At 39.3% G+C, this 144,179-nt stretch overlaps 7 protein-coding genes across 10 annotated transcripts in view; 5 read left to right on the top strand and 2 right to left on the bottom strand.

The window, feature by feature from the left end:
* The first annotated feature begins 253 nt into the window (after positions 1-253).
* Positions 254-29,976, top strand: ppm1bb (protein phosphatase, Mg2+/Mn2+ dependent, 1Bb). 2 transcript variants are annotated; one of them, XM_062442139.1, is made up of 6 exons: positions 254-651; positions 16,993-17,835; positions 20,041-20,158; positions 20,674-20,785; positions 22,029-22,086; positions 28,521-29,976. In XM_062442139.1, exons 2-6 carry the CDS (start codon positions 17,005-17,007, stop codon positions 28,548-28,550), a joined length of 1,149 nt encoding a protein of 382 aa, XP_062298123.1. In that variant the 5' UTR covers positions 254-651; positions 16,993-17,004; the 3' UTR covers positions 28,551-29,976. The 2 variants fall into 2 exon arrangements, with proteins under 2 accessions (XP_062298123.1, XP_062298122.1); XM_062442138.1 differs by lacking the exon at positions 28,521-29,976 and adding an exon at positions 24,805-27,259.
* Positions 29,977-41,629: 11,653 nt separating this feature from the next.
* Positions 41,630-43,271, top strand: six3b (SIX homeobox 3b). Its single transcript, XM_062442141.1, has 2 exons — positions 41,630-42,324; positions 43,133-43,271. The coding sequence occupies exons 1-2, from the start codon at positions 41,630-41,632 to the stop codon at positions 43,269-43,271; spliced, it is 834 nt and encodes a 277-aa protein (XP_062298125.1).
* A 6,217-nt stretch (positions 43,272-49,488) lies between these two features.
* On the top strand, positions 49,489-87,010 carry prkcea (protein kinase C, epsilon a). The gene is made up of 15 exons (XM_062442136.1): positions 49,489-50,337; positions 70,111-70,174; positions 74,966-75,131; positions 75,300-75,334; positions 76,733-76,821; positions 77,141-77,270; positions 77,985-78,127; positions 79,216-79,315; positions 79,907-80,118; positions 81,410-81,583; positions 81,676-81,830; positions 81,990-82,128; positions 82,756-82,944; positions 85,071-85,217; positions 86,650-87,010. Exons 1-15 carry the CDS (start codon positions 49,993-49,995, stop codon positions 86,797-86,799), a joined length of 2,238 nt encoding a protein of 745 aa, XP_062298120.1. The 5' UTR covers positions 49,489-49,992; the 3' UTR covers positions 86,800-87,010.
* A 2,111-nt stretch (positions 87,011-89,121) lies between these two features.
* epas1a (endothelial PAS domain protein 1a) lies at positions 89,122-94,625 on the top strand. Its single transcript, XM_062442140.1, has 9 exons — positions 89,122-89,250; positions 90,326-90,492; positions 91,407-91,711; positions 91,816-91,900; positions 92,087-92,187; positions 92,321-92,484; positions 93,132-93,238; positions 93,334-93,502; positions 94,494-94,625. Exons 1-9 carry the CDS (start codon positions 89,225-89,227, stop codon positions 94,555-94,557), a joined length of 1,188 nt encoding a protein of 395 aa, XP_062298124.1. The 5' UTR covers positions 89,122-89,224; the 3' UTR covers positions 94,558-94,625.
* A 12,366-nt stretch (positions 94,626-106,991) lies between these two features.
* On the top strand, positions 106,992-125,126 carry glud1b (glutamate dehydrogenase 1b). The gene is made up of 13 exons (XM_062442137.1): positions 106,992-107,549; positions 111,732-111,812; positions 112,147-112,202; positions 112,945-113,008; positions 114,021-114,115; positions 116,982-117,161; positions 119,260-119,397; positions 119,585-119,722; positions 119,841-119,921; positions 120,755-120,878; positions 123,205-123,296; positions 123,742-123,804; positions 124,770-125,126. The coding sequence occupies exons 1-13, from the start codon at positions 107,153-107,155 to the stop codon at positions 124,887-124,889; spliced, it is 1,629 nt and encodes a 542-aa protein (XP_062298121.1). The 5' UTR covers positions 106,992-107,152; the 3' UTR covers positions 124,890-125,126.
* A 4,845-nt stretch (positions 125,127-129,971) lies between these two features.
* sncgb (synuclein, gamma b (breast cancer-specific protein 1)) lies at positions 129,972-139,221 on the bottom strand. 2 transcript variants are annotated; one of them, XM_062442910.1, is made up of 6 exons: positions 139,101-139,221; positions 135,189-135,230; positions 134,219-134,346; positions 132,999-133,016; positions 131,409-131,450; positions 129,972-130,081 (listed from the first exon to the last, which is right to left on the bottom strand). In XM_062442910.1, the coding sequence occupies exons 1-6, from the start codon at positions 139,219-139,221 to the stop codon at positions 130,073-130,075; spliced, it is 360 nt and encodes a 119-aa protein (XP_062298894.1). In that variant the 3' UTR covers positions 129,972-130,072. The 2 variants fall into 2 exon arrangements, with proteins under 2 accessions (XP_062298894.1, XP_062298893.1); XM_062442909.1 differs by lacking the exon at positions 132,999-133,016.
* Positions 139,222-142,025: 2,804 nt separating this feature from the next.
* ldb3b (LIM domain binding 3b) overlaps positions 142,026-144,179 on the bottom strand; it is a 13,274-nt gene continuing 11,120 nt past the window's right edge. For both annotated transcript variants that reach the window (XM_062442657.1, XM_062442658.1), the window contains 3 exons: positions 143,084-143,253; positions 142,908-142,944; positions 142,026-142,721 (listed from right to left, as the gene is read on the bottom strand). In XM_062442657.1, coding sequence (XP_062298641.1) covers positions 142,625-142,721; positions 142,908-142,944; positions 143,084-143,253 — 304 coding nt within the window. In that variant the 3' untranslated portion in view covers positions 142,026-142,624. The remainder of the gene's footprint in view (positions 142,722-142,907; positions 142,945-143,083; positions 143,254-144,179) is intronic.

A 144,179-nucleotide genomic window follows, 5' to 3' on the forward strand; every position in this document is an offset into this window, starting at 1 on the left:
GCTTTCATTTTAAGGCCGACTCCGCTTGAACTGGTTGATTCCGGCGTACACGGGTACAGATTACGAGCGCCTCTCCCTTAGAGCCAGTGCATCACAGGAGTTCTGTAATCAACCAATCAGGTGTAGTTTTGGTCAGGGGCAGAGCTAAGTGACAGCTAAACCAGCCAATAAACGAACGCTTTGCCTAGACGCCGTGACCAATCAGCGTGCATATGCCAAAAATAACACCTCCTCTTGTTCAGCACCCAAAGTCGAAGGATAGCTCTGGCCTTTCAATGGAAGAAAGTGCTAGATTTTGTCAGCGTTGTATGATATAAACGACTATTCAGTGTCCATATTTGTTTGGGAAACGATCGGATTTGTCTGTATTTAATGTGAGAGACAGAACTTGGCGTCAAACATGCGTAAAAATCAACGCTGTCCAAGCAGGGAACCACCGAGAAAGGAATTATCGCCGCTCATCTGAGGCCAATCTCCATTATTATTTTTTTTTTGGTCAAAGAAATAAGGGAAACATAACATAGCTTAGCGCGTAGCTCACGTAAGCTCCATAGATAGATCACCCGGGTTAACGACACATCTTCAGACAAAAGCGAGTGGTCCGGCAATATCATCAAGATTGGCTCTACATTCGCGTAACAGCAGGAAAACGTAAGTAGCAATGCTAGTATGTGAGCTAACGTCATTAGCTAAGTCAAGCTAACGTTAGCTCACATCAACACACCAGCAAAACTAGGCCTTTCCCCGCAGAGGGACCATTGTAAAGAGGAGTGGAGTTCAGCATGTGGTCAGTGGATTGGTATTTAAAACGCAGAAGCGCATTTACTAAACCAACCAGTCGGCTCATGTTTAATACAAACTGTGTTAGGTTAGCTATAGTCAAAGTAAATATAAAAAACAAAACCTGGCTCCTCACCTGAAGTTTCAAAGTAACTTGGTGGTTAAACCTTTACCGCCAATCATTTAGCTGTAAGGATATTCTGAATGAAGCAAACACATCTGCTGTTTAACAATTTAAAACGAAACATTTGGGGCCTTTCAGTGCTTATAGACTGCCCCCCCTTCCTTACAGCTAATCTAGCAATGGTATAACTACACAAGCTATAACCAGCTAATGACAGCTTAGCGGACTTTGTCATATGGGTGTCAATGGTTAGCAGTCTGATGGTGTTTTCAGAGGTCTGATGTTGAGAGTTACACAAACACATACACAACGCCGCAGAAATGATGCTAGATTAAACTACACATGTCACATTCACTTCAATAAGTAAGCTATATGTGGTGATAAATGTACAGAGCCAATAGTGTCAATGTGTCAAACATAAACTGCATGGCTGCTGTATACACTCACTGGCTTCTTTAATAGGTACACCTGTGCAATTTAATGCAGTCCAATACAACAGCTCTGCTTTAGATTATACATTTATGAAGCTTGTGCATTTTCAGTTTTTGCTGACATTGTCAAAAAAAGGTGATAATTCCACTATGTTTATTATTGAGGTAATAGTGGGTGATGGTGGTGTATTAGGGTGCATTATAATTGAAAGGTGTCCTTAATAGTTTGTCAACTCCATTAAAATACATGAGACGGGCAAAATATTAGGAACACCAGTCAATATAATGCACCCCAGTACACCACCACCACTTAGTACAACCTCAGTAATAAACGCAAAGTAAAATTATCATCTTTATCACAATGTTGATAAAAACTGAAAATGTATAAACGTTCCCAAAAAAAAGAGTTGAATTTAAGGCATATTTTGTAATTATATTGCACAAGTGTACCTAATGAAGTGACTGTATGTTCTGTTGTGTATGTTACGACCTCTGGGGTAATTATAACCACAAGGCACGTGTAGTATCTATGTTGAAGCCCATGAAGTCAGTCACTCAGTACACATGAAATATAATCTGAGCAGATAACACTTAATGTAAGTCACAAACTGGTAAGGTGTTTATAACCAGTCACGTTTCACTATGATTGTCACAAGCTCATTGTTTACCTCCATATATTTCATATTAAATGATACACACAGTACACAACTTAACTTAAAATGTCTTGATCTAGCACTGTTGGTATTGTGAAGCTGAAATACTTCAAAATAATTGTGAAATTAGGTATAGATTAGAAAATATTGTACCTCGACTTTAACATACAAACTAATAATTTGCCACAATTTGATTTACTTCCAAATGTATTCACTGTCTTGCTCGTCAACTGGTTAAGAACTGTGGCATGTTATACACTTTGCGCCTAGTGTCCCAGTTGATTGACGTTACTGCAAAGTGAGCTGCTCTATAGGTTTATTTCTTGCTAATATTTTCTATATTAAGTCTTGTAAAGTATATATTCTCGGCTGTATGTGGGAGGGGCAGGTCCACAGGAGCAGGACAGCTGTGTAAATGTGGAGGGAATGTCTTAACCATAAACATGGGCTTGGCTGGTTACTCCTAACTTTACTTTAGATGTATAGAAATACTGGGCGTTTATGAACACATATGGTCAACCATAACTCAGAGACTATGTTGGAAAAGATTTTGGGTTATAGAATAAACGTGCCCATTGAATTTGGGTTTGTATGAGCCATTGTTCTTTACGCATAATATCTTTTTTTTCTCGTTTAGAGAGTGGCTACATGCTGAGTGCAGCTACTAACATTTGTAACCTTGCTTGCTGTTGTCTTTGTATTGTATAATTAGAACTGCTGCGGTATACATTTTTTCCCCTTATTGCACAAATTAGCGAAACTATTCAAAGCATTGCGGTAACCATCATTGAAAAAGAAAGAAAAATTTAACTTCAGATGTTAGAAAATAATTAGTTCCTCCTAGTTCTGACCCCATCTTTTCCAGCACTTGTTTTTGTGTTGATATTATATTGATAACATGATATTTTATAGATATCGCCTGAGATTTTGAATATCGTAATATTGTGATATGGAATAAGTGATGTCTTTTCCTGCTTTTAAAGAGTGCATTACAGTAAAAGTGTAATTTTCTGAGCTTAACACAAAGTTCTATTATCTGCCTTTATCCACTTAGTCATTATATCCACTTTACTCATGATTATTTATCGAAAATCTCATCACATGAAAATTTTGGAAGCACCGATAGTCATCCCTACAATATTGTCAAAATATCGAAATCGAGGAGTTTGGTCGAAAATATTGTGATATTCGATTCTGCCCAAATCGCCCAGGACTAAGTTCAGTTACATACTCACAGACTTTTCTACCAGGCTTTTTGAAAGTGGCCAAAAATGATTTTCTCCAGCAGTTAGCATTTGTACGACTGCCTGTTTGTCTTTTTTAGCTCCTTATCATCTGTCACTATCGAATTTGGCAGTTTGACATTACTCGATTTCCGCATAAGAGATGCTGGAAGACGGTTTCTCACTCGTCATGAATTTATTTACCTCTGTGGCAGAAAAGCAACGTTAACCGAGCCTTCACACACTCCTGCAGGTTAAACTGGACTAATGAAACACTTTTAGTGATTGACTCTAACACACTGTTTATAAATGAATTTTAAGACACTTGATAGCTTAGTAACATTCCATGTAAGGAGTCAGTTTTATACCTGTGCTTTATTCATTCATAAAGGATTGTTTATATAAGATGACCCCAAATTTTTAGACGTATTTCCAGGAAATAACAAACATAAAAACGTATATTCAGACCAATACGGTGAACTTTACGAATGCATTTATAACCTATTGTCGAAATATAAAATTTTACTCCAGCCTCGTCATCAAGAGGCTGACTTGCTGCAGGGATATTGGTTGGCATTCGGCAGGCGCGTCACTCTTTTATGTCGAGCCTGAGAGAATAATTAATGTCTCATCTCTTGAGCTGCTCGCACAGTGGTGAAACGGTGATCAGCTTGACACAGGGTGTGACGTGATTGTGTAACTGTGGTAATGCGGTAACCACGGCAGCTATAAGTATAGCACAACCATATGAAATGCATTTTTATGATGTCTGATTGTTACAACTCAGATCAGTAATCAATCTCATCTCTATCGTCTTTACTGTCAGTCCAAACTCAAGTCTAATTTAGGTTTTCAAAAGACAATTTCTACCCTTACTTTCTATATTATTAAACAGGCACCCCTACTAGCAGTGTTTCATAAAGACTCCTTCGATTTCTGATTTATGGGCCTGGCAACATTTTATTTTACATTTTTGAATCAGGAGAGGAGCTAATGACCAAATCTCTGAGCAGATAAACTTTGGTGTTTCAGTTTATTCCCTTTTAAAGTTTGTAGATTTTAAATAATCTTAGGAAAATCATTCAATTTTAACCCTCAATTTTTGTGACAGGAAAGTTTTCATGTAGCGAGGGCTTATTCCAAGTATGAGACAGTCCAAACACAAGTCTAATTTAAGCTTTCAAAAGACAATTTCTACCTTTCTATATTATATTAATAAACATACACCCATACTAGCAATGTGAGTTTTCAAAGACAGAGCTCCCTTCAATTTCTGATTTATGGGCATGGCAACATTTTTGAATCAGTAGACGTGCTAAAGACCGATTCTTTGAGCAGATAAACTTCAGTGTCTCAGTTTCTTCCACTTAAAGTTTGAGATTTTAAATAATCTTAAGAAAATCATAGTTAATTAAGTCCTTGCTCTGCTATATTTCAAACATGTTTTATCTAAGCTAAAGCTAATGGTTAAGTTCACATTTCATCATCAATTTTGTATAATGCAGAGCTGAAATTTAAAAGCTCGGTGGCCACCCTGCTGACATTCTCTGCTATATCAGATTGCAATAAGGTGCACCAGGTGACGAGTATATGACATCACCTGGTGTTGGGCACGTGCCCTGCCGGCCAGATACGGGAGGAGTTCAATAGCTGATAATCTTATCTGAGTCAGCAGTCACCGTTTAAAGACCGAGGTGCAGATAAAAGACGGCGTCACAGTGAGAGATTGAGACAGTCGACAAGCTTATTTTAGAGTTTGACAGATCTTTAAGGCCTCTGCTGTGTGCTGCGATGGAGCTCGTGGGCGTCACAAGGTGCTTTTTAAAAATATGTGAATCATTGGATGAGCCCACATTTGTCTTCTATTGTTGGGAAGAATTAGCACCTGTTTGAAAAAAAGAAAAAAAGAGAACTCTCCAAGACAAGCTGAACTGTTGCACAATTTTTAGTGGAGTAAATTAGTTCGACTGCAGCCATAAAGATTATTCACTGACAGCAACAAGTGTATAACAACAGAGAGACAACTGGATCAAATTTACTGCTGAGCCCTGCAGATATGGCGTTTGTGCTGATTTCATTGATTACATATCCATATCAGCTTCTGCACATAGGTAACAGTGGTGCACTGATGTTAAGTGCTGTTGCTTTATTCTGGGGTCATTTTTAGAAAATATCCATATATGTTTGCTTAAATGCATCTAAAATAAAGACACAATCAATGACCTATAATACAACCGCAATGATTGGTTTATTAATCAATTAGTTGACAGACAGAATAATAAATTACCAATTTTGAAAATGTATTAATTTGTCAAAGTAGGTGTGTTATAAGAAATTAATGATTACCTTTAATAAAGAAAACTGGATTCGAAATATCAAAGTTTAAGTTGAATTTATTTAGCTTGTACAAGCGGAGCGTTTACCAATGCAACAGACAGAGTTACAATAGAAAAGGCTCCTCGCGGAGCGTTGTCAGATTTAGTCAGTTTTATGCTGTTCTCTACCTGGGCTGCCTCAGCCGCCTCCCATAACTGACAGATATTTCCATAGACAGCATCATAACGGTCTCTCAACAGTTGGCAAACATATTCCCTTAATCAGTAGACAAACAGTGGTTCAAAAAGTGACTCCTCCATCACACATAGAGTTAAACTCTCTTTCTGCCAGTCTTAGCAAACCGTTGAGACAGAAAGTATTAAAACAGTTATGTAAAAACAGGAACACACACACACACACACACACACACAAACACACACACACATTGTATGAATTAAAACATCTGAATTACAGTATAATCCTAATTTTTATAACAAGGTGGGTTTTTTTTGCAGAAATTGCAAATATCTCAGGTTCGTGCTTCTAAAATTTAAATATTTTCTGGTTAACTTTCTCTTCTTGAATAGCACACACAATATTTGTTTTTTTCATTGTCCAATTTTACTGTTTAATTTAATTTTAAACTCTCTTTTTTTATTCTGTTTTATTGTATTTTTATTTATAAAGCACTTGCCTTGTATAAAAGGTGCTCTATAAATAAAGTTTATTATTCTGATTATTAATATTTTTTTTTGTATGGGCGGTTCTTTTTACAAAAAAGAAAACACTTGAAGGCATTATCATGGACTCAGGGAAACTTTTGCCATTTTCACAATTTGACATTTTATAGACCAAATGTGTAATTGATATTTAAATACAGATTAGAGACAGTATTTAATATGTCGTTTTAATTTTAATCAACTAGATTGTTTAAGTTTTTTCTGTCAGACTCATTGAGAAGAATGATGCCAACGAGAAACTAAAATCTTGACCCTAGACCCTATTTATCTCTGCCGCACAGTGTAGCCATTAGTGACTAATATGTATGGCAGCAACTAATATGTGTTCCCAAACTTTGTTATGTCATTTACAGTTTTGGAGGATTTAAAGACTTATATTATTTACAGTTGTTGATATAACTATAGATACTCTTTGTTTTAGTTTGTAAGCCACTCATTAAGGAAAGTGATCTTTAGGGATGCTCCGATCAGCATTTTTGGGGGCCGATCCGATCACCGATCACAGGAATCATATATCTGCCGATACCGATACCGATCACCGATCACAGAATAGATGGCAGAACAATAATAATAATAATCTTCAATGTCCTGTATTTACAATGTAGCCTTGTGCACCACTTAAAGTGGTAAAACCATTTGTACTAAAATAAATAATAAACACAATCAAGATCTTTATGTACCACAATCAACTTTTTATTTGTGTAAACCCTGCCCTGTCAGCTTTGTTGTAATATCCCTCCACCTTTTACTGTCCCTGCTGTAAGGCTCCAGACGTCTAAACGTTTCACTGACAGTGGGCTGAGTGACGGCGGCCGTCTTTTTTTTTTGTCCGGGCTTGTTCCTCATACTCGCCGTATTCTGTTGTGTGGCGCGTTCTCAAATGTCGGATGAGGTTAGTTGTATTAAACTGTCGTGGTTGTTGACCACCTCTTGGTATTTCGGCGTCGCATATCTTGCAAACAGCGAGTTTTACATCTTTTTCGGAAACTGTGAAAAAATTCCAGACCGGAGAACTCATGCTGCCCGTGCCAGCCTCATTCATGAGAGCGGATAAACAGTGGCAGGTTAATTACGTCACGCGCTGGAATGCGGGAAACAAAACATACCGTCATAACTCATATAATATACGTCACGCGCAGAATGTCTCCGGTAAAAAATAAATATATATATATATATATATATTTGCGATCGGCTTTTCTGATCTGCACTTTGAGAGCACACCGATCAACCTGTTTAGGATCAATATCGGCCGATAACGATCTGCGGCCGATCGATCGGAGCATCCCTAGTGATCTTGCTATTAAGAAGCTATTGCTGTTGGTTGTGCTCTGTTTGTTGTTGAATGGTGTTATTGATTAATCTGTTGATTATTTCCTCAATAAGCGATCAGTTATTTGGTCCATAAAATGTCCGAAAAGGGCGAAACTGATTGATCACTGTTTCTCAGAGCTCAACGTGACGACCTCATGTGTGTGTTTTTTTTTTGTCCCAATCAACAGTCCACAACTCAGAGACGTTCAGTTTACAGTCATAGAGTACAGTGTTTGATAATACCAGTGTCCTGTTGTCATGGGGATGGTAGAAAATGTGCTTGGGATGAATGAATATCTTTCCCGGGATGCCTCAGGGATGTTATAGTTTATAGTTTCTATCACTGGCCACTCAGCACAAGACGTAAAATCTTCCAACAATACCAGTCCATCTATCTTCTTAGTCACAAATAGCTGACCTTTCTGGCAGGACGTCGCAGATGTGTTGAACCGATTAAATAAAACACAGCGCTACCCTTACTGTGTGTGAGTAATTTAGCTTCAAGCATACATTTAGACTATTTTAATGTAGTATCGTGGTCTTTTTTTTCTTCTAAACTGAGCCTTAAACTCTTCTCAAACATAGCTTGTATGTGGACGGTAAAGTGATGTGGGCCATTGCGTGGATTGCAGGCACCACGGTTAACCTGTGAATCAGTCAGGTCATAAAAATGTACATTATGATCTGATGTGGATCGGGAAATAATACATCATTAATAAGGAACATCTTCCTATAAATATTCCTATTAAGAGAGTATAATATATTATAGAATAGAATAGATAGAATAGGTCTTTATTGTCCTTGCAAGTATACAACAAAGCTCTGTTTGAGCAGTCCAATGCAGCATAAAAAAAAGATATAAGATATATACACAAAACACTAATACAAACATGCACCAGCCAAGCACATCCCACCCATTCACATGACCACATACACATTCATAACCATAAAACTTTAAAATGTGGTCTAAAACATAAATAAAAAAAATAATTATACTTGTTAACACAGCAGAGCTGCGGTCTGGTGTTTTTCTGCGGCAGCTTAATTTCTCATCAGGCATGACTCACAATTAAACAAAATAAGGACAGCGAATACTCAGAAACATACAGACACTAATAACAATTATTTCTATGATCATACAAGTGAGACAGCTGGAGAAATTTGTGCAGTCAGCATAATACAATCTTTCTAGACCACATGAGTTATCAGGAGCAGAAACAGACCGCAGCAGGCAGCTTACATCGTCGGCTAGATAAATATGAAACTGCAGTTTTGCAAAAAGCGACAACAGTTCTCCATGGAAACGTTCACAATTACTGAAAGCAGAATCTATAATCTTTAAAGTAAATAGTTAAAAAAGACACTCATACATCAAGATGGGTGGATTTATTGATTTTAGGGGCCCCAGGCGAACTATGTCTTGCTTTACAAAGTAAAGAAACATTTTGATTTTGGGGCAGAGTTACATTTACTTTGGGATGGTTAGCTTTTCAGGACATGTCCAGGATAGTGTTGAAAAAAGTACTACCAACTACTTGGTATTGCTTTATTTCGGTCGATACCTTAAAGGTATTGAGTACAAATATGCAGCCCTATTGGCAACTAATCGATTAATTTTCTCATTATTGCAGCTTTAGAGTTGAGTATCCATGAAGTTTGACCCTTGTTATAGTATATAGAGTCAGACAAACTTTAGATTTGAAGGAGCAGTGTGTGAGATTTAGGGGGATCTATTGGCAGAAATTTAACATCATTTTCATAAGTATGTTTTAATTAGAGTTCAATCACCAGAATCTAACAATCATTAGGTTTTCTTTAGCTTCGAATGAGCCTTTTATATCTACAAAGGGAGCAGATTGTCTCCATGGAGCCTGCCATGTTTTTACAGTAGAGTTTTGTGGCCACTGTAGGCTCGAAAGTGGAGGGTGACAGGTAGGTTATTTAGTTGGTTGCAATCCACATACTCCTCAGTCTCAATCAGTTACGTCCCTGTTTTGACATATTGAGTGAACCAATGAGTTAAAGCTTTGTTTTAAGGTTGTATTTTTTAGTTATTTGCATTATTAAAATGTCAGCGATGATTTTGAATGAACTCCTGGAAGAGAACCTAGAAGTTTCTGGTCTCTCTTTGGCTCTCTGTGGTTGAGTTTGCGTGCGTCCTGCAGCAGATCAGTGCACCAAAGGGGGAAATGACGAAATGTGGGTCAATAAAATGCGTTTAAGTGCTGCGTGTTGGATCTCTGCAACCGTTGTTTTATGTGTTTATAATAAAATAAACTTTAAAAAAAAAAGAGAGGGAGAGCAGCAAGGTCAGAGTTTGAGTAGGGTAAAGGTCAGAAAGGGTTGAGGCAGGAGACTGTTAAGAGTACTAAGATAAGATAAAAAAGCATATTTCAATGTGTACCATGAATGAATTTCAGGCGTGTGGATAGATATAATAAGGAAGGTGTGGCTTTAGAGGTTATAAATGTGACATGGGTGCTAATTACACAACGTGAGCCGTGTCCCAGTTCAGGGCTGCTTTCAAAGTCCATATTTCAAGACTTGAATACGTCATAACGGATCGACGAGGCTGCCCCATTCCTTAGGCAGGCTCCTCCAAATGTGGCTGTGAAATGTGAGCCGGTGTATCCTATATGCAGTCCTCACTCAGCATCCCACAATCCATTCTGGGCTTAATGGCCTTAATGGTGCATTCAGGTACCTCTCTTCACCTCGTAAATCCAGTAAATATCCCACAAGACTGTGTAGTGTTTATCAGGGTGTTTTTCCTTCAGGTTGGTCATCAGCTATTAAATAATGAAAAAAAGACAAGAAAGTGTAAGTGTTAAAGGTGTGGTGTAATCTCTGGTTATTGCTGGTGGCTGCCTGCCAGTGTGTCATAATCACAGGGTCTTAAAGAAAAGTGTTAAGAACAAACTGACCTGGTTCTTTATCTGTAAATTGTTGAAGTAAAATTTTACGACTTGCATCATAAACTCGGTTATTGTTGACTAGATTTCTGCTGATATTTAACACTTTGAGGGCAACATTCAGGGGCAATTTGAACTGCCTATATGCTTCATTAAGGTGTGTTTGGATAGATGATGAAGTGAATTAAACTTTGCTGAAGATTGCAGCCCCTGATTTTGGTTCATTTCACTTGGACCAGGTCTAGTGGGACCAGCACAACATCAGTGTTTCCCATTAATTATATAGACTGTGTCCCACCATAGTATATTTTGTGCCACCACAGTTTCATAGTGAGCTGAACATGTCTGTACACTCGCCACTATGTTCAGCAAAGCATCTCACCCTGCACCAGAGCTACTCTGCCCTAGTGAAATAGTTGAACTTAGATAATCACTTCTGGATATAATGGAAATATGGACATCAGTGTTTTTGGTGGTTTGTTTGGAACATTTATGGACTGGTAAAATTTCTTTCCCATGCTTTGTGGCTGTGTCATCACCATTCATACATATACAACCAGTAGTTAAATTACTAAAGCACGAAATTGTTTAGAGCACTTTTTAAAATATATATATATAGATATAACCTCTTAATTTTGCTCTCAGAGTGCCCCAGATTGATGCATTTGACTTAAAAATGTGCCCCTGGACCCTCCCAAGGGTCGGACTGAGGTCCAACCACCATAGTCTCTTAAAATTCTGTGGGACACACTGCAACAGTGTGTAATTATCAGACTACATGTTGGGATCCAGGATCGTTTTATGTTGTTTTTTTGACGGAGTGTTTTGCTTTGTTTACGAACAGGAAAATGAACTCTTAATACCATTGAAGTGGAAATGGTTTTGTTTTTTGGGAAGTTGAAAGTATCTATGTATGTAATATCTATGTTTTTGAGTTAATACATTTCTGAGCAATCAAGAAACAAAATGATGCTATTGGGTTTGTCCAATAATTTATTGTAAAATCCCCTCCAGACATGTTTTCAGAAGGATGTTTAGAATTCAAGTTTGACATTCTTTCCACAAAAAAAAGGTTATTATAAAAAATCCCTTCAATCTCTGATAAAACACTCAGTATCTTGTGCTATATAGACATAATTATCGCACATTTCATTAAAATATTGTGATAAAATTTTCAGGCTATATGGTCCACCCCTAGTGGGATCATTCATATCCCGGGGACTTATATTCGGTTCATGCCATTCTGGCAAGTTCATTACATCTTTGCTGGCCAGATATTCAGACTAATTAGTAATATGGTGATTTTGTTACCTTTTTATTATTCAGTCTGATGTTGCTGCCTTGTTTCTTGTGGAGTAAGGACTCCATTTTGGCTTAACCCTCCTGTTGTCTACCATGGACTGTGCAACTTCTGTCCTCCCAGGTCAAAATGTACCTGGTCTGGTTTGACTGTTTATAAAGCATACGGTATAAATGATCACCCAATTCTATGTTAGACCTTTTACCAAACTTTAATCCATCTTATTACCACAAGTTTTACACATATTTTTGGGAAATTATGGTCAATGGGCCTCATTTAATTGAAATGATACCTCATACCTATTGTTCTACCCCAGTCAAAACTGACCCGAGGACAACAGGAGGGCTAACCAGTCACTACAGAGAGTAACATATCCGGCCAAGCGGAGGCCAGCTGTTTAATTAACTCAAAGCAAATTATTGAAGCAGCCAAGAAGATTTATTGAAGACCTGACCTAGCTTGTGTGTTATCCATTTAGCAGCGTCTAACAGGTTGGCTTGGCTGGTTAGTGTAAGCAAGCAAACAGGTAACACTTGCCAAATTGTTCCCTTACTATCCTGTCTGACCTACTCTTTTATATAGAAAAAATACCTACACTGTCTAATAGTCATTATAATGAATATAAAAAGGTTACCTGTAGTTGTAAACGCCACATAGATGATAGTCGTCTACAGTGACTTTCTTCACTAGTTACTCTCCCGCAGTGCAGACAGTGATGCAACAGTTACACTTGTACGTGCACCCGGTGCAGTTTAAGGAACTGTCATGACTCCAGCTGACTATAGACACATCGGAGTGAATTTAACGGTCACACTTCTTGCAAGAGGTACGCACTGAAAAAAGTTTTGTGTTATTTCAGTGTTAGATTAAACCTTGTCTAGCCTGCTGCTGGCTGTCTGTAGATAACAGGTTGATGTCTGGGAACACAAACAGCAGGAGGAGATTAATTTGTCTTTTTTTTCTATCTGCGCTGAAATTGATAATTGAAGTCTATATCTTAACCTATTTGAAGCTTCTGGTACTATCAACCCATAGCTATATGGGATAAATGGGACATTAAAAAAAACAAAAAAGTACAGCGATGAAAGCTTTGCAAGTGGTGCAACATTTCATTTTCCTTGCTCAACTTCTTTGCACTTGAAATCCTAAAAAAAAAAACAGAATATGTTATGTATCAGTATTTCTACATTTTACAAGAAAAGGATTTTACTTTTTATCGCCCCAAAACCTACTCTGGCATTTATGTTAACATATCTAGTATAATCTCTCAATTAACAGGACACTTGAGATTAAATAATTTTAAAAACTTGCAAATAAAAGTTTGTTGTGATAACAGCCAGAAAAATAGTTGTGATGAGACAGGAGCGGGGCTGTAATGCCAGCAGGTTAGCTACTATTTCTAAATATCAATGTTATTCAATTAGCATAGGCCATTTTTTTCTCTGATAAATTGTTGTCTGTAACTTTTAAGATATATCACTTTCTTGATTTTTAGTGGCCTCACTGTAAAAGGCTTTGTCTGATTGGCGGTGAAAACAGTCATTCACTAAAGCAGCTTCAGACTAATGAATTTGTGATGTAGTGAGATGTGGACAGCGCCATAAAACACCCTCATGAAATCACATTACCTAAATGTAATGTCGTAAACAATCTTTAATAATTTGTTTAACTTAGATATTCAGACCCTCAGGCTGTAATCAAACCATCAAAATCTCAAGACGCTGAGTTGTCACATTTCCCTGTGAGATCAAGCATGAACCTGCAGAGCAAATGCAGCTGAATTTCAACATATCTCGGGTTCTCGGGCTCTCTGCAGCATTATGTAATCCCCGACCTTCCACTTCCCTCTTCGTAGCCAGTAGTTTTTGGCAGACATGTGCGTCTTAGGATCGAAAGAAAGAGAGAGAGAGAGAGAGAGAGAGAGAGAGAGAGAGAGAGAGAGAGAGAGAGGGGAGGCTGGTTTGGACCTGCGGTTACAGTGAGGGTGAAAGCAGTTTTTGAGGGGGTTAAGTGGTTGGGAGTTCCTGGTTTCAGTCTGATGTCTCAATTAAGATATTATCTGGGTTTTTTTTCTCTCTCTCCCCCTCTGTGTGTGTGTGTGTGTGTGTTTTTTTCCCTCTTCCTCCCAGCAGTTTCTTGCACCATTGACGGCCAGAGGAGAGTCTCATAGTATCTACATGTGTTTTCGCAGTAGTCTGCATGTCTCCTTTCAGGGTCTGGCTTCTGCGACTGCTTTAATGGATGGATGATGCAACTCCCCCTTTCCTCTCTCTCTACCAGGCGGCTGAGAGCGTGTGTGTGTGTGTGTGTGTGTGTGTGTGTGTGTGTGTGTGTGTGTGTGTGTGTGTGTGTGTGTGTGTGTGTGTGTGTGTGTGTGTGTGAGTGTGAGTGTGAGTGTGAGAGAGAGAGAGAGAGAGAGAGAGAGAGAGAGAGGGGGATGTTGCTGAATGAAGCTAAGCCTGGATGTTTGCACTGCAGGGTGGGTGGTTGCTAGGCAACGGCAGTGTGTTTGTTTTATTTTTAGAGAGAATCACTGCTGGTGAACATAACAGATTTCTCTTTTCACACACACACAAACACACAGTCATACACACACACACACACACACACACACACACACACACACACACACACACACACACACACACACACAGGCAGACAGGCGCGCACATATGTGAGCTCACTTTTCTACCATACTTGAACATACGAGCCACCTCGTGAGTGTCAGTAACGACGGGAGCTGGACAGAGAGGGAAGTCTGTTGATACAACCGAAAAGAAAATAGAAATGTGAATAACGTGGCCCACTGCCCCACCCTGGACATGAAATCTAAACCAGCACCCCAACATATTTATAGAGTGTCTTTTTTCTTGCACATTGACTATGACACTGCACACATGCGCAGAGCAGACAGACAGACAGACAGACACACACACACACACACACACACACACACACACACACACACACACACACACACACACACACACACACACACACACACACACACACACACACACGTTCCTCTGAAACCAGCTGTAGTCACTCCTCGCATGTGCCAGCCTTTTTTGGGCACATGCCTGTCATGCCGTGTGAGCGCTCATGTGGGAGGTAATGCAGAGCGAGCGAGAAATCAATATGTTGGAGAAAAGAAAAAAAAGAGAAAAAAGACGTGCTCAAGGCGCTTGAGTTTTTATCGCTTTTCTATCGATTTCAAGATCTCATGAGTGCTGCCACCCCAACCAAACTGAGCTATACTGTAAAGCAGCTGCTGACATTTAGGGCAGAATTGATTAGTATGATGGAAAAATATAGTCCGGGTCAAATATGCCAGAGAGAGATTTGGGAGACTGACTGGCCAGTGTGAGGACCAGTAGGTGCTGCCAGTGTCTTAAGGTGCAGTCGTTAATAAATTGAAAACATAAACGTCCAAAATATTTTAAAAAAATTCTAAATAAGACTAACTTCAGCAATTTTTTGTGCCTTTTTAATACATTTATTAGAATGGAGGGCTATGGCATTAAATGTGTGCCTATGACAAATAAAAAGCTTAACCTCGCTCAACTTTGCCCGAATCTACCAGCACACATTCCTGTTTGATTTAAGTTGTAAAATGAACATTGTATTTCAGAGCTGTAATGATTAATAGGTTAATTAATTTATCGACCAACAGGAAATCAATGACAATTTTAATAATCGAATGATAGTTCCAGAAGTTATTTGATTACAAATGGCAAAAATACATGAGCTCCACCTTCCCAAATATGAATATTTTCTAGTTTTCTTCCTCCTTTATGATTAAAAACAAGAATTTTTAGGTTTGGGACATTTTGTACTTTAGGAATATCAATATTTCTCACCATATATTTGCATTTTACGAACCACACAAATCTATAAATTGAGAGTATAATTGGTAGATAAAGCCATAATGAAAATAATCATTAGCCCTGCTGTATTTCTACAGTGATCATTGCAATGAAAGATAAAATCACTGCTATGATAACTTTCCAGAGCAGAAAAACCTTTCACATAACATTATAAACCTCTGTGTAGTGTTCTGACATCTGATCAGCCTTCGAACTCATACATCAGTTACCTAAACTGGACTTTGTATTCTTCTTAGCCTTTTTTTCTTTTTTAAACCTTAATATATTATTGTTGTGTGCATCTTTCTGTCATGTGTTTGTTTAGTGTATGTGTTATTGATGTGTGTAAGGAGAGCAGCACAGTAAGAACTTCATTTCATTGCCTGAAACTCAGTGTTTTTACTTTGCATATGACAATAAACTTCTTGAATCTTGAACCAGTACACCCCCCCTGCATTGTGACAAGTATCAGGTCAGATGTAGTGTTTGACAGAAGTTTTATTTGAACCAAAGAGCAAAGACAGATTTCTTCTCCATTCAGCACTTGGCAGGTGAGAGTTTTGAGTCCCCGCTGATGCAATAATGTCACTTTCTATTTCCTGCCAACAAGGTAACTAATAGTATTAGTTACATTCTGTTCAGAAGAAAAGAGGCTCTGTGTGCTCAAAGAAGCTTTTCTGATGCAGTGTAATCCTCTGCTCTGCGGCTCCTTCTTTGCTATCTTTGTCTTGTTGTCAGGATCTCACCATCCATCGAGTAATTAAAAGCACTCTATAATCAGCCTACTGAACTAGTGACACCAAAACCTGCAGGTTCACAGAGGGATTTACAGGATGGAGGATATTATTATACACTTGGCTATTTATAGAATATCATTTGATATTTAGAAAAATAATTGATACAAAAAAAGTTAATGAGGTTTCACCTTCATTCTGTATTTATGTTTTAAACACTTGATCCAAAAATTGGCTGGAGCCAATCCCAGCTGTCATTGGGTGAGAGGTGTAGTTCACATTGTATAGGTTGTCAGTCCATCACAGGGCTCATATGAATGTGTGAATAAAAAAAACAGGACAAAAAACACATGTATGTATATTTGAAACCAGAATTAACAAAAACGATCAAATACACATAAAGCACTGCCCATATAACTTTTATCTATAAATATATATTGGTGCATATCGGACAACTTACACACGATACCGATGTATTTGTCATAGGCAATATTGGCTGTGGTGCGTTACAGTAAAGGAGGCTGAGTTGACAGTATATGGAAGGTGTTGTAACATTTCATATCTTCTTTTTTCTCTCTTTTCTTTCCCTGATAAATCTCCAGCTATAGGCAGCAATGGGTGCATTCCTGGATAAGCCGAAGACGGAGAAGCATAGTGCCCACGGTGAGGGCAATGGGCTGCGCTATGGCCTGAGCTCCATGCAGGGCTGGCGGGTGGAGATGGAGGATGCCCACACAGCTGTGGTGGGCCTCCCCCATGGACTCACCGACTGGTCCTTCTTTGCTGTTTATGATGGCCACGCAGGCTCCCGAGTCGCCAACTACTGCTCCGGCCACCTGCTGGAACACATCTTGTCAGGAGGGGCTGACTTTAGTTCAGGACCCTGCTCCGTGGAGGGCGTGAAGGACGGCATCCGCTCGGGCTTCCTGAACATTGACGAGTACATGCGCAGCTTCTCTGACCTGCGGCAGGGCCTGGACCGCAGCGGTTCTACAGCTGTGTGCGTGTTGCTCAGCCCGACCCACCTCTACTTCATTAACTGCGGCGACTCGCGGTCCGTGCTGAGTCGAGACAACAAGGTGGGCTTCTCCACCCAGGACCACAAGCCCTGCAACCCCCGCGAAAAGGAGCGCATCCAGAACGCTGGCGGCTCAGTAATGATCCAGAGGGTAAACGGCTCCCTGGCTGTGTCCCGGGCCCTAGGGGACTACGACTACAAATGTGTGGATGGTAAGGGCCCCACGGAGCAGCTGGTGAGCCCCGAGCCTGAGGTGTGCGTGTTGGAGCGGGCGGCCGAAGGAGACGAGTTTGTGGTGCTGGCGTGCGACGGAATCTGGGACGTCATGTCCAACGAGGAGCTGTGTGAGTTTGTCCGCTCACGACTCCTGGTGTGTGACGAGCTGGAGAAGGTCTGTAACTCAGTGGTGGACACCTGCCTGCATAAGGTGAGTGTTTGTTTCTACTCATGATGTTAATTAAAAATAAATAAAAATCATGCATCGTATGTGAAAGAGTGGATGTGGTTAACTTGGTGGTCTGGTTTAAAATTATCACCCAATTATATGTTAGACCTTTTTAGCCAACTTCATTACAACTTATTAGCACAGGTTTAACACTTATTTTTGTTAATTTTGGTCAATAGGCCTCATTTAAATGAAATGACACCTTTAACAGGAGGGTTAAATGTGAACAAAGATTACAAAAAAATTTAATCATGTTTGTCTTGCCTCCCAGTGTGGTTTATAGGATAGAGGTGTGTTTTAGGATTAGACATTACAGATAATGTGAGAACGATCATACAATACTGTGACTATAATGGTTTGAATGTTCAAAATGAAAATCCAAATATATTGAGGAATATGAATTAAAAATGACTTCAAATGACTTTGTATAATTGTATAATTCTTGACATTAATAATTGTGAATATAACAAATTGTAATAAAATATTGTAATAATAAAACATACCGAACTATTAAATCCATCAAATCTAAATGTTAGCAAGCTAAACCAACTCTTTTCTCTCCTCTCTTCTTCTTCTTTCCCTCTTTCCTTCTTACACTGTGTCTGTATCACCACATCTGTGCACTGTACAATGATAGTCATGTGTCGAGTCACAGTTAAAAATACTTCTTTAAACTTTATATTGTTAATCCTGTTATGTGATGGTCGTCCTGACAGTGGTGATGAGTGAATAGTTGAAGCTGTTTATGTTTTCATTTTGACTCATTTCTTGACAAGTGGGTGACGATCATGGTTTTACATCACCTCTGCTCTCCTTCTTATTATTAGGGGAAAATCTGACTTGTTCAAGAACAAACGTTACTAGTATTCATATTTGGAAAGATAACTAAACATGTAAAATAATGCATTACTGCATCATAATGTAGTGGAAACAATTTGAACCCCTCAGTGCGAGAAATCTGATCATCCAGATAACAAATAATTCACTCATCAGTTATTACTTTTGGCTGCTCTTCACTCGGCCGCCCAGTTAAATGGTGCTTTATCGCTTTCAAATCTGTCCGTGTACATCGGCCTTGTCAGCTATTGATCTGAGAAAAAGCAAGAATTGCTCTTTGCCTCCGCTGAACTTGTCTATATAAGTTCACAGTTCTCGGACTTTGGCCTTCCATGTATCATTTATTTTGTGTGTCGAGAACCAGCAAGTGCACAGCAGTCTAGTTATTTTTACCGTGCTAGATGATTTATCTCAAGTAACAGCCACACGCTGTCATAAATCTTCTGCGCTTGCCACGGCCTTTTGTGATGAATGAAACAGCGAACACGAGGCGTGGGATGATATGAAAATTATTATCCTCGCCAAAATAACTATGACATTTATGACTCACATTATTATCCTGGTAATCATTAAAATGTGCCTTAAACTCTTACAATGGTACCAAAACAAACTGGAATCACTTTTCTTTACATTTTGTTAAGAATACACTAATAATAGATTTTTGGGACCAATGCTGATACAGATAACCGGAAGTAAAAATAATTCCAATATCGATATATTGGCTGATAATCTTATCTTGTATATATGTATGTATATATGTATGTATATATATATATATATATATATATATATATATATATATACAAGATAAACATAAATGCACATTTTTTACAACAGCCCTTCAAATGTGATTATCAAACACTACAGCTTAACAATAAACATTATTGTATAAAATGACATCAGTGCACTGAAACTAGAAATGTAATAATTATTAACGATATAAAAAAAATCTACATGTATTAAACTTTACAAAACAAAATTTAGAAAAATGATCAAAAATACATAACATGCTGCTAAATGACGCCAAATAATATGCTGTAATTCTGTTTCTATAACACACATATTACAAATGAATAAAAGCCTAATTAAAGATGTTAAACGACAATAGTGAATCAGTTTGAATTATCTCTCAGTAACTTTGTGTAACATATAATTGTGAGTTTGTGTTGTGTTTGATGATGACCAGGTAAAATAATAACAACAACTTTGTGACTGTTCCCAGTGTCATGTTGATTCAATAAACCATTTTTGGTGTCAGATGTTTGTATAATTGCCCCTCTACGATTAACAACTACTTTCCATATTTGTTTTAAACTTTTAATTTGTTGTGTCCCCGTCTTAATCCTGCAGGGGAGCAGAGACAATATGAGTGTGGTGTTGGTGTGTTTACCCGGAGCCCCCAAGATCTCAGAGGAGGCTGTGAAGAAAGAAGAGGAATTGGATAAATACCTGGAGAGCCGTGTTGAGGGTCAGCACACACACACACACACACACACACACACACACACACACACACACACACACACACACACACACACACACACACACACACACACTGATGATGATGATGTTCAGTAGAGAATAGCCTCATTAATCTACACAAAATGCTTGTTTTTCATCTTGTTTCACCTCATTTTTCACAGGCTGATATGCTGTAAAGGATTTTTATGAATATATAACTCCTCAGTGATAGTTAAATGCCTACTCTGAATGTTTTCAATGTCTATTTGAAACATGTTTTTCTAAAAAGGTTAAGTGAAACAAGCGACCACATACTGTGCTCACTGACTGTGTACATAACCCGCACAAAATAAACATTCTTTAGGTAGTGCACACATTTGAAATCAGTCTGTTACACTGTGCTGCTGCTGCAAATGGCAAATTGTGGATCAGATTTTTCTTTCTCCCCTACTCCTACTATAATATACTGTAATGTTGTTTTGATATACAACATAACTTAGCTGTCTTTGTGTGTGCCCGCAGAGCTGCTGGGAAACTGTGGGGAGGCAGGTGTCCCAGACCTGGTGTCTGTCCTGAGGAGCATTGCTGCAGAGAACATCCCTAACCTTCCACCTGGCGGAGGCCTGGCCAGCAAGTAAATACACAGCTCAGGATAACATTGAACTACATGTTTTACACTTCAACCACACTGTTAAATATTACAGGACTTCACTATCCATGTACAGTGTTTTGCTACTGCTAAGAAACTTCTAAAACTTTACCACCAGAATGCATTTTAATGTACACACAAGTTATAATTTCATGTGTTTGCTATGTAACTTAAAGTTTCCAATAATCACTTTATTTGTATAGTACTTTTTAAAAACATACAATTATACAATTAATAGTAAAACCAGATAATTATTAAAGATAAAATCAGTTAAAATCAGTCATAAAAGGTGTGTTTTTTAACTGGCATTTTGTATTAATCCACATATATTTCTCATAAACTTGACTGAATGTGAAAATAAACTATTTCAATTAGTGCACCTACACATATTCTATTTTAATTATTTCATTGCTCTTGAATTTTCCAACTTGCTGGAGCAACCCAACATGCATCACTTTATTGATTAAATGCTGATTACTTAACTATTTTTGAAAAATATTTAAATTCACTGTCACCAAATGTTAGACATGAAAGAATGAGTCAATTATTCAGTCAACAAAATAATTCATCTGCAACTATTCAAAACTTTTCTTCCTCTGAAATCAGAAACATTCTTGATTTTACTCATTTAACATTTTGTTAAACTAAATATCTTTGGATTTTAGTCAGACTGAAAAGAGTTGGACTCTGTGAAATTGCAGTCTTCAGTAGTTTGTGATGTTTTATAGATGATTAATTAAGAAAATAACCAGCAGGTTAATTTTTAATAGATAATAATGGGGAACTGTTTCATGCATGACAGCACTTCAACTACACACACACGTCCTCTTAAAAACGTAGAAACGTGCCGACAGCTCTGATCGAATCACTTAAATGTACAAATGCATAAAGAGATTATGCAGTGTGTTTGTGCACGAGTAGCAGATACTTAAATTATATCGACTCAGATGCTTGCTTAGTTCCATTTCAATGTTAATCAATATGCATTTACAAAGAATGAACAGGGATTGTTTGCATTATGTCAGGAGTCTTTCTCTCCTCTAAGCAGCTGTGTGTGTCTGTGTGTCTGTGTGTCTGTGTGTGTGTGTGTGTGTGTGTGTGTGTGTGTGTGTGTGTGTGTGTGTGTGTGTGTGTGTGTGTGTGTGTGTGTGTGTGTGTGTGTGTGTGTGTGTGTGTGTGTGTGTGTGTGTGTGTGTGTGTGTGTGTGTGTGTGTGTGTGTGTTTACAGACGGAGCGTGATCGAGGCGGTGTACAACAAGCTGAACCCTCACAGAGAAGAGGAAGGGGTAAGTTCATCTCTCTCTCTCCCTCTCTCTCTCTCTCTCTCTCTCTCTCTCTCTCTAAACCCCTCACCTCTTCAACCTTTCACCCCTCCCAACATGACCCCATAAACGAGAGTAGCACACACCAGCCCAGACAAGGACACCCTTTTGTGTGTGTGTGTGTTTGTATGTGTGAGAAAGAGAAAGAATGAATGCGTTGAAGTGTGAAAGAGGGCTCGAAAGAGGATAGACTCAATAGAATAACCTTGGGGAGCTCGGTGAAACTCAATTGACTGCATTCCACGCTGAAAAAAATCGAAGCACCATGCGGTCATTTTCGATTTTTGTATTTCTTATTGAAATAGGATGTACAGTAAGATGTAGATGAACCTCTTGAACTCCTCAACACTGAATGCACATCCTTTTAAAACAGCCATAACCTTCAGATGACTTAAATGTGATCCTGAATACAAAAATTATCTGTATTTGACATTTATAAGCCGTAACTGTTGTAGTAGACTTTAAAGGTTCAATTTATTAATTTAGGTAATACCCTTAGTTTTAACTTTATTTTAGATTCTTCAGTCTTATATTTCTTAATTAAATAAATAAGACATGATTCTTCATCATGGTTTTCAGGATTTTTTTTTTCCTTCCTGAAAACAAGTCATATATACATATTGCAAACAGGGACACTCTTCATCAATACAATATGAGAAATACAATAAGAAAGTACTCTTATTCTGATGTTATACATTCTCGGTCACACTTGTCTCCATCATTTAAAAACAATAAATATGTCAGTTGATAATACTCTTCTGGTGCAGTTATTCGGTTGTGACTGCACTTGCTCAGAAAAATGGCCTTGTGCTTGCAGAAACCCATAAATCATAGTTACAACACTCCGAATTTATATCATAAATACCATATTGGCCCAAGTACAAGATGACCCGCTCCTTACAACAGCTGTTTTTGGAAAAGACTTTCACGTACTTTCACTCTCGTCCTTTTGGGAAAGTTTCCATGAGATAATATTAATCCAGGGAGTAGAGAGTCACTAATCCTCGGAGCCGTTTCTCTCGTAAAAGTGAAATACTTTGTTTAAAGCAGAACATAAATTCCACATTTTGAGCGTCTTTTCTCTCAGCTAGATAATCACACTCTCTTGTCAGGCTCTTGGAAACAATCGTAGACATTTTCTTGCATTTTTCAGAATTTTTTTTGTGTTCGTCTGTCTGAGCTCCCCATCATCTGTTACAACAGTAATTCTTGGCTGCTTGACAGATGATTTGGACCGCTGTCAGTTTTTATAGTAAAGACTAAAGCTGGGCAATATATTGAATTGAATTTTAATATCAATATTATTTTAATATCAGTATCAGCACAAGTGTCTTTTCATGGTTTTAAAGACTGCATTACAGGAAAATGATGAATTTACCAAACTGTTCTAGTTGTCCTACAATCTGCCTTAACCTTTAAGTTACTGATGATTATTCATCAAAAATCTCTTGTATGAATATTTTGTTAAAGCATCAATATTTGCAAATTGTTGCCATATCGATATTGAGGTATTTAGTCAAAAATATTATAGTATTTAATTTTGTCAGTATCGTCCAGCGCAAGTAAAGATGTCAGATGACTCTGCACTTCTTTTTTTATTTGTCATGGAGCGACTAACTTTTATCAACATTAAGGCTACAATCAACCTATAATGCAGCTCTCTGTTGGAGCCGTAGTTACAGTGGTACACTTTCCACTCAAAAAGCTTCTCTAACTTGTGAATGTGTTATTGTCGAGTCCTCGAATGTCATATGCCACTTTTCAAATATAATTTCCAGAATAAAATATTGTTTTTATATTCGAGCCGATCAGTCAAAGCACCAGAAACACAGTCAAATTAAAATGTTATTTCAAATGTTTAACAGGGCACAAAAAATGGATGCTGAGAAATAATTTGAAGTTGAGATTCCCATCCACTCCGGTCCACTTGAAAACCTCATATCAAATGCAAAGTTGAGAATCACAGCTCAAACATTCAGTTAATGTTATATTCATATGAAGTGTGGTGAGGGAGGAAATCTTTCATCCAGTATGTTGCTACAGTACAGGCACTTTTATTAAGAAGAAATCAGCATCAGGTGTTTGGTAGCCTGGAAAGATGGATGTGTGTGTGTGTGTGTGTGTGTGTGTGTGTGTGTGTGTGTGTGTGTGTGTGTGTGTGTGTGTGTGTGTGTGTGTGTGTGTGTGTGTGTGTGTGTGTGTGTGTGTGTGTGTGTGTGTGTGTGTGTGTGTGTGTGTGTGTGTGTGTGTGTGTGTGTGTGTGTGTGTGTGTGTGTGTGTGTGTGTCAAGGGCACATGAGTGTATTTGTCATATTAATGGCAGTGGGGTTTTAACTTGCAGGGCTCTTTTTCTCAGGGCTGTGTGGGTGCTGACCGACCCTCTTCTCTCTGTTATACCATACAGCAAATATCACAAAGGGTTGTTGGTCACAGGGTCAGGTAGCGTTTGCATGGGCCTGTCTGACTGGTTCAAGAATGTCTCTGACATCGTCACCCTAGTGTGTGGTAGATATTTGTGTGACAATGATGTGAGTACTGTGCCACTGCTTGTTCGATGTATGTGTGTGTGTGTGTGTGTGTGTGTGTGTGTGTGTGTGTGTGTGTGTGTGTGTGTGTGTGTTTTGGTGTGTGTTTGACCGTGGAGCGTGCCTGCAGAGTCTGACCCCTGGCGTGTCACCTCAGGCCTGTGCGGGGGGAGAGGAGGAGGAGGAGAGTGAGGAGGGAGGTGGCAGCACAGCGGCTCATCTCCTGGAGGCTCTGCGGCAGTTCCGCCTGCACCACCGGGGGCAGTACCGCACGGTGCTGGAGGAGTCCTTGGCCGCCTACCACCTGCGAGGGGACAACACTGCCGAGGGAGAGACAGGGGAGAGCAGGAGGATCTCCGATGATGACGACGACAACAGCCAGGAGCAGCCCGCCTCCCCTCCTTCTCCCCCCTCGCCCCCGCTCACATCCGCCATTGCTGAGCCGGATACCTGCAAAGATGCGCCCGCTCCTGAGTCCGATCCCTCCTCTGACTAAGCACCCAGCCCACATACCTGCCCACCCATCAGATCCTGGTCCCAGAGCTCTATCCAGATGTGCTATGACCTCTCCTCCTCTTTCCTTCATCACAGAACATGAACAGACACTCTGGCCACTTCCAGCTTTAATATGGTGTCCACCTACGGCCACCGTTGCCATTCATGAATACTTTAATAATGCAACGGAAATATAAACGGCCCTTCTGTCTATTCAAGTTCTGTCTGCCCGAGCCACCTTCAACCTAATTAGGACTTTTTCTCGCCCCTCTCAGCTGCTGACCAACTTGACTGAGATCGCTAAATTTGCCAGCTACTTTTTACAGCTTACCCACACTGATGTCACTGACGTTTACAATAAAAAACCCAAAACAATCATTGGTAATAGTGGTGGCTGGTTAAGCTCTCCAATATTAGCTTCTGGCTAATATCCCTTCTCAACCCCTGCACCCACCATACGCCCCCCCCCCCCCAATCTCAACCCCACACCTGCTTACAGGGGATGAACTGACACAAAGAGAAGGAGAGGAGACCCTCAGAACTGCAGCTGTCTCAAACACACAGCTCTGTCTCCAGGCGTACTTCATCTACAGACTCAGATCACACTCTTTTGTTGTGTATATGTATGTATGCGTGTCTGCATGAGTTTGCGTGACCGAGCAAGAGACCAGTCATCACCACTGAAATGTGTGTTTTTAGTAGTGTGTGTGGGGGGAGGGGGGTTTCTTGAGTGTTAGCCCATTTATTCGCATATTCAGCAATTTTGGGGGTTGTTCAAACCAGTGTGGGTGCTGACAAACAGGGGCAGTCTGACCACACAGGGATGATGGTGTGGATGGACGGGTGGGTGGGTTGGCGGGTTTATACTTGAGGTTTGATTTCAAACACTCTCCCACCACATCACCACATGTTAGTAAGCTGCTTCACAGTCACCACAAAAGGAGTCAAAATGTGTGTTCCTGGTTGGTATTTTCAGGGTGGATGAACATTTTTAGTAATTCTCAAGAAGGCAAAACATATTCCGTTACCAGGCAACCAAAGTAGACATAAAATTTAAATGAAAACCAGACTGAAATCCTAGAGCCACACTAGTGAGGCTGCAATGCTCATCACACACTTATAAACAAAAAAGAGGAAAGTTTCACTATGAGTTTGGCCTAAAGGTGGCACGATAGGAAATATTATTGGTGAAATCAAAAAATGTTATGTCTACAGTGGGTATGTTTTACAGCTAAGCAGCGCTGCAACATGTGACTCAATTTTAATCAGTCATGTGTCAGCTCTAACCCAGGAGCACAAAGCTTTGTCAGGTTTAGTTATACACTTCTTTTAGCAGCTCAATTACACAGTTAGCATGTAAACATATGTGTTAATTGATATGTTTGCATAATAACGCTGTTTTTGAGCTGAATGCTAACATTATAACAGTGACGTTCTACTTAAGCTTTCACTCAAAACACAGCTTGAGCTTGATAAAATACAGCTTTAGACTAATAAAAGTTGAGCCAAGTCAAACTGTAGAGCTGAACCTGACAAGTTCAGTGTGGCCAACATCTTTTTTTTTTGCCAAACATGCCTAAACAGTTAGCATGTAAGCACACATGTTAACTAGAATGTTAGCATGCTTACATTTTAATATGTAATGTTTATCATGTTAGCTTGATAAAATGCTAAAATATACCACGTTAAACATGCTACATGCTTTGTTAGTCATTCACTCATTAGGTTGAGAGGTATTCTGATTATTGCGCTTGATCAGGTATTGATGAGGGACCACAGTGTTGTTTTTCCAAATATTAATCCATCCAATTATTTTTCAAGTATTTTAATTTTGACCAACAGACCAGGTTAACAACATTTCATCAACTGTGGCTATTAATGTCATTCCATTTAAATCCATTAAAGGGGTTCAAGCCATGACGTCCAGTCTGGGCCTTTAAAACCTGGTTTGGTACCTGTATGGTCAATTACAACTGGACCACAATTAATGTGTTTCTTGTTATATGGTTGTGGTCCATAATTTCATAGTATGGTTAAAAGTTTTATTAAACCAGGTTGTAATGGAGCACCCTCTGCTCATGCTGACAGATACTGGTATTAACTGTGGCAGATAAAAACTGCCTGCATACAGTATATATATTCTTTTAATTACAGGTTAAGAAAACAAGATGCAAACTCTTACCTCATCGTGACAGTTTGATTTTTAAACAGACAGCTGAAACCTACAATGTTTATTTCTCCTCTCTGTGAAAGCAGGTAGAAGGAGGTTATTGTGAGTCTGTATAATGCCCTGTACCCCGATGACTCTGGTAATGCATGCACTGCACTTATCTTTTCAGTATCTAAAAAGCACTTAATTATGTGAGGGGAGGTTATGCTTAACACTGTGTGTATGTATGTATGTATGTATGTATGTATGTGCGTTTGTGTACGTATGAGTTGTATTTGTATGCGGTTACGTGGGCCAAATCAGTCCCCGTACAGTTAAATGACAAATTAACAAATAAAAATGATTTGAGGTATAATGCTATGATTTGTGTCAAGTGTATGAAAATCTCTAAGTGTACTTTTGTCACTTGGTCCTGTAACAAATCAGTCACCATGCAAACTTATAGATCAGGGATACAAAAAAGAAGGAAAAGTCATATTTTTTTTTCCTTAAAAAAAAAAAAAAGTTATACATCACACAAAAAATCATCCAAGATTAATATGGTGGCATTTGATACAGAGCCATTCCCCAAAGCTTTTAGAGGAATCTGCCAGTGTTGTTTCTATATTTAATGTGTTACGTATGTTTCTGTGTAGGCTGTGGAGTTTTTTGGTAACCGCTCGAAAAGAAAAAATGAAACCCTCACCTTCCTCCTAACCCCTCTGTCAGCTTTTAGCTCCAGCCTAGACTCGTAATTTCGACTCAGCTGCTTGACGACCTGTCTAATCTGTCCTCTTCTTTAGGCTTGTCTTAAAACAATAGAGGCTCTCGGGTTTGAAAACCCTAAAACAAAACGCTTGCCGCCACCTTGTGAGCTGGCGGCGGCGACCGGAGACGACTGCTTTAGGCTGTAGGGACCTCCGTTCTCTTAATTTCTTCCCCTGTTTTTCAGTCTTGACAGTTCTGGCCTCGTGATTCTCCGCAAGGTGAGTCATCAGAGGTCTGGGTTCTGGTTGTGTTAAAGGCTGGGCAGGGGAGTCTCTCACTGTCTTTCCCCATTATCCATTCATTTTGAATGGATGAAAGGGCATTGAGGTTAAAAATGTACCATCTTCCAGCTTAGATACACTTGAAGCATCAGGAACAGCATCTTAACTATAACTCTTAACCTGCCTCTCTCTCTTTCTCTCCCTCCATCTCTTTTTCTCTTTTTCTCTTTACTCACTCAGAATGCCGGTGAGCTGGAAGACCCCTGGTAGCTGTGGTAACGACCCTGTGTCTCCTCCTTGCGATTGGTGCGTCCGCTCAGAGGAGGAGTGTCTCCATTGCGCCATGTCTTTCTCCACTAAAAGAGGACATGTGGTGTGTGTTGGAGTGCGTGAGTGTGCGTATGTTGGTTGTGCATGTGTGTGTGTGTGTGCGTGTGTGTGTGTGTGTGTGTGTTTGCAGCAGTGGGACAAAGACAAACGACGATGACAACAACAACAAACTACACACACACACACGCAGACCGCTTTAAAAACCTGGAGGGAAAAAAATCACTTTTCAGAAATGTCAAGATTTTATGAACTGAAGCATTGTGATGGTAGAAATGATTTTTACCATTGAGGTGTTTTTTTTTCTTTACTTTTTTTTTTTTTTTTTTTTTCTTGAATGTTGACGTTGAACACATGACTTCACAATGACATGAGGACCTTGTGTGAGTGTGTTTGTGTGTGCGAGAGAGAGCTGGTGTGTGAGTGTTTTTCGAGGAGGGCGAGGAGAAGACAAGATGGTGGATAAAGACTTTGTATGTAATTCTTATTCTCCTGGACTTTTTTTTTTCTTTTTGTGCTCCTGGCTCTGATTATTGCCTAACACCTTTTTGCTTCTCCCCTCTTAAAAAAAAAAAAAAACACACACACACACTCTCTCTCTAACACACACAGGCACACCAAAAACCATAAACACCCCTCCCCACCCTTCCCCCCTCCACCTACCCCGCCACTTCCACCTGTGCACACATGTGATGTGCCACCTTCGCAGGGCACTGCATGAGGACTTTCGTTCCACATGTACAGCTACGTGGTTTTCTAGTCGACCAGGATGGACCAGGCCATTGGTTGAGACTGACTGAACCCCGAAGGACCTGTGGACTCTGATTGGCACCTGCCGTGTGAGAAGTGGAAATGATTTGGATTTTTTTTCTTTTTCTGTTGATACTATTAGGATGATGATGATGATAATGATAATCATGATGGGGGTGGGGAAATGGGAGGTTATCTAGTTCACTGAAAAGCCGAGTGCACGTTGGACACATTGGAGGTGGGAGTGGTGGGGCGGAGATCGGGTAAGGAGGAGGGTGGGGGGCTTGTTGTATCACTGGTTGGACTTCCTGTAAGAGGTGGGTGGGAGGTTAAACAGGCTTCCCACCTCCCTCCCCACCATCGCTGTTTGGAAGTGCACATGACGGCGGAATGTCCTGACAGAGGAACGTTTTGTTATTTTATTTTATTTTTTTTGGTTATTTTTATGTTGTTCATGAGGTTACTAGCTGCTCGCTGTGTAGAGTGAGTGAACTCCCTGTTTTAACCCCTGTTCCTGGTTCTCAGACTGCATTGGTAATGTTTGTATTGCTGTTGTTTGATTGCACTCACATTTGATTACAGAAAGCGTCTATATATGAAATAAAATACCTGCCAAGGATCAGTGGTGGCTGTGCATTTTATACAGAAGTCATTTCTGGTTGTTTATGTTTGTGTAAGTCTGTGTGACCTTATTAAGATATGTGTATTATTTTGACATTTAAGTCATAGTTTCAACTTTCAGAAGAGATTTAAACACAAACACGACCTAAGTTTCCAGTTTTTAATCGTCTTTGCTTGTTTTGTCTCATGTTTGTTACTCCTTGACAGTTTAACTTCTTTATAGGATGAATTGTTTTACAGTGCACTCTGCTGGATTGCAGCTCCAGGAATCTTTTTATGTTGCCTCTTTTTTCCCCCACCACTGTTCTGCGAAGACACCACCCTACTCTGCCTCTGATTGGCTGGTGCTCGTTGCCTTCGTCAGTTTGGTTGATTAGGTTTAGGCATGAGAAGGTGAGATGGTTGAGTTAGGGTAGAAAATATTAGGGTCAGAGGCAAAGTAAAGGCAGGTGGGGAAAAAAATAACGCTGCTATGTAGTCGACTGAACTGTTTTAAAGCATAAAGCAATGTTATAATCATAGCAGATATCTGAGAAGAAAAACAAAGATGTAACAATTGTTAAAAAGGTATCTGCGGGGCTTCCTGGTGTGGCCTCTGTTTTTTCAAAAAAAAATTGTATTTTATTGTTTATTTAACAGGGACAAAGCACAATACTCGTTTCCATCTGTCGTGCCTGTGTGGAGGCCACCAGTGATGCGCAGGTTGCTAAGGTAAAGTCTTAACAGTTGAGGTGAAATAAAATGTTAACAATTTAAAAAATGGAGTGTTAAACATCAGTTTTAGATGTGGAGGCTTGTGATTAAGGAGAATACGTTATGTCACTTATCATGACATCTATGGTTCATTTTTGGCTGTTGGGGAAACACATGAATGAACAATGTGCATTAAATAGTATTACAACCAGTCTGCCAGCATGTAGCCTAATATGAAAAATGAATGTGTGTAAAGTGTGCACAAAAAACAACAAGCAACTAAAGTCCATCATATAAAAGCTATGGTGAAGTATTTGCTATGATTATTTTACTTAATCCTGCAACACTTCAGTAATCAACTTCACATCTGCAAAATGTATTCACACATTTTAACCTTCAAATAGTAAAAAGTCTGCAGGAACAAGTCACTTAAACTTTTATGATTTTGCTTTTTTTCCCCCCTCACTAACATTCAAGCTTAATTGTCATTTCAACTATTCATAAATAGAGGTGAAATTATTTTTTGTTTCTCTTTTCTAAAAAATTCTAAAAACATGAAAATATCTACTGTACAATGTAATGCTTCATGATAAACTGAGTCCGAGATATACTGTGTATATAAATACTTATGTACAGTACATTTTGGGGCAACGTAAATGAATTACATTAACTTTATGTAGCAATAAAACATGTAAGGTGATATATTTTAGTAATAGACCAGGAAAGCTTAAAAACTGCACAGATTTTCACAAGGTTATTTAGACTTTTCTGAAGGACACATTTATTCATCCGTCCACTTCATGGAGATATTTGTTGATTTCCTTTCTGAAAGGTTTCTGCTCCTCCTCTCTCTACATAGAGTATATATACTCATTCAACTGGGATGCCTGATGAAGAAATAAGAGTTGATAAATAATTTTGAGTGCTGCATTGACATTGCCATTCCTCCCCTCCGCAAACACACACGCCCACACACAACCCCCGTCTAATCTGTCACTCTGTCATAATTTGATCATAATCCCTAATCATAATCACATAGTATCTTAAAGGTGTTCTCAATCTGGACTGGGATTATGGGATTGCAGAGCATGTGTGTTAGAGTGTGAATGAGCAATCTAAATATATTACACTGGTGTGTGTGTGTGTGTGTGTTTGGGGGTAAAAGGGGTGAATTTAATTTGATGATGGTGGGGTACAGAGTGCGCCCTCTCAATGATTCGCCCACTGAATCCACTTTAAGCCAGATAAAACAACAATAGACACTGACCTGTTAAAATAGTGTGTGTGATTGTGTGTGTGTGTGTGTGTGTGTGTGTGTGTGTGTGTGTGTGTGTGTGTGTGTGTGTGTGCGTGCGTGCGTGCGTGTGTGTGTGCGTGCGTGCGTGTGTGTGTGTGTGTGTGTGTGTGTGTTCACCCCTGCTCAATTCATGTTTAATCTCTTTCACTTTAATTTGTTTTTGTGTAGCTGGATGACATAAAACAAAGTTCAAGAAACACAGATCTCCCTCCTCTCCACCCATATTTCTTTTTAGTCACACTAGTACAAAGACATTGCCGGTCAGTCGTCATGTCACTTTGGTCCAGATTGAAGTATCTCAACAACTTTTGGATGGATTACTATGAAATCTGATAGAATCATTCATGTTCTCCTGATGATGAAACCCTAATGACTTTGGTGGCCTTAAAGTCCTTACTTCTTGTTACTTCAGTTTGGATGTTTGATCTTCACTGTGCAGAGTTTGACACTACAAGTTTTCACATTTCGTCTGCAGAAGTGGGGACATTATCGATTGTATATAAAGATGTAGCAAAGTGTGACATCACCCATTGGTTTGCAATGGAGCCGTTTTGAAGCTCAGAGTTGCAGTTTATCATCAGCACCATCTTTTCTGTTTGGAGCCAAAGGGACTATAAGTCTTCAGGTCTTGTTAACAGAGCAACAATTTCTTAAATGACCACGAGCAAACTTATTAAAGGGCTTGATTTTAGTAATTAAGACCACAATTACTCATTGAAAAAATGGACTGGCTTAGTATTTCTAGAGAGAAGTTGACACTTTTTGACGTGGGAGTGTATTGGAGCCAGGGTTAGGGTTAGGGTTAGACAAGGTAACTTCACATTGGCTTCAGCCTCATGCCTTGATAGTTGCTGCTTGGTGCTCACCTTTAATCACTGTTAAAGGTGTGTACCTAAAAGCAGGATTTGTGACATCACAACTACTTTGGAGCCAGTCGTGGCTAACATAATTATCCCTGCAAGTCAAAAGCTCAGGTTTCAGTCTGTTTGAGATGGTTTGTTCTCCTTTGCCGACCAGCTCGATATGTCTCCTTTAAGGATTTTAAAGAGGTAATTAAACTTTTGTGGTAAAACCACATCAGACATATACAGGGTTTCCACGCGTCCTGGAAAACCTGGAAAATGATTGACCAATTTTCCAGTCATGGCAAACACATGGAAAATTAGAGAAAAAGTCAAATGTCCTGGAAAAACTTGACCTGTCCTGGAAAATTATTTCTCTTCTCTCTGCTTCTCTCTGCCTTTTGAGTGAATGCAAACGTTTTAGAAGGTTTGTGCATCTACAGTCTGTTCTCACGCTGTCTTCACTGCGCAACATTGAGGCACAGTGCTTCTCCGCTTCTAGGCGTGGCAGCGGCCCCCGTGACGCTGTATTATTAATTATGACAAATTTCTAATCATGTAAAAGTTTATTTCATAGAATTTATAGCCATAGACTGCACAGACTTCTGGGGTCAGGAGAGGAACAAACAGAGAAGCAATCAAATTCAAGGTACAATTGTAGAAAAAAATACCTCTCCAAAGCATGGGGGGTGTATTAGTGTATGGCGTGATAACTTTTCCGTCATACTGTAGCAGCTAAAAATGTCCTGCAAAAGTCCTGGAAAATTATTTCAAGAAAAGAGTTGGAACCCTGATATATTATTCCAAGCCGGGTATTTATATATATATATATATCTTAAAACATGTCTGGAGGGCATCTTTACTTCATTCAACATTTCTTCTAGTGCCACCAGCAGGCCAAATGTTGATTTTGTCCAATAATGACTAAAAAGCTGCAAAGCTTTTAAGTTATTCCCACCAGCCTCAGGTTCACTTTGAGTTTAGAGCTTATTCACAAATATTACCATGCTATAATAACGTTTTTATTTGTTGATTTTTATCTTATTTGTACTGATAGCAGTTTCTGTGAAAACCTCAGAGCTTCTCAGTACACAACATATAACCTGGAAATTGGAATGGTTAGAAAAGTTGCAGGGTCTCCATTAACAGGGCACATATATGATGACACTGAAGCTGCTCCGTGTTGTAATGTTTTCTATAATATATTTATGTTTTCTTGCAGCTGTATAAGCATTGTGTTTATCACTTTCTCTCTTGAAAGGGCAGTGAAGGTGTTCAGTGGCAGTGGTGGTTGTATCTCAAGGTCAGCTGACCCGGTTGACCCCGACACACTAAAAAACATGTGCCAATAGAAAAACCAACTGCTGAGAGTTGATGCTGTTGTGTGGAGTCTCTTTCTCCTCGCTCTCTCGGTATCCTTCTCTCCTCTCTGGTGTGTGTTTTTTTCACCTGCTCTCATGCTTTAATTCAAGCTTCTTTTTCCACCCACTCTTGTCTTTTCACTGTGAAAGATTTTCCGCTTGTGGCTGTAACCTTGGGAGAGACAAATGGCGACCGGGTTATATTCTTCCGCACGCATCACATTTCAAACATACACCTCTCTCCTCTGCGTTTGATTTTAACACTCCAGATGAAAGCTTAAAGGAGTGCAATTTCTATCCATGGTTAAACATAATATACTGATGGCCCCTGCGAAATCTGTGTGTGTGTGTGTGTGTGTGTGTGTGTGTGTGTGTGTGTGTGTGTTTGTGTGTGTGTGTGTGTGTGTGTGTGTGTGTGTGTGTGTGTGTGTGTGTGTGTGTGTGTGTGTGTGTGTGTGTGTGCGCGCGTGCGTGCGCGCGCGCCTGCCTCTCTGTGTATTTGTGTGTTTCAGCATATGATTTTGAGTGGAGTAATTTAGCAGATGAGCGGGTGGCCATTGTTAGAGGGATAATCTGGCTCTTGCTGCTCAGATAGGTTAACATGCAGCAGATTAGACCAGATTACCCCCAACCACACCAGACAGGGCCAGCCTGCCCCCCTCTATCCCCCGTTACAGCCGACCCTCCCCTGTTTGCCTTCCTGCTCATTTCAATCTTTCTAACCCCACCTTCATCTCATTTCATCCTCTCTCTGCTTTTTATCCCCACATCTTTGTCCCACTTTGCATCTGACTCACCATCCTTTCATTTTCTCCTTTTCTTTTCACTCACATAAATGGTAAAGTATACTAACTGAAGGACTTGCAATAGTCAGATTCCCTCGTTATTGCTTATTATGTTTGTTTTTTTACATGGATAAAGAATGCTGCAGCTCTCTCAACTGCAGAACAATTAACAAACACATTCGGGTGATTATTATTTTAGTCATTTCTTAGTTCCACCAATAGGTGGGATCTCTGTCAACTTGCATATATATTTGTGCACCCAAGCTTGACTTTTAATACACGTAAGAGCAACAGGACAAGCAAGAGTTAGACATTAAAAATCATTACACAGGTAAAAAAAAAAAAAAAAAAAGCATTGAAAATGAGAAGACAGCATTCTTTTCATTGACATGAAATTATTTTACAATATTGATCAAGTGAAACTCATTTGCTTGTATTTGCTTGTACAGCATTTTGAACCTATACAGTAGATCATTTCAGTAATTGCTACATGATTGAATGCCTAAAAAAAAAAAGAAAAAGAAGCTTTTCAGTCACTAATTGTTATACATTGTATTATCTTAAAATGCTGTTACTGCCATCAAACTCTTTGAGATTTATTACAGATCTACGCTCAGCAGATTTAAAAATGTTATAGTTTCAAAAAAACCTGCATTAAATAATCTCCTCTCCTGTGATGCCTTGATATTTCAACTCACTAAAATGTTCTACAATAATATCTCCAAATGAAGGAAATTATGAACTAGCAGCTGTGTGTTTGTGTTTGTGTGTGTGTCTTTACATCTGTATGACTGTGTCTGTCATGGTGGACCTTGCCAGACGTTTGTTCACGATCCAGTTGTTTGTATTTTTGGCTGCCCGGTGTTTGTTTGGCAGGCTGCGGCTGGTGTGTTTGTTTCATTCACGCTATTAATTAAAAACACTCCACGTGGTGAGATGACACTAACAAAACACAGGATAATGATGTAATTACTGCCTTAACATCTGGCCCAGCTGGTCTGATCTAAAGTCTTAGTGCAGCCTAGAAAGCAGCACTGCAGAATTTGGAATTATTTGTCAAATTATCTGATTATCTTGTTTATTCATCTATCAGTAAGGTGTTTGTGCTTTAATGTTTGTGCGCGTCACCCATCTGTCATGTGTGGATGCATGTTTGCGGACATCTGGGTCTGTTTGTGTATTAGAAACCTGGACGTGTGTGTTTACACTTGTGTCTCTCTCCAGCTGTTTCTGCACTTGCACAGCTGGACTCACGCCTCACTAATAAAACAGATAGATTAACTTTGAGGTATTAGGTTGCAAACCAATCAAGGTGCGGGATTAGTTGCCCAGGTAAAGTCACTTGAGTACCTGTCTTTCTCAGGTTTCTGTGAGTGCAGTCAAGATGTGGTCACCTGGTGACCACACAAAGCACAAATACAGACGATTTGCACACAATGTGATATCCATCTGTCCTCATGTACATACACATTTCTTTGGTTTGTTTGATGATGATGAGGACGATAAACAAGTTGTCCCTTCTTTGAGAATAAATCAATTAATTATTTAGTCTGTAATGTATCAGAAAATTAAAAAATGGCCGCAGCTTGCTTTTTTTCTCTGACCAACAGTCAAAAACCAAAAGGTATTCAATCTACAACAATATAACACATAGAAAAAGCAGCAAATCTTCATGTTTTCCTTCTTTAATGATGTAACGGAATACTTGGACATTTTGGGAAATAAACGTATTCTTGTAGAGAATTAGATGAGAAGATTGACACCACACTCACACCTGTCTGTCACATTTAAAGGTCCAGTGGGTTGAGTTTAGTGGCATCTAGTGGAACAGACTTGATGGAAATGGAATGTAACATTCATAAGTATGTTTCAATTAGTGTAAGAATTGTATTTACCTTAGAATGAGCCCTTAATATCTACATGGGGAGTAGGTCCTCTCCGCGGAGCCTGTCATGTTTCTACAGCAGCCCAGAACGGACAAACTAAACACCGGCTCTAGAGAGGGACTGTCGCATATTTTACAAGTTTCACTGTCCCCATAAGTTCTTCTACACACTTGGAAGGGGAAGGGAGGGTGAGGCTGTGCTACTCAGTTGTTTGCAATCTGTAACATCACTGCATGATGCCTTTAAATCCTACACACCGGTCCTTTAAGGCTATGAAGACTGGGAGCAGGGGGAACAGTGAATGCCTCCCGTAAAAACCACAACTTCTCAATTTTACATGTACACAAATAAACAAGATATAATGGGTTGAATAGTGAGCTTTAGCTTTTTGATACTGTTGGAAAGGGCCTACAGTATCTAATGTCTCTGCTGAGCTAACGCTGTGTTTGTGTCATACTGTAAATATGAGTTTCCAACCTATTAATATTATTCACAAATTATATTTACTACTGGGACCCAGGGATTTAAAAAAAAAAAAATAACATCTCTGATATATCTGACTTGGCACTTAAAAACATGGGAATCTTTTCACTCCTTCCCATCCATCTGACATACCACCAGTGCTGATTAAGATAACATTCTCCTGGCTACACTTTGCTTATTCCTTTAAATGAATAATCGATTACCTTAATTGATGTTGATTGCTTTTCTGGCAACAAACTAATTGGTTAATCAGCTGTTCATCAGAGAGTTTAGCATCAGATTAATTTGCAGAAAAAGTGCTCATCACTCTGGTATCTTTGTTGTGTCCTCCCACTTTCTCTACATCCTAATTTAATACTTTTCAGTTGGCTACAATTCACCACCTTCCTTCCTTCCCAATTTTTTTTTTGGGTGGGTGGGGGGGCTACCATTGTGCACCGAACTCTCCTGGAGAGTGTAAGAGCACAAAAGCACAACAAAGACTCAGGAAGTGATTAGTGGCTTAACGAGGAGGAGGCTTTGGGGGAGGTTAGGGGGACTGTGCGGCCTCCTCCGTTAGGCAGGGTGAGGGGGTTAAAGTTTCAGGGCTTAAAGGGTCAGTGTTAAGATATGGAGGTCAGTGGAGAGGTTAATTAGGAGCTGGGCTTTTGTTTATGGGGGATAAGGAGACGCGGAGGCGATTCACTTTGCATCCTCGCTGTGTATCTGCAGCCACCCTGGAAGTGTCATCCACCCCAGCTCTGCTTTCCCCCACAGTCCCTGCTAATTGTCCTGTCACTGAAAGGAGATGTAGCTGAATTAACTTAATTGTCACCATTACGACACACTCGTTCACCACAACACACACACCTGAGTGTTTCCTTGAGTGTGTTTGGTGTGCTCTTCCTGCTCCGGTTACAAGAATGTCTTTTCAACTTGGAGGAGCCCTGGCCATGACTGTCGCTCAGAGACACAGGCTGTTGTGTGTGTGTTTGTCTATTGTTGCGCTGTTACAACACACAGTGAAGCATGCTGTGATTCTCTGTAGACCCAAACATCTCAAGTAGGGCAGAATGTGCTTCTCCGTGTGAATGTGATGGGAAGAAACAGAGCTGACACTGAAACAGGTCTCTTGGCTGTGAAAACCTGTTAAGACCACCTTCAAATTACTTTGTCCTCTTTAGTGTGAATATGTCTGTGTTTGTGCTTACGTCTTAGGTTTCTTAAGAAACTATTTTCACCATATTCAATGATATTTAAAGGTTAAGGCCGGCAATTTACAATGTTTTTATAATGTTAAAAAAACTCATGCAGAGCCAATGAAAAATGTATTTATCTACTTAGAAGTATTGTGTGTGTATCCACAACCTGATATATCACATTCCTCCGTGCCGAAGGCTTTCATTGTTATCCAGAAACTATTAAAAACACATAAATGAGCCACACTGCTGCACTGGGTGACATGTTTTCACTACAAAGAGTTTTGGGCATGTTAGTTTGTTTAGAAACTGCTCTAAAGACTAATAACAGTGATCATGTTTTCAGTCTCTGGAGAGTAGTTCTGTTTAAGGTAGAGAACATTGCTTTACCAGTTTTTTTGTGCTACATAACACAACCTCTTGACTTTGTACTGAAGTTCTTTACAATGTTCAATGTAACACAAACTCAAGAGGTTGTGATATGTGGCACATCAAGTTAGCGAAGCAGTAGTGTCTTCTTACATGGAACTACTCTCTGAAGACTGAAAATCGCTGTTATTTTTAGCTTTTTTACTTGTAAGTAAATCAGCTCATTGTTGGTTTGGTTCTGCACATGAGATTAGTTAACAAAAGGAAAAATATATAAAATATATAAAGTCATACAGGTTAGTTTTCTGCAATTATGTTACCTCAACATTTGTGCCAATATACATGTTCTCATTTCCTCATGCTTGGAGTCCTTCCTCACACTTTTACCTGGCATAAAACAAAATAATCTATTTATTTGCAGACTCCAGGAGGATTCAACAGCTTGCTCTAAACCAACAAAAAAAGACCATGCAGTATCACTCCTCTTTTAGAGTCCTTATACAGTGGTATAGTATTTATTTTAACACCTGGCTCATTACTTTTGAAGCACCAGATTGCATCTTTGAGTTTGGGTAACTCATCTGTGGAAAAACTCAAACTTGCAAAATCAGTGCCATCTTTTAATTTGGTTCTGAAAACTCACTTTTATTGAATTATAATTTAATTTTAAGATGCATTGACATATGAATACAGTATACCGTGTATTATATTAGTTATTTTCTTCATTTTGTTCTCTTTATTTGACTTACATTTTATTATTCAACTTAAGTTTTCCTATTGTTTAAAGGAAAAATTAATTTATGTTTGTTTTATGTTAAACACTTGATTTTGATTAGAGCAATGTAATCACTACCTGCATACTTTGCACTTTTATGGACCCTCTTGCACATACAGGGCATCCTAATGTACAATTAGACTGTACCAGTACATGTTATGCTTGCATGCCCTAGATGTAGCCCTTTTCCCTTTGTAACTGTTGTGTTTTGTATACAGTATTTTGTTAAGTTTGTATATCTTGTACTCATAGTTAACAATTTCATACTTAAAAAACAAAAAAACAACTCTGTTAATTATCTATGGCAGCAAAGTAATCGTTTTATTGTACGGTGCAACTGAGTGGTCTCTGTGCATATGACAAAGAAGATCTGATTTAATTTGACTTTATTATTCTATGTCATTAATAACGTAAAGCTTATTTAATTTGCTTTGAGTTAAAGGAAGAGGGATTACCTCGACAAGCATGAACTATATATATCATCTGGAGTGAAAAACTGGCACACAACTCCTAACACCCCACCACACAAGGACATCTGTCTCTGGGGTAAATTGGCATTAACCCCTTTAAGCTGGGTGGCCCCCTTTTTGACGCCCAACACATCTGCAATCAGAGCATTTTCAAGAGTGCATGTGTGTAACAAAACAGGATGACATGGGGCATGATAAAGGTATAAAAGACTGTGTTTTTGGGAGTTTGCCGCTCCAGAGAGTATTCATATGTCTCATACACACGCTGACTGACCGCATAAAGGGTGCCACACTCCAAAGCATATGTCCCAGGGCAAGCAGAATGTGTTAATGTTGATTGAATATGCTCCTCTATTAGACTAATGTTAGCAGGCTGTATAGGCCCAATGCTTAATCCAAGGTAAGAGAATGGAGTGAGAGCACGGTTTATCTCTGAATTTATGGATATTAGAGAATAGGAAAGTGATTAGAGTGGCGGGAGACCATTTAGAGAAACATACGCTTTCAGGTCTGGGTGACATTTCCAATCACACCGGCCACATTACTGCTATTAATGATGCAAGCAGCTTAGCGGCAGGACCAGAAAGGTTATGAGATTTATTTGATAGTACAGAGTGATGTCATGTCACCTTCTTGCCATCATCATAATCATCATAACACAACATTATGGTCTTCTTCTTACTTTTTTGTTAGAATTTATACTCTATTATATGCTTTTTAAGTTTTTTTGTTATTGTGATGCAGAAAAAAGGGGATGAAACAGAAATGAACAGATTTTAATTTTTTAAAAACTTCATAGTAGCAATGAAGTCACTGCCTGCTCCACTCATGCCACATCAATATAGAAAAGCAGTTTTCACTTTTTAAATGTACATTTTTGCCCAATCAAATAATAATAAATAAAATATGCACTGAACTGATAGAAATGAAATTGTTAATGAGCCTATTCAAAGCTGAGATGCGTTTTCTAAAATGACATGAACCCACATTTCTTGCCTTGTGATCCAGACGGGTCTCAGGTTGATGTCCCTTAGTCTGTCTAAAGAATTCTCAATCACAAAAGCCTCTTAAACGGAGAATCTTAAAATAAGCAGCTAAACTGTTTAAGAAGCTTATGCCGTGTTGGTCATGAAGCAGTTTCTGCCTGATATGTGTGTCAGTTTAACCAGTTTTAATATTTTTTGTTTTAAAGCTTGTGTTCAAATTTTTGTCAAACTATTGTATTTCTGGTTAGTGAACTAGATCACAATATAAACAGTTAAGAAGGGATTTTCTGGGAAGTAGAAGTTAATCGTTTGTGCGGCTTTTGCGTTAAAGGAGGGAGATGCGTTTGATTGACAGTGCTGCCATGACAACCCCGCATAAGCCTCATGGTGTCCAATGAGGATTCAGAGTCAAGGTCCCTCCCTGACTCCCAGGTGAGCTAAAGAGTCAGACTCCAGCAGATTTCTGTCAGACTGTTTCTGAAACGCACTTTTCTTGCCTCTCGGGGGGTTTCACTTTGTTTTCAGGATGGTGTTCAGGTCGCCGCTTGACTTTTTCTCCGCTACTCGTCTCCTTCTACCTCCGTTCCCAGATGGGACCCCTATCTTGGCCCGTTCCGGGTCCCCGGAGGACCTTCCCACCGCCTGTCCTCCTCTGGCTCTCCCGGGATTGTGTTTCTCTGCGGCTCAGATCGCCAGCGTTTGTGAGACTCTGGAGGAGACCGGAGACATCGAGCGGCTGGCCCGCTTCCTCTGGTCCCTCCCGGTGGCCACAGACGGTCGGGACTCCATCTCTGAGCACGAGTCGGTGCAGCGGGCTCGCGCCGTGGTGGCCTATCACACGGGGAGTTTCCGCGAGCTGTATCACATCCTGGAGACGCACCGTTTTACGCGCGCATCTCACGGTAAATTACAGGCGATGTGGCTCGAAGCTCACTACCGGGAGGCAGAGAAGCTACGGGGGAGGCCACTCGGACCTGTGGACAAGTACCGCGTGAGGAAGAAGTTCCCGCTACCGAGGACCATTTGGGATGGAGAGCAGAAGACGCACTGCTTCAAAGAGCGCACACGGGGGCTGCTGAGAGAGTGGTACCTGCAGGACCCGTATCCGAACCCCGGGAAGAAACGGGAACTGGCTCACGCCACCGGGCTGACACCCACTCAAGTTGGAAACTGGTTCAAAAACCGGAGACAGAGAGATCGGGCGGCAGCAGCCAAAAACAGGTCAGTGATTTGACTTGACATCAGTTGTTCATTGAGTGCTCCAGTTGGCAACAGGCTGCAGTAAGGGACTATTAATGGTTTATTTATGCAATACAGCTCAACAGTTTCTTTGGGATTCATTTTATTAGTACAGCATCAAAGTGTTTTTAAAATGATGGCAACTATTCGTACAGAACGTAATCACTCTCTTATTGACCACTCACTTACTCATTCAATCAGCCCTTCAAGCAATTTGTCCCTCTACAGGCGGCCAAGGTTGTGAGTAAAAAGGGCCATTCATGCGTAAAAGCGCGCAGCTATTCAGCTTGTAGGTTTTTGTTTTCCTTCTGACCTTTACGATCTTTCTTCCATTACCTCCCTCTATACATTGTTTCAGGGTCAGTGTGTGGGTCAACCATCCTGTTGGTGAAGGCAAAACGTGCATGAATGAGTGCAAATAGTTCACCATGCAAGCGTGTATTCACAGAGCTTCAGAGATGTTCTGACAACAGATTCATTTATAAAGTGAAGCCACAGCTCGATGAAGTCATTTCAGTTTCAATCATTCGTTTATATGCCTTTCTGTCTTTCATATTTCCATTTCATGCTTTCGTTTAATGCCATTAAAGCAATGACTCCACTTGACTTGTGACAAAAATCAAAAATCAAAAATAGATATCTGCACTTTGAGTTGTTTAAGCAGTTCCTTTTTTTCAACTTCAGCTTAGTTTGATTTCATTTATCCAAACAGTTTTACACCTGTGTTCAGAGTCAGGCCGGTGGCACAAACCTCACTTTTAAACTCTTCTCTTTCTCGTCTTTTTTTTAGGTTGCAGCACCACAGGATGTGTCCAGGCGGTGCGCGTACACTTAGCGGAGGAGAGTGCAGTCCAGACGGGAGCGCGGAGCGAGCGGATGGAGAAACTCTACTCTCAGTAACAGACAGTGACTCTGATTTGGATGTTTGAGACTTTTTCTATGAAATGGACCTTAAGGGGCCTGTGATGGCCCGTCGTGGATTAACAGAGAGAGGATGCTGACAAACGCTGGTCAGAGTTGTAACCATCCTTATATTAATATCATCCTACATTAAGTTTTGATTCTTTTTATTTGTTTTCTCATAATATATATACACATATATATTTCTGCTGGTGATTTATCAGTATGTTACTGGATGGTTCACACCTGCTGACCCAGCATTCACTGTCAGTCTAATGAAACAGACGTCAAGCCATGAACCCCTGTTCGACTTTAACCCAGGGACCCCCACACTGGAGGACTTTTACAAGCTGAAACTCGCCATTGCTACACATCATTCATCTTTTCTCCAATTTGTGTGACATTTAAAGTTTAATGACACCATTCGCCATGGAGATGTTCTTCCACTGACAAACCTCTGGATGTCCACCGCTGTACACAATCAACTCGCCTCGCTGTGTGGCTGTTTACTGTATGTTTATAATGTTTTTTTGTTTTTTTGTTTGTTTGTTTCTTTTTACCTTCACTTCTGCGCATTTATTTAATGTTCACAAAGTTCACTGTGCAGTGTGTGTGATGCCATGTCGTTTATGTTCAACTATGATGCGGAAAAAATGTTTTGGTATTTTATATAAATAAAACTATTTAATATATGACTGTTATCTTGACATATCTTCTTTGATGGCACTATCATTGTAATGTGTGTGTGTGTGTGTGTGTGTGTGTGTGTGTGTGTGTGTGTGTGTGTGTGTGTGTGTGTGTGAGAGTGTGTGTGTTTGTGTGTGTGTGTGTGTGTGTGTGAGTGTGTGTGTGTGTGTGTGTGTGTGTGTGTGTGTGTGTGTGTGTGTGTGTTGCACTTAACATCAGTCCAACATCTAGTCCAACTGTAATGGCTACAGATTCACATACATATTGAGCATCATTTTATTTAATTCATATTTTCTACTTTTTTAACACACAATAATAGGTGCAAGCAGATAGAAGGACATTTTAAAGTGTTTATACATGTATCTGCCAACATTTATAACTTTTCTTATACTACTAAATATCCGTAACTAATGTGTAAACAGTTAATAAATGTACGATAACAGAAATGGCTGTAATCGTATTTAATAGCCTAATATACTGTGTGATACTGTGTTTTAATTCACATATAGGGTCTACAAACGACTAAAGGTCGGTTTAAAACTTTATAAATGTGTTTATAGGTTTTTCTTCTTTATTATTTTTCTTCTTATTATTATAATTTTTTTTTTTTAGATCTGTGAGCTTCGATAAATGATGTTAATCAATAATGTTTAAAAAAAAAATCACGCTCGTGCGACAATATTGAGACTTGTTTGGAGGATTTAAAAAAAAAAACATTTTGGTTCAGTGTGCTTGTAGTGTTTATTTTTTTCCTTCGAGTTTTTTTTTTTTAATTGACTTGTGCAAAAAAGTACGATTTTAAACTATACTGTGTGGCCTTGTGAAGGGATGCAGTCAAAGCAAGATGAGGCAAGCTTATTTCAACAAAAAGGCAATTTTAAATGGTTTGCATAAAACATCAAAAGCATTAAGACAAACTGCAAAAGACACACATTATAAAAGCACATTTAAATCAAACTGAAAATATTTCTTAATGAGTTAAGATAATAGAAAGTAAAAATAAGATGAAGTGGAATAAGATAAAGTTAAGAAAATTAAGACATTTTTTAAAAAGCCTTTAAAAAAAAAAAAGCTTAAAGAAAAGTCCCACAGTAACACAGGTTTTAATTTCACTGACCTTTGAGCGCCACTATCTGTCATGTGCTTCATTCTTTCTAGAGGACTCTCTCATATCACTGGAAACACAGCACTGCAGTGTGATGAAGGTAATCTAGCGCCACCCAGTGGTCAAAGAAGAGGCGTTGTGCTCTTATCCTTAATTGCCCCTTTTGCATTTTGGCTTCTGTTATTCTGTCTTTCCACCACAGACAACAAAAAAAGTTATAAAGTTGATGAATTCGGCGGAGTAGACGCAACAGGATTATCGTCCTTATATATTACTAATGTTTTATTTATGTCTTTAATTGTTTTTATTTGCCCTAAATGTCGTCATGCTTCAGGGAGTACTAGGCTATCTACATTTCATTATATTCAATTAGTCAATCACTCAATCGTTTTTTATATATAGAGCCAAATCACAACAAAAAGTAATCTCAAGGCACTTTTCACATAAAGCAGGTCTAGACCAAACCCTTTAATTTAATTTAAAGAGACCCAACATTCCCACATGAGCAAGCACTTGGTAACAGTGGCGAGGAAAAACTCCCCTTTATTGTTGTCTGACCCTCAATATCATGACAAAAAGCATAAAGCAACTAACACTACTCCTAGGATATGAGACTACTAAAATACTTAATAAATGGATTTTAATGGTGTTGGATGTTGGTGTAACATTGCAATTGTATCGTTAATTCTTTTTTTTAAATCTTGTTTTATCAACTTTATATGTGGCTTTCGACTGTTGCCAGCACGACATGCTTCATGTGTTTCTTTGTGTCACAATTTCCCACAGAAATCTACTTTTGACCGCAGCTGAAGCCTTTATGTACGAGGAGCACTTGAACGCAGCGTTTCCGTGACGTCACGTCCCGTCAGCTCCATAAGGAAGCCAGCAGGTGGCGCAGCTGCTCCTTCCTCTCTTCTCTTCTGTTCTCTTCTCTTCTCTTCTCTTCTCTTCTCTTCTCTTCTCTTCTCTTCTCTTCTCTTCTCTTCTCTTCTCTTCTCTTCTCTTCTCTTCTCTTCTCTTTTGCTTTCTCATCTCTTCTCTTCTATCTTTTCATCTCTTCTTTTTTTTAACTCTTCTCATCTCTTTTTCCATGTTGTACTGTGTTTTTTTTAGAGAATCTAAGGCCAGAATCATGAGTGTAAGAGATGTTTTACATGAGCCCGAGTTTGTAGAATAAATCAGATTTTACATGGAAATAAAAAGTCATTAAGTTTGACCCGTACTACAACCTACAGGATGTAACACCTGACTGCTTTCTTTTACTGTAATTACTCTGTAAGTATTTAACTCACAATGATGTGAGGTTTTCTTCAGTGTTCAATGTAAAACTTGCAGGCTAAAAATTATAAAATTGTTAAGGAGCTCCCTTTTGTGTTCTCAAGTAATACCTACCCGACAATTACAGTTTTTCCACAACTATTTACACACTAAAATTGGAACTTGAAACACAATCACTGAAACCCGAAACTCATGCACCAAAAATCCCTGAAATGAGTCTGCAAAATTGCAAGTACAGTTTATGCTTTACACCCAGTTTTCAATTAGCAAAACATCACACCTAACACCACACACACACTTCTCTACATAAGGCACAACATTTTAAAATTAAAATCTCTCGTGTTCCTTTGGAAAGCAACACCAACCTCAAAAATGCCACTGTTTGCTTTAGTTTGTATAGTTTGGCATTTTGTGTTTGTGGTTTTGTAAATAAGATAAGATAAGATAAAATAAGATAAGAGATGTAAGAGATGCAGAGATGTATCTTTATTGATCCGCCTTGTAAGAAATTTCAATTGACACAGCAGTATAGTGGGGGGGAAAGTAGCAGCGTAAGAATGAATATGCAATATTTAGCCTAAATGTGCTGAGATTATATACATGTGATATGGACATGTGACATGTTTTTGGAAATGTATAAGCTTTTGTATTTGTGTGCGTTTCTGTGTATTACAATAGTTAGACGTCACTCACATATCAGTCCATGATGGAGGGTGACAGTTGCAACAGTGACCCACTTGTCACTCATTGTACTGAGACCAGTCAACCAACAAAGCCACAAAACAGCCAGAGATCAGGGTCATGTGTTACATGTCGTGTGTGTGCATGCAGGTCGCATACACAGACAGTTGTTGTTGTTGTGTTTGTGAGTGACACAGATAGATAGATATATAGTGTTTAAATGTTGTTTTTATAGGACACATGGTTGTAATAAGAGCAAATTGAGCACATGATGCAGTAAATATAAACTGTTTTAAATGTTATATACCATACATGCTCTTTGTAAAAAAAAAAAAAAGAAGCTTTTTGTATTGTGCATTTTGGGGTTTTCTCTGTTTTTCCATAGTCTTCTGATGCATGTCACTTTGAGTTTCATCATACATCCTGTAGTGTGCATCTGACTGAAAAGCAGATTACCAAACAACAAAATAAGTTAATTCAGACTCTTTAATAAAAGGAAGAGATTTATAAAACGAGACTATGCAATTACGATAGTGCCTGATTATATACTGTAGATTTGGTATGCAAGTTTATGTATTCATTTAAATCTCTATTAGCTGTCAAATCAAACAATAGTTACAGTGGTGTCTAAAGGCAACCAAAAACCTACAGAAATGCCACATAAATGTATAAATATACTGTATATACACATGTACACACAAACATACTGACTAAAATAAAGAGTAGATAAGATGTGTTATCAATATAACCAGCCGTACTGCAGCAAATACATTGTAAATTGATGTATTGGTATAGTATTGCTGCATTGAAACAGTACAGAAAGGCTGCACATGTACAACAGTATGCACAAGTTTATTTACTTTATCTTACTATGTAAACCCCAGGAACACTGTACATATATCTCAGATTTTCTACACATTGCACATTTATTTATTTTAATCTGTATGAGGGTTTACTCTGTATGTAAATCTCAGGAACATTTACATGTACATAATCTCAGGAACTTCTGCATATTGTACATTTACATATTGCAGATTTATTTACACAAAGATCCAGTTTACTGTATATAGTATTTTATTTATATATTGAGTCCTATTTTGTCTTATTTATTGTTTATTGTTTATTTTTAGTACACTTTTTCCCTTATGCTGCTACTTTTTTCTACTGTACTATTGTGTCAATTTAAATTTCTCCCAAGGGGGATCAATAAAGATATATCACATCTTATCTTGTCTATCTTAGAAATTGACTTAAAATTAACAACATAAACAGGTAGGTACATGGATTTATAGGTGTGTAATAATACATGTATATAGTATATTATACTAATACAGAGATAGAAGATATTATAAATATATAATAATAATGTGCAGATGTTTCTCATGAGTACGATCTTGCAGTTTTGGGCTTTTCTGCAACACTCTGCATCACACCTCTGTAATGTTCTTAAAACAACTTATAATGTGATATAAAGGTAAGAAGGTACTATAATTTATCATTGATTATTGTCTCCTCTCTTGTGTGTGTATGTGTGTGTGTTCTAGTTTTTTCCTCATGTTGCGGGGGACTAAAACTAACCACTTAATGGGGACAAAAAGCAAGTTAACGTAAATGATTAATTTTAGGGTGAAGACTTGGTTTAAAAGTTAAGGTTAATTTAGGGCTTATGGCTCCAGGAAATGAATGTAAGTCAATGTAATGTCCTCCTGTGTGGTGATGGAAACACTGTCTGTGACCATGCATAAGGACTGACTGATTGACTGGATTTATTGGGCTGTCTGGCCATTGCATGCACACACACACACACACACACACACACACACACACACACACACTCACTCTCTCTCTCACACACACACACACACACACACACACACACACACACACACACACACACACACACACACACACTCTCTCACACACACACACACACACACACACACACACACACACACACACACACACACACACACACACACACACACACACACACACACACTCTCTCTCTCTCTCTCTCTCTCTCTCTCTCTCTCTCTCATCCGGCGCAGAAAGCCCGGCAGCTCGGGTGACGCGTTTTGCGCATTTCCTGCAGCTCGCGCTCTCACTCACGGATTCAGGAGAGAGGCGACGGGAAACAGGGGGCGCGCGCGCAAAGACCGAAAGGAGAAGGAGAGAAGAAAAAAAAAACCCGGAGCGCCGTGATGTATTCGGGGTGCTCGTGAGCCCCCAAAAAAGACTGCATCAGGAGGCAAAAAAGGGGGCATTCCTTTACCGAGAGTACACGCAGATATCGCGGTACCGTGAGGTCGAAAGCGAGGAGATTATCCCACAGAGGAGCTCGCGAGCCGACACGGGCTGGAAACGGAGCACCAATCCCGGATGGCTAGGCGCGGCTGCTCGCGCTCTCTCCCACCCTGACCCAGGAGAGACACGCAAGGACCGCAGGGGGGGGGGGACGAACCCAAGAGGAGACCCATTAACCCTTCATCGCCACGCACTGACGTTTCTATCCCGGCCTGCTTCCGTTGAAACGGGACTATTGCATGGCGCACGAGACCCGACCATAAACAAACAAGGCTCCGGTGGGAGAGTGATCCTGCAGCCGACCTCTGAAGGGTGTGAGTCTGCTGTACGACTGCGTTTTTCTGCCCACTGGGGGATCCATCAGCTGTACTGTTAGTGCGTGTGTGTTTGTGTGTTTGTGTGTGAGTCTGTGTGTGTGTGTGTGTGTGCACAACATATTGTTCTGATATGGTTGTATATACGACACTGAGAGTCCAAAGGAGCCAGCGGCATTATGGGATGTAGCAGGACTATGCAGTGACCCCGCTCAATTGGAAGGAAACACTCACTGTGTACAGGAGCAGCAGGAACAGGCAGACTATAGCCTAAACACACACACCTACACAAACACACACACACACACACACACACACACACACACACACACACACACACACACACACACACACACACACACATCCCAGCAGCTTGCAGCCATGCCTGTGTTCAGTGGCCTGTTGAAGGTGCGAGTGTGTGAGGCAGTGGACTTGAAGCCCACCCCATGGGCACTACGTCACGCTGTGGGGAAGAGTGGCTCCTTCCTGCTGGACCCTTACCTGGCTCTGAATCTGGACCAGACCCGGCTGGGCCAGACCGCCACCAGGACCAAGACCAACAGCCCTGCCTGGCACCAGGAGTTCTGCACAGAGGTCCGTGAGGGAAGGAGCCTTGAGCTGTCTGTTTTCCACGATGCACCCATTGGATACGATGACTTTGTGGCCAACTGCACCATCCAGCTGGAGGACCTGCTGCAGAACGGGACCAGGCACTATGAAGACTGGGTATGTGTTTGATGTGTGATGGTTTGAGTTTGTCCCCACACAGTAGTAAAGCAGATGTCATGAAATTTAAATACAGACCCCCTGAAACAAACAGGGGCCCCATTTTCTAAAACATACAGCAACTCAAACACAATCTACTGTTGCTTTGTTGATCAATTGTATTGGATGTGGAAACTGGGAATTTGGTGCATTTTGGCCCCAGTGGCCCCCAAGTGGGTCAATCTGGACATGTATACAGATACATTTGGGTGAGGGTTAAACCCAAATCAAATAGTTTGTAACTTAATCACTCAGGAAAGACAACAAATTGTTCATATCTTGCTTCAAAGAATTCCTTCCTTGGAGCTTTAGGGAGTTAAATGCCTTGCTCAAGAGAGTAGGGATGCTCTGAACTAACTTTTCCTCTTCTGACACCAACACTTGAGCTGAAGGTATCCATTCATACTGACGACCGAACCATTACCATTGATCTCTTAAAATCTTAAAATCTGTATAACAGCTGCTTCACTGCACGAGACTCGCTGGAATAAATAAGACAATATTAAAGTGGAAATAGACAACTTTTCTCCTGTAACTTATCATCATGAAGCAGATGTCGCTCGCACGCTGTAATGGCTGTAAAATAATGACACCGTTTAACTTCGCCTTCAGTGCATTTCTATCCAACCGGGTTCGATCTTCCAGGAAAATGAAGGCTTGATTTATGGCACAAAAGAAGTGCGTCAACCATTGTGCAACCGAAAGAGGAAGAGCATAGCACCTTTGTTTTCCCTGGAAACTATCTGTAGCTCTATCACATAATAATTAATTAGGTGGCTGACCTCTGTCTATCTTCTTATTGCTATATGATCAAAGTGGAATATTACACAGGCAAATCTGATGACGCCCTTATTCTATCTGCGTAATCTACGTTTTAGCTGAATTAAGTAAGTAAACTGTCTGAATAAACTTGTTTTTTTAATTTCTAGAGGACTTTCTTTCCACTAGCTATGGGAGCTAACAGGAAGAAAGACCTCCAGAAACAAGTTAGCTAATCTACCAGCGCTACAGATACCACTCCGACACCAACCCCTGCTGTAGTTACTTGCAATGCAGTAACGTTACTAAAACTGATATTACTATGCCATACACATTATTACAATAGCAGGGTGCCAAATTAAATTTTTTTTGCTAGTGAATGTTCAGAGCCGCTCAATAGATTATCATTGTTATTTTTGGCTGGTGAGGGAAGCAAATCTACCAGCCACTGGCATATTTTACCAGGATTTGGCTGCTGTTCGGTGCTAATTTTGTGCCCTGCAATAACTTTTATCGGTTCCCAAATTCAATATAAGATTGTGACAATTTCAATTAGTCTTTTCACTAAACACTTCTTTCTTTTCTCTTATTTCCAAAGTGGTGTTAATCATTTATTCACAGAGTTATGCTCTCAGGAAAAGGGAAAGCGAACTGGTTGTCTTTGTGACTGTGGCGCAACAATAATACCACCTTGTGTTTGAAAAGTTGTCTGTTTCCACTTTAATCTGTATGAGTGTAAATTTTGGCTGATACCCAATCCACCTAATAAGGTCAGTATCAGGACTGATACTGATTTGGCAGATCAGATTAACAACAGTTTACAACATCTCATGGTCATAAACATGCTCACCTTATCTTTGTGTCACAATATTCTCTCCAAGCGTCAAAACCTTTCCACTTAAGTGTTGGATGTCTCAGCAGTGGTGAAGATACATATAGAAGAAGTCTTTACTGCCGCCATTATCATCGTCACCACCTTCGTTCTCTGTGTTTGGCAACGCAGCAGTGTGTTATTTAACTGTGAAATCAATTGCACACGTCAGGTTGTCAAACTGTATGTGTATCTCGGTGCTGCTTCTCCGCTCGGGTCTTGTTTTCCCCCTCTGACGCGGTCATGTAGTCGTATTTAACTTTTGCAGAGCTGTGGCAGAGGCTTCATGTTTTTAGCCAGACTTTAATCCAGCAGCTTTCAGCTCCTCTATCAGAGGAGCTGTTTGGACTTGCATTAGATCTGATTTGGGCATCTCACATCCAGCCTGGAGTCATCCTTCCTCAATTCCTCACATTCCTCTTGTGTCTTTGGACTAGAAGGAATAGGAGGTGCCCTTGTCTTCTTTTCCTCATTTAGAGTTGGATTTTTTAAAGAGGATGCAACAACGCAGATGTTGTGAGACTTCATCCCAACTTCCTTTTAAGTTTCCTCTGTCTGTAGGTTGGGAGATATACTGTAACTTAACTCTGGGAAAGACTGAAATTCCTTTCATTTGTTATGGTTTCTTGTCAAGTAATCTCATTTGCGTCAGGACTGTGATGTTGGAGTGCCACATGTACATTTGTATGTAAGGGGATAAAGAGCTGTTTGTTTTGGGACTCCAAGTTTTGTCTTCAGCTGCAACATGTGATCTTGTTCCACTTGTACACTTTGTTTTATCCCGTCTCGCTTTACGTTAGATGAAAGCCTGATGAAGATGATGTCAGGACAAGCATTCTGGGAGCTAAGGACGTGCAATTCAAGTAACCACGTTTGCATTTAGCCCATTACCAACGAATTACATATAATTACATTACTGCAGACCACTTTCCAAAGCATACTGTGAGTTATTACAGTGATTTTCTACCTTCCAGGCATCCATTGGTGTCAGTTTATACCAGCAGAGAATTAAAATCAACTGAAAGAGACTTTACACCTGTTTGAATCATTACTGTCAATGTTAAGTTGACAGTATTACAGTATTTATGCTACCAAAATGACATTTTTTTGCTTGGTAAAGCAAACGTGTACATGGATTACTTTGTCCCCCTTTTTTTAAAATTACATCATGGTCATATGTTAATCCAGCTGAGAGCAGAGTCTGTATTAAAAAAAACAACCTCTGGCATTAAAGAGAGTGTCATCAAACAAAATGCTCATTGTGAAAATGTACCTATCACAGATTTGAAGCTGATTTTCATCCCTTAATGAACGGAATAAAAATCAACTGCACTCTAAAAGGAAGGAAATCTGTGTAAAATGCTATTGAATGCTTGTTAATACATATAAATATAATTTAAGTGCAAATGATTTGTAGTTAATAGATTAAAGCATGTAAAGCTAAACAGTATGGACTATTAGGAGGACTTTAATTGATGTGTGGTTATGTAACCTTATACTATATCAGCATACATTGGCATATAAATAGGCAGACACACACACACACCTACATACACAGACACATACCTCGTCCCCCAGCCATCCAAAGTAAGGTCAGAGCATATAGATCACTCTGTTGATTGACCACATCCCATTGATCACCCAGCTGGCTCGTCAATACATCTGCCTCACAGCGACACACTCCCCCACTCACTCCCTCCCTCCCTCCCTCCCTCCCTCCCTCCCTCCCTCCCTCCCTCCCTCCCCACTTCCCCTCCGTCCTCCTCCCCTGCATTACTCCATTACTTCTACTTCCTGTTTCTCCCTCATCCTCATCCTCCCCTCTCCAACAGTAAATCCCTCTCCTCTCTCATCTTCCTAACACTTGTGCTCCTACTTTAATTTACTCTTCAGTCTCTAGTGGCGAGTGACGGATTTGAAGTTCAGACTCAACAAGGAGATGATGGGAAGTGTAATATAGTTGGTAATGTTGGTTTTATGAGTAGTATCAGTGAAGTCTTTCGCTTAAACATTTTGCTCAAGTTGGGGGCAATCCTTGTACACATCGTTCCCTCTTACATACTGTGTTTTTTTAAAGGGAGAAACATCATTTGAGATTAAAAAGTGACCTTTGCCCTCAGAAAACAATTGCTGGCATCATTGGCGTTACAATAAAAACTGTTTTAAGCTTTTACTACCAGCACTATGTCAAACATTCACAGACTGCTGCTAAGTTGCATGAATATGAACATTGAATATGTGTACTGATAGTTTAAACTGTCTTTTTGTGACTGCCATTTTCAAAAAGAGCACCCCAATAAAACCTAACAGTATAATAAGCTGATAAACTACAGATTAGTTTCATCATGTTATAATTATTTTTGTGATTAATTGATTGTTTAGCCAATTAAATGCCATACAACAGAGGAAAATGTCCATCACAATTTCTAACCAACAGTCCAAAACTTAAAGCTATTTCATTTATAATGATATAAAGCAGCAAATCTTGCATTTAATACACCAAATTAGCCAAAAGTGGAAATCCTCATTTGGTTCCTCAATTGAATTTCCAGATAATATTCTAAATCATGAAATATATTAAAGCTGCAAGTAAAGATTATTTGCATTGTGGCTTCATCTGTTTATTATTTTAGCCTATAAAATGTTCAAAAATAGTGGAAAATAGCTACTACAGCTCCCAAAAGTTCAAGGTGGCATCTTCAAATTGCTTGTTTTATCCAAAAAACAGATTAAGAACTTCTGGAAATCAGAGCATGGGAAACTAAAACTCCACAAAAAAGCCTTTAATGGAAGAAACATCATACTGGAGGAGACTTGTGTGGACATCATGACAGAAAGCAGAACAGTGATGCAAGTTAAACCTGGAAAATGTACAAGAATAAAACTAAATGGCATGCTGCTTGCTATCCTGATGATCATTGAGGCAGGCTTGTGTAGCTCAGCTCCGTCTTTCTCCCTTCCTCCGCCCTTCTGCTGCCTCACTCATCTCATTATCCTCCTCTGTCTCCCTTTCTCGTCTCAGCACCACTAGTCTCATCCACTCTGCTTCCTGTTCTCTTTTGTCTTCCACCGCCTCTCCATCCATCTCCCGTGGATCCCGGCGCTGTGGGCCAGGTCCCCGCTTCGCGCCGCCGGTGAAATATTAACTAGGCTTTGATGTTTATTAATTGTCCCACTCAGTAATTGAGATGCTCTGCGGAGCCCATCCCCATGGTGACAATGACAGCCCGTCCCCTTGGTGACAGCCTCTCACCCACAGAAACACCAGAGAGAGAGAAACGGGTAGGTGAGAGTTTGGGGGGAGATGGAGGGTGGAGGTGGGTAAGAAGAGAGGAAAAAACAAAGTAGAAAACGGTGCCTCGGTGGTTCTTTGAGAAGTCAGAATAATTTAAGTTCAAGGCCTTCAAAGGTAGAGAAACTTAAAATGTTTCTTTGTGCTCCATGGTCACTAGTTAAGGAAAATTCCATTTTACCCACCAGGATTATTGTAGAGATTGTAAATGCAGGTATTTGTCTCAACACAAGATTACAGCAACGGTTTCTGGGCAAAGCGAAACAAGCCTCAGACAGGTTTAAACAAGTTTAACTCAGTTATCTAAACCATTTATCTTGCAGTGAAAAGTTTTGAGATTGAGATGAAAGCTGTGATGTCACTAGTTACATTGATTACTAGATTATAATCATCCATCGCTATGTAGAGCTACTGCTTAAATAAACATTAACACAGCGGACCTGTTCGGATCCACACAGTTTAGAGCAGTATTTCCCTTTTATATGAGTGATCATGTGAATCCAGATCCTAATATGCTTCTACATACAGTAGTTTATTTTTCTTGCACATGTTACCTGCTGTAAGCATTTTAACATAAAGCACATTGAGTTCACTTGTAGTGAAATGTGTTATATAAATAAAAATCACATTGCTTTGCCTTCATATAGAGGTGAAACACATACCACTGTAAACAAAGCTGTCTGTGCATTCCTGTGGTAACTATGGTATGTCAGCAGTGGAGCAATGCAAAGGATGATTACAATGGACGCTTTGGGTCAAGTCTTTCACCTTTCACTTCTAAATAAGCTGTTGTGATAAATGGGTTACATTTGGCTGCCTTCACAGATGTTACTGTAAATATTTATGTGGAGTGCCCTTATCCACATTCTCTGCAGTGAAGCTGATGAGTTATATTTGGTGTTTATATGACAGCTAAACCTATTACCGTAGTGTCCAGAATATAAAAAGCTGTAGGCCGACTATGAAAAATGAAAAGCGCGACTGTCTTGGCCAAAAATAATCTTGGTATATGATGTTATGAGTTACTGAAGTGACATTTTATGACATTAAAACATACTTGAATTACCTCAGTTGTGACAGATGTGTCAGGTTTGTTGTTTGGCTGCCATTTTTTAATGATTTTCTGTTGGCACCTTTTGCAAAAGTGCAGCTTAAATTCACTTCACTTTCCCCTCCAGCTGCCATGATAAAAATAAGTAGAGAGGAGGGGACGTGATCACATGAAAGAGGCACACATGAGCCAAAAACAAGCACCCCTCTTCACATCTGGTGTTGTGTTGTGACCGACTGTATATAACTTTACATAAATAATATTATAACTACATTTATATTCAATATTGAAAGAGGTCTTATAGGTAAAGATGTTATGTGGCTACTGTGTTTTTGAGGTGTTCAGCTCCTTAGGCATCATGGCTTTGAATAAAACACTATATTGCCTCTATATGTAGCTTATGAGTTGATGTTTTTAAACAATATTTTATAGAATTGAGTGTATTTTTGATTAAGAAAATGTTCTGCCATTTTAAGTTAGCTTGCAGGGGGAAAATGTGATCATTATCTTTTATTGTTTTGATAAAAAAATCTGATATACACAACAGCTACGCAGTAAATCAGAAGACTAGTGCTAGTTGTGACCCGTTAATAACATCGGTTACTTCACCACATAAGTGTGTTAGAGAGATTAGGGCTAAAGATGAGGCAGAGTGTTCTGTCACAGTTAACACAGTCTGGATGTAAATTATTCTCGGGACAGCTTTAAACATTTCCAAGTAGATCTAACAACAATCATTCCATGTATATATATATATATAAAATATATATATATATATATATATATATATATATATATATATATATATTTTTTTTTTTTTTAGCTCTGTTGTTTTCTATTAATATTTATATGATCTATATAAAGGATGTTCAGGATTGTAGGAGTCTTTGCTAGATATTATGACACCAGTACATATTGTATGATAACAGTGTTATAATTTACCATATGTGGCTAAATTCATTGAGTTATTATCTGCAGTTATGACTTCCATTAGAGAAAAAATAAATAAGAAGATGGAAATAGGCTGTTTCATCTTTTCGTTCTGTTTCTAAAATAAGTCTTAAAAGCAGTTCCAGGTAGCACCAAAAGGTGTAAAAGTCTTAAATCTTGAGGTTTTTGAAATTGGCAGACAGAAAGAGAGAGAAAAGCAGAGGAGGTGGAAACAGAAGGAGGTGCTATGGGGAGGTGAAAGGGGGACAGCCGAGAAGAGAAGAGAAACATTTGTGATGAAGGAAAGAGAGACAGAGAGAGAGGAGAGGAGATGAGGTGTAGAAGTAAACTCTGTGTACATGTAAATATTTCAGGCCGGAGGTTGAGAGCTGTGAGGCTGCTGGAAGCTTCTGTGGGCTCCGTCAGAGACACAATGACAAGGGCCACTTCAGATGTCACCCAGCCACTGTTTGACACTTTGAAGCATCGGTGCACACACACACACACACACACACACACACACACACACACACACACACACACACACACACACGCTCACAGCAAGGGTTAATGACCGAAAGACAATTAGCAGCCAGTCACCCCTCCATATATTTCAATATCATTAAAACAGTTTTTATGAATTTTTATTTGCCACGTTATTTCACCGATAAAAAGGAGGGAAAAAGCAATGTTTAACATTTTCTAAACAAAAATACTAAAATAGAATCTAACATACGACTTTTACTACTACTTTACAAGAAAACTATTATTACTTAAGTTCATGCATTATGCCAAGATAGTGACCCTTTATTGCTAGCCTTGTTATGACCCTACATAAGGCCTAAATGGGCTATTATATATCAGGTTACATCATTTTTGGGGTTCGATTAGGCCTGTCACAATAATTATCGACTTATCGTACAATAACTTAATTATCGACATCATCATGTCTATATCGACTTATCGTATGATACATGGACATGACCTTGATCATTTTTTTAACCACACTTCACACTTCACATTAGCAGCTAAGAGGCTATTCATGTCACATTGACTACATTCCTCACTGTGCACGTCCGGAGTGGAGACTGCAGAAGCCAGTTATATGGAAACAAAGGTAAATAACTCTGTCCCAGCCCATAATGGCAGTCTGTGTTTTTACAGTAGTGTAGCGCCCGCTCTCCAATCCCACCTCCTGCCCCACTTTGCATTATTATGCTATTATATTATCATTATATCAGTGGTATGAAATTATCTTTAAATGACAATAATATTGTTTATCGCGATTATTTGTGAGACAATATATCGTCCAACAGAAGTAGTTATTGTGACAGGCCTAAGTGAAGCAGGATGCAACTGTGTAGCTGTCTTGACATTGCTGCCTTTTTCTAACCACGGAGAGTACTTAGCTAAAGTTGCAAACATCACCTATCACCATAGAAGCATTTTACCATCGAGTAAGTGGATTGTGTCACCTTAATCCTCGACTCTGCCGTCCCATTTTTCTCTTTCAACATGTGATTCTGATCATCCTTGAGCCGTATTGTCACCGGCCTTTTCTTTTTCCGACCACCAGACTCCATTCCCTCACCGTTGTCGGACAATTACATCATGGGCTCCACCCATTGGTGTCCTGCTGGTTAAGTAGGACAGAGTGGACTTAAGATGCACTGTTGCCACAGTGACAATACACACACAGACACACACACACACACATAAAGACAAGCGTGGTGCTCTTCCCTCTGATGCCAAATCAGGTCAACCTTTCGTTTGTGTGTGTACGCTGGAGGGTGTTTCATGCATGTTCTCAGTGAAAGGGAAGTAATGAGAGGATATTTGAGAGGTCTGGAACAGCAGGTGACATGCACACTGTTCGTCCCCTCTGTCTTTTTGTGACCTCAGAAGTGGGTCTATTTTTATATGCGTTTCAGACAACTTTTATTATAGCCATGGACAGAGTAGGTCTCAACAGTTTTTTCTTGAATTGAATTCACAGTTTGAAGAGTAAGGCCTAGTCTGCACGTAGACAGGTAATTTTGAAAACTGGGTTTTTCCTCCTTTGTTCTCAAATTAAAAATCATGTGCACACAAGCACTGTTTTAAGAACATCTCTGTCCAAATGAAACTGCAAAAAACACAATAGAAGCACTATGAGGAGCATGCCAAACCAACAACAATATGACAGTAACACTAAATCCATATTGGCCAATCAGAAGCCTGAAAGAAAACTATTTCTGGTAGGCTGACTGGGTCTCGTCCAAAAATGGCCACATTAGCGATGGGTTCTGTGTCCCGGGACTGTTGGGTTATGTAGCAGTGACCTCTGTATTGCATGCTAATGCCTCTGTTCTGCAATATAGCGGAAGAGTAACTATACCTTTTTGTCTAAGCATATAAAATGTCCTGTTAGCAATGTTGGAACTAGTAAGTTTTGGCCGTGTCCGCCATTGCATCCATGCCATAAAAGTACCTGCAAAGTTAAAAATTGAAACTTTACGTTGAGAAAAAAACACACTTTGTATTGTCATGTCATTTTCAGACATGTAGTTAGCATCTAGCTCGGTAGTTAACGAGTTGTAATCTTCCATCATCTTAAAAGCTCTGAATCAGGACCTGGTATTCAGGACCAGAAGCCGCTTATCATGTCAGTCTGTGAAGCACCTTTTAACAATAGCTTACGTCAGTTTATCATTATTATAATATAGTTAGTGGACATGAACAAGCAACTGCATCTTTTTTATCTGATTGTTTTCATTAAAAGAGAAGCTTCAGTTTGTATCAAGCTCAATCTTATCTCATTTGATAAAAAGTGGATGACCAAAAGAGAGAGAGCTGAAGTCATGACGTCATGTAAGCAGATAGCCTCTGCTCAGTGCCTCATTCAGCATTTCTTTTTATTGGTTTATGAAGAAATTAAGCGCATTACTAGGGTTTACCGTATTCCAAGATAAACTGGCATTGACAGACTTGCTTTTTCGAAATTGAAACCTTTACGATTTTAGGTGGAACAATTTATTTTTAGTGCACAAAAAAACTACAGCCCCCATGAAAATGCCAGCGAGGGTACTTAGGTCATCGTAACTTGGCTTCGTCCATCTACAGTATTGTGCAAAGGTTTCAGGCACTTGCTGACGTTTAGATTTGTATCCATTATGCAATACTATCAGGGAAGCGTCTGATCGTTTCCAAATTCATTCTGCAGCATGACAATAACCCCAAACATCCAGCCAGAGTCATAAAAAACTATATTCAGCAACGTGACAAACAAGGAGTACTTTAACAGATGGTATGACACCACCCCACCCCCCAAAGAGCCTTGATCTCAACATCATTGAGCCAGTCTTGGATTACGTGAAGCGACAGAAGCAACTGAGATGCCTAAATCCTCAGAAGAACTATGGGAAAGACGCAGGAAGTGAAGGCCAGTGATCGAGAACTGCTGCAATCTTAACAATGAGTCCCCTAATCACTAATGCTCTATTGGCTTGATATCAGGTGTTTTTTAAAGGAAGTGCCATTCTTGTTTAAACATACATAGAAAACAACACTACATACTATTAAGAAAGGCTCCGTACTAAAACTGTATTTCAATTGGGAGAAACAAGTGAGTGAAGTGAATGAATGAAGTCTTGGAATGCTTGGACTCGACACAGAGATTTTCAATCAAGGGACTTCAGTTCAGAGAAGCCGCAGTAGATAAATCCCTGCATGGAGTCCAGACTCAGGTGGTGGTGGCTGATGATGACTACTGCTGAGACCAATGGGGTTGGTGAAGTGATGAAACTACCAAGACTAAGCGGTGATGGAGAAGTGGTGTGTTGTGCAAAAATGGCACGACATATTTTAAAAGACAGCCGCAATACGATAGGCTGAAAATGAAGGTGTGTCACCAAGCTATTGGCTAGATGTGACCGGCTGATGTGAACAGCTGATGTCTTAATTGACGCCCAGGGGAATGACTGCAAGTAAATGGATGAGTGAGCATGCGCGAAGGATGAGAATGACAGATGGTTTGAGAAACAAAACTACAGATCTGAGCATGCAATAGATCATCTTCCGGACTGAACTTTCGCTAAGCTCCTTTACTACAAATGTCACTTGCATTTTGAGTGAGGTTTTCTTAGTCCTGAAACAGAACCTGAAAGTCACGGTTTCACTTCAGTTCTCTATACGGAGCTGGATAGTCACAAAGTTATAATCGCAGTATTAGTCAGAAAAATCTATATTTTCCTCAAATCGGGCCTTATACAACAGCGCTTCCTTTGCCCAGCTTGAGCTGATATGGGGTGTGCTTTCATTTAGGCCCATCCAACACGGCGCTGACTGATCTGCAGGCTGTCTGCCAGTCCATCTGGATATCACACACTCGCCTTGAATGATTGTGATGTCTGAGACGGCTGAACACACAGTGGTTTTGATTGAGAACGTCCATTCTTTTGAATCTAACTCTCCTCCCTTTACAGTAGCTACTGTACACTACTACTGGACTGGTGGACCCGTCACTTGAGCTGAGTCAGCAGACTTTGTCGCATGCAAGCACCAAATCTCACCCATCCCTCCCTCTCCACCACCACCACACAGCACAGCTCCTCTTACATTATTAGCTGTCTGTGATGTTACATTAAAGATGCATGACTCTCACGCTGTCTCACTCAGCATGGGCCTCCTGTGTGTGTGTGTCTGTGTGTGTGCATGCAGGCGGATACGCTTGAGTTGCTGAGTGATAGAAAGAAGGACACGCATATGCAAACACACACACACACACACACACACATGTTATTGTGTGAACGTGGTCGAGCTCTCTCCAAGCCGAAATTTGTTATTTGACAGATGGATGTGGGAGGTTGTCACTGAGACTAAATGCTCCTGAGAGAGACAGAGAGAGCTGTCTGGTTGGGCAGAGATAGCGAGCGAGATGGACAGAGAGTGGGAGGGGGTTAGCTCCACAGTATTGATATAATGCAAGCTTTGAGTGCCCTGTCTGCTTGGTTGAGTGCTTCTCTGTGCTGCTGCATATGGTGTGTGAGTGTGTGTTTATTCTACAAGTAATGTGTGTGTGTGTGTGTGTGTGTGTGTGTGTGTGTGTGTGTGTGTGTGTGTCTTTGTAGCCCGTTTTCTATGAAATAGAACGGACGCAAAAGAGTTAAGCTTGTATGTGTGTTTAACTCTAACCTCCCTCTGAAGTCCATTTTAAAATCCCCCGACACACACACACACAGACACACACACACACACACACACACACACACACACACACACACACACACACACACACACACACACACACACACACACACACACACACACAGGAAGCTGTGCGAGTGTGTGTGTGTGTGTGTGTGTGTGTGTGTGTGTGAGAGAGAGAGAGAGACAGAGAGAGAGAGAGAGGGTTTGTGAAGTTATCCGTCTCCTTGGCTGTATCAGTGTCCTAATTGGACTAACAAGATTAATGAGGCGAACTAGATTCTCCAGCTCTGTCCTCCCATGTTTTGTTGCCGGGGTGGAGAACCACACAGTGTGTGTGTCTGTATAAGCTAAGACTAAATCCAAGTCATGTTACAGTTCATTAGCAGGGGTAGTGGTGATGATTAGTTGATTAATCAATTAATCGATTGAGAGAAATTGATCGTAATGAACAACAGTTAATGGTTTAAGCCTCTCGTCAGGCAAACATGTATGCATGTCAAATGTATGGTCATTTATACATATACATATATACATATTGCATTAAACACCTAAAACACCTAAAAACTCTTTCATTTTTCTGAAGTGCTCATCCTCTAGAGGTTTGCGGGGGAGCTGGAGCCAAACCCAACTGACATTGGGTGGGAGGCGGGTTACACCCTGGAAGGGTCACAAGTAAATCACAGGGCTAACGTATATAGAGACAGAACCATGCACACCTACAGGTAATTTAGAGTCACCAATTAACATAACCTGCATGTTTTGGGTGTGTGTGATGAGTGCTAACTGCTGTGCCACTCTGTTGCCCCACCTAAAAACTCAACTGATGCTGATTCATGTAAATCCAGTATTGCAAAGAAGTCATACTCATTGATTTCCAAAGTTGCATGCAATGGACAAATACACAAGCATTGACATTTAAACCTGCATTAATTGATTTTTTTCTTTGGCCACTTTCGGGCAGGGGAACAAGCCGAAAGCACAAAATTGACATATTGTCACCGTAAGTTGAAAAGATGAATGTGTTATCAGACAGATACCAAGCATGATTCATTTGTAGTCAGGTTTCTGTTCACTGGATGAATTTAGCTCCAGTATTCATTCACTGTTTAGATTTGTTTTGCTCTCCACCAACTCCTGAGGGAAATATCTGGCTCTTTAAACGCTGAAAGCTCTACTAAGTTGACCGGCTTTGACTGTCTGGTGCGGGGTGGGTAGTTCACAGTGAGTTTATCAGAGATTTCATCAAAAACAGCTGCCAGCTGTCACTGAAAACAAGCAGGTGGGTAAACAAAACAATGAGCTGAAAAGCTCTAAAACACTCAAGCTGATAATAAAGAGAAACATGTAAAAATTAAAAACTAGAACTGCAGCCATGAGTTGATTAATTGACTAACTATTAAACTGATGAACAACTGTTTTGTGCAATTTTCTGGTTTCTATGCTAGTAAACTGACTGTATTTGAGTGATCACATTTTAAAAAGCAAAGAACTTTTCGATTAATTATGGAAATGGTTGAAAGATTAATGGTTGAATGAATGAAAATAATTATTTGCAAAAACAATTTGAGACTAATGCACATAAAAAAAAGATAAAAACATAATACAACCAATAAAATAGAATAAAATCAAATAAGAACTCGCCCCCCGATTGGTAATCTCTCATGTTTATCTCCTGATTTCATAGTGATACAAATCAAATATGTGTCTCTCAGTTCCTGGTTTCGGTATGTGTCATGGTACCTTAACCAGCACAATGTGGTTGTGTAAATCAGGATGGGACACTGAGGGCAAAGCAGTTGAAAATATCACTTTTCGACATGTTTGAGCTTGTTGAACAGGTCATTTGATGCTAGTACTTACTGGCTTTTTACCTGTGACTGTTTCATGAGCGTGGTTGTTGTCAGTTATCTGTCAGCCCTGACAAAACAGAAACAAAAACAAAAACTCCTGTATTTTGAAACCTAAATGTTGGCAGGAAGGACTAGGTAAAATAAATTAAAGACAATGACATATGAAATAGATAAGAGGCAATAAAACATTTTTAAATGTTCATGCAGATTTAAGGAATAGTAATAAATGATATAGCAAACTGTCTCATTGTCCAACCCTAACCAGAAATGATATTTGATGTAGTGGGTGATTTAAGTGACTGAAGCAGCTGTGGTCAAATCTAGCGCGATACTCAGATGATTGAAAATGCTGGAAGGACTTCTATTCAAAATACTACAACTGTATATGTGTTTGTTATCTTACTGAAGGGTGGTGTTCATAGCATGACATAGAAAAAGAGCTTTCTAACAGCAGCTTAACTAGTCAGCATGGGGGAAGCGGGTGTAACTAATAACATTAACAATTCCTTTATTTCACTTCAGCACAGCATGAAGCCAGCATGTAAATATTCACTCATTATTAATGTTAATAGTTACACCTGTGATTAGCAAGTTAAATTGTCCTGCCTGTGTGAGAAAAGACAGTTACTGTGACTCGTTGATGCTTCCCATCTGTCACATAAACAAACCAGAATATTTATGTCAGGATACCATTTGCAGTAGTTGTGCCAATAGCTGATCAAAATAGTTTATGAGCTGCCACTTCAGCCATATTTCCTGGAAATATTGTGCAACCCGCGTAGCCACATTTTCTTTTTAATCATGTGTATGTATTTACCGTCTTACAGATTGCTTTCAACATGAAAAATGATATATTACAGTATCTAGACAAAATTCTCTGAGTGAGGGTTAAAGGGTCACTTCCATAAAGGAAAAGGAAATAATATATTTTCCTCTTTTTCCGCTCCCCGGTGTCACCTGACCCTGCAGAGATTTGAGTTTTATTTGCCAACATTAGAAGATATACATAACTGAGACATCTGCTATCGCCTTAGTGAAAATTTTGATTGTGGTGCTCAACTATTGTTAAACTATTTGTACTAAATACTGAATATAGTCTGCGGTCAGGTCTGTGGTTATAATGCATACATATACATAACATATATGTAGATTATGTTATATACCGGTTACAGCTACAGTATTTTGCCAGCTTCCACCACAAAAAAAAGAAAAAAAAGGCTCAGCAGTACCGTAGCCATAGAAACGTCTGTTGCTAGGATACGTGACTACACTGTAGTAAAGTGGTAACCATAGAAATGCCTGCATAGCTAAAATCAGTGTCGGATATTCTCCGTTTTTTCTAGGTTTAATGAGGATTTCTGATGCCATCACTGCTTTATTATGGAGCTTAATGCTTTGACCTTCTCAGATATTATCCAATATTATATATATTATTTGACTTTCCATGATAGCACCAAACTTAAAGAGGGTTTTTTTTTGGCACAAATTCAAAGCCTTTATAGGTTTATAGGCTTTGTATTATTATTTTTAAATTAATCAAATTCATTGTATTGTCTGTAAAATGTGAAAACAGTGAAAAATGCTTGTTATAGTTCCCCAGAGTCAAAGTTGGCATCTTTAAATATAATTAGTGTATTATCATGTATGACAAAGACAAGCATCAAATCACAGCATTTGAAAAGCTGAAACCAAGTAATGTCTTGTATTTTTTGCATCAAAAAAAGATATTAAAGTGATTATTTGATTATCAAAATAGTTGCTGATTGATTTTCTGTTGATCCACCAATTGATTAATCGATTAATCTTTGCAGCTTGCGACGTCAGCCTTTGACATTAAGTGATTAATGATATGCTGTGGCATTTTTCTTCTAACTCTGAATACATTTGCACAAGTGTATAAATAATGCAGTTGTAGTTAACAGTTTCAGTAGTGGCAGTGTATAAAAAACCTGTGATGAATTTGCTTTACGCCTTACCTCTTGCACTGTATTTTAGGTTTTAGTTGGTTGTTTTGCCATTAAAATATTTTCCTTCCTGCCAAGAATATAATTGTGGTGAAACATTGAGAGTCTGTGCTGATTTCAGATTTTTTTTGGCATCATATTGAACACTGGCATGTTCCAATCCATCCTCAAGTATTGAGTAGTATTTCTCACTGATGTGGATAGGAAAACAAAACGAGCCTGAAGAGACCTCCCAGCTCGATTGGCCAGTAACGGTTTGACATGAGACCTGTGCACTGTGCCGATCACGGTGCCGTCCGTTTGTTCCGCTCTATTCCAAATCATTCCGAGTCCAACTTTCGGCTAAAATCCCGCTGAGATGCTCCGTTATGCAAGAGGTTACATTTGGGGATTAGCACATCATTTTCAAGGGTAGACATCAAGAATCCAATGGCGTTTATAGGTCACAAATCCCATGCAGTGGTTATGTGTCACCCCCACACACACAAACACACACACACACATTTCAAAATGACACTGCATATACACTGATATGTAACACACTCTCTGTTTTTTTATTGTATTTTATTTCAGATACAGTGCACTTCTTGATATTAATCACACAATAGAAAAAACAATGCAAAGCTGATGTTATAATAACTTTAAATATTTCTCTATTTCTGAAGAAATTTTCAGAAGATTCAAGATTAAGTTTATTGTCATTTTCTTGTGTATTTGCACCAAAAAAAAGTATGCATTTCAAAGGAGATTAAAGGACTTAACAAGGCAAAAACTGAAACATAAATAGGATACATACATTGTTTCTTCTTCCCAGAATCATTTATATTGTCATTACTTTTAACACATCTCCAAACATGACATGATTTTTCTCTTTGTGATTTTGTGTAATTTCTAAATACCTCGTAATTTTTGCTCACATTTGTCCATACTCTCTTTGTTATATTTGTTTCTTTGATTTGGCTCCACCTGCAGCCCAGTTCCTTCAATTGTGTCAGTTATATTCTCTAAATCTAAAAAAGTCTGTTTCTAAACTGACTAATTACACCGGCGTTATGTCGCTTCTCCTAGTTTTTTCAGGGTTGTAACAATCTGATATCAGCAGTAATTTCACTGCGTATGCCCGAGTTTCCATATGTCCTTTGGATCACAATGCTGTAAATTCTCACATTACTGCTGCAGCTACACGGGATGCATGCAGTGTATCTGATTGTGAGTGGGGGGAAAAAAGGGGGTTGGGTGGGAAGTATGGTCGTTTACCGTTTTATATTTGCTTGTGTGCAATCTTTGTGCCTCATGTTCAGCAATGCATGGGCGTGTATGTGTGTGTACTTGTGTGTGTGTGTGTGTGTGTGTGTGTGTGTGTGTGTGTGTGTGTGTGTGTGTTGCTGGCTGTGTGTGAGTCTGTCTGTTGCATAAGAGGATCTGCTGCTGTCCCAGAGCTTAACTAAGGATTTAAACCTCTCTTTCTCACTCTCTCTTGCACTCTCAGTCTCTCTCTCTCTCTCTCTCTTCCTGTGTCGTCTGTCTCTCTAGCGCTCTCTGTTGCACTCTCTCTAATCTCTGTAATTACACGTATATTGTGTGGTGGTAGTGATGTCATTATTTGTTGAATACGTCTGTGTATGTGCAGATTGTACATTTGCTTATCTTGTGATGCCTGAGCAGGAACATTTATTTTTTATTTGTTCAGTGTGTTTATGTCGTTGCCAGAGTGAAGTAGCCTCCATTTTGATAACACCTGCTCACTCACAGTGACGAGAGAAGAACTTCTTACAATTTGTAATTCGACCAGTTTTCGAATAAATAACCTTAATTACAATAAATACGAGTATAATATTCAAAATAATAAGAAACTTGATGATTCAATCAGCTGTAGCTTTGATATATTGAGTCAGTTTTACTTTATGTAGAGGATTAATGGATTATAACACAGGTACTGTATATCAAGTAGTGACCTCATTCCCTATTTCAGCAGCTTTGCTTCTTCAGTTATTTTCCAACCACTAGTCAGTGCTTTGGCAACTCTTAACGTCTGTGTGATTGTGAAAAAGGACATACGTGTCTTCACTCATTGGCGTCACTGTTGGTAAAAAAATACGAGGTTTGGATGAGACTCCACAAGCGTTACTTTGGTTAATAATATTATAATATTAACTTTGATAACATGCAGAAGGTTAATGTTGTATCTTATTAATCTCTGTATGAAAATGATCTCCTCCTGCACACAGAGTGATCAATGTTATCTATACTGGAGCAGGAAGAGACTCAGTTGGTTAACTTGTTAAGTGATGGCAACATACACAGATAGGTGGATTAATAAATAACTGTTCATCTCTCGTTATAAAATGAACTGTGGCTACATCCGTTATGTTGGATAAGTCATATTCCATTTATGAAAGAAATTGACATCGAGGTCGAAACGCTGAGCCTTCTTAGGGTAATAGCCTTACTGCAGCTAATACTTGTTGAGCTGCGAGTTGCCTCTGAGCTAATTTTTCATTCAGTGTTTTTATTTTCATTGTTTAACAGGCAAGTTTGACCGCGAGGCAAATGTCACCAAAAACACTTTAAACTGAAATGCCATCGCAGGTCCCTCACCTTACAAGTCAAATGTTTCTCAGTAGCATCACTTTCTTATTAATGTACTGTAGATATTATAAATGTGTGTACAGCTGCTCCTGGAAGGTATTATTAATAATTTGTGCACATGAATTAGTATTTGCTATTTGAAATATTATCGATGGGCAACTAATCAGATAATCCTTTAATTGTTTGCAGTCCTTTTTTAAAATAAGGAGTCAAGCTCCTCCGATGTGAGGAAATGCTGCTTTTCTTTGGGTGTTTTTAACTGTTTTTTGATGATGTATAGACCAAACAAAGAATTGATTAATCAAGAAGATAATCATAGTAATTCATACCCACATAAGTAATTCATACCCACATAAGTAATTCATACCCACATATCAGAAAATTCCTGTTCATGATTTGTACCATTAAATGCTGCAAGTGCACGCTATGCAACCCAAGCACTGCTTCACACTCTTCACACTCCAGCTTTTACTTCTGATAAAACACGGTGAATTTAAAAAAAGTAAAACCTCAGCTATAAAACATGTGACTCACATGTGTTGACAGATCAGAATTAAGCGAGCAGTGATTCATAATAATAATAATAATGATAATAATAATGTGATGATGGTGATGGTGAAGGTGATGACATAATGACAACGATGGTAATACCAGTAGAGGCGGCAGCGGCCTCATTTCCACCAGCTGTAAAATGCACGCTGAACACATTGTGGTCAGTATGCGATCTGATTGGACACGCTGAATCTTACCTAACTCCACCTCTTCCTGCGAGCTTCGGCGAGTGCGGCAAAAAAGCGAGAGAGGATGACTTCCTCTGCAAAGGAAAAATAAGTAGAGCACATACAGCACCGGCGCTTCCTTCGTGTCCATGGGTGTCATGTTTGTGGAGAAATCTGCCATCTCTGCCTGCTTAATTCACAAATGAAATCCAATCATAAGCACAGCATTGAGATAAAGAGCAAAGCAAAGTCAAATATCTGTGGTGAAATGTCATTATCCAGATATAAATATCATGTTAATACCAGGTGTAAATGGGATCTATGATGAGAATGCTGGGAATTGTAATGAAAATAGTGATGAAGGCGGTGATAATGATGTGAGTGTAATGCTGGTGAAGATAATGACCTCTTCCATGTGCACTGGTGTGTTTGTTTTGCCGGAGGAAAGCCCCCCTGCTGCACTCACTGTTCAGCTGTGTTATTTCTCACTGTGTTACTCTCTGTTTTTCTTTGTCTGTTCAGATTGACCTGGAGCCGGAGGGGAAGGTGTACGTGGTCATCGATTTGTCTGGATCTTCCACTGAGGGTAAGACTTTGCAACACACTCTTCTTCTTTTTTTACCAGAAAGAAAAAGAACAAAACAAACAAACCAAAAAAAGAAGGCAAGAGAAAGAAAAAATACAAAGCACACATGGATTCACACGGGCGCCTGGTTGGTTTTCTCTCTATCAGCCATCTCAGCTACTAAAATCACCTCATCACACTCACATTTGAAATCTGTTAATTGATTGTTTTGGCCGGAACTATTTACACATCCAGCATTTCAAGGCTGTTTTTTGTCTCCACCAACTCCTGAGGGAAATATCTGCCTCCATTGCAGCCAAACGCTCTACGATGTCCACCAGCTTGGTGCTAACTGTCTGACTTTTTGGTGCTGAGTGTACAGTGGGGATATAAGAGCTTTTCAGCTTGCAACAGCTGCCTTCTGTGGCCTGAAATGGGGGTTGATTAGAGAGCTGTGAGGGAAGATGTGGGCTGTAAAACCCAAACGAGTTTAAACGAGCTGAAAATCATTAAGTAGGGCTGAAGGGGACTAAAGAGTCAGGTGTTAATTCTTTGGGTTTGTCACCTCATCCGTCACAAAAGGGGACATGTAATGCTTTTTGTGATTTTGTGTTATTAACATACTGTTACAGTACTGTCTGCCAGTCAAAAGCCAGGACTTCAACCTGCTTGACACTTCATTTCTAACGTTTTTTTTCTACCTTTCCTACAAGCTGACGTTACATTGTCTCGCATGTCCATATATGGCAGTCCGTTCCGTAGCCTTTCTCGCTAAGGTTGTTGAATTTTTTTTGTCCACGCTCATGTTGCAGCTCGGATTTTGACTCAAACATGTACACATGTGTTTGAGAAGTTTTCAATTAGAGTATAAACAAGAAAAAGAAGCATAATCCTTACTACTACTGTACTGTTGTTAATTTAACTGTCAAAAGTCAACCAGGACGCAGCTTCTGAAAGCTCACCAATCAAAACAGGAGAGGAGTGGGACCTTAAAGAGACAAAGCTAAAAAGAGAAAAAAAGACAGAGCTAAAATGTCCTGTTTCAGACAGAGCCTGAACTGAGGGGCTGGATAAAGGATGAGTATGTGTTATATAAGAAGTTGGAGAGGAGTAAGATTTTCCAGTGGAGCCCCAGAATAAAATATAGAGCTGTAAAATGTGCGTAATGTGTCCCCTTTAATAAATGTGTGATTCGTCTTTACTTGAGCTTTCAGAGAGCAGGAAGAGTGTATACTTTATAATATTTATGCTAATTGGTTACGGAGAAAAAAACATTCACAATCACATTACACTATAATTTGGTCACGTTATCTAAAATTGAAGAACATCTACAATGAAGTCAGTGAATGTTATTGAATGTGAAGAATGCAGCAACATTTTTCATTGGGGACTTTTTTTTTTTTTAAGAAATGTGTGTCAAATTTGACCCTTCAGTATACAAGAATGTGTATCAGCTGCACACAAATAAAAATATTTCCATTTTTGTATATTCTGCATATTCAGCATATTTCAAGTATTAGAATCACTGTAACTTTAACATAACGTAATGTACATGCAGTATGCACTATTACTGCCAGTCTGCTGCTTTAAAACTTGAGGCCACAGAGCGTGATGGAAAGATTACTGTAACAAAATAAAAGAGGTCAACCATGAAAATTCAAGCCTTCCTGTTTTCCTAGAAAGTTACTCAACAGAATTCGTAGAACTTTCTCCTTCGCTATCTCATTCTCCATTTCCTTCTCCTCTATTTGTTTGTACTGATTAATTGTGGAAACATGCAGAATGTCTCTCTCTCAATTAGCCTCTCTGCACACAGACAGGAACACTCGCCCTGCTCGCCCCTCTCACATGCTGCCTGATAAGAGTGATTTTCACCTGCACCTGTGTATCTTCACACCTGGTTATAAATAGAAACAGTTCTCTGCCTTCCAGTGAAAGTGTGCACGTATATATAAGTGTGTGTGTGTGTGAGAGAGAGAGACTGGGTAGGGGAGTGTCCAGAAGAGAACAATCTGCAGTATATATAACAATTGAGTATAGTTTCCCTGTGTGGATGGATCAAGAGAGCAGTAAAGAGTGGAGAGAAACGGAGTAGATTCTTAAAATAGTAGGTAAGATTGAGCTGTTACACACACACATACACACACACACACACACATACACACACACACGCACACACACTTATGCAGACTCAAGCATCCGTGTCTTGCCCTCCTCATCGATGATTGGACACTCCGATGTGACCCGCCGACCCACTCTCCGCCCACTCCTGAACTTCCTCTGAGTTCAGATGGCTTGAGTGCTCGTCATGTTAATGTATGCTGATAAAAACAAATGGTGTGTGTGTGTGTGTGTGTGTGTGTGTGTGTGTGTGTGTGTGTGTGTGTGGGTGTGTGTTTGTGTGTATGCGCGCAGATGGGAGGGATGGAGAGGAGTAAAGGATGGAGAGATGGAGGGTGAGAACTAGAGGAAGAGGTGGTATTTTTAGCAGATTTATTTATTTTTTCCCCTGGTGCAATCTGTTGTGAGCATGCAGCTTCACAGGCTGGAAGGATGTGTTCCTCTTCTCTCCTCTCCTTTCCATCCTTCTGCATCTGTTGGTTTCAGGAAGTGAATAACAATAATCTGACCTAATCTGACCATCTGCAGTCTTTGTTCCTGATTTCCCCTGCGCTCTCTTTCTCTATCCTCTTCTCTTCCTTTACAATATTTTCTTCACATTTCATTAACTGGAAGCAACAAAGGGGATTATTGAGCACATGAGTGGCCAGAATAATCATTTCTGAAAACCTCTTTTAAAGGAAAGCTTCTTATTTCTCATTTGTATAGCACCTTTCGTACATATTTGTGCAAATCAAAGAGCTGATAATAAGGCAGAACAAATATAAATAATGTTAAATATCTGCTAAATTACTTAATAAAATCAAAGGACCTGTAAATTAAAGCATTATCTTTTATTCTTGCATAACCTTTATTGTACAGATGTACTGTATCTACAATTTTATTCAGCATTTGAGGAGCCACTTCAGCTCCTTTCGGTGCTTTAACTGTTGCTATTTCTATTTCTTTAAGAGCTTCATCTTTAGTAAATTACTGCCATTCCTTATACTCCACAAATTTGTAATTTTCAGACATGTTTTAAATCAACTGTAGTTTTTCAGAAAAAAATGCCATAAACAGTTTGTAGCTTTGTTCTTATTCAACATAACCTGTATCTAATTCAATAGATGTATTTTATTCAGTGTTTGAGGAGCCACTTTAGTTCCTTTCAGTGCCACAACCTTCAGATCCTTTAAGAGCATCATTCTCATCTTGCCTTTTCAAAAGCTCCAAAGAGTAATAATTGTAAAACATTTCAAGTATCAGCTGGATTTTTTTTTTTATTAGGAGCATTTTCTTTTTCTGGTTTTCTTTTTATTTAACCATTATAAATGTCCCAAAGCTCAAGAGGCATCCTCAAATGTCTTGTTTTGTCCTGATTAACAGTACTCGACTCAAAGATATTCAATTTCCTGTCATGGAAGGCTAAAGAAAACAGAAAATATTCACATTTGAGAAGTTGGGACCAGAGATTTTTTTTTCCTCTTAAAAAATGACACAAAACAATGAATTGATTATCATAATAGTGGATGATTAATGTAATAGTTCACAACGAATCAATTGATTATTCATTGCAGCTCTACTTAAAAATGAACTGTACAAAATTGTTTAGAGTTATTCTTTTTTTATAATGTTATATTTGTTCATATCACCATCTGTAGTTCTGCTTCTCCTCTCTGTCCTCTGTGTGTGTGTGTGTGTGTGTGTGTGTGTGTGTGTGTGTGTGTGTGTGTGTGTTTTTAGACAGCCGTCTACCAGTTGGTCATTCAGCAGGTCCAGAGTACGTCTGTCTCCACGACGATCGCTCTTAACTGTTGTCATGCCTCTGTGTGTGTGTGTGTGTGGACAGATGGATGATGTATTATGTAAAACAAAGTGTTCCCAGTAATGGCCTGTTTAGCTGACCCCCCCCCCCCCCCCCCCCCCCCCCCCCCAACCAACACCAACATCACACAAACACACACACTTCCACTTCCACGCACTCTCACTATCTCTCTCATACACACACACACACACACACACACACACACACACACACACACACACACACACACACACACACACACACACACACACACACACACACACACACACACACACACACACACACACACACACACACACAATCCCTAGACAGCATGTCTGTAATCGAACTCTGGAGAGGCTCAGCAGTAACCACATCTATAACGCACCCAGGAGAGAGATGGAGGGAGAGGGAGAATGAAAGAAAGAAAGGAAAAACTAGGACAGGAGCGCAGAGAGAAAGGAGTACGTGTGGGAGTCGGAGTGGAGGTGGTTCTCTTGTCTTAAGGTTGCCCTCGGAAAGCATTTATCTTTCCGGGGAGATGCAGAGAGAGGAAGGGAACGGCTGGTTGGATGGCGCTCGCTGAGGAGGAGTATTTTAATATGCTGCCCTTCGTTTTAGTGCCCACACATGGAAGTATAAATAGCATGCGCACATACGTATGCATAGGCCTCTGGTAGGTGCGGGGTGTTTGTTAGAAAAAGAAAGGAGGGGAGAGGAAAATGAGAGGCCGTTGAATGATTAAACATCTCGACCAACATGATGCAGATGGTCCTCATTTGTACAGCATCCGTATAACTCTGTCATGTCAACTACTCTCTGCAGTTTGATCTCGTTGTTTAACTTGCATCTTGTCACCCACCCCCCCACTCCTACCCACCCCCCCACCCCTCCACCCCTCCCCGCAGCCTCAGGAGCCAATGACAATGAGGAGCGAGTGTTTCGAGAGAGGATCGGACCTCGCCGGCGGCAGGGGGCGGTCCGAAGACGCGTCCATCAAGTCAATGGACACAAGTTCATGGCCACCTACCTGAGACAACCTACCTACTGCTCACATTGCAGAGATTTTATCTGGTGGGAAATGTTTACACACACACACACACACACACACACACACACACACACACACACACACACACACACACACACACACACACACACACACACACATACATACATCTGTCTGACACACATTAAGGCCTGCCTGATTAACCTGACTCCTGTGTGTTTGTGATCCGGTAGGGGCGTGCTGGGGAAACAGGGATACCAGTGTCAGGGTGAGTACTTTTCTCTGGCGGACTCCAATTTCTCAAGTAACATTACAGAGCATCTATTATTCAAAGCGTTGGAATAAAAGAGGGATTACATGTTGCTGAATGACAGCTATGATTTGGTCGCAAGCCACCATTGCCGAGAGCCACAGATGCACAGTGTTACACCGACATCCACAAGAATACATAGCAGTATTAAACATTCAGTCGTACAGATTCGCAGCATGTGTTTCTTCTTCCTCTTAATGTTCATCCTTCAAAAAAAGAATTACAGTTATATAGAACAATTCTGCACAACACAATGTATGGCCAATGCCAGCATTCAGTGCAGGAAGTGAGAGGTGAGGGTGTGGTGGATGGACATCTAATGTTCTCAGCTTTAACGCCATGGGATTAACTCACAACCTGCCAATTAAGACCCACACGGCAGACATTTAAGCCTACTCTTCAGGTCTCATTTAACAGAGAAATAAGTCCCAAAATGGCCACCTGCACACTTATAGCAATTGAGACAATAATGACTTTGTGAACAAAAATGATTAATATAGCATTTCTCAAGAGAAGTTGACGCTTTTTGAAAGGGGAGTCAATTGGAGACAGCTCTAGTTGATCCGTTGGTGACATTGCACTTTAAGGTAGCATTGGCTTCATCATCAAGCTGTGGTAGTTTCAGTTTGAGACTATCAAATAATCTTGGCCGAAAATGAAAAAGATGTTTTCCAAACCTTAATCATTCACTTACTTTTAGTTGCCATACCTTAGTCACCCTTGTTCTCTTATTGTAGAAGTTATTAGTTTAAAAACATCACATTAAGTGTTATCCAGGTTTTGTAGAATCGTCTAATACCAATGTTGAGTATATTATGCTTTTTCTATAATGGTTATGGTACATGTGAATATAAAAATATTGATAATTCTGATCATTTTGGAAATCATGGTCAAGTCACATCTACGTCATTCGATCAAATTTATATTTTAATTATATTATTTTAGACAGTTTACAGAATTTGCAATGTCACATTTTTTTATATTGAAACTTCATTTGGGTTGGTGACATCTGGCTGATACCCAATCCCTTTAATAAGGTCAGTATTGTCACGGATACTAAACCAGCGTATCAGATCGATGCATCACTAGCTGCGACAGTATTACATCAGAGTCACTAGAGAACATTGGCCAGTTAGATATTATCAGTTTTGTTCCTCTGGGTCTGTCTATGTTTAGGAAAAACAGACGCATCAGTGAAGAAAAAAAAAAAACAGAGCGAGAGAGAGAAGTTTCCCGTAAAACTCAGCTCTGTTTTGATAAAGTGCATTTTGTTTGTCTGTTGCTGCCTGACTGGATAAAGGCTGTTAATACATTGAAAGTCCCAAAGTTAATTAGATGTTGATGCTGTGCTTCCAGTGTGTACGTGTGTCGTCCACAAGCGCTGCCATGAGCTCATCATCACCAAGTGTGCCGGGATGAAGAAGCAGGAGGACACACCAGAGGAGGTACACACACACACACACACACACACACACACACACACACACACACGCGCGCAAATACACACAAATTAGCATATATTATATATAAATACAGATGCATGTGTCCCCTTGTTAATAAACTGTTTATTGTATATCATACTCCTCTTGAATAAATCTGTTTTTTTAATGATTACATTTGCACACTGTGTATTAACACTTCAGCCAGATGCATTATTCCTCTGATAATGCGTCAATGACCTCTTTGTAACACTGTTTGTGTGCGCTTGTTGTGTGTGTGTGTGTGTGTGTGTGTGTGTGTGTGTGTGTGTGTCTCCCTCTGTAGGTGGGTTCACAGCGGTTCAGTGTTAACATGCCCCATAAGTTCAGTATCCACAACTACAAGGTTCCCACCTTCTGTGACCACTGTGGCTCCCTGCTGTGGGGACTCATGAGGCAGGGCCTGCAGTGTAAAGGTGAGTTCATGTACAGCAGGGAATTTACAGTTTGATCACACAGGGAGGCATTTAGCGCTGCTCAGGCTTTTGCAACATATTTGGAGCCTAACCAAAATCTGCATGTATTTAATTTCAGGTCAAATTTAAAAATGTATTGTTTATTACTATCAATTAACTGTACTGAAAAATTACTTTGTCATTATATAGTTGTATATGGTGAAACTTCTTATCCCCAATAAGAATAAAAAAATGTTGTGCCTGCTTGTTTCTTACATAGCAGAATATCACAACAACAGATCCAGGAATTTCTTTCAAGAGATTACTTAAAAAGCATTTATAATCAATATTTCTTATAAAAATGACAGCGTGTAATGAACATGCAGAAACGTATCAGTTTATTGTTTAGCTGTTTGGCTGCAACTCCACTGTTTTTGTTCACTCTCAGTGCACTTGTAGCCTAGTTGGCAGCTGCTTTTAGAGATAAAAGCTCCAAAAACCCACTTTACAACAACTGCTTAGCATCAAACGACAAACAGACACAGTTGGCAACTAGCTGGTGGACATAGTGGAGCATTTAGCTGCTAAAGAGCCACTGAGCTAAAAAAAAGAGTGCATGTTTGACTTAGATTCGCCCAGTTAACTAAAACCCAACTCCAAATGAATGGCGATGTCACTTTGTAACAGCTGGATGCGTAAATAACCAGCTGTTTTTTTGTTGTTTTCTTGACGCAGTGTGTAAGATGAATGTGCACAGGCGGTGTGAGAAGAATGTAGCTCCTAACTGTGGTGTGGACGCCCGAGGAATCGCTAAGGTCCTGTCTGACCTGGGAGTCACACCTGACAAGATCTCCAACACTGCGCTGCGCAGGAGGAAGGTAACCAGTCATTCTCACTGTGGCACTGCACATTTAGTCCCACACAAATGAGGTTATTTCTATTATGAAAATATTATTTCAACATTTGAAACATAAAAGCAGGAAGCACATGGCTGTACCTCAAATTTTAATATTTGGAGGCGGATTTGGTCCTTTTTAAAAATAGCTATGAAGCTCTCTTTTCCATTATTAACACAGATGGTTTTGTTTTTAGATATATTAGATAATATCACTGATGCCTTTTCATCCCTAGCTCCTAGAATAATGACAAGTCTATACACTGGTACCTGAACATGTTCGGCTGTCAAATCTGATGTTGTCTCACTCACTCATTCTGGGTCATTCTGTATTTAAAATACTTATGTACTATATAAAAAAATAATATGTACTTAAATAGAATATATTAGTGTCGTTGCTTTGTGTATTTGCCCAGATAAAACACCTTGTGGTTTGCCAGTATTTGTATTTCACCTTTTTGAAAGACTGACTGAGTAGTTTGACATTTTAGGAAATTCACTTTTCCTCTTTTTGAGATTGGTATCAGTCTTCTCATCTAATTCTGTAGGCTGCTCAAAATGCTTCCAAACATTCAAGCTGAGCTGCAACAACTGTCAATTAATCAATTCACTGATCAACAGAAAACTATTTTGATAAATTTGGTCATTTTCTGAAGAAAATGCCAACATTTGGCTGGATTCAGCTTTTCAAATGTGGCTATTTAATGCTTTTCTTCTTCATGTACGATGGTAAACTCAATTTTATAGACAAAAAAAAAAGATCAATTAAAAATAATCATTACTTGCAGCCCTAAAGGAAATGTTTTCGAAAAATATTGACCCTGCTCAGGCTTTTCTGTTTTTGTGGACGATGATGAAGGGGAAAAATAAAGTCACACGCCTCAGCTGAGAAACTGAGATTCAACTCAGGGCTCCTAAACTCATGACTGAAGTTAGGAGGGCAGCCTAGAGGAATGGTAAATGTTGTCTCTCTCTCTCTCTCTCTCTCTCTCTCTCTCTCTCTCTCTCTCTCTCTCTCTCTCTCTCTCTCTCTCTCTCTCTCTCTCTCTCTCTCTCTCTCTCTCTCCCCAGTTGACTCCAGGGCAGGACCCTCCCCAGTCTCCTCCTGAGCTCTCTCAGACTGAGAACAGTTTCAGCCAACCAGCTGTCCCCACCTCCCCCTCACAGCAGGGTAACACTGAACACAACACACACTATTAAAAGAAAAAAACACAAATTTGACACAAACAGGCAGACATTTCAAAGGCCTTTGAGATTTGTTCTTATCAGCATGTGGTTTTAATATGTTAATTTTACCAGTAAGGGGTAGTATTTTGATTTCAGTAATAATATTGTTGCTCCCTTTTAAAAAAAATAAGTAGATAAATGTGTTACTGTCCGTGTACTGTAGATGTAAGACTGAACTAGAGTTATCTAAGCATTATAGCCCACCGCCCACCACCATTTGGCTGTCACAGTTAGTCATCCACTCACACTTTGCAAGCTGAGAAATTAAAAGTTAACTTTGTCTTTGTGGAAAGATTCCCATTTTTATTTTAAAACCGGCCACTGCTGCTACTCAGTCACCCCGATCAGAGATAACTGTAACTGAGTCATTCCAGGTTTTAAACAGAGGATGTGATTATCACTTTTTAAAGTTTATAGAAAAGTAATCAGCAACAAAGTCTCTTTTTTTTTGCATAACAAGTAAAACACAGACAGAAAAAAAGCAGTCAGCCTGTTACGTTGATGTCTGATCCGCTTTTTCCGATGACACCCACAGACTTGGCGCAGTTAGATCGCCTGCAGGACACGCTGTCACTGGACCAGCAGGGACCCCAACACTCCTCCTCCTCCTCCTCTTCCTCCTCCTCCACCAACTCCTCTTCCTCCACCACCTCCTCCTCGGGAGTCAGGGAGAACGGACAGAGCCAGAGGAGGAGTATCAAGGACTTCAACTTTATCAAAGTCCTGGGCAAAGGCAGCTTCGGCAAGGTGCGACAGAACAGAGGAGGCGTTTGAGGGGGATGTTTATTTGTTTACTGCTCATAATGATTATAATTGAAACTGTTTTGTTTTTTTCTTTTAACACTGGGTTCATCTGGGTTTCCATTATTCATAGCTGCTGAATTATCTGGAGAAGTGAGGAAATAGACCACACACATTACATACAATATCAAATTATAAAACAGTGTTTTTGCTACTTTACAACTTTTTTTAGTTAATATTAATAAACAAAAAGCAGTGAAAATATTAAGCATACACTAGAGCTGCACTAATCCATTTTTCTTACATCAACAATGCATCAAATGACCATGTGTAATGTAAAAAGTGACAAACCCACAGAGAATTATCACCTGATTCTGCAAACCCCCTCATCTCTGCTTACAGCTTTACCGCTTCTCTCTCACCACTAACTAAAACATTTGTTTTTTATGGGCGGGCCATATAGTCATTACAAGTCATATAATCGTTATAAGCCCATAGTGAAACGTACATATACAATGCAGAAATTGTGTCACCAAAAGGAAGGTACAGGCCGGCTCTCTTTAGACCATTTCTCTCACATGTAAAGCATATACACACATTTAGCAGATGAAACAATGGAAGTCAGTTTCTACCTTTAAAACATCTTCCTCCTGGTTATACGTGTGGGAAAGGCCTCCATTAGTGCGGGAAAGTCCAGGGCTCTAACAATATCACTTTACAATGACATCAATGTTAAGTCGACCATGATCCTGTTTTGTTTTAATGTTTTAATTTAATGTTTTGACCTTTAGCCAACCGGCATGCTAATCTCAGCTAGCTGCTTTCAGACTTCCTGCTGCCAACACTGCCGCTGGATGGGGAAAAATGTTTAATATCAGTTAGTTAAGTGCAGCAGACTGAGACTAATTAATGCTTATGTTGCTCAGTGCCACTTCCAACATGTCAGCAGTATCAACACTGATTTCACACTTAAATATAGTTATTGAAATTAGATGATATTGTTTTTTTGAAAGGCTCCGTATCCTCTTTACCCATAGGAAATGAGAACTGAAATAATGCCAACAAAAGCTTAAAGTAAGCATTCACAGAAGTGATGCACATCTGTCATGTGAGAGCACTTTTTGTAATAAAAACACATTAATTTAAGGGGTATTCACTCATGAACATTTTATTCAGAGGGAAAATCATAATTATTAGAATTATCTCAGTGTGGAGTTAAGATTTTATATTTGTTATTTTCACTCACACCTTCACTATCAGAACAGCATGTTTTGTTCCCCGACCCTCGTGTCTCCAGGTGATGCTGGCGGAGCTGAAGGGGACGGAGGAGGTTTATGCCGTCAAAGTGCTGAAGAAGGACGTGATCCTGCAGGACGACGACGTGGACTGCACCATGACCGAGAAGCGCATCCTTGCCCTCGCCCGCCGACACCCCTACCTCACCCAGCTGTACTGCTGCTTCCAGACACGGGTAAGATCACAACACACACACACACACATATTTGACAGTCCATCCCCACTTTGTCTTCTCTGCCTCATACGCTCGTCCCTCTCTCTCTCCAGGATCGTTTGTTTTTCGTTATGGAATATGTGAATGGAGGAGATCTGATGTTCCAGATTCAGAGATCCAGGAAGTTTGATGAGCCTCGCTCTCGTTTCTATGCTGCCGAAGTCACCTCAGCCCTCATGTTCCTGCACCGTAACGGAGTCATTTACAGGTAAATCACCCTTTGAGCTAAATGAAGAGGTTTTTTTTATAATATTCTGTCTTGTTCCAGAGGTGTACTCCTCATTGAAAGCCAGAGGATATGATGAATTCTTTAAAGAAGTTAAGGAATATTAGGGAATTTCACTCTCTCTATGTCTTTGTCTCTCAGGGATCTGAAGCTGGATAACATCCTGTTGGATGCAGAAGGCCACTGTAAGCTGGCAGACTTCGGCATGTGCAAAGAAGGCATCATGAACGGAGTGACCACCACCACCTTCTGTGGCACGCCCGACTACATCGCCCCTGAGGTGAGCTGGATTCAGGATTCTGGTTTCAGCTCGACGACACAGTGACCATTTAAACTTGTGAAAGCTTTTCTTCTTTTTCTCATTTGTATTGACTTTCACTTTCCTTTGTACTACCTTGTTTCCTATTTTCCTTTCTTATTGTATTTTTTTCCCTTTACTTTTGTCCTACTTCACCTCTTCCTTCATTTCTCCTTTTCTTTTCTTCTTTAATAGATCTAAAAATATGAAAATTACCACAATTATAGAAGGAGACGTATTTTTATCCAACACCAAAACTGAATTGTGCTTTTTGTAGTTTTTTGCTGCTTATATGTCTTTGATTTCAGTGTGTACAATTAAGTTTAATGCAGTTCCTTTCCTCAGACATTTGGGTTTCCTTGGCATTTTGCCATCCCAGTTTTGTTAATTTATTATTTCAGCTCCTCCATTACTGCTGTAGACGATATTATCTAGTCTGGGTGGACAGGCAGGGGTGAGGTGTGTTTAATATCCTGTACTATATCGACTATGTCATCAGTCGACTGTAAACTGTAGATATCTTCCAGTGGATCTGTGTTTTCAGATGGAGGTTGTTGTTCAAATGTTGTTTGTCCTCCGTGCTGAACCGTGCCATGTTGTTGAATCCAGATCCTGCAGGAGCTGGAGTACGGAGCCTCTGTGGACTGGTGGGCCCTGGGAGTGCTGATGTATGAAATGATGGCCGGACAGCCTCCGTTCGAAGCAGATAATGAAGACGACTTGTTTGAGTCGATTCTCCATGACGACGTCCTCTACCCAGTGTGGCTCAGCAAAGAGGCGGTTTCTATCCTTCGAGCAGTAAGTGTTGTTTCTCCACCATGACGCACCTCTTTTTCTTTATTCCATTATTTGAGTTTGAATTCTTCTCAATTTCTTCATCAGTGATTCTCACTGCTGCTTAAAGCCACAGCAAAACGACAACATTTGATCATCTTTAAATTCCATTAATTCAGTCCCAATCAGAGTATTTACAGTATGCAAATGAGTGTTATTTCTTTTTTGCATGTACAGCTGAGATATTTCCACCAAATCAAAATAATCAAAAGAAAATCTTGGCATTGAACCTCAAAACGTCATTTATGTGGTGATTTTGAGGTCAAAGGATGTGTAAGATAAAACTGGCCTGAATGTGCTTGTTTTTTTGACATATTGGTTAAACGTAGCCCCAGTTTGTCTCTCTCATTTATTACCATTACATTCAGCATCAAAGGTATTCCTGAAAAATAAATGCGTGATTATCATTATTTGTTTTTTTTGCTATATTTTTATCTGCTTTATGTGAGCTAAATTTCTTTAATTTTGCTCTTGTACTTTCATATGTTTTATGTTTGGGCTCAGTGCTGCATGATACATGTACTATAATGAGTCATACAGCAGGTGGCTTATATGAGTTTCTAATTTTTTTCATTATGTAAATCATTCTAATCCAGGAAGCACTTTATGCTTCTTCTTCTTCTTCTTCTTCTTCTTCTTCTTCTTCTTCTTCTTCTTCTTCTTCTTCTTCTTCTTCTTCTTCTTCTTCTTCTTCTTCTTCTTCTTCTTCTTCTTCTTCTTCTTCTTCTTCTTCTTCTTCTTCTTCTTCTTCTTCTTCTTCTTCTTCTTCTTCTTCTTCCTTTTGTTCTTTTTCTACTTCCTCTTCTTCTGCCTCTTCCACTTCTTCTTCTTCTTCGACTTCTTCTTCCACTTCTTCTACTTCTTCTTCTTCTTCCTCTTCTTACTATCATTATTATTATTATTATTGTTGTTATTATTGTTGTTGGAAAACGGACAACCCAATAACAACACTTACAGCTTTTCTCAAAGACTCTTCCAACTATGAGGATTGAAAAATATTCCATCAAATGTAATGTAATGTGTTATTTAGTTTATAATATAAGATAATAAATGTAACATCAATATATACACATATAAGTGATAAAAAAAGTATAATGTTTGGTTTGTGTACTGATTGAACAAGCAGATGTCATTTACATCTACAATCTTGGTTTAAATAATGAAACAAAGTTGTAACAGGAAAAATGGTGGGGACAGAATATATTACTTCCAAATGGTTGGAGGAGTATATGAGGATTCTGGATAGACGTCCTGAAAAATGATAAGTGTTGTTAAATGACTGGTTGAGTTTTTTTTAGGATAGCTGTGTATTTATTGTTTTTATAATCGGATGCTTAGCACTGGCACTCAAATGTAATGGTGATACTGAACATCAGCTGAACATTGATGTATAGATAGATTTTAAGGTTAATATGGTCATTAAAATGCTGTTAAAATTACTTTTATGTGCAACCTAAAAAGCTCACAAAAACACTCCTGCTGCTTTATGAACTGGATGTCTGTGGTGTCCAAAAGATTTGACTCTATGCAACCAGGTTTAACTCCAGAGTAACAGGTACTCATCTTTCTCCTGTGTTCATTGTTGTCACAATATCATTCATGTTTCTATCCTCTGAGCCGCACACACTCAAATCAAACTCATTCAAAGCGTACTTAACGCAGAGGTGTTACAATGCACTTTACTGTGACACACAGAAGACATTTGAAAAAAAAAGTCATTCAGAGGGGTTAAAGTCATAACAATGTGATCATATAACCACAGTGGACCGCAAAGTGCTCCGACAATACTGAACAGACAACAGGACAAAAGCAACAGAGCTTTCAGTGGCAGTAAATAACACCAGCACTCTGCTGACCTGTTTCATCACTCTGCCACTACGCCTCTTTGTCGGTGCCATCGACAGGGCCATTAATGCCTCTGCTCTATTATTAGCACCGAAATGCTTTTTGCTCAACCCCTCGCTCTGTTTTTGTCCTTGTCATTTCACGGATGAAACCACAGATAAGTGTCTTAAAGGGGCTGGTCTCCAGACGGTATCATTTCAAATCAACAAATGTGTTGATTTGTGTGTGTTTGTGTTTGTGTGTAGTTCATGACCAAGAACCCGGCCAAGCGTCTGGGCTGCGTGGTGAGCCAGGGCTGTGAGGAGGCCATCAAGACCCATCCCTTCTTCAGAGAGATCGACTGGGTCCTGCTGGAGCAGAGAAAAGTCAAACCACCCTTTAAACCGCGAATTGTAAGAAAAACGAACACACATTACACACACAAGTGCACGCTGATATTTTACATCAGAGAAGCTGCAAACATGAAAAGAAGTGTTTCTGCAAGGATCTAGTGTGACTGTTTTATAGACAAACTCTAATTGTCTTTCATTTACTTTCCATGAGATTATATTCTCCACACACCCACAAATTTTAAACCACTACACAAAAACACTTTTCACTGCAGTTTACAGTTAAACAAGGTCTTCTTGTGATGAGGAGAGCTCAGAAAATGCTTCTAGTGAAAGAAAATACAGATCAGCTACAAAAAAGAAACAATCTAATAAACTAATAATAATATTTAAATACTGTCCTTGCACTGCAGAACGTATATTAATTATCTGATTTTCAACTAAATTTCTGTGTTACAGAGTTTTTGGGTCCAAATTTTACACAACTTTTTACACGTTTTACTCTGCCAGACTGAGCATAGAAAAGCTTTGACAATGCTAACACGCTGAAGTTCGGCACGTATAATGTTTGCCATGTTAACCATCGTGGTTTACCACTGACCTGAAATTCTTGACCTGATGATAGTGATAGATAAAAGATGTGGGAGTTAAAAAAAAGTTACTACAATTCATGCTGAGGGGGACATAGATGTGAGTACTGCAGTCCCTCAGCCCTTGCCAATTCCATGGCTACAAAAGTAAAGTAGTTAAAGGAAATAAAAGTAAAAACCCAGATTAGGAGTCTTAGTTTTTTGGCTTGCGATCCCTTAAAACAAAGGAACATCTACTTGCTCATTGTTGCAAGTTGCATAAGAGTCGTTTTCCTCTCATAGTTTTGTGACCTGAGGAGATTTAGGCATTGAACCTGACTGAGATGTGCACACGGGTATAGAAAGTGGGTGTTGAATGCTTGGAAAGATAGATTTTCTTTGGTAATATATTTTCTCATTTAAATCCAGATTTTCTTGTTTGTTCTAGTTCTTGTATGGCTGCGGTGTGCTTAAACAGAGCCACTGATGCATCTGAGAGGTTTCACTTATTCCTTAAGGCTTAGTGTTTGCAGAAAAAAATGCTTGGAAATTCTGAGGTTGGAGAAGTTAAAGTGATTCAGTATATCATCACAATGAAGGAAAAGCAAAAAGTAGAGGGAAGTTAAATAAAATATAGTATAAATAAAAAATAAAATATAAAATTAAACCACAGAGATTTATCATATAAACCCCAAACATACAGGTGAAAGTGTGCACAGTATATTACAGCTAAATAATTGCAGTTAGTGTCAATGGTCAGAAGGTGGCGCTCAACTATCACTTTTATTTGATTGTATCAGAGTTTCTTCGTCTGACGTCCTTTTTCTCTCTGTTTCCTGTGTGTGTGTGTGTGTGTGCGTGCGTGTGTGTGTGCGTGTGTGTGTGTGTGTGTGTGTGTGTGTGTGTGTGTGCGCACGCCTCTGCAGAAGACCAAGCGAGATGTGAATAACTTTGACCAGGACTTCACCAAGGAGGACCCTGTGTTGACGCCCACGGACGAGGCCATCATCCGACAGATCAACCAGGAGGAGTTCAAAGACTTCTCCTACTGCGCCCCAGAGGAGACGCAGACCTAACGCACACGCACACGCACACGCACACACACACACACACACACACACACACACACAGAGATCCAATAACACTAAATCTGCCATGCACGAACTCACACATGCTGACACTCATACATGTGTAAAACCATAAATCCCTTTACAAAACACACACACACACACACACACACACACACACACACACACACACACACACACACACACACACACACACACACACACACACTCCTTTACTTTGAAGCTATTGGTTGTTGTTACTTTTGGAATATTCTTTACTTGCATTGTGTTGTTCTTGTTGCCTGGGTTTATTATGACTATGACTATGAATATGGATATAAATATAAATATGAATATGAATATACACACCTGCACATGCTCTCACACTCTCACACACATTCCCACGTGCACACTTTTAATGCTGGTTAAACGCACACAATCACACACACACACGAACACATGACAATCCCAAGTTTTAATCACACATGCAGCTCACTGCACATGCTCAGACAACCAAACACACACACACACACACACACGCACGTACACACACTTACACTTACACTGCTTCTCTGCCCGGCACCTGTACACATGTGGACTGTGGGTGCTGGGTGCCGAGACCTGTATATAGCCTGTGTTGAGTGGCTGTATTGTGTTGGTATTGTCTGCTAGTAAAGGAGAGTCGTGGCGCATGGACAAGCACCCTACCTGTGTTATACTGTCCTTATTGTGGACCAGTTAGGGCCAAATACCCTTTGTGCAATACCCTGACTATCTATATATTTTACAGTTTTGTTTGTTCATGTGTTATTTTTGTCTTTTTTTCTCCTCAAAATGTGTTGTGGTTTTTTGTTTTTTTTGGATTTTGGTATGGTTGAAATCTGTTCTCTGTTTTTGCTCTCATTGTCCGACACAAGCACACTCGCTCACTTTCTGTCACCCTTCTGTCTTTGTGAATGTCGAGCTTACAAGTTACAGGCTATTGAACTAATTATGTGGAGCAGAGTGTTACAGGCGACCTGTGTAGCAGTGAAAAGCCCCATCTCCAGCTATTTCATCCATCTGCTCGTTTCAGCCGCTGCGTCTACATCTGTCCTGCCGGTGTGAATGTGCGGCCCGTGGGCGTTTTTTTTTTTTTTCTTTTTTTTCGGGTCGTGAATGTACATTTTTAATATGTGTATGAATGCATGTTTTTTTTTTTCTCTCTATCCCTGTTGGTGTGTGTTATGTCTTCAACATTTCTGTTTCTATAGTTACCATCAGTGTTTTCAGCCACCCCCCTTTTTTCCTTCCCTTTTCAAAACACCAATTCCCCCTTTCCCGCCTCCACCAGCCGTCTCACTCGCAGCCAAAACCACTTGCTTTTTCTGACTTGCTTTTTTCAAGAATGGCTTTTTCTTTCTTATTGCTTTCTCTCTCTCTCTCTTTTTTTAAATTATAATTATGATTATTGTAAAATGTATCTGGAGGAAACCTTTGTGTATAATACTATAACTATACTATTATAGGTCTGTTACAGCCGGGTGAAAAGAAATGAGGAGAACCAGCAGCTGAATTACCTCTCATTTCTCACACACACACACACACACACACACACACACACACACACACACACACACACACACACACACACACACACACACACATAAAACAGCACATACAGACTCTCTCCTTTGCCTCCTCCCTCTTTTTTTCTCTTTCTCTCTCTCTTTCTCTCTCTCTTTTTCACACATGCACACACACAGAAGGACTGTTGTCGCGTGTACTGTACAGTGATCGGAAAGGCGAGCTGGTTGCTCTGTGTGCAGTAGAGTCGGTGTGTAGTGAAGCTTTGTGCACCCAGGGGTAGGGCTGTTCCTGGTCACACTATCTTACTCTGTGCCAAAATGTAGTGCAACAGCCAGGCTAGTCCTGTCTGGTCTGATTCCAATAAAACACTGAGCTGTCTACATCACTCTGAGACTCTGTTGTGTCTTCTTTCCCTCCTTGCAATTTAACATTTTTTTTATCCTAATGCTTTTATTGATTGTCACCTGCTGTTCAGAGGCAGATCTGTGGGATCTTTTACAGTTTTTACTGTGAGAGAAGAAGAGAGAAGTGAGGAGAGGGTGAATTGGAGGGGAGAGGGAGGGGGGGAGAAAGTGGGAGGGGAAAGGTGATGCTTTTCCTGGCCTGCTGACCTATCATCATGCTCAGTTTTGAAGGCCTGTAGGTGATGCACATGCAGAGGAGTCTGCTCAACTCATCTGTGCTGCGGGGGACCACTTGCCTTGTGACATTTGGCGCCACTAATTGCTTCTCAGAGTAATTAGGCTACCTGGAATGGTGTAAATTGTAGTGCTGGGAGTCCATACTGTGCTGTGAACTCCTGCTGCCACCATCTCTTTTTCTTTTTCTGCGCCATGACACAGGATAAAGACACCTGTTGGACACGATGACAGCAGACAAGGAAAAGAGAAGGTAAAGCTGCATGTGCTTTGTACACATTTTGAAACATTTTCATAACCACTGTCACAATTTGTCTAAACTTCATTTGACTTATTTAAGTTTGGTTTTGGTTTGACACGTTTTAAATGGTAATCTCAATCATGGTTTTGTGACCATACAATGGCCATCTAGGCCTCAATGCACTGCTCTCTTTCCTGGTTCAACAGTAGTGGAAGAATTACCCAAATATTTAAAAGAGAAAACTTAAAGTAGAAAAACAACAATGGAAAATGAAAGCAAACAAAAGTGCTTCTATCAAAATTGTGAAAGCATTCGAAGTACTGCCAGTAAAATGTACTCAATCAAAAGGAAAAGGCATGATTTGCAAGGCGTGAAAATATCACATGGGATTTTTTTTACTCAACAGTGTTATCTCAGTGGAAGTGCTATATGCTTTGATCTGTATGTCGAGAAATTGTAACAGTGTCATGATGATTAAATGGCTGTTATTCTGGACAGTTCCCGGACAGTTGACATTTTGAACATAGCACATTTTTAATCACATAGCGGTGATGTTTTATCAGTTTTGGTCATGATGAATGTAGAATCTAAAATAATGTACAGTAAAGAATAAGTAGAAAGTACATTTCTGTCTGAAATTTGGTGAAAGTTCTGACAAAATTGAAATACTCAAGTGAAGTGCCTCAAACTGTTCCTTTAGTTCAATTAAAAGCAACAAAATCAATTTAAAGAATCGCCATTTTACAAGTACAAACATCTTTAAATGTATGTTAAGTACTGTCTGTTGTACTCTAATGAATCGAAACTAAATTTCATTTTATGTTACTATTTGAAATATAGTATCACAATAAACCTCTAATCTGCCAATACTAAGTTACATTGTGCTGTACTCAATACTACTATCTATAATAATATATGGTATACTGTGTGTCATTCATAATCAGGTCTCATATCAACCTGCAATGTATTTGTTGTAATGCATGATAAGTCATTTGTATTTGATTAAATCCATGTAAATGCTGTTAAGATGACTTAAGTTGCTTGTTTCTCATGATATGTGTTTTTTCCTGACCTCTGTCTTCTATAGGGCAATCAGCCGTGAGGCGGCGAGAAGGAGGCGGCGAGTGGAGTCTGATGTGTTTGGCGATTTATCTCGTCTCCTGCCCCTCCACCCCTCCCTCCGATCTCACCTGGACAAGCCCACAGTCATCCGCCTGACCCTCAGCTACATACGCATGCATACAGTGCTCAAAGGTGCCATCATCACACACATTAATGAGGGCTTTTAGAAATCCATGTCACTGCGCACCTCATACATACTGTATTTATGCATGTGCAAGACACTCTTTTAAAATATATTTTTAAAGGACACGTATAGAGAAAGATTTTGTGTGAATCCAAAAGTAATGAGACTATGTATGAAAGAAATCTAACCTTTTGACCTATATATACTTCAAATAATGCAATGAAACTTAAGTAAGTCGTCATCCCATCCTGAAAATAAAATGATGTTTAAGAGAGATTCAGTTATTTAATTTAAGTCAAGTAACCCTGATAATTTAACATTTCTTAGCCTGGTTAATATATGAATGATACATAATCAATGCCTTGTAAAGCTGAATTAGATTTGCTGAAAAAGAACGGTACAGATTTGTTTGGCTGACTCAAAAAGGGTATTGAAACTTAAAATATGCCTAAGTCGTCATATTTTCCAGAGCTGTACATAAAAGCAGCTTTGCTACATAAGTGACTCTTACAGACACAGTCACTGGGCTAATTGCACATATCTGAGGTGTAACTTAAATGAACTTTTTTTTTTTTTAATAAGTAGCTTTAGAAAAAAAAGTCTCACTAAAAATAGTGACTTTGTTGTGGGTTAGCTTGCTAGTTTCAAGGCTAGAGGGTTTGAGTTGGTGATAGAGGAAGTTGTTAATAACATGAATAACACCTGGGACACACACTCTTATAAAAACACACACACACACACACACACACAACCCTACCACACATCAGTGATCACACTTGCAGCAACATCCTCCACAATTCCCATAAATACTGCATTTACTAAAAATAAAGAGTAGAATAGTTCCCATGAGAGGATATTTATTTTCAGTGTATTAAAAAATCTGACAATAACCCAATCAATAAACTCACTCTTTCTGTCTTAGGGAATGCTGGGATAAAAGTAGAGGCCAGTCACGCCATAAAATGTGGACCAGCGATAGAGGGTGCAGAAAATAAGACAGATTTGGAGAAGAGAAAACAAGATGGAGGACAGGAGGAGAAGGAGAGAGAGGCGCTGAAAAGAGAGGCGGAGGAAAGAGAGGCGGAGTACAGAGAGGAAGAGGACAGAGAGGCGGAGGAGACAAGCATGTACCTGAAGATCCTGGAGGGATTTCTGATGGTTGTAACCACTGAAGGAGACATGATGTATCTGTCTAGCAATGTTAACAAATATATGGGCTTGACACAGGTACACACACACACACACACACACACACGCATTTTCACATGATTGATGTATTCATTTAGGATTAAGATTTGAAGATAAGTATTGTACTTTATATTTTCTGATAGACTGAGTTGATGGGACACAACATTTTTGACTTCACCCATCCCTGTGACCATGAAGAAATCAGAAATAACCTTCGTCTAACTGCAGGTGTGTATGTGTGTGTGTGTGTGTGTGTGTGTGTGTGTGAGTGTGTGGGGGGGGGGGGGGGGGGGGGGGGGGTCTGTGTTCAGTTTGAGTTGTGTAGTTTGTGGTTATGACTTTGTGTCTTTGAGAGATCAGACAGATTTGATTAGGTTTAACCTTTTTAGCTGATGAAATCTTTTGTATTTTTAGAGGAAGTTTGGCGCGGTGCAAAAAGGGACTTTGTCATGAGAATTAAAAGTGCTCTGACACACAGAGGAAGAAGCGCCAACCTCAAGTCAGCTACGTGGAAGGTTGGTGAGAAGCAATACTGAAACAGAAACACACACTTTTTTCCCCCCATTTCCTAAAAAATGAAATCCTGAAGCAGCATAAAGTTCTGATAATATTTTTGCGACGTTTTAACCCCGTTCTCTGTGGTTTTAGGTTCTCCACTGTCAGGGCCGAGCAAAGATGTGCGTCCCACAGTCTTCAGCTTCTTGTCTGCTGCTGACCTGCCAGCCGCTGCCCCTCTCACACACACTCCTGAGCACACACACCTTCACCAGTCAGCACAACATGGACATGAGGTTCACACACTGCGACCCGAGGTGATTCACACAAATATACACACACACACGTGCCTCTACTAGTGAGTTACTTTAAACGTACTTGTGATTCAGCTGATATAAATATATTTAACAAGTAGAACAACAATAACTAGATTCAAAAACCAAAGTGGAACTGCTGTTACCCTGATATACTCTAAATGTAAGAGTGTGTTTCAATAATTCTATATAAGGTAACTTTTTTTTTTAAACTCAGTGATGTAAATATGAGGCTGCATGTTGGGTAACACGTTGTGATGTCCCTGTCCAGTGTTTTCATGTTATGAAATTTCTTAAGAAAAACTAAGGAAGATTATTAAACTCAATGCTTATTCAGCAAGTGTTGCACTGATATGTGCTGGTTCTAAGTGAGCAAAGCAACAAATGGCCAAAAACAAGACAGAAAACGCAAACTAATATTAGGATTTCTGTAGCCTCATCAATGGTTTTTTTCAATGTTAGTATAAATTACAACATCAACATATTTCATGACTAAAACATTAACATCTGTCTATTAACATTATTTGACGTTTAAGGGCTGGTTTACAAAGTTGTGTTTTGTAAGATAAATACAAAAAATTGTGTGTGTGTGTGTGTGTTGTGTGTGTGTGTGTGTGTGTGTGTGTGTGTGTGTGTGTGTCCATCCGTAGAGTGACGGTGCTTTTAGGTTACGGTCCTGAGGAGCTTGTGGGCCGTTCGATCTATGATCTCTGTCACACGCAGGACATACGTAGTTTAACCAAAAATCATTTGAACCGTGAGTATCAATGTGCATGCACACACTAAAATACACACACATTACACTTGTAAATATATCTAATCTCACCCATCTCTCTCTCTCTCTCTCTGCAGTGTGTTGGAAGAGTCAGTCAGTCAGCGGTCAGTACAGGATGCTCGTGAAAGGTGGAGGTTACGTCTGGGTGGAGAGTCACAGTGCCGTCATCCCCAGTGTCCGACCCTCCAAGTCCAGACCTGGTGTGCACCAGCCGCTCTGCATCCTCTGTGTTACCTATGTCCTCAGGTGTGTGTGTGTGTGTGTGTGTGTGTACAGTATGTTCATTTTTATTTCAGCACACTATAAAATAAACTTGCAGAGACTTGAATTTACCTGATGACAGATAGTCAATCCCAGTATGTGAGTTTAAGGCTCGACTGACAAAACAACAACCTTTTTAACATAAGAAAGGTGACACATTTATGCAACGCCTTTGCAACATTTGCCACATACTTTTTTGGCATTTTTTAATATTATAACACCATATATAAATACAGTCATGTATGGCAGCCCTCAAACCTCACATTGACACATGCTTAACCACAGAACAGGAAGATTATGTTCCTTCCGCTAATGTATTGCCATTTAATAATGTAACTCAAAGATGGTTTTCAAGACTGTTGATTTTCATGGCATACTAAGATGAGCTGCAACCACTGAGTGTTGACAATAATTTATGGTGTTTGTGGCTGCAACTATATTTGTAATTTTTATAATAAAAGACTTATCATTTAGTCTATAAAACATCATAATAATTGTGAAAAAAGTCCATCATGAATTCATCATTTTGTCTCACCAACAGTCCCAAACCCAAAGATATTTATTCAGTTTACAAAGATATAAAACTGAGCGAATTCTCTCATTTGAAACCAGGAAATTCTTGGCACTTTCGTTTGATAAATGATGAAACAATTGCTTATCAAAATTGTTTCATTTTCTGTCAGTTTTTTGTCTATCTGTTTATTAACGAGTTGTTTTAGCAATAGTGTGCTTTGTTAAATGGTTAAAAGTAAAATATCTGTGCTATACTTAAAGGTCTAAAATCACCAGATGCGTTCTTTAAGTAAAGTTACTTTGTAAGTAAGTAAGTTGCTTAAGCTGTCTTCAGGCTATATAGTCAAAATAATTAACAAATTGTTTAATTCTCTCTCTCTCTCTCGGTGTGTGTGTGTGTGTGTGTGTGTGTGTGTGTGTGTGTGTGTGTGTGTGTGTGTGTGTGTGTGTGTGTGTGTCACAGTGGAGTGGAGCAGGCATCCCTGCAGCTGTCTTTGGACCAGTCTGTCCACAGATACTTGAGCTGAGACTGAAGTCTGAAGAACCAAACTGAACAATCTGCCGAACGCACCATTCATCTAAAAAAATAAAAAACAAAAAATAAAAAAACAACAACAAACAATCTGCTCTACCTCCTTTTGTGAATTATCATCATACAATTTCAATAAACTAACCTTTATTAAACATAACATTTCATGATTCAAAGTGACTTTCTGTTTGTTTCAGCTGTTGATGTTTTTTTTATGTCTGCAAACAGAATTGGATGTTCAGTTTTTGGATATGGCTACAAATATTTCAACTGTTAGAACACCAGACACATTAAACTACATCTTGGAGAAAAGTGTCTTAAATATCACTTGTCACAAAGCTTCTTGGTTAACTTCACTTCACAGCTTTGTCACACAGTTTTGCACAACTTCTGTCTTCTGAAAAGAAAACTGAAAGCATTAGGTGTAAACTGTGGTTTACAGACAGTTGACGGGGTGTAGTGAGAGTTGAAATTTGTTGATGAAAGCAGGCAGTTTGACTTTTTCTTGACCTCCCTGGGCCTAACCTTGCTTCCTGTGGGGTTTCCTTCTAGGTCACCTGACATGTGGGGTGACATCTGGCCTTCAAGCATAGATATTATGTACAATACACACACACACACACACACACACACACACACACATGCACACACACGCACACGCACACACCAAGTATATATAGAGAGATGTGCATTGTGCTGATGAGGAGATATGAGCAGATGCAAGTCAAAGCCACAGCTTCCTGAAGACAGAGACTTGATAGGAAAGTTCTCGTGGGAACTTCTTCAACTTTTTACCTCTCGACCTCTAAACACACACATACACACACAAATACACACACATGCACAAACAATAGACTGTGTCAAGTTTCACTTCAACTGTTTTTACTGGTCTGAAACTAAATCAAAAACAATCTGAGTAAAATTCACAATGGCAATAATGGTTATTAAAAGGACAATTAGGAATTAGCAGCAGATGATATGAAGTTATCTAACGCCTGGTCGTAACACACAGGTGGGAAAAAAAAGCTTCTTTTTCTCGCTGTATGTGTTGCAACAATCAGCCCCCTTGACACCTGTTGTAAGATCACACCCTTTTTTTTCACAGTGCCTCAGTAAGTTCTGATGTGTAGATGTATAGCGAGTAAGTAAATAAACTTTATGTCCGTAGCACCTTTCAAAGCCAAAGTTACAAGATGATCCACAAAATACAACATTGTAAAATATAGGTGCAATTTCAGCATACATACAGTACTGTGCAAAAGTATTAGGCCACCATTAGATTTGTTGTTTTAGCAATGCTATAATGACCGTATATACAGTAATTATTTATCAGTCTCTTTTTTTAGAATACAACCAGAAAATAGAGGAAATGTGTATGCAGTATTAAAAAACAGAAGAAGAAAAAAATAGAATCTATAGGCTAAAGTGGCTAATATTTAGCATGACCTCCCCTTACACTTTAGGAATAGCAGGAACCTGGCTCTCTTAAACCTAAATGGAACGGAACCTTAATTAATAATATTATTAAATAATTAATATTACATTTTGTATACATATTTCCTGTTTTTCTGTTTGTATGGTGGGGGTGGCCTAAGACTTTTGTGCAGTACAGTATTTCAGCACAAAGGAAAACAGAGATAGAGTTATGAGACATACAGAACAGAATGAAACCATTTGGGTAGACATTAGAAACTGATTTGATTAGGTGGGTTTTTTAAAGTTTTTTAAAATGAAGAGCTGACTCATCTCACCTGACACTGAGTCAGACGCTGAGAGTTTTTTTCCACAGCGTTCGAGCTAAAACACACCAAAAAAAACCCTTTCGTTTTAGGCTTGGACAGTGAAACTTTTAGCCACATTTTGTTCCCAGCTCTGAAACAGCTCTGAAATATAAAGCTGAGCCACATCGTGTAGGGATTAAAAAGTAAATAAGTGTATTTATATTGCCCCAAACCACAAATTTGCTTGAAAGTGCTTTATATAATCCGACACCCTCTACCCTTAAAGACAACTTGTGTAAAAGCTCCTTTTATTCCGTTTATTTATCCAGTGATAATGATAAAGCTGCATGACATATTCTCTCTTTTTCTTTTCTTAGTGTGCATACCGGTATTAACTGTTTTATATTTTTTATATCACTGTTTTATTCTTATATGGATGTCTTACTCTTTACTGTGTGCTGCCTTTGTTTAATAAGCCAATAGGTCAAATAATATAAATAGAAATACAAAATCTAAATGATGTAGATATAATAATGTAAAAGCATGATGTGACAGCTGATGTCTGGTTTATTACAGTCTCAGTTCTCATTGACCATCTACTATTCTTCTCACTGCTATTTCTCAAACACAAAAAAGTGTTTTAAAATTATGTCATTTTGCATCAAGTATGTATTTTTGCTTCACCCAGGAAGCTCAATGTGTGATATGAAAGCTGGGGACTTCAGGGTTTTTTTATTCTCATCTTCACACTGACGTAGTCAGACATGTAGGAAAAGACACTTACTCCATCTAGTGTTAAACTATAGTCAGTGAAACTAAACATACAGTCAGCATCCTCCACAAGGTGGCCACATTCTCTCGGATTTGCCAGAAGCGTCCCACTGTTGAGTGTATGTCCTACAAGCCTTTGACATGTGAGCTAAAAAAATTACCAAAGACTCTACTGTGCCAATCTTTTCACATTTTTATGAATAGTTGAGTCAGACAGTATAGTGTTATCTATCTTCTAAACAAATACTAGTACAACATTGGCTGAAAAAGCATTAAAAAGTTGAGCCCACAACACTTGAGCCCATTATAAAACACATCATTTTAATATGTATTTAGATTTTCCTCAGTCACACTAACTCAGAAAACCTGAGAGGAAAGCCTTTGAAACAGAATCTGCCATTTTGAATAGTAGAAAAATTTGAGAATTTAACTTAACTGCTGCAGAGAAGCCACAGAATAACCAATAATGTATGGCCCATCAAATAAAGCCCTATACAAATATTAGGTAGTAAAAAAAAATATCAATATCGATATATCGGTATCTCATCAGTAATTTATTGTTATTTATACACACACACACAAATACACACACACACACACACACACACACACACACACACACACACACACACACACACACACACACACACACACACACACTCATGAAAATGAAATATAGTATGTATTACATAGTATGGATTGGTTTATGATGACTTCATATGCTGTTATTCATTTTATTTTAAAGTCAAGTTTCATGTCTGTATAGCTCTCTTGTTGCAGTTTTTCTCAAATAACCCCAAGACCATTGTTTGATCATCAGTCGCTGATCATTTACTGTAAAAATAGTCCAAAACTCACTGCTCTGTCTCTCTTTCGCTTAAGAGGAAAAAGAAGGTGTTTGTTATAAATAAACTTTTTATCTGACAGCATGACTTTGATTCATGAAGTCACAGCTGAGTTTGAGCCTGTCTGAGGAGTGACTTTGCTGGGGGGGGAAAAAAAACCCAAACTGAAATAGTTTTTTCTCCTTTGTGTTCAAAGTGCACCTTTATTAACTAAACTTCAGGAAATCTTTTTGGCTCTGCCCACGGTTGTCTAAACTTACATTTTCTGGTTGGTTGACACCACACTGCTTTTCAAGGTGACCTTAGCAGTTGTTGCAGGATCTTGCGGCCTTGCCTGTTGTTTCAGAAGCCTGATTACTCCAGCATGGCCAAGTCTGCGCTGCACTGCTGCTGAGGCACAGGGGGTGGAGATAAGAGGTGGAGGAGGTCATGGTAGTGGGCTGAGGGTTTAATTTCATGCCACCGTGATCTCATTTTAAAGGAGGAGCGAACACGAAAAAGATTGAAAACTTCTACAAAATTCTCACACACAAAAGAAGCAAGACTCCCCTAAACTATTGTGCATTTAAAGTAAAAGCTTTATGTGACCCTACTGAAGAGGCACTTCTTTACGTCAACAGCCCCCCTCCTTATTCCCTTTGACCCTCCTCTCCTCCCCCGCCACACCCCCACGGCTGTGTGGGTGTTGTCAGGCTATCAGCCAATGACATGACAGTGCTCACCCTTTGAAACATAACCATCATAAATCAGTGTCTGGACTGCAGAGAGGAAAACATGGAGGGGCTGAGATAAAGGGAATGATACGATTCAAGATAAACTACAGACCAGGAACTGTTGGTGATGTGATGAAGGGAATATTATATACTAGGATTACTCAAAGGAGATTATTAATTGTTTCCTGTTATAAAGGCATGTCTACTAGATAGAATAGAGTAGGAAAACACAGATGAATGAAACTGACCTCTGGTGCAGAGTTCACAGTTCAAAGTTCTTCAACTGATATGTTTTACATGACAAGTAAGGACAAGGTTTGCTGCTTAATGAACAAACAGGCACGTGTCAGATTCAGCTGAAGCACTTCTGTTTAGGTTTAGTCTTAGTATGACTGTAGGAGAGGCACGTTTTTTTGTGCAGCACCTTTCAGACACTGAAGGAATTTAGCATGTTTTTCATGAGGTCAAAGAAAGGCACTGGATCAACATTTTAAAAACACAATGAAGAGGGGGGGGGGGGAATCAGAAACAAACATGGTATAGATTAATATAAAACAAAAAAGAAACATGTTTTAGTGCAGTTTCAGTGGTAGGAAATCAAGTGACACTAAATATATTAATCAATCAAAGGTTACAGGAAAACATGGGGGTATTTAATAAAGGTTGATATTCATTAATAAGACAAAATTTCACTCACTTTTGGGCCATTTTCCAGTCATATTAGTACATTTTTACATAATTATCGTTGAAAACCTTGCCTTTGCATGAAAAAGGGTATAAATATCAGTTTGAACAATTTTGTCTTTAAAAAAATAATGATATGAATATTGTATTGTGTAGCACCCAATGGGCACTAGAGCCTGAAATAAACAGTATTCAGTAACAATGCACTGCAATGCACTGTTCCACAATGTATCTGAATGGAAAAGGAGAAGTTGCCCACACACTTAGAACTTGCACACTCCCAAAAGGTGTAATGATGCTTTTTAGAGGAAAACAAGGTGTTTGTCAGGCAAAAGGTGTTTGTCAGGCAAAAATCCATGTGGACAAAAATCTCTCATTTTTAAGAATGTGTATGGTAAAGAATATGGCAATATGGCAAAAGTATGTCACATGTATGAGCTATAGTTTTTTTTTCTTAATGTGTTAATGTGCATAGTAATGTAATAGTAATGGGCAGTTATCTGCATGATGTGATTGTTTTGTCTGTATATTGTTTTTTGTCCACACGCATATCTGCCTGACCAAGACTTTTAGGGCAAATGTTACATCGATGCATTTTCTTGGAACTGTCAGTGTTGACAAAATCTCTCCTCTTGCTTTGCATACTGTTTGTGTCACACACTTGTGCCCATCTGCAGTTAAATGTGCCCTCTGTCCACCTTCTTTACTTACCTTTAAAGTGTCTGGATTGACACATAAGTGAAGCAATGTTGATAATTTTTCAAATAAACACATAAAATCTCATAAAACAAATTGGATTGCTTTCTGGAGTGAGACAGAGGCCTCAGTTGGATATATAGACTCAGCTTATCTTCCCTCTTGTTTGCTTATCTTCAAAAAGAGAACAGACAGAACAAACTGACACATGAATATTCAGATATTGTGTTCCCATCTCTCTGTTTCTGTCTACCCTAAAGAAGGAGAATGGTTTTCAGTTCATCTTGGTTTCAGGAAATCAGCTTCTAAGACACAATAAAGCTATATGGCCCTGTAATACAGAGATAAAACAGTGAGGGGATAAGCACTGCCGTTATTGCATTAGTAATAGTGTAGCATTGCCTTGACCTGGTGCCAAATAATGGGTAACATGGTTACTATTGATTGCTTTGTCCACCTGACATCAGGGCGATGATACAGGATGTTCATAGCGTTTAGATTTAAAGCCTGACCAGCCAAAACCTGTATGTTCTTACGTATATATTTGACGTATTACACTCAATTGAGTCATCATTAAATTTGCTTTTGATATTGTGTAATCGTGTTTGTACTACGGTTGAAGCCTACAAATGTGTAATTGAACCAGAGCCTGGGGGAATGATCTAATCTTATCTCCTGTGCAGAGTCCACAGGTTTAAGTCCAGGTCAGGGACTCCATTCAGATGAGCTCAGCACTGAATGTCTGTCTCCCCATGCCATGTAGAGTGACAATGTTTGCATGTACTCGATGTGTGAAATACTGTGACCATGCAGGGAATGCAGTGTTAGATACACTCATTGTATCTTAGCTGTGATCAGACAATGGGAGCAGATGCTGGAAGGTAAACATATAACAAGCCCAAAAAGGATGACCATTCAATCAGATTGCTGTGCAAACTCAAAGCTATAATCAAAAAACGCTCACATGTTAATTACAGCAGATATTTAACAATGCTACTGTGTGCAAGGAATCATTATTATGGAAAAAAAGATAAGAAAAACAATATTCTGCCGAAGAGAATACTGTATGTGCAGTATTTGTGTATGTGGATTACTGAATGTAGTTTGACTGTACATGTACTGGATAATTGTGTGTGTATATGTGTGTGCTGTGGCGCCACCTATGTTTTTCGCAAATGCCCAAGACAACTTTCACCTAAGAGAGACAATAAAGGCTTATCTTATCTTATCACAACATGCATAAAGTATAATGATACTCTGCTGATTGGCTGATCAGTAAGTTCTACCCATGATACCTTTCAGTCAAGTCAAGTTAATTTTTATTTATATCGGCCAATATCTCAAATCATACTTTCACCTCAGAGGGTTTTACAATCTATACAGCATACAACATCCTCTATCCCTTGATTTGAATAGAAAAAACTCTCCTTAACTGGAAAAACATAGATATTGTATGCATAGAGCAAAGCAAGATAGCAAATTTACAGTATGCAAAAACAAGATGACAAAATTATATTCAGGAGTCAAGAAGCCTTGTTTGAAAATTATCTTGAGCCGCCTATTAGCTCAGTTAAATGGAAAGCACCAACCCTTCCTCCCTCCCTTGGCTCCACACACACTCCTCCGCCTTGATCCAGCTGTATCTGAAGTACATACTCTTTCTAGCACCCCTCCATTCACAACACACGCACACACCATGAGTGACCTGCTGCCCTCGACAATACACTCTCACTCGGCTAATTGCACAAATATAAAAAGCTCACGCACCATGGCACACACACACATCCTGACAGATAATGCATGTACAGTAACGTAGGCTCTATTGGCTCAATGGCATTTGTTTTGTTTGTATTAAATTACTAAACCAAATGCGACATTTTTGGTACAATATATTACAAATGTACATCATTATATAAAGGGCCTCTGTCCTGATGCAAAGAGGTTCTGTAAGGATGTAATTGATTATCTGTCATTGATGTTATACTGTATGAACAGATTAGACAACAAACGCAGTGACTTTTTTATAGCTGTACTTCTGGCAATAAAAAAAGACTATCTTAAAGGACAGGTTCACAATTTTACATGTCTGTCTTAAAATAATATGAACATTAAAATAGGTTTTTATTGCCATAATCATTCCTCCTGTTCATACTCAACATTTGAAGATCCCTTTCTAATGCATTTACAATGTAAGTGAAGGAGGACAAAATCCACACTCCTTGATCTTTGCAAAAAAAGGAGTTTGTCTGAAGCAACAAAAAAACCTAAAACCTAATGACTTAGGAGGACTGGCTCTACCTGTGTTCCAACACTATTACTGGACAGCCATTGTCTAAGCCCTTGTTTACTGGCAGGACGCATACCCTGAAGTGTTTAAAGATATGACCACATTATGAGTGGCTAAAGAGCGGGACATTAGTGGCACTTCTGTTCTAGCATTACTCCATACAGCTAAAACCCTTGTGGATTAATTAATTAAAGGGATTGATTTTATAGTCAAAAAAACTCATTAAAGGTATACCAAAAAGCATTCAAGTTACCAAACACTTATATTTTAGCTTTCAGTTGTTATAATCCTGCACTCCCCTTTCACAACTAGATACTGCTTTTTCAACTTGGAAAATGGAAGCTTTAGTTGCTATTAATGACCTGTACAGTGATAATGTGTTCTTGTAATTTGTTCAGCTTAAAGCAAAATTTACACTGTAGTCATGCCATTTTTTCAAGTATCTACAAATCAGGAACTTTGTCAGAAGAAACATTTCAAATTTGGAAACTTCTAATTCTCCTGATGAACTGCAGTCTTTATGGACAGCTGAATCTGATATTTAAAAAAAGCTGGTCTCTATGATTGTAATGTAATGTATGTAAATGTACATGCAGATCAGACAAGCCAATGTGGAAACACAAAGAAGGGATTTTATACTAACAAGGCTATGTCCAAACCTAGTATATGGCTGGACCATGTATGGTCAGTGTGTGAAATGGTGGCCAGTTTTTTTGTTACAGGAATGGTCAGTGATGGTGTCTATAATGTGAATTCCTGGATATTAAATGTTAATTTTCTGTGATGGTCCCAGTAATATTTATAGCTGATAAAGTGTGCTGAAGTAGCATATCGCATGACATGGTTAAGCTATGTTTGAGTAAGGTTTATGAAGGTTATGAATGCAGTTGCATGAACAATGTTTTCCATTTATATCTTTGGAAGTTGGATTGGAATGGGAACTTATTTTAATTGCAATTAAAATACAGACGTCTCCCATTGCTCTCATTTGGGTGCTTTAACTATGCTATCTTCCTCATGCCTCTGTGTGTCTGTTTTCGGACTCTTTCCAAGTCGATGATCATGGAGGCTGCGGTGGAAAATGTTTTGACAGCATTTTGTTTGCAAATTCAGGAGGCTTATGTCCGCCCGGTTACCGTAGTTACAGTCAAATCAAGCGCACCTTCAGAGTAGCCTCCCAATACTGAATTGATATAACAGCCTACATGAGTTGTATATCTTACCTGTCAGTGAAATAAAGAGCTTGTATCCTGGTATTAGTTCAGTTATAAAGTCCAACCAATGGTGTAACTTCATCACTCACTCACTCACTCACTCACTCACTCACTCACTCACTCACTCACTCACTCACTCACTCACTCACTCACTCACTCACTCACTCACTCACTCACTCACTCACTCACTCACTCACTCACTCACTCACTCACTCACTCACTCACTCACTCACTCACTCACTGACAACTGCAGGTATAGGGCTGCTTTATGGCCGGTCCAGCCAAAATGTATTTGACTACCTCAGGCTGCTGGAGTCTCATATCATTTTCAGATAAACTTTTAAGTACATTTTTGTGCAAATTGTGTCACCATGGATTTGTCACCCATCACTACATTTTAAAAGCATTTGAAGAGGACATTTTAATGGCCAGCATGAACAGAAAGAATGATTACAGTGAGCAAAATGTGACAGAAAGTTAATTTGGGGGCTTGATTTGAAAAATCATGAACTAATCGTGTAAAGAACTAGAAAATAGAAGAATATTTAGACTTATTAGCAATGGAGTGAGCAGCTGAAGCCTACAAACAAAATCGTACTGGAGAATAGTGGACACATATAATAACATACTGTGTGTAATCAGTAACTAGAAAGAGCGATAATAATAGATATAGAATATGATTTGATTTAGGAAGCAAGGTTGTGCTACATGTACTGTGTGTGTTGACATCATGTCCCATTAATGTCATGTTATGTTGTACATGGCAGGATTTATTCACCAATATTTCCTTAGAATATAAAGAAATATAGTGCCAAAGAGTGGCTTTCACTCTTTGGATTCAAGTTGGATTTTTCAGACACATACTGTACACGATCAGCTCCCTCACTGATTGTTGCTGCTCATGAGGGTTTTTAATTGCAAACACAATGGGCCTTTTCTACATCTCCCACCTGACTCTCTTTCTCTCTGTTTCTGCCACTCGACAGCAGATCACGGAACTGCTGATGACAGCAGGCCGCGCAGAGACCCTTTGAACAAGCCACAAAGTACAGAACTTTAACACTGTTGTTGCTGCACAAAAGCTAATGAATGACCAGGCCGGTGCACTTCATGTTTCTACAAACTCAGTGCTTTATTAATTTACTTCATATACCAATCTTTTATTTTTAAATTGTTCTTACTTAACTGAACATATTCCTAATACAATCGATTTAAATATTTTGTTTTATTGTGACCCTTCCGGCGGTCATTTGGCCTATAATACTGCCTTCATGTCCTCCTGGTTTAGTTATAAAATTGCAAATGAAGTGAGAAAATTAAATAAATAAATGGATATGAAACAGACTGTTACAGACTATTAACATAGCCGAGTACATTATATCTTGTTGTGTAAGAACAACAAGGTGTGTTACAACTATTTCTTAGCCTTTGGGCAGGGCCGCACTAATTTTTTTACCACTACTTCCAGTGTTTATGCCAAGCCAAGCTAAGTATTGGCAGGCTGTAGCCTCATATTTATCATGCAGACATAGGAATGTCATCTCTAATATGCCCTTGGGACCAGGTTCACTGTGTAACATTTCTGGTTTTGGGTCATGTCATCAATTGCGCATTTTTGTTGTAAGTTATATATATTTCAAGGTGTAGCTCTATCTTGCTGTGGGACCAGGTTTCAAATTCTAGATTTTTACACATTTATCATTTCAGTTTGTACCAAACACACAGGGGACACACATCGTGCCTGAATAAAGTTGTGTGTAGGCCTAAAAAAAATGTGGGTGGACAGTAGGGGGCCAACAGTAGATTTCTGCGCGAGGGCCCCAAAACAGGTTAATCTGGTCATGTTAGGCAGAAATGTGAATAAACATGTTTTCCAGTGTGCTTTCTAAGGGTGACACAGTGTGCTTGTCTTGTAAATCAGATGTTCAAAATGACTAAAAGGCATGTGTGAATGCTAGGCTATTAGCGTTAGGTCTTCATCAAATTACATTGAATCAAAGGCAATGCATTTTTATGTTATAATGATGATGTCATTGACATATCACAATGTTAACAATGTATATTAATATGCAAACAAATCATCACCTGAAACTTTTTGCAATTATCTTTTAAAACAGTATTATATGTATTTATTTATATGTTTGATTTATAAGGCAAAATGTACAGTGTTGAACATAATTGTTATTATTTTAAGTGTACTTTACCAGTTGCAGTTCCTTAGCAGATCATAATTTGTACACTTGAGAAGAACATGAGATAAAATGTAGAGTCAGTGGTTAAAGAGATGAGCAGCTTTTAGCAGACTTAACCTCAACATCATTGCCACATAATGTAATTTGGAATATGTGTTTCTTCTTGTTCCTACAGTTGGATGTTTGTGCTACACTGAGCAGGATGATGTATGTACAGAGCTTGATGACAGGAGGCTGTTTTCATGTTCAGCTACTGAGAGTGGAAAGTTTATCTGAGTTAAAAGGGCGGGCCTACGACCATGATTTGTGACATCACAAATAGTTTGGAACCAATGTTAGTCCAATATTGAATTTACACAAGTGTAATGGGGAATGTTAAAGCCGTCAGTGCACACACACACACACACACACACACACACACACACACACACACACACACACACACACACACACACACACACACACACACTAAGAACGGACTTACAGTGAAGCATCATCATTGTGTTGGACTGTTTTTCTATGGGTGTATAATTAATGGGAACCTTCAATTTAATGTGAATAAATGACTGGTTAGATGCTGACTAGCTGGAATGTTAGATTAGCCATTAACTAACACTGCATGCAATGCAGCCAGGAACTAATTTTTTGTAAAGGACTCTTGTAATGTAATTGTTATTGAATAAAACAAATAGATAACTTATAAAAGCAATAGCTCATTCCTGGTGGTGTTATATTGTGATTATATCAATGCAAAGGTGGTTGTCAGCCGAACAAAACCACTTAGCTGTTGTATAATCACAATATATACACATTCCTCTTATTGTGTAGTAGCCTATATGTTTGACTCATTTATTGTCTGTTGTGTGAATTGTGTTTTGTATGTGAATTTCTTGTGCACAAATTTCACATATCTCAATGAGACTACCAATTTTTTTTATTTTTTTTTAGGATTAAGTAAATAAATAAGAGATATTGCCTAAACCCCAAAATATATGCACATTTTTAGATTTTGACATTTTTTAATAAGGAAGAAATAGTTGGTGTAATTTTTAAGCCTTCATAATAAACTTTTTTGATGGTAAAAATCATATCAGACACAACTCACTATTCAAAGTAGAGTATTTCTGTATGTGGAGGTGATCTTTTAACATTTGTTTTTTTAATCCATTGCGCAAACTCGGGAGCGCGCGCTGTCAATTGCTTCCCACGGGCTCGCGCCTCCCTCGGTCCTCCTCTTCCGCGTGCGTGTATCGTGAATTGCCCCCCTCCTGCTCTCCTCTGCTCGGCTCGTGCTGCCTTTTAAAGCAAACCGACACTGGATGCCATTCCCCACTCGGCCAGAGGACGGGACACGGTGAGGAGCTGCTGTGTCACTCATTCTTACCCCCCTCTCCTGTCGTCACCCCCATCGTCCTTGTTGTTTAGTTGACTTTTTATATTAGTTCGTACTTTGGTTAGCTAGTTTCAGTCATGTACCGGTATTTCGGGGAGCTGCTGAGCCGCTCTGCGGGCACTGCCCTGGCCTCGGGTTGCGTGGACTCTGCTCTCCCGGCGTCCTCCTCTCTGATGCGGGTCCGTCACTATGCCGACGCGGTGGACAAAGCCGACGACCCCAACTTCTTCAGGATGGTCGAGGGCTTCTTCGACCGCGGTGCCTCCATCGTGGAGGACAAGCTGGTGGAGGACCTGAGGACCAGGGAGACCCCCGAGCAGAAGAGGAACCGTGTGCGGGGGATCCTGCGCATCATCAAGCCCTGCAACCACGTCCTGAGCGTGTCTTTCCCCATCAGGAGGGACAACGGGGAGTGGGAGGTGATAGAGGGCTACCGCGCCCAGCACAGCCAGCACAGGACACCCTGCAAAGGGGGTAAGATTTGAGGCAAACCTCCCTAAATGGCCTTCCTGGCAGCTAGTTAGCTTTAGCCAGCTACCTAGCATTTGTTAGCAGTAATGTTAGCTAGTTTAAAAAAAAGCCGAAAACACACACAAGGCGGCTGCTGAGCTTATTCACTGTAACACACAGCTTCACTGGTCCCACCCTGAGCTGGCAACCACACATGAACTACACTCATGTTGCTGTAGTAATTTATTCTGTTTTTTTCCCCCTGGAGAGCTTTATAGTTTACAGTGACCTTCTTCTTTCTCACCTGTGGCTCAAACCTTACTGTAGTGTGTTGCCCCCCCCTCTCTGCAGCATTCCTCATCAGTCTTTAATCTTTAATCTTTCATATGCAGTCATTTTGCCAGCCTAGCATATCATAACCGTGTGCAATATTACACTTTCCAGATGATTGCATAAAACTTACGATAATATGTGTTATTTATGAATCTGTCCATTACTTTCTGGATCAATTGATTCGTTGTACTGTCCATAAAATGTCAGAAAATGGTAAAAAAAAAAAAAAAAAAAAAATCACTGTTTCTCAAAAGCTGACTTTTTGTTTTGTCTAGACAAAAAGTTCACCACCCAAAGATATTCAGTCCTAGAAGATTAAATAAACCAGATTACTCATAGTTATGAGTAATTTGCCTAACTAGTTTTCGATTAATTAATTGATTAATTGTTGCACCTCTAGTAATTGCTATGGTCTATTCTTATTTTAATTTGTGTGTCAGGTTATGAGAGGGCATCAGGTGCTGTGTCATTGAGCGTTTCAGGCTTTGGCATCTCTACATGTGCTGCATGGGTGACCACTGAAGACCTTTTGCTCATGCGCTGCTCTGTCCAGTGATTCATACGTGCAGGCAAAGTTAGTCAGGTTTCAAAGCAGATCATCGTTTCTTAGATCTCAGTATCCAGTATATATCCAGTGTTATCCTGAATTCAAGCACAGAAAGAAACAGCTTTAAAGAGCTTCACGTACAGGGGTTCAGCCTTGAGCATATATATATATATATATATATGACAGAATGACTTATGCTCTTTTGTTCAAAGTTCAAGGTTCAAACTGAATGCATTATGGGCAAGTGCTGCAGTGCAGTCTGGGTAAATTTGCAAATAGAGTGGGATATGATGTGTAGGAAGTCAGGAGGCGTGAGAGTTGGGGAGGGGGTGGTTGTGTTTCCAGGCTCTCCTATTTGTCAGCAGTGTGACAGGTGGGGGAGGGTGCCGTGGAGAGGAGGCATTCTCAGTAGAAAGAGACATACCATTAAGGAAGCCAGTCAAAGGGCATGTTTGAATGGTGTGGAGCGGACACTGGCCTGTTATTAACACTTTGAAACTGTCCACTGCACCTGCTTGATGTAATGAATGTAGACCTATTCTGGGGTGACATATTTCTGTACAAGACATGCACACATGTACTTTTTTTTGTCTTTTAATGGCACCAAGATTCCAGATTAAGTATCCATTACAGCTTTTACCCCAAACAAATTAGCAGCAATGGATCAGTACACCACCACTACCATGCTAAATGTGCAGCTAGTAATCAGTGAGAGATTCCTCAGTGAAGCAATGTAAGTAAAATAAATTATTAATATTATTTAATCACAAACTATCCATCATAAAAGCCTGCAGATTGTCCAGGGTTATTCCGATCAGACGCTAAATCCAAACCCAGTTTGGCATTGACAGTCCTCAAGGGAGGTAAAGCCTAATCCAGACTAAGGTACAGCGATCAAGTGGTTAAAGTGGTTTGCAATACAGTAGTGGCTAAAAGATGTAGAAAATGTTATTCTATATTTATTGCTCAGCCTGCCAATTGCACTATTAAACTTTGAAGCCAAAGCATAAAAGTTTACACATTTTTTAATATATTTAATTGACAAAAAAGTCTGACAGGTTCCTTCCTTTATGCCATTATGCCAAACTCCAGAATAACACATGTGAGCGGTGGGAGTTGGCACTGTTATTTTTTTTTTTACAGTGGGTTTAATCATTGATGTTGTGCATAGACCCTTTGCTTTGTTCTCATCAGAGTAAACTACAAAGTGCAAAGGCTGTTTTTTTGTTTGTGCATGTCTTGCTCAAACCGGCCTCTGCTGACTACAGAGTGAGCGTATTGAACATCATCCTTTTATGTGTAGTTGTAGTTTATGAAATGTTGTCCCCACAGTTAAACACTACAAGCTGCTCGAGTTTCTGTTTAGTCGGCTAAATCGTCAACATCCTTCTTTCTGTGCAGAAGTGGAATTAATCTGTGGTATTTTGCCTTTTACTTCCAATTTCCTACTGAACAGAAAAGCAGACTTTTAAATCTCATTGCATATCGTAATTGTAGAAACATATCAGTTATAGTTGTATACTTATAGAGGGACACCCATTATAAAAACGGATGGCCATTCAGCTGTAATGATGTACAATGTAGATTCAAAACGACATGGTGTAAATAAAATGCTGTGTCACAGTACTTTGCTGTTTATTACCAATAAAAGGGGGAAAAATAGCATGTCAGGGCTAATGCACAAATAATTATACTGAAAGCCAAACACACAAGCAAGTAGAAGCCCACAAATATGTCTAGAAAGAGTCTAGATAGCTGTCAGGTTGCTTTAGACCCGAGAGGTCTGCCCCAAAGCAGTAAGCTCCACCTTCAGGCCTGCCTGTAAAAAAAACTGAACTGCTGCAGGGTCTCGAGTTTCAGCTCGGGCATGGGACTGTATATTTCCACAAAATCTGCTCTCCATTTCAGAGGAATGTATTTACAAAATTGCTTTGGTTCCCGTTGCTGTGAAGGCCTGTTGGTCGCGCGGACAAATGAATAGCTAGATGGGGGGATGGGTAGCCGGACAGGCCTTCCTTTTTAATTTGATCACTGAGTTCGAGACTGTCCTCTGTCGGCCTGAAGTAACTCAGCTGATCTTTGAGATGAATGGAAATGAAGATAAAGAGATAACCACAGCAGCTTGCTGATAGATAGAGCTTGCTACTGTCATGTAATTCAATATTGCAGTTATCACAGCCTGAGGACGTGAGGCACTTTTGCAATAACACAAGTAGCAGTCGGTGGGAACAGAATGACATCATTGAATGGCACTTAAAGATGACATCAGAGTGGGTGGGCTTTTACTTGTGCTTCCTCTATTTTGAACACAAATTAAAAAAAAAAACATAATGCTTTTATCCCCCCTTAAAGTGATCTGCACTCTCCTTTTTGTGCTTGTTTGTCCTTGGGTTTCTCTGTGCAAGCTAACTCTGGACGAGCTATATTTGGCACAGCTGGACAATCACACACATGCACGTACACACACAGACTGTGCCAGCGAGATGGCGTAGTGCGGCTGGGCAAACCTGGCTGAACATGCAGCTTGCTGTATGATCTCATGTTACACCGCATACAGGCTGCCCCACACGTTACTATGGTGACTGTAGTAAACCGCAGAAAACAGGAAGGAGTAGCTGCAGCTCGTGGGATGGGGGTTAAATTGGAAGGCTGGGCTTTGCTCATTCGATCTCCACCCTCCCAACGCTGCTGTTAGACGTAATCAGCAATCTCTGACCTATGAAATAAAGTCTGGTGTGAACATACTGTGATTGCTGGTCCGGGGTTAGGTACCTTTCAAGATGGCACTCTATCTCAGCCATTCATTACCTTTTTTCTGCTGTTGAGCAAAATGGAAACCGTTTCAGTGTAGTCTAATGATTTCCTTTCATGGCGCAGTTGAGACACTGAATGAACTGCCAATATACAAGGCACTTGAACTCATATACTAGTATATTTATAAAAAAAAATAAAAAAAAGCGCTACAATGATTTGTCAACTCATCTATTAAGCAATCAAAATGGAACAAAAAGCAAAGCCAAGCAAATATTTGTTGGTTGCAGCTTCTGAAACATGAGGATTTGAAACTTGTATGTGTCATACATTTATATAGAAAAAAACTGAATATCTTTAGTGGACACAAAACAACACTTTTGAACATGTCACCACCAAATTATAACAATTATAACTATTTTCGGACATTCTAGGGACAAAAGAAAAAATCAATAATAAGAATAATAGGTTGCAGCCCTACATGGACTGACTTTGAACAGAAGTAAAACAAAAAGATGGTTGCCAGTGTTTTTTTGGTATCTGGTTGTAAACTGCTCCATGTGTGTTTCCCTCAGGTATCCGTTACAGCACAGATGTGTCTGTGGATGAGGTGAAAGCTCTGGCCTCTCTGATGACTTACAAGTGTGCCGTTGTTGGTAAGTATTTAAAGTCTTATCCTTCCACACAGCCTCATGCTGGTTATCCCCAGATCTCCACATAAATATTAATACTGTATCTATTACCATCCACCTTTTATGTTCAATATTCAAAAGCAACTAGAGAACTGCTATTGACTATTTTTTCCAAGATATTCGATTATTGATCATGCAACTGTAGCTGATGATATTAATCCAGCTTTTGTTTTGTTTCTTTTTCAACTGATTACACATAATAAAATATAAATCTACATGTATATATCTCAATGTTGTGTGTTAAGTACAAGCATACATATGTATGTGCAGTTTTTAAGCTCTCTTTCTTCTCCTCCAGATGTGCCATTTGGGGGAGCCAAAGCCGGAGTCAAGATCAACCCCAGGAATTACACTGTAAGCCTTCTAATGTCAATCCTCCTCCCCCGCACTCGCACGCACACATAGAGATACATAGACATGTTAAACCGCTTGTTGCAATAGGAAAGCAGCAAAGATTAGCACATACAACCCAGAGAGTTGGCGGTCATGGGAGAAGTAGTGCCCATATTTACTCAGAGTACACTGAATTCTTCACTTCATATCCTGAGGCTGTTGGGTGGCTCTGTGTTTCTGCCTCTTTGTCACGTTCAAACAAACCCAGAGGATGATTCATTCACACTAGAATACAAAAGGGCAGGGCTGCTGCTAAGATAACCGTGTATATATGTATTTTGTGGTTAAATTAAAAATTCTTTATTATTTTAATTAACTAATGGTGTTTGCTCTGCCTTTTTATGGCATTATCGATAGGTATTGGAGTCTGTCTATTGGTGAATACAGTGAAATAAATAGATTTAAAGGCAATTTGCTGTTGCCTCTGAATACAGAGTTTACTGATTTACACTAAACTAAACCACTAAACAAAAGCCTCACCGTTTTGTTTAAAAGCCCGTAGCATCCATTTCGTCTAAATATCTAAATGAAAGTATCCCTTTATATAAATGAGTCACTGTTTGGTTTGCTGGTAGTGAAGCAATTCTTTCTCTGTTGTGCAGCCTATTTTTTTTTCATTAACTTCCCATCCTTGAATGTTTTATTACACTGTAACCAAGGTGACAACGTGTTTTTCTTCAACTCTACACACTGTTTTTTGCAGGATAATGAGCTGGAGAAGATTACCAGGAGATTCACAATTGAGCTGGCTAAGAAGGGTTTCATCGGTGAGTTTGTGTACAAGTCATTGTGTGATGTGTCATTTGTTTTAAACCAAATGTAACTCCACGAAATGGATGTCCAGAGTTCTTGTTGTCATTTGACTCTTGTTGAAATGGCTGAAGTGGTGAGAGGTGTAACGTTTCCTGTCATCTACCTCTGTTTATTCAGGTTGGGGTATTTCAGGGTGTGCCAGTGTCAACTGAACAGACAGACAATTTATTATGGTGGAAAAGAAACAGGAGAGTTTAGATAAAAGCTCAACTTGAACCTGATATTTAAAGGGCTAAAACAAAGCAACATGTGTACTTATTTGGCCCTAATTGACAGTGAACAAGGCCACATGTGACATATACTCTGGATCATCAGGTTAAGAGCCCTCATACAGCCAGTTTGTATAGCACTGCTGGATTTAATGCTAATGTTTATAATGTGTTTTGTTCAAACAAAGCAAAAATATGATACTGCCTTTTATGTGCTTGTATACAGCAGTATTTGTGTTATTTTGTAAGGTTTTATACAAGAGTTATCGTGTATGAATTTTTATACACCCTGGAGGCAAAGCAGCACCCAGTGCACACATCACTTCACTGTTTTGTCCGTGCGAGTGTAACATGAACATGGTCAAACTATCCCTATTGAGAAATAGACTCATCCTTTTTTCTCTCTCATCTTGACCCCATCCCCCACCTCTTTGCATGCCTGCTTCTGTTTTTGGACCTGTTTTCCAGGATAAGAGGCCCAACAGGGCACATGTAGTGTATATATGACACAAGGACGCAAAGCCTGGCACTCATATTTCCTCTGGAGTTATATATGTTGTTTAAGATCAGCAGAGGTATTTTGTGGTCAAGCCTGCAGCCTGGTTTCTGATGTTATACAGTATGACTTTGTTCATTTGCACCGACTTGTGTTTGTAGTGTGTACTTGTGTGCATTCCTGCATGGTAGCTGGCGTGCTTTAGTAAACTCTCCCTTCACTTCTCGCTAACTTCCTCTCCCACCAATTTTTCCTCAACAGGACCTGGCATCGACGTCCCGGCCCCAGACATGAGCACAGGAGAGAGGGAAATGTCTTGGATCGCCGACACATACGCCAACACTATTGCACACACTGTGAGTTCTCAGACATGCACAAACACTCTGTAGAGTTTTGCTGAAGTCCTTTTTTTTTCCCTTCTTCAGTAGGGATCTTAAAATTAGGAACAAGGAATAAATGAGTCACATGTAAACTTGAATAGTGGTTTCCTGCCTCTCCCTTCCCAGAAGCCCACATGCACATTCCTCCCCTCTGAAAATCCGGTTTACAGACTGAGGAGTGCATGTGTGAGCGTGTGTGCGCGTCCGTGTGTGCGCGTCCGTGTGTGCGAGTGTGTGTTGTTATGTTATCAGTTAATCCTTCTCTTATCAAAACCTTTCAAACAGGCCTTATTTGACTAAGGATGGAAAATATTTACCCATGTTTGTGTTTTGTGTGTTTGTGTATGTATATTGCAGCTATTAACTAGATAAATCAAAACCTTTATATATACATGGCTGTACTATGTGTGGTTAATGTGTGAAATTTGTTACAGGTATAATCAGTGGTTGTGTCTATAATGTGAGTTCCTGGATATTAAGGGTTTGTCTCTATTTGCTAGTCAAGTGTACTGAAGTAGCATAACATATGACATGGTTAAGCTTTGTTTAAGTCGAAAAAGAAATTATAAATACAGTTGCAAGAAAAATACTTTCCATTCATATCTTCAGTGTTTGATTTGAAAGAGAACTTATTTTAATTCTAAATATAACTATAGTAATTACATATCTGTTAACTCCCCCTGCTCTTTCATCTGTTATACTCTGCGGATGGCTCTCATTTTTTTGTTTTTGTCAGTGATGTTTATTTAGGGTGCTTTAGCTGTGCACTTTTCCTCATGCCTCCATGCTCCTTTTTTCTGCCTCTGTCCCAATCTATGATTATGGACGCTGCAGTGGAGATTGTAAATGAAAGTTTTGACAGCATTTTGGCTGCAAATTCAGAAGGCTTATCTCTGCCCAGTAACCACAGTTAGAGGCAAATCAAACGCACCCACACTGATCAGTTATAACCGTTTTCATGAGTCACATGTTCATCGTTTGTGATGTGAAAACGTCCGAGAAATAAAAAAACTTGCATCCGGGTATTTAGTTTAGTTATAAAATCACACAATTATAAAAAGACACTGCAGAGCGTCAGAGTTAATCACACTGTATGGTAGAGGAGGAGACAGTAGAGACGCAGGCGTGTGTATGTTCAAACAGGTGTTTAGCTGACTTCGCTCTATTTAATACTGGAGCTTAAAGCATCAGAGCTCGTAGCAGGAAACAGTTGCTCTGCGTCGCACTGCCGTCCTTCACTTCCATCATTTCACGCCGTTTCATTTTGAAACTCCAACAGTCAGCCAGTCGGTGGTCTAACTTCATCACTCACTCCAGCCAAAAACTTATAGTTGCTTATGATGTAAACTGTCATGAGTTAAATGGGACATGTTGGATGAAGGGAAGTTTTCATTTCTTTTTTTTTTTATATGAAGCAGGTCTAGATTTTACATAAATACTATGAAAGCATCAAAACAATCTGCGGAGAAATGCACAAAGCCTCTATTCAGTAACTGTGCTTTTATATGAGCCATTTAGACATCCGTAAGGTTCTGATGACAACTATATTTTGCCCCTCCTGAAAGAAACAAAATATGTTTATTTGTTATTCATCTAATTTATGTGCACTTTAATTTCAGCTCAATATGAGTCTCTACTTGCATTTTTCTGTGATTTATGGTCACGCTAGTTTTTCTCCTTGCAGTCAGTTACATGTGGTTGGCCTGGGCATGTGTCACTCAAAAAACAGTCAGCCCATCAGAAGAGAGGGGCTTTGAGCAGAAACAAAACAGCCAGTTTCATGTGTGAGATGGAGGGGCTGCACCCATAGCTCGTACATGTAAATGTTTGTACATAGACCATGAAAATGGAAGTAATAAACTGGGAAAGGGGCATAATATGGCTTTAAAGGAAAGGTATAAAAGTGAATTCAAAAGGAGTTAATAAATGTTTCAGCTCTAACCTGAAATTATCTTCATGTATTTTCATCTGGCCATGTATACACTGTTATGCAACATAGATCATTTACATTTGGTGTTTAATAGTTGTTACACATTTGAAACCCCCCCCCTTTTCCCAATGACACTCACTTCCTTTTCCGCTCTCCTTTTCTCTAAAACCTCCCCTCACCTCATCTAGCTGCATGTCCTCTGTACCAGATACCCCTGGCAGGGGTCTGGTGGACTGGTTGACACATTCCTGCTCCGGGTATCTGAGAGCAGGGGATTGTGGGTAGTGTGTACTGAGGTGCAGTCAGTCATAATATCTAGAGTGCATGTCAAGCAGTCAACACTGTGGCCGACAGCAGTAGCCAGTGCAGGAAGCCTTAGGATGCAGTACCACTAATGGCCACTGGATGCTGGTTCCCAAAAATATCAGGCTTTATTAAATCTTTTTCTAAATGTTCCAACTTTTCCAAAGAAATAGAGTATTTATTTTTACCCTGCAAGAATTGTGGACTCAGTGCCGGTTTTACGATTTCTGTGTATCTTGGCGGCACTTTTGAGGCTCATTGTTAAAGTATGATGTGTTTGTTTAAATCACTATCTTTGCCTTAATACAACACTGACTACAGCGAGGAGGAGAAGTTTTCATTTTTGCCACTCCAGAATAAACGTTAATGAGCTACAGATTTGATTTTAACTGTCGACAATCTGCTATAATTGAGAAATATGCTATCTGTATGTTTTCTATTGCTCTTTGCTAATAAAAAGAGTAAAGAAAGATTCAAGTTTTAGAAGAGATTTGCTTGCAATGGAGCTGAATAAAATGAAGCTTCAAAATCTCCTTAAGTAACCTGTAGGCTTGTCTATACTCTATAATCTATTTTGTCTGATTTTTTTTTTTTTGTGTGTGTGTGCAGGACATCAACGCCCACGCCTGTGTGACAGGAAAGCCCATCAGCCAGGGAGGAATCCACGGACGTATCTCAGCTACCGGTCGTGGAGTTTTCCATGGTATTGAGAACTTCATCAACGAGGCGTCCTACATGAGCATGCTGGGTCTGACCCCTGGCTTCCAGGACAAGACCTTCGTCATCCAGGTACACACCCGCAGGCAGGGTTTTATCAGTGTAGAAACATTTTACTTGAGAGGAAAAACGAAACTCCAGACACAAACGTGCTGCAGATATTTACTCACAGATTCTTAAAGGATTTACGTTTTCATTTAAAATGACGGCAGGTTTTAGAGCTGTGTCTCAATCAGAGTTGTGCCATCTGTTTTAGCCTGGGCCTGATCTCCTCTTACAAAGCAGACCGCACTAAACTGAGGGAGTTTCCCTTCTTTGTTCATTTTCATACGATGATTCACTCAGAGACCGGCACGAATTTGGGAGAAAATAGCCTGCTCTACAACTCTAATTCCTGCATGTTTAGCTTTGTGGAACACAGATTCAGACGTTTACGTAGATTTCATATGTTTAAGAAGTAAAACGGATTCCGCACACACTATTTTTCTTTTAGCGTAAAGATCAAATGTAATAAATGCCTTATTCATGAAGATAATGAAAATTAACTTCACATATTTGTAGCAGACCCAAATGGAAAAGTCTCAAACAAAGAGGCGACAGAAAGAAACTGAGCAGAAGAATGAAACAGCTAGTAGTATTAAACATGAAAATCATGGAAAAGCCTTTTATAAGGATAAGACTGATTGGATTGTAAGTCTGTAAGAAGAACAGAAGCCTCTGAGGACAAAAAGTCAAAGAGCAGTTCTTTCCTTATCAGTTTCACTTCCATTTGCCACATGACAGCTTCTCACGTGTCATGGAGATACACACACACACACACACACACACCACACACACATCCTGGCCATTGCAGCTTTCTTAAAACACTTTCTGTAATCATAACTTTTTCATGATAACAATGTAATCTGGCATTCTTGATTAACAACCCTCTGTGTAAAGGTGTATTTCACTCCACAAAAACAAAAGACATCATTTGTGTCCTTACAGGACGCTTATCACAGACCACAAACAGCCTTTATTTGCTTTTATAGGGATTTACAAAGAGGCACATTTTCATCAGCAACAACAAAGAAACAGTTGGAGTGTCATTGAAGGAGGTGAAGAGGCAGTAACAGCAGCTGAATCATGATGTTGATATTCAAAAAACTAATCCCTCTTTGTGTTAGTGTGTGTTTGAGGATTACGTTGTGCCGAGATTAGATTTCTTAGAGATTTAGAGAGAGAGGCGAAAACAGATTTCCAGTTTGGTATCATGATGAAAACAGACATGGCTTTATTCTCTTATTGCACCTCAACTGTGTAAAAATCTGCTGTGAATTTAACTCTTTGCATTGCTACATCCGAGCTACAGATATGCTATATAATGACCATGAAACAATAGAAATTTTGAAAAAAACATGGCTACAAGAAGAGCGTATCCCTGTTGCTGAAATGTGTTATCTGTTTTACAATCAAGATTTTGCCATATAATTCATATCCTTGGTGGTATTAGATTATTGTAGGCAAGGCTGCAAGTCAGTGATCAGGACTGTGTTTTGGCAGTATTGGATTTGCAGGTGCTTAACATCAGTGTAATAAAGTATCTAGAATTTTCATGCATTAATTCACAGCTGGAAATGTCCATTATAAACCGTTATTGGTCTAGATTCTTTATATTTATTGTTTTAAGATATCATTAAAGAAATATTGAATTACATATACTGTGACAGATGATTAACCGTATCCATATCTGTATTAACCCATATTCCCAAATGAATGAATCACTAATCCTAAAACGTTGATATACTAAGTAACAATTTTATATTTAAACCAAGCAACAGAATGATTTGCCCCTGACAGCATCCCTTCTGTCCATCTGTGTAGGTCTTATTTGTCCTGTCTCATTTTCTCACCCACATTTACACAGAAGAGTTTAATCAAGCACAGGACAGCTGTCATTTCAGGTCATGATTCAATAGATGATGTTAAAGCCTAAACCGGCCACATGGTGGCACCAGAGTATGAAGCTGAAGCTCAGTTTATGATTGAGTGAAATGGGATATAACAATTGGAAATGATTTTTTTGTGTTAATATTATTGTATAATTTAATAGTGATTATTATAGTAAAGTTGGATTGTGGCAATAATGATATTTTTCTTATCAAACGAATCCTGCTGTGTCTTTTTTCAGGGCTTTGGTAATGTGGGTCTCCACTCCATGAGGTACCTGCACAGATTTGGGGCCAAGTGTGTGGGCATCGGTGAGATTGATGGAGCCATCTACAACCCAGAGGGCATCGACCCCAAGCAGCTGGAGGACTACAAACTGGTAGGAGCACCTCTACTTTCTCCTCACTTCTATCTCCTTTTTTCGATCTCTTTTACTCATCATTTCATCGATCTGTTTTCCTTTTCTCTTTTTTCCTCTAGTTTCCTTTCTTAAAATACAGCAGCTCTTCTTCATTCTTATGTCATATCATTGTCTCATGTTTGTGTGTGCTTTTCACTTTCTGCAGCAACACGGCACCATTGTGGGCTTCCCAGGGGCCAAACCCTATGATGGAAACATTTTGGAGGCTGACTGCCACATCCTGATCCCTGCTGCTGGAGAGAAGCAGCTCACCCGTGTCAATGCCCCCAGAATCAAGGCCAAGGTAAATGCTCTGACTCTGATATAACCACGGTGATGTGCTATAAGTCTTAATTGGAATCATGTGAGTAAGGACACAGCAGTCACAGTCATGTCTCTGTTTGTTTTTTTGTCTATTCTAGATCATTGCTGAGGGTGCCAATGGTCCCACCACCCCAGATGCTGACAAGGTCTTCCTGGAGAACAACGTCATGGTTATTCCTGTAAGCACACACAATAAAGATACACACAAACAAAAATGCTGAAATGAAAACTACAACACTTTGCTATATTTTGATCCAAACATAAAAAAGATGTTTACATTTCAATAGAAAGCTGATTTTAAGAAAGCGCCTGGAACATTGCAAAACCCCAAATTTGTATTGATTGTTTCAAGGAGAGTTTGAGTGAATGAACTGACTTCATGACTAAACATGAGACATGTACATATTATGGATGTTAAAATGAATGTAGAAAAACAAACTACAGGTAGGATGCGACCAAAATTTACTGGAACTTAACATCAGTAAAGCTTTAAAGGCCCTAAATCATTGTTCATTCCTAACAGTGATGGTGTCCTACATGAACATGTCAGAGTTATTTCACATGATTGATTTCTGCATACATGGCTTTGTCTTTGCTCTTTTCACTGGTTTGAAATGAGCAGTGTTCAGAAATCAATCAAATTTGTTCAAACCACACCCACACAGTCCTGAAGCAGATTAGCTCATTTTGGAGTCTTACACTCATAATAATAATAATTTAAATAATACCTAAATAATAACAATTATGTAAGTATATTATTGAAACCATGAACATGAAACCCGAACAACAAGTAGAACATTTATTATTTAAAAAAGAAGAGACAACGAGAGTGTTTCTACATTTTTTCATTGTTTTTATTTCACACAAAAATTCTAACAAACAGTCAAATCTCCCTCAAACAAATCTTTAAAATATTTTTGCAGTACAGAAGAAATTGAGTCAGAATAATTTCACACACAGAAGAGCAAAGACTGATGAACAGCATATTTAAGGATGTGATGTTTCACTGCAGGACATGTACCTGAATGCTGGTGGTGTGACTGTGTCCTATTTCGAGTGGCTGAAGAATCTCAACCATGTCAGCTACGGAAGACTGACCTTCAAATACGAGAGAGACTCAAACTACCACCTGCTCAGTGAGTACAAGACTGCTCTTTAATTCCACCTTAACCTTTTCTTTACATTTGATTTTACTATTTTAATTCTTGAAACTAAATACTAAATAATTTTATAAACACCAAGCCCAGAAGTTGTGAATGATATACACCATAGTATTGCAAATCAGAGAGGAAAAAAAGAAAAAAAAACTGCAGCAAAAAGCTTTAGTAGCCTTTTTTGTAATGATACTTCTTTCTGTCTGTTGTTATGGATACATCAGACGATCTAATTCTCATCAGACTCAACCGCACCTAACACGCTTGTGTCAGATGGTGTTGGGTCCTCTGCCTCAATAGGACGTCTTACGTTAGCATTCAAGGCCAAGTTTTCCATTTGTGCCTGCAAAGCAGTCATCCCTTCACTCCTCACTCTCATTTGTGTAAAATTTCTCTCAAAGTCCTCCATTAGAGTGCCATACACCAAAACCTTTACAGTAGGATATATACATATAGTGCCTCTGTCGGACTTCAATTTTAGTAGGGCACCCTGTTTAGTTTCACGAAGTCTAGGATATTGTCCCTTCATTACATCAATCCATTCTCTTACAGCTGTGCTAGAAAAAATTAAGTTGTGTCTTCTATCGCTCGCTCTAGTGTCAAAATAAAGAATGTCTCTCTGAGAGTTCAGTATGCTCGCTCTGGTTCTTTCCTTTTCACTGTCGTTTGCTCCTTCACGGTATGGAAACGGTTGAGCACACATCTGTTAAAAAGCAAAAAAACAACAAATACAATTATTCTAAATGAATATGCTACTGAGAAATGTTGCAAAATACTTACTTACTGTGTAGTTTTACCTTGTATTTCTCTCGGCGTTGTGATTCTCGGTGTGGAGGCGGATACTCTGGTCCTGTAGCTGATCCCTTAAGGCAAAAGACGAACATCAGATCAGGATTTACGTTGGATCGGAGTGTTATACAGTTTAACCTATCAATAATGTATCAGTTCTGCCTCTCCAGCTTCACCCTGCCCTGTGTGAACATATTATGTTTAATTGTGACAAGTGTTTCAAGTTGTTTCAGTACATGCTGTAGTTGAAGAAAGCTTTTATACAACTTAATTCTGATATCTACATCTATCAGTCATAGCTTTTATTCTTTAGTCCTTGCCTAGCAGTACCTGGCTGGCATGGCAGCTAATGTATTTTTGTAAATGCATGATTAATGTGTTATTTGGTATTAATTTAGAGAAGTAGAAAATGAAAATTTCAAGATTTTGAAGGACAGATAAATGAAAGTAATCTTACTTAGTCTGTGGCAGTTCAGGCAGTGTCAGTGATGTCCTGGAGAAACTGGTGTCAGCTGATGTGAAGTTGTTGAGATGACTTCTTTGGGGAAGAAACGAGTTCCCTTTTTATTTCCATCTTATTTCCGTTTGATCCCACAACCCATCATTATGTGCCAACGCAAACAGCTGAACAGCCAATCATAAAACAACAGAATCATGTTTCACAGTCAAAATGAAACTTATTCTCATGTGTCAGGCTCTCAAACTGGATAACAGGCTGAACTGGTTAAGATAAGATGTTCCTTTATTAGTCCCACAAAATGTACATTGTCACAGCAGCAGTGGACAGCAAAATGGAAGATAAGATCAGCAATAAGAAAAGAATTATAGCTTCAAGCAGCCTTGGGGGGGGACCTCGCACTCATGCGCACGTCGGGCCGTGGCGAAGCGAAGCCGAAAGGTTTCTGTTAGGGGCATTTAGATGCCTTCAGACCTGGGGTTTATTATTGCAATAAGTAAATATACATCACACACACACACACACTCACACACACACTCACACACTCACATATGGTAGTTAACGAGGGGCCAAAGCAGTGTTTCTCTTTAATGGTGAGGTGCCCAGAGTTACACCATCTATAATTAATAAACACTGCCAGCCCTCCTCCTTTCTTCTTACTGCTATCAATTATATACTAACATAACAGAAAATAACTCCCCGATACTCTTGAGGACCAAAGAAGAGAGTGACTTACTGTCAATACAGACACACAAACTGGTGCAGAGGAATGAACCCTGAACAGGAGGGTGAATACTTCTTAGTCTGTTTTACACCAACCACTAGGAAATGTTGTGACTGCTCCCCAGACAGTCATGTTTCATGTCATCTGTTTCAGATTAAATACATATTCTGGGTGTCCCGTTCTCATACACACATTTAAATGTGCTTTATAAATACATTTGATACAGTTCAGACACAAAACACGTTTTCATTTTAACCTTTTACAAGTTCACAGAAGAGATTTCTCTAACATCTCTTCTCTTTTATTTCTCCTCTGTTCCCATATGTTCTCTCTTCTAGTGTCTGTGCAGGAAAGTTTAGAGAGGAAATTTGGCAAGCAGGGAGGACCCATCCCCATCGTCCCTACTGCTGACTTCCAGGCCAGAGTTGCTGTAAGTATCCTCTGCTGAAGCACACATTGTTTTCAATTCATAGTTCTGCAGGGCAGCAATCATTTGTTCCACTGTTTGTTCTGCCCATTATAGTAATGCAGCTCTTCCCGCACATTCGTATGTAAATCCTTTGAGAAAACGGTCGCATCTGAGCTGTAAAACTAATATTTCCATTTTTAATACATTTTCTACCAATGTACTGTCAAAAACAATGAAAATGTCCTTCACAAGTTCAGAGAGCCAAGTTATGTCTACAAAAGTAAAAATTAGTATTTAATTTGGATTAATGTGAAGTAATAAGAAGCACCAAATACGCTATTGTAAAAGCGTACATCAAAACTAATGCTTGTTAATATGTTGTTTATTTATATTATAAACACCTCTGTTGGTAAATTGGCCTTCTTTAAATTAGTTTTTGTGTGACTCAATTAACTCTCCTTTGCAGGGTGCCTCTGAGAAGGATATTGTTCACTCTGGATTGGCCTACACCATGGAGAGATCTGCTCGGGTAAGTGATCACACAGGACATAATACACTCAAACCTTTTTTTGTGAAAAGGTACCATATTATGTTGTATGGTAAATAAATAGTTAAGAAAAATTATATGGAGCATGATTAAGAGTTTTTAGTGTTGAACTGTTTTCAGGTCAGTTTATTCTCATCAGCCATGGACAGGTTCTTGAAATGCATTTAACAATACACCAAATAATTTGCAATGTCACCTTTTGCTAGGTGACAGGGTCTCATCAATGCATATAACTCAGCTACTTGGGCGGCACTTACTTAACTTAACTTGGTTGTGACCAGGTAAAGGGGCTGAGTACAGGCTGAAGGTTATGGATATGTCTTTGTGTGGTGCTGCTAGTGATTCATTTGTTTAGTAGGATCCACATTAGCCAATTCAAATGGGGGTTCCTCATTCCTAAAAATGTCTTAGTCCATGATACATTTGTGGGTTTGGGTGTTTCTTATATGGCTTTTACTCTGGAGGGAGTAAGGACCCAAATACTGGACCACATTCTGGTGTGCAAGCGATAGTACACTTTAATTTACACAACAAATCTCAACCTAATAGATTCACAGGTGTGGTGTCTGGTGGAAAAAAGAGTGAGAAGTCTTGAAACTTCATGCTTTGAGTAAAAGTAGGTTGAGATACAGATCTTTTCTGCTGGAGGTGTTATAGATAGGGTAGATTTGGATTGGGTTGTTGCACATGAGCAATTTCTCACATCCAAGGAAGGAATTTCCAATGTCTCTGCTCCAGGACGGTGGCTTTGAATATGTTAACAGGCAATAATCCACTAATCATTAGTGACGAATAAGATACAAAATGCACTTTTCAGTGTAGGGAGAGGGGGAAATGAAAGAAAGAACCAAGCTAGTAAAAGGAAATAAACCACAACAGGAAATAAAGAAAGAGAATAAAAACAAATTGTTAATATGTGTAACGCGTGTTCTTCTCTGCCTTTTTAGCAAATCATGCGCACAGCAAGCAAGTACAACCTGGGTCTGGACCTGCGGACGGCCGCCTACGTCAACGCCATCGAGAAGGTCTTCAAAGTCTACAATGAGGCTGGACTTACCTTCACATAAACGGCCAATCGTGACCCATAATCGCCCCTGACCCCGCCCCTTCACCCCCCTGCTATTAATCACCCTCTCCTGCCTTCTTAAACCTTGTAAACAGCCTTCAAAACATATCAGTGTTTACTGTTGCTCTTTGGCTCTTTCTCACACACACACACACACACACACACACACACACACACACACACACACACACACACACACACACACACACACACACACACACACACACACATATATGCAGTACATACGCTGAAACATTGGCTAGCCTGGTATTTATCCTGTGATCTTTGTGCTGCCTTTAGACTGTATTGGCATCTCTGTTTTAAATGTTGCCCTGTTCTTGTTTTTGCTGAGATTATATTGAGAAAAAGCAGACAGAGAGTTACATCCTGAGAGAGAGTGAAAGACTCTGCCCCTTCCTCAGTCCTCATTTTAAATGTTCACACTGTTGTTTGGCAGCCATGTTCAGAGCGCCCTTTTTTTTCCTCCTGTGGCGATCGTTTCAGTTGACAGCACTACAGATGCCTTATTTCAGAAAGAGGTCTGCTCCAAATGGGAGATGGACACTTCAGTTTAACTGTAATTAAAAGGGATCTAGATTTAAATTCATGTGAATAAAAGAGAATAGCAGTTTTATGACTCTTTGAGTTTTTCTCTGTGCTCTTTAGGCGTAAATGTTAGTAGTGAAGTTGCCAAGGTTTAGGATTCCTGACAAGGAGGGTTTTTTTTTCATAGTTAGTGTTTTTATTGTTCAAGATTCAATAGATGCTCTTCCCCTCCTCGTCTCCTCTCTTTTTTTTTTCTACCCCCTCCTTTCCCGTCGCTTCATCTCATCTTAAAGCAGCTTCTCCCCGACTCCTCCGCTGGCCAAGAAAGGGGAACAGGGAGGGGACGAGGCGTCACTGTGGTCGCCTGTCCCCTGGTTGAATTTTCCTGTTTTAACCGTCCAGTTCCTCATATCGAAATATTTTTTTGGAGGAAATTACTTTTTATTTTTGTTTTATCCATTTTTTTTTGGAAACCAATAAAATGTTCAGAAAAAAAATATATAACTGTGTGGAAGTTTAGTTCCTTTTCATACTGTGGTGACATACTGTACACTGGTTTGGGATCTGTGGGGTGCATGTTGGGACATCTTACCAAGGAGCTTATCAGTATTGGCTGAAATAAGTTATCAGAAAAATGATGGAAAGAGATGCAACAGTGAACAGCAGATCAATACCAACCAAAAGGAAGATCAAAATCACACATTTTAAGACTATTTATGACCTCAAGTAACATACAACGTATAACTTAGTGTAATATATGCTTAAATTAATACATTTTAACAAGATGCTAAGCTATACGGTACAGCAGGTAATCTGTCCATCAAAAATAGTAATTAGGTTTTATAGTCTACAAAAATATGTACATGATCTATAAAATGATCTTCCTAGCTTTTTTGAGTTTGCCCTCCTGTTGTCTCCTTTATTGATCAACTCAGATAAAAACAACTGCTAAAAGAATAAAGTTTTCCTCATGGGGTCCAGTGTGGCTGATATCAAGTTGAAGTTTGCTGTCACTGTGGGTGTTTTCTAACTAATAAGTAATAAAAGGAGAGATTAACAGTTTCAAGTCTGTCTTAAAACAACAGTTAGCTACACCAATGACAACACTGAAACAATGTAAGTGCATTATCAGACTAAAATCCACAAAAATTGAATTTTAAAGTTTATCTGAAACTAATATGAAGCTTCAGCTGTCCAAAAGAGTCTCATCAAGTATATATATTTCAACATTAGCTTTCCAGAGTCTCTCTTTTGTTTACTCTACTTCCACTGCAGCTCAACAGGGAAACACAAAGAGGGAATTTGATGCTAAAAGACTGTGAACGTGGCAGATATCCACTTGACATGACTAACCAAGACTGCTGAGGCCTCATATAAGACATATAACACACTGTGGATTTCGGCTTCCATCATTTACATTGAAAGCACATTTGAAGAGGATCTTTTAATAGCCAGTGGAAATCTATCCTTTAAGTATCTGCTGATAATAAATGCAAATCTTTCCATTCAGGATACGATGGAGAGATGCTGTGCTCTCCAACATCATTATGAAACACCAAATGAAAGCAAATAGAGGGATGAACATTATGCTGTTGGCATTAATGTTAGATTTGCAGATATTGTTTTAATCCATGTGTGAATGCCTCATTGGCTGATATGGATGTGGATGTGGATGTATTTGATTGGTTGGTTGTTGAGCTTGGTTTCTGTCTGAATAAACCTGCTCAGGCACATAATGTAATTTTTCTCTTAGTTCACTCGACAGTCTGCCTTGATTAGTTTACATGTTTAATTATTATGATTGTTTATACGCACGGTTCAATCCACAACTTCAAATCTCTTCACACAGTCTACTGTACCAACCCACTGCTTTGGAAACCTTATAAGAAATCCTTATAAGATACACTAAGATTTGAACATTCTACAGTGTATTCAACAGGAACAAGTCCTTGAAATGTAGCAGGAAATGTTTCAATGGGATTTATTTCAGACATGTTTTCTTGTTTTTTGGTTGCGGCTTGGTTGAATGTACTGTAGCTGTTTTTCAGTGTGGTTAAGATTTGGCAGATTGATGTCCATATGCTAGTTTTTGAACATAAATGGTGTCTTGAAGTGATTATGTAAGTATTTCCATTGCTAGTTTGTCCTGTTGTTTGTTTGTATTTGAGTCAGAAAAGTATTCAGGATATTCGAAGTCTGTAGTCATACTGTAGTTGTTGCAGTTGTGTTGACTGTTTGCAGCATTGAATCATGCGCATAACCAGTTGTTATTAAAACCTGTAAATTAAATGCACAAATACAAACTTCTGGACACAGTAATTGGATTTCAACAAAACCTTTTTAATTCCACTGGTACTGTTTATAAAATCAGCGAGTCTGCTTTGATGCCAACTTAAACATGGTGCGTGATTTGTGTTTGTGTGTTTGAGGTGGGATTTGTATTTGTGTGTTGTTTAGAGTGTGCTGTGTGTGTATGTGTGTGTGTTAGTATAAGTGCGGTGTGTTGGACTTTGTGTTTATGTATGTGTGTGTGTGTGAATGTCAGATTGCTTAATAAGGCAACATGCAGTCATCAGTTTCCATTGGCCTCAAAGTAAAAACACACAAACCTGCTCTGGACACAAACTCAAACACACACGCACACACACTTTGCTGGCTGGACCTGTTCTATGTTAACACACACACATATAAACACACACATACAGTGCATACAGACACACACACTGATGCCGGGCAGATTAGCGGTGGAGGGTGGCGTCACAGTGAGTGACAGGAGAGGAGAATCGTCTGATTGGCTCAGACAGTTGGTAGGCGAGAGCAGGAGAATAGCCAGACTAGTTTGTGTGAAATAAAAACTACCCTAAAACAACTACAGTACATATCCCAGAATTCAAGCTGTACATAGAGCTACACACAAAGCTGATCTATGATGAAACCCAAACATTCACTCTGCTCTCTCAGCGGACTGATTGAATTAATGTTTTATATCACAGAAATCCAAATTATGTCCAGACTGCTTGTTTCTCTCGATGACATGCAAACCAGTTTCACTAAAAAGCAAATACACAATAACAAGAGGTGATCATCATCAGCTACTCATAATTCCTCCTTGGTCTGAGTTTAACTGTGCAACATATGTTTGCTTCTGATTTTAACATTTAAATTCCCCCAGAAAACCTTTTTTAATCCCATAATTTTGCCTCAAATTGCTTTAAGATTGAGAAAAACGTTGTATCAGCTTGACATATTTGGAAATTTTGGGATGTCCACTAGAAATTAGAATAGGGTTTGAACAGAGTTTGGATGCACCGCATGAGTTTATAATGTCTGGTGCTTCTGCAGGGTAAAAGACAATAATCGGCCTTGTAAGTGTTATAAGAAATGTTGGTCCTCCATACATGAATGCATTTTTGTTCTATCAAAGTGTTGGAATTTCCATGAAAAAGAATATAACAATCTAAAAATAAAAATCTGTTTGCTTATGATGTGAGGGAGCGCCCCCTTGTCGATCTTATCTAACCAAAACAACAATTCTTCACTTTAAACTCTCATTATTTTATGACTAATGATGTTATTTCTTCTGTTTTTTTTAACCTTTGATTGCTGCTTATTTTGCCACAAATATTTAACTCAATGGAGAAAAGTCAGAAACTGCTCTTTTTTTTCTCGTTTTCATGCATCACATGAACACAATTCAAATCGCCACTTTTAACAGCTGAGAAAAATGAGCACTGTGTACTGCTTCCTGGTTAATAACCCTGAATTCTAAACGTCGAGGCGAAACACACACTAAGCCATACAAAGCTACACAGAACAGCTGCTACTCTATAGTCACAACACATCACAAGTCATTCTACATGTCTGTTCATGCAGTCTACTGTAGCTAACTAACTACTGCACACATAACAGAATGATATCTGTCTTCCCCGTACAAGCCTCTGGAGCTCTTTGTTGTTATTTGTTGATACCCCAGCAGCTTCACATGCACACACATATATATTTAAGCTCCCATGGACACACACGCACACAAACAGTAGCTCACACACCCTCTCACAACCTCAGTCACACAATGAGTTATTGTTTGTGGACTGCAGAGGCTTAGCTGTACCTGTCAATCTATTGCCCATTGTGTGCATCTGTGCTGGCATTTGCTGTATGTACTGTGTGTGTGTGTGTTGCATGCATGTGCATAATGAAGGTGTGTCTCTTTTTGTGTGTGTGTGTGTGTGTGTTTGCGTGTGAGGTTTCCCTATTGGTTGGTAGGCATTGGGGGGGGCAGGGTGGTAACAACACCAGGATTCATATCAGGACAACACTAACACACAGGTGAGGCGAGGGGAAGACGGGCAGTGGAGGAGAAAGCTACAGGCTGCAGAAAAACAGAGGGGAGGAAAAGAGGTGAGGGGGGGGGTGACAGAGGGTGTAACAGAGGGTCGCCAGGGAGTGACGAGGCAGAGAGAGAGAGAGAGAGGGGAGGGGGGGTTGGGGCTGAGGTGCGGCATCCGGAAGAGTCTGTTTTAGTTGATTTGGTTTCCGTAAAGTCACAAAAAAATATGTTGAACATCTGAAGTCTGGTACATCAAGGCGAGGGGAGCGAGGGGCCGCTGGACGGGACGGGAGGGGAGGTCCTGAAGACAACTAATACCCCTGCAGGAGGAAGGAAATAAAGATAGAAAGATGCATCAGTTGTGAAAGAAGTATTTAGATCCTTTGACTTGAATAGAAGTAGCAATACTATCATTGCAAGTTAAAGGAGCACTCCACTGATTTATAAATCAAAATCAGTTTAATTGAGAACTGCAGCAGGTTTTGGGAAATCATTGAATTCAGTTTCCCCAAAAAGGCCTTAAAAGGTATTAAATTATCACTGTCTGTCCTGTTTTTCTGGCCTCAGGGACCATGTTGGAAACACGTGTTCTCACTTTCACATGTTATCCCTTGGATTCATTGTCTTCTACATCAATAAATAAATAAAATCAAATGTTAAAATGAGAAATTTTAGTTTTAATGAGACATTTGTGAAATAATGAGAACGTTTTGTGATAAAACAAGGTAAAGCGGTGTGTTGTTATTACAAGAAATGTTTAATGTTAATGTTAAAGAAATGTTAAAGCAGAATAATTTAGTATCTAGTAATAAGAAGAAGAGTATATCATTATAACACGAAAATATCTTGTCATAATGTAAAATTGATCTTGTAACACGCAAGCATAAGATCATAAGAGAATCCATCTTATCAGGCTTAAAGTTATGCACTTGAGTTAGCACAAAATCAACCATATTGTAGACTGAGGCCCTTCAGAGGAGATATGTTCAGTCATGTCATATCTATCCCTGTTAATTTACCTGTTGTTTGTCTTGCTTCAAAAATAAAAGAAAGAAAAATACAAAAGAAAACTCAGAATTTACTTTAAATATCAGAAATGTACGTTACAGTTTATTGCTGCAGCTGGTCAAGATTTTACTCATTTCATACAGCCAGTGAGTTTACTCATTAACAGTGTATAACAATTGTATAAAAGACAATTCTGCCCATGACTGGGTCCTGAAATGTTATTTTCTTGAAACAAGAAAAAACAAAAAGTGCAGGGCTATGATTTGATTTAGTTTGGATCACATATTGACACTTTAAATTGATGAATTATTAATGATTCAATGCTATATTAACAAGCCAAGTGACCCTTAAATCTAAACTACTGCATCTACTGTTGAATCGATCTCATCTTAAGCAATATATTGCATTTATGAACCTATTAAGCAACCACATACCGCAGCCATTAGATAAACTGAACAGTAGAAATATAGTGGAGGAAAGTTTACGTCTCACATAATTGAATACCTGAATCGATTAAAAAAAATCGTTAGTTGCGGCTGTAATTCTTACTCATGCTGCACTCAGCCAAAAATGTCACACATAATTTGATTTGACTTATATTGTCTGCACTAATATTGCAATGGAAAAGTCTTTTCTTACCTCTCCTCCTTCTCCACCTTGCTCCACTCCTCCATACTCTCCCTGTAGGAGGAGAGAAGGAAAGTGAGAATAAATTACACACAAAAAAAGAGGTGAAGTGGACGTTTCTGAGAGGATGACAGGATGAGGTGATGGCAGGGTGGAGGGCCACAAGCACCAATGGCTATCTAGCGTTCGTTTTCCTCCAGCACTGAGCAGCAGTTAAGACTATAAAGACCATGCTGTGTGAACTCGACTCAAAGTATCATGCGTAAAACTTTCCAGGGGAAAGGGGTCAGTTAGTTGATTAGAGCTTTACAGGATGTAAGAGTGAAGTAAAGGCTCTCATTTAGGTGCACAGGCCTCGCTCTGCCTGAGCTGTGCATGAAGGTATTTTAGTGCATGCCATGAATATATATTCACTATTCTGACATGCTAAAGATGTGGCTGAGAGCTTGTATGTCACTTAATGCTACACAGAGGAGCTACATGGTTAAAAATGGAAAAGTTTAGTATCATTGGTGCCTCAATTACATGAATGAGTAAACATCTGAGAGGTAATGAGAAAGTGTTGGCAATATTCAGAGTAAGAACTTATATTTAAATTCAATATTTCTGAGTTTAAATATTTACAAATATGCTTATTTGATAGAAGCTTTTATGCACAAATACTGCATTTGAATTTGGGAAGCATCACATAAGCTTCTGTTTCTCTGTTCCTCTCTTGATGCTCATTCAGTCTGTTGCAGGCCATTAATTATTATACACTTAGTTATTAGCTACAATCAATACAACAGTCTAGCAATAAATCTCACCTTTAAAGGGTAGGTTCACATTTTTTTAAATGCAGTAATTACTACGCAAAAGCATGAACATTGAAACTAGTTTTGCCTGCTGTAATCATTCCTACTATTTATACTGACCATTAAGACATCCCTTACATATGTGCTTACTGTTTAAGTGATGGGGGACAAAATCCACAGGCCTCATTTTGTTCAAAAATGTATTTAAAAGTTCATGTGAAGCTTATGAGGCTAGAGCAGTCTAAGTTAGTCCAATCAAGTTGATATCTTAAAAATGCTGCAGGGTTTTTACCAAAATTAAGTCCCCTTTTCGTCTCCATGTTAAGAAAAATTCCCAGACATCGACTGGGAATCTGGCACTAAAAGACTAACTTTAAAAGATATCCACTTAATTTGACAAACTTAGAATACTGAAACTTTTTAACTTAGCTTTAAAAAACATTTTAAATACATTCTTGCACTGTAGGACTGTTCAATTGTGAAGCTATCCTTTAAACATGAAGATTCAGCTTCAGAACTTGATTTTACTTACAAAGGTATTGACAGGGAAATGTACTTAAATATCAAAAGTGAAAACATGCCTTAAAGGTTCCTTTAAGAATTTTAAAGGCTCAGTTCATACTATACTCAAAAAGCCAGGTTTATTGCAGGTTTATGAGATTGGACTTAGAGGTGTCCCTACTACCTAATACATGGGTAACTTAGTGCATATAGCATGCAGAGTAACCCCTCACTGTCTCCTACTTCACCCCATACCACCCTAGGATGACCTATGACCCCCACCCCCACAGCCCTGTCCAATAGGCACCTCGTATACAGGCTCCTCCTATCAGGGGACAAGACACAAACAACATAAACAAGAAAAAGTGAGAACAACAGCAACACAACACAACACAACACAACACAGCAACAATACACAGGACAGAAGCATTGCCACAATAGTACAACAAAAGAAGCAACACACAGACACAGAAAAACTATTAGTGAAACATGCATGACAACACAAAACTAGCCAATTTCAGACCTCTGAATCACTGCCCACGCATGGGATTATTTCAGTGGTTCAAGGAGAATTATGGCAATGATTATGATTATAATTCAGTCAGATTATCAGGCTTTTGTCTTTGTTAAACTGATGCGAGTGTCACATATTGAATTAAAGAAATATCTATAGGCAAACATTTCAAGAGCTTTAACTTTAATGGATACTTTGAACCATGGACCAAAATACCTAATAATACAAATATATAATAGTTTACATGTTGGTCAGTGTAGTGCTGAAACAATCATCCCATTAATCAATATAAACAATGTTCATAATTGATTAATCATTTAAATCATATAGCAAACAACAATGACAGAAAATTGTTAGTTTCATTTGGACAGACAAAATTAGCGATTTGAAGACATCACATTTTTCAAAATGTTTTGATATTTTTTAGATTCAATGATAAACTGTAGATAATAAAAGTAATCATTAGTTAGCAACCCTAATCCATTTATCTATAAAAGATAAATGTATGAAAGAAATAAGAATAAAGAATGAAATAAGAATAAAAATGTGCAGTAATTTCATACAAAACTGCATGTTTAGTACCACTTTGTTAAAGGAAGAAACAACAATAGACTTGAGGTGCAGCACTGCTGCAGCTCTCTGATGAGTTGGAAATGGGGAAAGAGCTCTATCTAGTGGCTGCCCGTAAACCAGATCAGTGTCAGGCACAATTTTATTTCTGAACCTGTGAATGCCCCCAGGATTGTCTGAGCTTGTAGCAGTACAATGTCAAGTATAGTTCAAATCTTTGATGCGCTCTATCTCTTACAAAACTTTTCACATCCCTAAAAATGTGTGTGTGTGTGTTTGGCTCCTTTGCAGGGAGGTCAACACTCCTACACCTGCAGGAGCTCAGTGTTTGATTCCTTGTTCTGAGCTGTTGTCTATTGCCCAGAGGTACTAAAGCAGGTTTGAAAAAAGCTCAAACCTTCTGAAAACTATTGATGTAATCTAGCATTTGCACAGTAACCGACCTGGTTGATGAGCCCGGATGATGCGCCGACGTTCTCAACACCCTCCACGGATGCCTGTGACACTTCGTTAGCCCCAGCAACAGCTGTGTCTCCAACGATGTTGGCCTGATCCACGGTCCTGTTGGCCACTGGGGTGCAGAGTTGAGAAGGGTTAGTAGTGAAACTGACACACACATACACACAGCGTTGTGTCTCCATCCCTTCAGAGTACACTGATTTACGTTCATTTCTTGGAGACTTATCTTGACCTAAACCATAACCAACAAATGCCTAACCCTAACCCTTACCTTAACCTAAATAAATATATTTATTATTTATTAATTATTTAACTTCTACAATTATGTTCCATTAACATTATGGACTAATTTTTTAAAATATTTTTGTCCTCCACCCCTGCCACCTCCCAACCCTAGTCCCACATAACATTTCTGCAAATACAATGAAAAATAACCAACTCTTCCTTCCTAACATAGTGGTTGAGTCAAGTCAAAGTCAAAAGAACATATAACAATAAATGTTCTGTAAATTATCTGAAATCTATTGACATGTATTGACAGAGTGTGCATCAATAGTGAATGCTTCAGTTGTTGTGCAATGTCTTTAATTTAACTATGGAATTAATCACAGGGCTCCAAACAGACTCAGATTTCCCTTTTTGACTCCCACTCCAGCCTTAACATAAGCCTAAACTAACCTTAACTTTGAACCAAGTCTTTACCCTAACATTTTTATTAAATTATTATTAAATTATGAATGATTTATGGTAATGGGACTTCCATTTTGTCTCAATAAAGGAGGTGAATCCTCTAAACATGAGTGCAAAAACAGATTTACGTCACCACAACGTAAGTACCACACACACACACACACACACACACACACACACACACACACACACACACACACACACACACACACACACACACACACACACACACACACACACACACACACACACAGCGTTTCTTACCTGTGTTTACTGATGACACAACTCCCTCCTTTGTCTTACTACCTGAGAATCAAAGAAGGATATCACAGTCACATTCAAGTATGCATGCTTACAGTGAAGTTGTTAATTTTTTGTCTTTCAATCAGTGGGGGAGAACAAGGATGGATTCATCTATCGAACCATGGCCCTTAAACCTAAAATTATATATCTATTTGTTCATACTGTAATAACAAGAAGACCATGTCATAAAACCTGTTATCACGTCACAATTATATCCTTTGATTAAACAATTTCCCCCCTTTTTTGACGATGATTACGTCAATGTAACAATGCCAGTTGCTCATCACCATTTTATTTAGATAAAAACAGGTTTAGATTTCCAGTCAGAGAAACATCTCTAATGTTAAAATTGAATGTTCTGTGTTTTTTGTTTGCTGTTGCCTCCACTAGAGTGTGAGGCAACCTTCCTGAGAATGTTCGGTCAGCAGTATACATTCCTCTTTCTAAAAATACATTTAAAGACCTACTTTTACTCAGTGTGACTGATGTTCATTCCTGGCTGCTTCTTGGTCCTTTTATTTGTCTGTGTGAGCTTTTAAATGTTCATTTTCCCCTTTCAACCTCAAGAGCTCAGCATTTGGTGTTTTAACGCTCAATGAAGCTCAGCTGTCATTTTTTATTGGAAAACTTCCTATGATCAGTAGCTCCTTTCTGTGTGTCCATCTCTGCTCTACCAGCCCTGTGCTCATTACGGTATGATCCTAAGCAGATTAAATGGTAGTTATATAATCTGCCAGGGATAGAACGAGAGAAATATCTGCTGTAAAAGATGAAAGGGAATACTAGAGGAAGGTAGAAACGAAAGCAAGGAAAGACGTGAGAATAATTGTGCAGTATCACATTAATTAGAGCACACAGACTGTTCTGTCTGTACTTTCACACAAATGCAGATGATGCCTTTTACTGTATCCTGCATCCACCCATCCTCTCTCCATCTCCTGCTTTCCTCCATCTCTCTGCACGCTCCCCGTGCTTCATGAGCCACGTGCCTGACTACCCAGCAGTGCTGCAGTACAGCCCAACACACAATCACGCTGCAATGACACAGCTTCTTTCTCTCAGTCAACACAGGGAGCCCCCCAAGTGTCACTGCAAGGTGTGAATATCTATATCTGTCTGTCATCACCACACAGAACACATTGTGTTTAAGAAAGACTGTTTAACTTCTGATTGAACTTCCTTTTAAACGATCAAATGATTTTTGGACCGAAGCAGATGTAATTCCTGTAAAGGGTGATGAACAGGAGCCGGCCGACATGCACACAGCTGAGCATAAGAACAAGAACAAAAGAGAAATGTTTAAAATAATCCTTATAATAAATTATAATCCTGATCGAAAGCTTGCCGTAATAAATTAATATTGCACAGATTAGAGTGTGTGAAGGCTTTTTCCTATTATGAAATAATATATTAAATGCGCAAAAATGTGGCTTAAGTCAATTTTTCCCAGAGAAGGATTTGTGTTTTATCAGTCCTGATGAGATGGGAGCTTGAATATCACCCTTATTTAATGAAAACTTCTATCAGTGGTGCTATTTTTATTCATTTTTAGCAATAAAATATATATAACATATACATGGAGACATTCACATTGCTTTGCACAGACACATTAACAACATATATAAGAGGAACCTGTGCAAGTTCAACAAGTTCAGGCCTTGTATGAAAATGTCTGCAAGAGGCAAGATAAGAGAATTTTTCAATATAATTAATGAGGGGTGAAAAGACAATTACAGGACAAAAAAATCATAGCTGCTAGATTTTTTTAAATTGTTATTAAAGAGAGGCAATGAAGCTTTCGACATGAATCTGTCTCTGGAAAAATTATCAAAGCCATATTTTCATATCATTGCAGAAAACCAGCATCTAGAGCCTTTTTTCGTGCACATTATTGATGATCTCCTAAAAGATATATCAGGCTTTTAAGAGTCTTTGGAGATATTTTGTGGCTGCTTGTGTGCAGTGAACTGTGTGATTTTTTGATTTAATCACAGCTTGTCCCGCTGTCTGTCCAGTTTTGGCCTGCAGCCATGCAGACCTCGATACTGTGTAGCCACATTCACATGCTGACGTATGCACTCTGCTGCAGGCAGATACAGTGGTTTATGTGAGCCATCGACCCTCTTCACTTCAGTGATCACATCTCCTCTCTCCTCTCTGGTTCTCTCTCTGCATCTTCGTCGCTTCATCCTCTGATCTGCATTTGCATTTTCTTTCCCTCTTTTCGTCTCTCAGTTCACAGAGACAGAGAGAGAAGTCCATTAACCTGTCACTAGCCTGTACTCTTTGGAACATCAAGGTTTCATTTTCCATCCTCTCCCTCCTCCCTCCACCTCCATCATCCCTCCATCATTACATGTCACCTATCTCTCTTTTTTTCTGTCCCTCCATCTGTTCATACAGAAGCCACGAGACCAGAAGCTTTTTCTGACATAACACCCCTCCCTTCTGTCTCCCTTTTTCCTCTCTCTGTCTTTCCACTAGCATCCCTCTATCCTTCCATCTTTCCTTCGGGGTGGGGAAGGTGGTGGGTTGGGGGGAGTGGTGGGTGGGAGGGGTTTAAGAGCTGTGGGGGGATGAAGGTGGTTAGTCATCAAGGCAGCACGCACTGGCAGGCAAATCCTGCTGCTGCAACGCCATAAACGCACTCACACTCTTCGCATCCACACTAGTATGGCGTGGAGGGTGGAGGGAGGGTTGATGGAGAGCAAATTGCTGCAGTGCTCAAGTGATCCTTGCCCCGTGCACCTCACCTCCCTCCCCCCCTCCTTCACGTTGTGACATTGACTCTTGCACGCACACCGTTTCATCTTTTCATTCTCATTTTCATCATCATGATTAAGATTTGAAAGTGCCGGGAGCAGTTTCAGAGCTGTCAGTCAGAGCTGCTGAAGGGACTGACTTCAGATGACGAAGAAGACTTCCACTCCTCTCCCACCCTCTTAAATGTGCACACCCCCCCACCCCTCCTCTTGCAGAAGGCCTTATAGCCTGGGACTCGGGGTAACCTTGAGATGTGACGCAGTCGCTGTCTAAGCTAATATAGAAGAGCAGGAAACTACAGCAGGACTACATTAGTATTGGAGGAACACATTTAAACAACCACCAATCAATTACATTTAAAAAGATATACAATCATATTTTTTATTATTTAAAATGCCTTGTCTACTTGAATTTTTTTCATGGTTGTTATTGTGAATTTATGAATTCATCTCACAAAATATTTATGCTAGCCTGTCAAATGTAGGTCATCTCTGTTCTGCAAAAGAAAAAAAGCAGGTAAAATGAGTTTATTTTTTTCCTGCTACTACATCGCTGCATTAAGTCTATCACCAGATGTCCCTTTGCAAACTGCTTCACAAAAAACTGAATGTGAATAAAATAGGAAAGGGGATTTTTAAAAACTGCCATCACCGAACCCTGCAGTGCCTCTCTTTCCTCCTCTCTTCTCTTCTCTATAATTTATTATCATCTTTCCACAAGACAGACCATTCCTCCACCAGCTACAGCCAATTACAACTTTTTTTTTTTTTTTTACCTCCATCTACCACCCCCCAGTCTGTCTATCTGTCACTATCTCAGACCCCCACCCTCTGCCCTGCGCCAGTCCTGCAGCAGTATCCTTCCAACACTCACTCCATCCCCTCCTTCCTTCCTTTCTTCCTCCTCTTCCTCCTCCTCCCTCTGTTCCTTACTTCTCACAAGTGTCCCAGACATGGACACTCATGGGACCACATTTCACAGCCCTGCAAAAACACACGATTCAACCACACACACACACACACAAAAAAAAAGAATGCATATCACCTAAACTGAACAACTTTCCTTTTATCCTGCAAGTGAGTTCCGCTTCACAGTCTGGAGGTTACATACCTACATACATCACCCCTTCCTTGGTCTTAGCTGCTGCCTCCTCCATTCCAGCTTTGGTCTTTTCTGCGGCGGCCACCACCCCCTCCTTGGCCATAGAGAACCCCTTCATGAGTACATCCATCTTGGGCGACGAGACGGCTGGGCTCTCCTGCTCCAAACGGACCTGGCTGGCTGGCTGGCTGGCTGGCTGGATGGATGGTGGTTACAGTGAGCGTGCAGAAGAGATGATGTGGGAGATGAGTGTGTGGCTGTGTGAGTGTGTGCGTGCCGGTGGCTCCTCCTCCCTTTGGTGCTACAACAGAGGGCTGAGAGGACCGCACAGCAGGGCTACAGCAGGCAGACTGAGAGAAAGAGGGGAGGGGAAACAGCCGGTATGCACGAGATGGAGAGAGGAGGAGGAGGAGAGACAGCCGGATGCTGCAGCATTTTTATGTCATGCTGCAACCCCGCCCCTCAAACACCACTCCATCCCCTCATCTATCTTTCTCCTGATGGCTCTCACTCATGCTCGGTGCAGCCTCCACTCTGTTTGCATATTGTGATTGGCACATTGCTCTGGACACACCTTTCTGGATGCTGGGCTTGTGAGGGCTGTTACATAACCAGTGAGCTTCAGCACTATGGTGGAGAGGAAACAGGCCTTTTTTGGTGTAAATCATATGCTTTGAGAGATTTTGTCATGTCGTCTGTAATCACATCACACAGCATGCCGCAAAGATATAATTCCCCTTTCTGATTCTGAGTATTTTTCACATAGTGTTTTCTGTACTCGGCTACTTAAAATCACATTTGTATGTATTCATGGTAATATCATGCCCATTAAGACTCATTCAACTGAATTATTTGGGAGGGACAATGACAGACCCTGCAGCCATTTTCATTACTGTGAGAGGAGAGAAACTGCTTTGTCATCCCAACCTGAATGAGTCACAACTGCCCCTCCTCCTCTTCCTCCTCCTCTTCCTCCGTCCCGTTCCTCCCAGACATGCCTACTCAGCAGCACAGAAAATCCTGTGGATGATTTTTGTTAACTCCACAAAATCACATTCATGTTTTTAGCAAAATGGGGACAAATATACATCAGCTGGTGCATTACTATATATTTTTTTGGCCTTGGTCCATATACCTGAGCAAAGGTGAGGGAGGAATATAGTGATATATTTTGGACACACTGATATATGTAGAGCTATTTTACTGTTGCAGTGAAGAGGGTCTTACATTAAAGGATCACACTGCCCCCCATAGCCACAAAAGATACGGCATCATGACGCAGCATGATATCAGCATGCTGGTTGATGATCAGTTGATGGCTGTCTTTATGTAAAGAAACTATTCAAGCATTAAATGGACAATTTGAGAGCTGTAAAAACATCACTCACAAGGATATTTTTTTCCAGTACTTGTGAAGTCAAATAAAGATGAAAGTCAGGTGTCTAAATGGTGACCATTAAAATGATACTACATGTGAACACCTGTTAGTGTTAAAATAGACGAGAACAAGTTATTTTAGTGCTCGTATGTATTTTCTTTTAAAGTCTCAAGTCAAGTATGTAGTCCAATCTTAAATCCTCATTTGATCAACTTAAAGCTGCACTAATCAATATTTTAAATTAAAAATGGGTCCAATCACGAGGTGCAAAGTGAAAGGTAATGGGATCACTCACTGTGATGAAACCACAAATAATTATCACCTGACTCTGCAGTTCCCCTAACCTCTAGCCTCTGGTGCTGACAGCTTCCTGGCTTTAACCAATCAGAACAGAGTGGTCTCATCAGGAGGGTGGCCTTAAAGAGACAGGAGCTAAATGGCCTGTTTCAGACAGATGCTGAACTTGAGGGGGCTGCAAAAAGTGCCAGATTAACTTAAATAAGGATTAAAAAAAAAAAAAAGTAAATCATGCAAGGATTTCCCCAGCATTTAAATATAGACCTGGGAATGTGCATATGTCCACTTTAAGCAAAAAACTGCAGACAAATGTTAATGACTATGGCTGGAAATCACAATGAAGCCTCCATCTTATAAAGAGCCAAATATTTTTCTCAAAATAGAGCTAAAAGCAGAGTGAATAATAGACTTACTTTGATTGGCTGGAGACACAACTCCAAATGAATACTTAAAGCGCCAGTACACTTCATCAGAAGTGCTCGTCAGATGGTTGAAGTGCTTGACACCACCCTCCACCCAACACACACACACACACACACACACACACACACACACACACACACACACACACACACACACACACACACACACACACACACACACACACACACATACACACACACACACACACACACACACACCTTTTTGAATGCTGGATGGGCCAACAATTTCATGTCATACAAACTAGTTATTTTTTAGCATAACCCATCCCTAACTGTTCTTTACATCCTCCGCCATACCAACTTCATACTGGGATAATTAATTAAAATTGTGTTGGCGGCTTGTTATACCATTTTAATTTTTACTTACTAATTTTAATCACAAAAATGCATTTTAATTTAAGACATTGGATATATTAATCAGTATTTGTAATTAGCAACAACTCTCACTTTGAGGTAGAAGGTCTAGTGGGAAAAATAATCTTGCTTCATCATCAGCTGTCTTTTGTCATATATTTGATCGACAAAAAGAAACACTTGTTGCCACCAGCTAATAAACATATTAAATTAAATATCATATTATTCTGTCCATAGATATTAGATGCTCTTTCTGAACAATGCTCTTTTCTTCAAAGTCAAAACACCCCCCTTTGCCTTTCCAATGGCACTATAAATGACAGGAAATGTGACTCATTTATTGAGGAATGTCGCTATCGACCGTGACACAACAGTATGCCTCCAATTTTGATTCCCAAAATAGACAACGACACACATTTCATACATTTCACTTTTGATTTTGCAACAGTTAACTCAGTCATATAGTTTTAAGAAAACATTTATTCACATTGATATCAGTACATTTTTTGAGTGCATTTTATACATACTGTTTCTGTGCATGTAGATAAATCTATAAGTGTGTATTTGTTCTTGTGTGCCTTCTCATAAGCATGCTCATAGTGTTATAATTTCTATGTTTATGAATGCTGTCTATGTACTGGGGCGTAAAAGAAACATTATTCTGCATTAAACTTGAATACCTATTATGTTTTGTACAATTTCCCTTTCATTTGAGAGAGACAGAACCCAAACAAACAGGAAACAAAGAAAGAAAAACCCAAATACGAGATCAGGTCTTAGCAGCGGACAGATACATTTCGACAGGTAATATTGAGCTTATGAACACATAGCATTCTCACGCTAACAATTAGTCTCACATTCTACTGATCTAGGCTACAACACTATCTCACATTCCAGGGGAGTTTACTACTCCTGCTCATTTTCTTCCTCCATAATTTATCCCCTCTTCCTGTTATCTCCTGTGCTTTTGTCCATGTCCTCTTTTACATGTCCTCCTCCTCTCTGTCTCTCTCTCTCTGTCTCTCTCTCTCTCTCTCTCCCTCTTTCTCTCCTGCTCCTCTTTATTCCTGGATGTTGAGGATCTGTGAAGACAGTCCTTGGTGCCAGTTCTTCAGCTTGGCAAAGCGGGGGCCTTTCACCTCCGACTCAAACTTCTCTCTGAAGGTGAGGAGGGAAAAAGACTCTTACATCAAGTGATATATAGATTTGTATTGCCAAGGGTTACATAAAGGGAGAAATATAGTTTTATTTATGTATTCAATAACAAAATGTACACTGAGTTAAAATGCTGATGTCTTTAAAAGTGAGGAGACTGATAACTCCTCCTTAAAAGTCCTCTCTTACCTCGACCTCTGCAGGGCTTCCTCATCTGGGTCTTGCACTGCATGGAGACAAAGGAACAAGAGGTTTTGGTCACTAATGATGATAAATGAGTCTGAACAAGAAGAGAATCAAGAGGATTAAGAGTGAAAGGACACAGGAGGGAATGAAGGACAAAATAAAGGAATCAGGGTACTGACGGTATTCGGTGCCAGTGATGTGGGCCAAGATCCTGAAACTCTTAGACTGCAGGTTGGCAGCACGGCGAGCCCATTCAGACATTTCCTGGGAGTTTTCGCCTGGCCTAATCACTGCCTGGTACACTGGAGACGCACAGTCTACCACAGGGTCCTTCATAGGCAGAGATCCACTGCAGGGCAAAGAGGACTGTCAGAGCTTTGAGTTTGTGGTATGTACTGTATGTAAAGGCCAAAATGTAAAAAATGATCATTATGTAATTAATGCCCATGTATAATCATCTATAAGCATAGGAAGGATATGACTGTAATCTTTAGTGAGTGTGTTTGAGTGTCTGTTCTGTGTCTTAAATGGACTGAATAATAAACCAGATTAAAGCTAAGTAACTGATGAAAGGTTGATATCATTGATACAGTAATAGATACCATAGATCATGGGTAAAATGGGACCAAAAACATCGAAAAAAAAGCCTTCTGCCTCCTAGGGGAAATGTTAACAATCATTTCCAACCAAATGAAAATGAACCAATATTTCAGCAAAACTGCATATACTGACTGTCAAAAGTATTCTCTCCTTTAAACCAATAGGTATAACTGGGGACATTTCAGGAACTTGTTTGATTGTGTTGCAGCTGGGCAGCTGATTGGCTATCTAGCCTGCTAACTAACATTAGCGGGGGACCTACACACGATGAAAACGGGGCGTGTGTTCATGTTTGTAAGTTAGATAAGAAGAAGAATTGGTAGAAGGTTGTTGTTGTGTGTTGAGTATTTGGCTCTTGTGCTGTGTATCTGGATGCTATCAGGCTCAGTGCGTGTCTGCTATGAACGCTATGTTCCTGCTTTATGCAAGATTTGATTTGCTATATTCAAAGTAAGGTCTCTGGTGGATGGCATAAAGGTATAACATCAAAATCAAAGTACTTCAGTATACCATGAATACAATTAAAATGGAAAAATACATATAGTTTTCAGATTTCATTGTATTTTCATCAATTATGGCCTTTCTAAACTTAATTTTATTTCTTTAATGGGCAGTTTTTACATAATGGCCATTTTTTTACATACAGTATGTGTGTTCATTGTTCTTATTCACTGT

Source organism: Scomber scombrus, chromosome 21, assembly GCF_963691925.1.
Source record: "Scomber scombrus chromosome 21, fScoSco1.1, whole genome shotgun sequence".
Classification (NCBI taxonomy): domain Eukaryota; kingdom Metazoa; phylum Chordata; class Actinopteri; order Scombriformes; family Scombridae; genus Scomber; species Scomber scombrus.

What these genes read in the sequence shown, in the direction of transcription:
- epas1a (XM_062442140.1), top strand. Translation starts at nt 89,225, where the DNA reads ATGACAGCAGACAAGGAAAAGAGAAG. An exon ending in TCAAGTCAGCTACGTGGAAG is followed by an intron (nt 92,188 to 92,320) that starts GTTGGTGAGAAG and finishes CTGTGGTTTTAG; the next exon opens with GTTCTCCACTGTCAGGGCCG. An exon ending in TGTGTTACCTATGTCCTCAG is followed by an intron (nt 93,503 to 94,493) that starts GTGTGTGTGTGT and finishes TGTGTGTCACAG; the next exon opens with TGGAGTGGAGCAGGCATCCC.
- ppm1bb (XM_062442138.1), top strand. Translation starts at nt 17,005, where the DNA reads ATGGGTGCATTCCTGGATAAGCCGAAGACGGAGAAGCATAGTGCCCAC. An exon ending in CCTGGAGAGCCGTGTTGAGG is followed by an intron (nt 20,159 to 20,673) that starts GTCAGCACACAC and finishes GTGTGCCCGCAG; the next exon opens with AGCTGCTGGGAAACTGTGGG. An exon ending in CTCACAGAGAAGAGGAAGGG is followed by an intron (nt 22,087 to 24,804) that starts GTAAGTTCATCT and finishes GTGTCACCTCAG; the next exon opens with GCCTGTGCGGGGGGAGAGGA.
- prkcea (XM_062442136.1), top strand. Translation starts at nt 49,993, where the DNA reads ATGCCTGTGTTCAGTGGCCTGTTGAAGGTGCGAGTGTGTGAGGCAGTG. An exon ending in GTCTGGATCTTCCACTGAGG is followed by an intron (nt 70,175 to 74,965) that starts GTAAGACTTTGC and finishes CCCTCCCCGCAG; the next exon opens with CCTCAGGAGCCAATGACAAT. An exon ending in CACCTCCCCCTCACAGCAGG is followed by an intron (nt 79,316 to 79,906) that starts GTAACACTGAAC and finishes TGACACCCACAG; the next exon opens with ACTTGGCGCAGTTAGATCGC.
- glud1b (XM_062442137.1), top strand. Translation starts at nt 107,153, where the DNA reads ATGTACCGGTATTTCGGGGAGCTGCTGAGCCGCTCTGCGGGCACTGCC. An exon ending in CAGGACACCCTGCAAAGGGG is followed by an intron (nt 107,550 to 111,731) that starts GTAAGATTTGAG and finishes TGTTTCCCTCAG; the next exon opens with GTATCCGTTACAGCACAGAT. An exon ending in ACAAGACCTTCGTCATCCAG is followed by an intron (nt 117,162 to 119,259) that starts GTACACACCCGC and finishes GTCTTTTTTCAG; the next exon opens with GGCTTTGGTAATGTGGGTCT.
- sncgb (XM_062442910.1), bottom strand. Translation starts at nt 139,221, where the DNA reads ATGGATGTACTCATGAAGGGGTTCTCTATGGCCAAGGAGGGGGTGGTG. An exon ending in GGAAGGGGTGATGTATGTAG is followed by an intron (nt 135,231 to 139,100) that starts GTATGTAACCTC and finishes TTTGATTCTCAG; the next exon opens with GTAGTAAGACAAAGGAGGGA. An exon ending in TGTGTCATCAGTAAACACAG is followed by an intron (nt 134,347 to 135,188) that starts GTAAGAAACGCT and finishes TCTGCACCCCAG; the next exon opens with TGGCCAACAGGACCGTGGAT.
- six3b (XM_062442141.1), top strand. Translation starts at nt 41,630, where the DNA reads ATGGTGTTCAGGTCGCCGCTTGACTTTTTCTCCGCTACTCGTCTCCTT. An exon ending in GCGGCAGCAGCCAAAAACAG is followed by an intron (nt 42,325 to 43,132) that starts GTCAGTGATTTG and finishes TCTTTTTTTTAG; the next exon opens with GTTGCAGCACCACAGGATGT.